The 144179-nt window shown below is 40.2% G+C and overlaps 1 protein-coding gene across 3 annotated transcripts; it reads right to left on the reverse strand.

Annotated features, from left to right (window-relative positions):
• Window positions 1-34312: 34312 nt before the first annotated feature.
• Window positions 34313-109791, reverse strand: LOC126457218 (sorting nexin-6). 3 transcript variants are annotated; one of them, XM_050093339.1, is made up of 13 exons: window positions 109612-109791; window positions 109481-109528; window positions 109122-109166; window positions 104769-104873; window positions 102208-102318; window positions 102004-102125; window positions 83772-84103; window positions 70089-70204; window positions 66053-66235; window positions 64918-64935; window positions 47671-47734; window positions 36362-36447; window positions 34313-36285 (listed from the first exon to the last, which is right to left on the reverse strand). In XM_050093339.1, the coding sequence occupies exons 1-13, from the start codon at window positions 109615-109617 to the stop codon at window positions 36235-36237; spliced, it is 1287 nt and encodes a 428-aa protein (XP_049949296.1). In that variant the 5' UTR covers window positions 109618-109791; the 3' UTR covers window positions 34313-36234. The 3 variants fall into 3 exon arrangements, with proteins under 3 accessions (XP_049949296.1, XP_049949295.1, XP_049949297.1); XM_050093338.1 differs by lacking the exon at window positions 109612-109791 and having other exon boundaries at window positions 109481-109537; XM_050093340.1 differs by lacking the exons at window positions 64918-64935; window positions 109612-109791 and having other exon boundaries at window positions 109481-109537.
• Between the last annotated feature and the right edge of the window lie 34388 nt (window positions 109792-144179).

Consider the following 144179-nt stretch of genomic DNA (forward strand, 5'->3'; position numbering starts at 1 on the left):
AAAAGGTAAAATCTCCGACATCGCTGCCGCCGGTAAAAGATCCTGCAAGAACGGGACCAACGACCGCTGAAGAGAATCGTTGAGCATGACAAAAGTGCAATCCTTCCGTAAATTGCTGCAGATTTCAATGCTGGGCCATCAACAAGTGTCAGCGTGCGAACCATTTAACGAAACATCATCGATTTGCGCTTTCGGATCCGAAACCCACTCGTGTATCCTCGATGACTGCACGACACAAAGCTTTACGCCTCGCCTGGGCCCGTCAACACCGACATTGGACTGTTGATAACTGGAAATATGTTGCCTGGTCGGACGAATCTCGTTTCACATTGTATCGAGCAGATGGTCGTGTACGTGTATGGAGAAAGGTTCAAATGGTTCAAATGGCTCTGAGCACTATGGGACTTAACAGCTGTGGTCATCAGTCCCCTAGAACTTAGAACTATTTAAACCTAACTAACCTAAGGACATCACACACATCCATGCCCGAGGCAGGATTCGAACCTGCGACCGTAGCAGTCGCGCGGTTCCGGAATGCGCGCCTAGAACCGCGAGACCACCGCGATGGAGAAAGGTTAACAGGGGACTGTTCGAGCTGGTGGAGGATCTGTAATGGCGTGGGTCGTCTGCAGTTGGAGTGACACGTCTAGATACGCCTCTGACAGGTGACACGTACGTAAGCATCATGTCTGATCGCCTGCATCCATTTCATGTCCATTGTGCATTCCGACGGACTTGGGCAATTCCAGCAGGACAATGCGATTCCCCACACTTCCAGAATTGCTTCAGAGTGGCTCCGGGAACACTCTTCTAAGTTTAAACACTTCCTCTGGCCACCAGACTCCCAGACTCCCTGAACATGAACATTATTGAGCATATCTGGGATGCCTTGGAATGTGCTGTTCAGAAGAGATATCCAACCGCTCGCACTCTTACGGATTTATGGACAGGCCTGCAGGATTCATGGTGTCGATTCCCTCCAGCACTACTTCAGACAGTATTGGAGCCCATGCCACGTCGTGTTGCGGCACTTCTGCTTTCTCGTGGGGCCCTACACTATATTAGGTAGGTGTACCAGTTTTTTGGCTCTTCAGTGTAACTCGAGTAAGGGGCTTTTGCAGTCGACTAGGGAGGATAATCCTATGGAGAAACTTTTTATTGATTACATAGTACCCTTCCCTCATACTTGTGCTGGCAATAGGTATGTCCTGGTGTTTGTTGACCCTTTTCCCGTTTCTGCTGGTTCATTCTGAGCAGCGTGGTTACGCCTCCTTTGACCATTCTCCACCTTCTAAGTAGTTTTTTCACCTTTGGATCACCTGGGTCTCTTGTAAGTGATAATGCTCCAGCTTCCACTTCCAAAGAGTTTAAACTATTTGTTTTATGAATTCCTTTTCCTCACCACCACCATTCCGAACTCCTTGTAAACCTCCTCTGCAGAGGGAGTCAATCGTAATTTTTCATGGCAGTTCTCAAAGGCAATGAGATCTTTCGATTGACTGGCTCAATTTCGGGTTGAATACGTCTCAACATGAGTATCTTAAGGCCTCACCAACGTCATTTAAATCTGCTTACCATGTGAATTTCTCTTTAGCTAACTTAAGGTCTATTAATGACCTTCTTCGAGAGCAGGTAGTCCAGAAATTGTTCAGTGGAACTGGATGAGAGCGAGACGCAACATACAACACGCCAATCATAAGCTGGCACAGCATTACAGTCGTGGTCGTAAGGAGTTCAAAGATTAAGTAGGGACTGAGTTTTTGAACAGAACCCTAACGTTCTCTTTAAAGCAGAGACATGTTACGCTAGTAAACTGGCTCCGTGGTTCCTCGGTCCCTGTGAGATCGTGCAGCAATTTCGACCCCCTCTTTTCTAGTTTTGGTAGGGGAAGGTTGAACCGTGTTGGCTCCCTTTCCCTTCACAAATTGCCTGTCTCGTGCGCATGAGTTCGTAGCCGCAGGATAGAGAGCGCTGTTTATCTAGGGGCGTGGTGGTAGTGGCGTCGCGATCGGGAAGCGAGGCGTTGCCGCGGGTAGTAGTGAGCTGCGACCAGGGGTGCTTGGGCAGCGACATCCTCCTCTCTCGATGCCAAGGGGGTCACGTGGATCGAATTTGCGGCGAGGCATACTTACTTTGGGCATTGAGAAGTTTGTGTGTGCACAACGGCTATCTTAGTGTAGAGCTCACGCAAGTCTTCCGGAACTGATTAATTTGCCGTCTGGTACTCCATTGTGTATGGTAGCTGATTCGTTTAACACACACAGCCATGCCCGAGGGAGGACTCGAACCCCCGCCGGGACCAGCCGCACAGTCTATGACGCAGCGCCTTAGACCGCTTGGCTAATCCCGCGCTGCAATTCTTTTATGTAACGGCTTTTTCCTCATTCTAAGGGCCTAAGTGGCTAGTTATTCTACGCCAGTTTGGTACGCCTTGTTTTAACTGTGTAATGTGTTTTTAAACTTGACCAAATTTTGTTTAATTACTACGGGAAGCTACTCCTGCTGTAAACTGCTCATTCTTTTAGTTTTTAATGTGTTTAATGTGGCAGCTGCTGTCCCCCCTTTTTTTAATGTCGGGGCTGTAACGACACTGGCTTTGGGGACCTCGCTCTTTGTTTGACCACAGTTGACTGCATTTCGTAGGCCCTGTGCCCTGGTGCAAACAGATTGTTTACAGTTGTTCCTTATTTTGTCAGGTTATCGCGCTATTGGATTCTATCTATGGCACATAATATGCATTCATCTACATCTACATCCATACTCCGCAAGCCACCTGACGGTGTGTGGCGGAGGTTACTTTTAATACCTCTATCGGTACTCCCTTCTATTCCAGTCTCGTATTGTTCGTGGAAAGAAAGATTGTCGGTATGCCTCTGTGTGGGCTCTAATCTCTCTGATTTTATCCTCATGGTCTCTTCGCGAGATATACGTAGGAGGGAGCAATATACTGCTTGACTCCTCGGTGAAGGTATGTTCTCGAAACTTCAAGAAAAGCCCCTACCGAGCTACTGAGCGTCTCTCCTGGAGAGTCTTCCACTGGAGTTTATCTATCATCTCCGTAACGCTTTCGCGATTACTAAATTATCCTGTAACGAACCGCGCTGCTCTCCGTTGGATCTTCTCTATCTCTCCTATCAACCCTATCTGGTACGGATCCCACACTGGTGAGCAATATTCAAGCAGCGGGCGAACAAGTGTACTGTAACCTACTTCGTTTTCGGATTACATTTCCTTAGGATTCTTCCAATGAATCTCAGTCTGGCATCTGTTTTACCACCGATCAACTTTATATGATCATTCTATTTTAAATCACTCCTAATGCCGCCGCGCGGGATTAGCCGAGCGGTCTAAGGCGCTGCAGTCATGGACTGTGCGGCTGGTTGCGGTGGAGGTTCGAGTCCTCCCTCGGGCATGGGTGTGTGTGTTTGTCCTTAGGATGATTTAGGTTAAGTAGTGTGTAAGCTTAGGGACTGATGACCTTAGCCGTTAAGTCCCATAAGATTTCACACACATTTTGAGCTCCTAATGCCTACTCCCAGATAATTTATGGAATTAACTGCTTCCAGCTGCTGACCCGCTATATTGTAGCCAAATGATAAAAGATCTTTCTTTCTATGTATTCGCAGCACATTACACTTTTCTACATTGATATTCAATTGCCATTCCCTGCACCATGCGTCAATTCGTTGCAGGTCCCCCTGCATTTCAGTACAATTTTCCATTTTACAACCTCTCGATATACCACATCATCATCCGCAAAAAGCCTCAGTGAACTTCCGATGTTATTCACAAGGTCATTTATGTATATTGTGAATAGCAACGGTCCTACAACACTCCCTTGCGGCACACCTGAAATTACTCTTACTTCGGAAGACTTCTCTCCATTGATAATGACATGCTGCGTTCTGTTATCTAGGAACTCTTCAATCCAATCACACAATTGGTCTGGTAGTCCATATGCTCTTACTTTGTTCATTAAACGACTGTGGGGAACTGTACTGAACGCCTTGCGGAAGTCGAGAAATACGGCACCCACCTGGGAACCTGTGTCTATGGCCCTCTGAGTCTCGTGGACGAATAGCGCGAGCTGGGTTTCACATGATCGTCTTTTTCGAACCCATGCTGATTCCTACAGAGCAGATTTCTAGTCTCCAGAAAAATCATTATACTCGAACACAATACGTGTTCCAAAATTCTACAACTGATCGACGTTAGAGATATAGGTCTATAGTTCTGCACATCTGTTCGACGTCCGTTCTTGAAAACGGGGATGCATTGTGTGGCTTAAATCCCTCGTGCTTAAGTTATTTACCTATGCCGAACACTCTCTCCGCGCATTGTTAACTGTGACCGGTGTCGCGGAAAAAAAAAAATACAGGGGAAAACAAAGCCCGCAGCGCCAAATATTTAGTTCTTCATTCATTGAGTTCTAAGGTTAGCTATGGCGCCGGAATTTGTTTCTCGCTGGAGATAAATAGAGGCAGCGCCTAGTCCTGACTTTTCGTATTTGATATTCTGTTTAATTCTAAAATTCAGGCCATTGCGCCTTAGTTTCACAGTTGTTTAAATGTTGGAGATAAACAGAGGCAGCGCCTAGTCCTGACATTTCGAATTTGATATTCTACATCTACATTTATACTCCGCAAGCCATCCAACGGTGTGTGGCGGAGGGCACTTTACGTGCCACTGTCATTATCTCCCTTTCAGTCGCGTATGGTTCGCGGGAAGAACGACTGCCGGAAAGCCTCCGTGCGCGCTCGAATCTCTCTAATTTTACATTCGTGATCTCCTATAGTTTTGAGCATCTGCTCGACGACCCTTCTTGAAAACTGGGACTACCTGTGCTCTTTTCCAATCATTTGGAACCTTCCGTTCCTCTAGAGATTTGCGGTACACGGCTGTTAGAAGGGGGGCAAGTTCTTTCGGGTACCCTGTGTAGAATCGAATTGGTATCCCGTCAGGTCCAGTGGACTTTCCTCTGTCGAGTGATTTCAGTTGCTTTTCTATTCCTTGAACACTTATTTCGATGTCAGCGCCATTTTTTCGTTCGTGCGAGGATTTAGAGAAGGAACTGCAGTGCGGTCTTCCTCCGTGAAACAGCTTTGGAAAAATTCTAAAATTCAGGCCATTGCGTCTTAGTTTCACTGTTGTTTAAATGTTGGGTCAAGGCAGTGGGGCAAATTTGTAACGTTCTTGTCAAAGATAATAGAAAATTGCATATATAAGATTTTGCGCCCGTTACTGCTCTCCCAAGCTGTGCCCTTTTGTTAAAATATATCTAGTCTTTGGTTTAAATGATAACAGCCGCCCGGTGTGGCCGTGCGGTTCTAGGCGCTTCAGTCTGGAACCGCGTGAGCGCTACGGTCGCAGGTTCGAATCCTGGCTCGGATATGGATGTGTGTGATGTCCTTAGGTTAGTTAGGTTTAAGTAGTTTTCAGTTCTAGGGGACTGATGACCTCAGATGTTAAGTCCCATAGTGCTCAGAGCCAGTTGAACCATTTTTAAATGATAATAACATTTGGTCCTAATTTGACATGAAACATTTCCAGTTAATGGGCTTGTCGATATGGAGTTAGAATTTGATCATACGCCGTGTTTCCTTTTAAGATTATTGTTTGTATCCAAACTGTTTCTCCCATTTTAATTGCTGTTTAAGGTAACTGTTGCTGATCTCAAAAATTGTTTCTCTTAGTATATATAGTGTTTTTTTAATGGTAGTAAAGTTTGTTAAATGGTGAATGATGTGTACATAAAACCCTGGGCCAGTCACTGGTTTGCTTTTGCTTAGCCGGCATTCTGAAAGGTGATTTTTCAGTGGCTTGTAGGACGAGGGGGGCGGGTGAGATTTGCGCAGTGCTTGACAGTTCTGCTAGAGACGCAGCGTTACCTCGGTAGTTCTCTCCCGCACGCTACTTTCTAATTATGTGTAACAGGACCGTGCAGCTGCGTTAGTGTTAAGAGGCACGGAGGGTGACGAGCAGGGCGTGATGAGGGCTGAAGGCGAGAGCGCAGCCGGCGCCCCCGAGCTGCCCGGCCCGCCGGCTCGTGGCGGCGTGTGCGGGAGGCGCCGCGACTGATAACGTGTAACTGCCGCCAACTCGGCGCCTAATCCCGGTAAACCTGTGTGGCGCGCGTGCCGCCAGATAACGGGCTTACCAGCGCGCCGCGCCGCCCCGCCCGTGGCCGCCGTCCGCCCAGCTGCGGCCGCGACGCGTCCAGCACAGGTTTTGCTGCCTCCACACCGACACCGCCTCCGAACAAGCCGAAAGTGGAGCTATCGAGGGTCACTCACCTGACACAACTTTCCTTCTCGTTTACATACCATACCTCGGAGCGATGCTTCTTTACAGACAACTAAGGCAAGCTAATTTAAATGGTGATAGGTTTATTTATACCATCCAGCATGATGAGCTAAGTTAGAGGAGATGGTCAAGGATATGTAGGGTATTACAAAAAGGTACGGCCAAACTTTCAGGAAACATTCCTCACACACAAAGAAAGAAAATATGTTATGTGAACAGGTGTCCAGAAACGATTACTTTCCATGTTAGAGCTCATTTTATTACTTCTCTTCAAATCACATTAATCATGGAAGGGAAACACACAGCAACAGAACGTACCAGCGTCACTTCAAACACTTTGTTACAGGAAATGTTCAAAATGTCCTCCGTTAGCGAGGATGCGTGCATCCACCCTCCGTCGCATGGAATCCCTGATGCGCTGATGCAGCCCTGGAGAATGGCGTATTTTATCACAGCCGTCCACAATACGAGCACGAGGAGTCTCTACTTCGACTGAAATGTGCAGGAGCTCCATCGTGCATGAACCACATGTTGTGTCGTACTTGTAAAGGCACATGTTCTAGCAGCACAGGTAGCCCGTATGAAATCATGATAACGTGCTCCATTGAGCGTAGGTGGAAGAACATGGGGCCCAATCAAGACATCACCAATAATGCCTGCCCAAACGTTCACAGAAAATCTGTAGAGTAATGAGTCGCATGTCAACACAATCACCGAAGTCAACATTACCTGCCTTCAATTGGGCCAACTGGCGGTGAATCGAGGAACTACAGTACATATTGACGAAACTAAAATGAGCTCTAACATGGAAATTAAGCGTTTCCGGACACATGTCCACATAACATATTTTCTTGATTTGTGTGTGATGAATGTTTCCTGAAAGTTTGGCCGTACCTTTTTGTAACACCCTGTAGAAACACCGCAAACACAACACACTATCATGCCTAACACAGTGCACGTAAAAATGTAAATGTCTTGTGAGTAGGGCCTCCCGTCGGGTAGACCGTTCGCCGGGTGCAAGTCTTACGATTTGACGCCACTGCGGCGACTTGCGGGTCGATGGGGATGAAGAGATGATAATTAGAACACCACAACACCTAGTCCCTGAGCGGAGAAAATCTCCGACCCAGCCGAGGATCGAACCCGGGCCCTCAGAATTGACATGCTGTCGCGCTGAGCACTGAGTACCGGGGACGGACACAGTGCAGGTAAAGCGTTGGCGTTCAGAACTGCTTCCACTCGTCTCGGCATGGATAATTACAGGTCCTTTATAGTTCCCAACAGTTATTCCATTCTTCCTGCAAAATAGTAGCACGTTCGGATAATGATAAGTAATAGTAATGATAAGTAATAGAACCCAGTACGTTGTCCTTGGTGGTGAATGTTCATCGGAGATGAGGGTATCATCTGGAGTGCCCCAGGGAAGTGTGATAGGTCCGCTGTTGTTTTCTATCTACAAAAATGATCTTTTGGAAAGGTTGGATAGCAATGTGCGGCTGTTTGCTGATGATGCTGTGGTGTATGGGAAAGTGTCGTCGTTGAGTGACTGTAGAAGGATACAAGATGACTTGGTCGGGATTTGTGATTGGTGTAAAGAATGGCAGCTAACTCTAAATATAGATAAATGTAAATTAATGCAGATGAATAGGAAAAAGAATCCCGTAATGTTTGAATATTCCATTAGTAGTGTAGCGCTTGACACAGCCACGTCGATTAAATATTTGGGTGTAACACTGCAGAGCGATATGAAGTGGGACAAGCACGTAATGGCAGTTGTGGGGAAGGCCGATGGTCGTCTCCGGTTCATTGGTAGAATTTTGGAAGATGTGGTTCATCTGTAAACGAGACCGCTTATAGAACGCTGGTGCGACCTATTCTTGAGTACTGCTCGAGCGTTTGGGATCCCCATCAGGTCGGATTGAGGGAGGGCATAGAAGCAATTCAGAGGCGGGCTGCTAGATTTGTTACTGGTAGGTTTGATCATCACGCGAGTGTTATGGAAATGCTTCAGGAACTCGGGTGGGAGTCTAGAGGAAAGGAGGCGTTCTTTTCGTGAATCGCTACTGAGGAAATTTAGAGAACCAGCATTTGAGGCTGACTGCAGTACAATTTTACTGCCGCCAACTTACATTTCGCGGAGAGACCACAAAGATAAGATGAGAGAGATTAGGGCTCGTACAGAGGCATATAGGCAGTCATTTTTCCCTCGTTCTGTTTGGGAGTGGAACAGGGAGAGAAGATGCTAGTTGTGGTACGAGGTACCCTCCGCCACGCACCGTATGGTGGATTGCAGAGTATGTATGTAGATGTAGATGTAGAGTTGGATACGGATCGCGCACCCTTCTCTCCAAAGTACAGCAGAAAGGTCAATAATATTGAGATCTGGTGGACCTGAAAGGTGATATTCACACGAAAGCGAGAGACGACAGAGAGTATTTATTCTTTGCAACGCTGTTCTTGCGGATGCCGCGCCCCAGCAGCCAAGCCACAGAGATCCCTAGTGTGAGTATACGTCGTTCCTGCAGCACAGTGTGTGTCTGACAGGCAGCGCGGTATTACGCGCAGCAGCAGTCGCGGCGCCTCGGGCAATGTCTGTGTGTGTGTGTGTGTGGGGGGGGGGAGGTTGTTAAAAATTTCAGCGACTCGCATCTACGTGTGCATGTATACTCCGCAACCCGCCAAAAAAACAGAGTGCGTGGCGGAGGGTACTTCGTACCAAGTTACCGATTTTCTGTCACATTTCATTCCCTTGTATCGAGCGACGGAAAAATGACTAATGAACAGAATACGAGCATACAGAATATCAGACCTGCTGTGTGTCTGATTTTAAAATACATCAGGGGATGTCACTGATAATGGCGACAAAACAGACTAGAAACTAATTGTGACTGTACGTCAATGGAATCTTATAGGGCTATTTACACTGACGTGACAAAATTCATGGGATAGCGATTTGCACATATGCAGATGACGGTACTATCGCGTACACAAGGTATAAGAGCGCAGCCGCCCGCTGTAGCCGAGCAGCTCTAGGTGCTTCAGTCCGGAACCGCACGACTGCTACAGTCGCAGGTTCAAATCCTGCCTCGAGCATGGATGTATGTGATGTCCTTAGGTTAGTTAGGTTTAAGTAGTTTTAAGTTCTAGGGGACTGATGACCTCAGATGTTAAGTCCCATAGTGCTCAGAGCCATTTGAACCATTTTATAAAAGCGCAGTGCATTGTGGGAGCTGTTATTTCTGCTCGTGTGACTCGAATGATGAAGGCCGCACGACGGGAATTAACAGACTTTGATCACAGAATGGTAGTTGGAGCTAGACGCATGGGACATTCCATTTCGAAATCGTTAGGGAATTCAATATTCCGAGACCCATCTGCAAAGAATACCACATTTCAGGCATTGCCTCTCACCGTGGACACCGCAGTGGTCGACGGCATTCACTTAACGATCGAGAGTAGCACTGTCTGCGTATAGTTGTCAGTGCTAAAAGACAATCAACACTGCGTGAAATAACCGCAGAAATCAACGTGGGGCATACGACGAATGTATCCGTTAGGACATTGCGCCGAAATGTGGTGTTAATGGTTTATGGCAGCAGATGGCTGACGCGAGTGCCTTTGCCAACAGCACGACACCGCCTGCATCACCCCTCGTGGGCATGTGACCGCATCGTTTGGACCATACGCGACCGGAAAACCATGGCCTGGTCAGATGAGTCTTCAGTTGGTAAGATCTCATGGCAACGTTAGAGTGGGGACCAGAGCCCTTGATGCCGTCCGGCTGCTTAGCTGAGTGGTAACGTGCTCACCTCCCATCCAACCAGGCCCGGTTTCCATTCCCGGTCAGGTTGGAGATTTTCTCTGCTCGGAGACTCGGTGTTGTTTTCATCATAATTACCGGCGCGCAAGTCGCCCAGTGTGGAATCGACTGAAATAAGACTTGCACCTGGCGGCCGAACTTGCCCGGATGGGGTCTCCCGGCCAACAACACGATACGCTCTTTTCCATTTTTCCCTCGATGCCATGTACCCCAGAAGCCAATAAGGCGCTGTGTAAGCTGGTGGTGGTTCCACAATGGCGCGGGCTATGTTCAAATGGAACGGACTTGGTCCTCTGGTCCAACTGAAACGATCATTGACTGGAAATGAGTATGTTCGGCTACTTGTTCCAAAACGAAGATGGAATTTTGATGAATGACAATGCACCATGTCACCAGGTCTCAATTGTTTGTGAGTGGTTTGAAGGACGTTCTGGACAATTCGAGCTAACGATTTGGCCGCCCTGATCGCCCGACATGAATTCCGTCGAACATTTATGGGACATCGTCGATAGGTCAGTTCGTGCGCAACATCCTGCTGCACCAGCAACACTTTCAAAGTTATGGACGGCTGTAGAGGCAGCATGGCTCGATATTTCTCCAGAGAACTTCAGACAAATTCTTGTCTCAATCCCACATCGAATTGCTACACTACGCTGGGTAAAAGGAGATCTAACGCGATATTAGGAGGTATCCCATAGCTTTTGTCATCTCAGTGTATTTACTTGTATTGTATTGTATTTGTATTGTGCTGTATGGAACTGTCGCCCCACATCGAACCCAGGGTTATTGTGCGGTCTGGCCACCAGTGAACACGCCCCCCCCCCTCACACCCGTGGAACGTCTCACACCACATGAGTGTAATCCCAATTGTCTGCTTGGTGGAGTAATTATGGTGTACACGTACTTGGAGAAAGTGTTTGCGCATCAATCGCCGACAATCTGTAACTGAGGCGGAACCAGCCCCTATTCGCCGAGGCAGATGTAAAAGCGCCTCAAAAACCATCCACAGACTGGCAGGCACACCGGACCTCGACACTAATCCACCAAGCGGATTCGTGCCGGGGACCGGCTTACCTTCCAGCCCAGAGAGCAGTGCATTAGACCACACGGCTAACCAGGCGGACTAATTACTTACTTACTTACGCAGTAGTCATTGGTCCTGTAGACTACAGGTGGACAACAGGCAGCGTCCGGGCTGGAATCGGCCCACGGCTGACTTCAATCCAGCCCGCGGAAGAAATTCGACGCCAAAAATAAATGTAGACATCTCAAGATCGGGTGAACATAAAAAGAATTTACTCTCAAAAAGGGGTCTTTTCAGGCATACTTTGTAGGGGCGGCGTCTCGGAAAAGAGTGTCTTTCATCTCTGTACGTTCCTCCACCATGGATGCTGTAGTTCTGACAGGAGCTGATACAAAAATATATGTGTTAAAAATACAGGACTCTTAGCTGGTAATAGCAATGGTCAAAGATGGATGCAAGAGGTAATTAGTGGTACACATGCAAGGATACATAAAAATTAAAAAGGTTAAAGCTGAAATAAAATTGGAGCATTAAGCACTCGAACCTAAAACACTCCATGCTGCCCTCCAATGCTAAATTTGTGATCCCTTGATGCCTCAGGACATATCCTACCAACCGGTCCCTTCTTCTAGTCAAGTTGTGCCACAAACTTCTTTTCTCCCCAATCCTATTCAATACCTCCTCATTAGTTAAGTGATCTCCCCACCTAATCTTCAACATTCTTCTGTAGCACCACATTTCGAAAGCTTCTATTCTCTTCTTGTCCAAACTAGTTATTGTCCATGTTTCACTTCCATACATGGCTACACTCCATACAAATACTTTCTGAAATGACTTCCTGACACTTAAATCTATACTCGATGTTAACAAATTTCGATTCTTCAGAAACGATTTCCTTGCCATTGCCAGTCTATATTTTATATCCTCTCTACTTCGACCATCATCAGTTATTCTGCTCCCCAAATAGCAAACTCCTTTACTACTTTAAGTGTCTCATTTCCTAATCTAATACCCTCAGCACCACCAGACTTAATTCGACTACATTCCATTATCCTTGTTTTGCTTTTGTTGATATTCATCTTATATCCTCCTTTCAAGACACTGTCCATTCCGTTCAACTGCTCTTCCAAGTCCTTTGCTGTCTCTGACAGAATTACAATGTCATCTGCAAACCTCAAAATTTTTATTTCTTCTCCCTGGATTTTAATACCTACTCCAAACTTTTCTTTTGTTTCCTTTACTGCTTGCTCAATATACAGATTGAATAACATTGGGGAGTGGCTACAACCCTGTCTCACTCCCTTCCCAACCACTGCTTCCCTTTCATGCCCCTCGACTCTTATAACTGCCATCTGGTTTCTGTACAAATTGTAAATAGCCTTTCGCTCCCTGTATTTTATCCCTGCCACTTTTAGAATTTGAAAGAGAGTATTCCAGTCAACATTGTCAAAAGCTTTCTCTAAGTCTACAAATGCTAGAAACGTAGGTTTGCCTTTCCTCAATCTTTCTTCTAAGATAAGTCATAAGGTCAGTATTGCCTCACGTGTTCCAACATTTCTACGGAATCCAAACTGATCTTCCCCGAGGTCGGCTTCTACCAGTTTTTCCATTCGTCTGTAAATAATTCGCGTTAGTATTTTGCAGCTGTGATTTACTAAACTGATAGTTTGGTAATTTTCACATCTGTCAACACCTGCTTTCTTTGGGATTGGAATTATTATATTCTTCTTGAAGTCTCAGGGTACTTCTCCTGTCTCATACATCTTGCTCACCAGATGGTAGAGTTTTGTCAGGACTGGCTCTCCCCAGGCCGTCAGTAGTTCTAATGGAATGTTGTCTACTCCCAGGGCCTTGTTTCGACTCAGGTCTTTCAGTGCTCTGTCAAACTCTTTACTCAGTATTGTATCTCCCATTTCATCTTCGTCTACATCCTCTTCCATTTCCACAATATTGTCCTCAAGTACATCGCCCTTGTATAGACCCTCTATATACTCCTTCCACCTTTCTGCTTTCCCCTCTTTGCTTAGAACTGGGTTTCCATCTGAGCTCTTGATATTCATACAAGTGGTTCTCTTTTCTCCAAAGGTCTCTTAAATTTTCCTGTCGGCTGTATCTATCTTACCCCTAGTGAGATAAGCCTCTACATCCTTACATTTGTCCTCTAGCCATGCCTGCTTAGCGATTTTGCACTTCCTGTCGATCTCATTTTTGAGACGTTTGTATTCCTTTTTGCCTGCTTCACTTACTGAATTTTTGTATTTTCTCCTTTCATCAATTAAATTCAGTATCTCTTTGGTTACCCAAGGATTTCTACTAGCCCTCATCTTTTTACCTTCTTGATCCTCTGCTGCTTCACTACTTCATCCCTCAGAGCTACCCATTCGTCTTCTACTGTATTTCTTTCCCCCATTCCTGTCAATTGTTCCCTTATGCTCTCCCTGAAACTCTATACAACCTCTGGTTCTTTCAGTTTATCTAGGTCCCATCTCCTTAAATTCCCACCTTTTTGCAATTTCTTCAGTTTTAGTCTACAGTTCATAACCAATAGATTGTGGTCAGAGACCACATCTGCCCCTGGAAATGTCTTACAATTTAAAACCTGGTTCCTAAATCTCTGTCTTACCATTATATAATCTATCTGATACCTTTTAGTATCTCCAGGATTCTTCCATGTATACAACCTTCTTTTATGATTCTTGAACCAAGTGTTAGCTATGATTAAGTTATGCTCTGTGCAAAATTCTACCAGGCAGCTTCCTCTTTCATTTCTTAGCTCCAATCCATATTCACCTACTATGTTTCCTTCTCTCCCTTTTACTACTGTCGAATTCCAGTCACCCATGACTATTAAATTGTCATCTTCCATCACTACCTGAATAATTTCTTTTACCTCATCATACATTTCTTCAATTTCTTCATCATCTGCAGAGCTAGTTGGCATATAAACTTGCACTACTGTAGTAGGCATGGGCTTCGTGTCTATCTTGGCCACTTTAATACATTCACTATGCTGTTTGTAGTAGCTTACCTGCACTCCTATTTTTTTATTCATTATTAAACCTACTCCTGCATTACCTCTATTTGATTTTGTATTTATAACCCTGTATTCACCTGACCAGAAGTCTTGTTCCTCCTGCCACCGAACTTCACTGATTCCCACTATATCTAACTTTAACCTATCCATTTCCCTTTTTAAATTTTCTAACCTACCTGCCCGATTAAGTGATCTGACATTCCACGCTCCGATCCGTAGAATGCCAGTTTTCTTTCTCCTGATAACGACGTCCTCTTGAGTTCAAGTGCATGTATGTTGCACAAGTTACACAGAGATTGTAATATTTCTGGCTTTGCAGCCTATATATTCGGGTACAAGAAGCTCTTCTTAAAGCAGTTAAGAAGACAGCTGGGGCAAGATGACGTAATGTGGTGTAAGGTTCCAATGACAGATGGTTTGTTCGGTATGGGTATAGTGAGAAAAACAGCCTAAATTGTGGTCCTTCTCCACGATTGGCTGCTGCATTCGGTAGTTACGCACCAAAATGACAATCTTCTTTTATTAATATTAGACAAACTAAACAGCATATTTACTTGAATTTCAAATTAAAGCAACTCTCAATAGCGTACTGCCATTCCATTGTTTCACAAATATTTATAAACGCAGAATAATAATAAACAACTGCAGAATGAAAAGGCAGACGAAGCACTTAAGTGATCTTCGGATAGTGCCTAACATGGATGGCGGGCGAAATGGTTCGGCTTTAAGACCAGAGTTCATTCGGCAGTCTCGGAGTATGAACATGTTGTCTGCCACAGTATAGGTTGAAACTTACTTACCAATATCCAGTGTGTAAGATCAGAGCTGGTTCGGCAGTGCCAGGAGACAGACATGTAACTGAGAACATCATCATCAGCAGCAGCAGCCAATTCAATCATTAAATGATGTGGCCTCTTCAAGTCATGGATTCAGGTAGGCTTTCAGCAGTCTTCTCCAGTGGGATGGTCTTGGGCAGTTCTCTGACAGGTGTTACCAGCGATCTTCTTGATGTCTTTGTCCCATATGTCTGGTGGTCTTCCTCTAGGCCTCCGGTGCTCTCTTGGACTCCACTCCAGTACTAGCTTCGTCCATTTGTTGTCATTTCTTCTTGCGACGTGGCCAGCCCACTGCCATTTCAAGGAACTTACTGTCTCTAAGATGTCGTTAACCTTCGTCACAGACCGGATGTCATCTAACCTTTTCCTATCCTTTCTTGTATAGCCCAGCATTGATCTCTCCATGGCTCTCTGTGCTGTCCTAAGTTTCCCTTTTGTAAATGAGTTCAGTGTCCATGTCTCACAGCCATACGTCATTACAGGAAGAATGCATTGATCAAATACTGCTTTCTTCGGATTTACTGGCATTTTTGATCTGAATACTGTTTAATTCTTCCCAAATGCTTGCCAGCCAAGCTTGATGCATCGATAGATTTCTGGCCTTATGTCTCCCTTCATATTTATAATCTGGCCAAGGTAGACATATTCACTGACCTCTTCTAATAGACTGTCTTTGACATTCACATCTCCAGCTGGGACCCATTTGTTGGACATTACTTTTGTTTTGGAAAGGTTCATGTTCAAGCCAACCAGCTGACACTCCGATGCAAGATCTGTAACTAAGTTTTGGAGCTCTGCGAAGCCTTTGGCCAGTAAGGCAATATCATCAGCAAATCTCAAGTTGGTAAGCCTTCTTCCATTAATTCTAATTCCCTTACCTTCCCAGCTCAGCTTTGACAGAGCCATTTCCAATACAGCAGAGAACAGTTTTGGGGAGATGGGATCGCCTTGCTTGACACCCCTCATGATGCGGAATTCTTGAGTTAATTCGCCGATGTTAACATAAGCAGAAGAATTCTCGTAGATTTTCCTGAGCACTTCAATGTATGCTGCTCCCACTCCTTGCTGACTCAAAGCTTAGAGGACAGCTACATGGCTAATGGAGTCAAATGCCTTTTCAAAGTCAACAGAGGCAATGCAGAGAGACAGTTGGTACGGTATTCATTAGCTCTGCTTATCACTTCACTAACGGTCAGAATGTGGTCAATAGTGCTAAAATTGCTTCAGAATCCTGCTTTTTCTATAGGTTGGGCTGAGTCTAGGGTGGAACTAATTTGGTTTAACAAGATCTTTGAGAAAATTTTGTACAAAATTGAGAGCAAGCTGATAGGACGGTAGTTTTTAATATTGTGAATACTTCCTTTCTTGTGTATCAAAATAATCTTAGCCTTGTTCCACGATAGTGGGATTGAAGCATAGTGCAGGCAGGAAGTAAATACTTTTGCCAAGTGATTTATTGTTACCTCTCCTACCAGTTTGAGGATGTCAACACTGAGCTCATCATCACCCGGCACTGTTCCCTTCTTCATGCTATCTAGAGCACACTTGACTTCCGATGGGAGTATATCTGGGGCGCTAGGTACATCATTTAATTTAGATACACTCAAATTTTCCCTTGGATTGCTATACGAATTGCTATAAAAGTCTCTGATGAACTTCAAAACCTCCTCCTTTTCAGTGATTCGACTTTCATTTCCATCGAGTGCGATAATCTGTTTTTTACTGATTGTGTGTTTTTGCTGACTCTAAACTTGTCTTGTTCTCCAAGCTTGCTCATAAGGTGTCTTCAGTGAATTTCTGTATGTTAGTTTTCATTTCTCTTCACACTGCCTTACATAGTTCGGAATACGCTACCATTTCACGATCGGTTTGGATTTTCATTTCTCTCCTCTGTTGTAAAAGGGTTTCAGTTTTGGCACTGAATTTCTTTGGTTGTTTATTTGTTTGGCATAGGCCACTGACTTCTTGTGCACTTGAAACAATCATTTCCACCAAATCACCATCTTTAGTTACTTGGAACTTGCTTTGGAGGACTTCTTGGAATTTTGAGGAATGTTCTTCCAGGTTTTTGAGGTTGATTACCCTTCTCTTCCCTTTCATAAGTTTATTCCTTTCATTTCTTACATTGAGTTTGACCCTTGCTCTCACAAGACGGTGATTACTGCCAGTGTTGAACAGATTTAGCACTGATACGTCTTTAACAATCTGCAGAATGTTTGACCAGAAAAGGAGAGGAGCAGAGAAGGGGAAAAGATCAGTGGATGTGTTAGTAGAAAACGGCGCACAATGACAATGAGGAGACATGAAATGGGAGGAGGTAATAGGACTGTTGGGTGGAGGGTGTGGGGATAGTAAGTTACCATAGTTTGAGGCTGGGATAGTTACTGAAGCAGAGAATGTGTGTTAAGGATAACTCCCATCTCAGCAGTTTGAGAAAGCTGGTGGTGGAGGGGAGGATCCATGTGGCCTGGTTTATGAAGCATCCAGTCCCTGCGAGCTCCCCCAGACAGTGCTCTTCTCTTCCCCCACCAGTACCCTACTGTCCCTGCCCCATCCTTGCCCAATTCCAGACAGCTGCTTTCTCATTCAACGCAAGATTTGCTTCTGGCTGCAGCAATTGGAGATAGTGGTCATGTAAGGGTTAACAGTCCTTTCATTGTGCATATCTGCAACTGAATGTGCCATGTCTATATTGCGTAACAGCTTCTTCTTTTCATAATGTTGCTGATATTCCAGTCTGTACTTTCCACTGATTAAACTTTAAAAATTCCTTTCCTATTCCACCATAAAGACATATAGGTGTTTACACATTTTTTGTCTTCTGTAGCTAAAAGTGTTTGAATGATAGTTGGTAAAGCATTCCCAGAGGACATCAGAAACTTTGATAATACTGTAGGTCACAAACACAAAATAAATTTTCCATAGTGCCTGATTGCCGCCTTTACCATTTGTTCTTCCTTTTTTGATAAAAACATTTGATTTAGAATTTATGATTCTGTGAACTTGTTCTTCTCCCTTCTTATTGTATAGGTGTCTGGGAGAATGGAGTAGGTGAATGTTGCCTGGTGGAGGTGGGTGGAGTTTTAAACAATGAAGGCAGCCAGATGTTGTCGAAGTCCTTTATTATCAACTGTAAACAGACATAGTGCAGCATGCCTACAGTAAGCAGATGACAGGTGACAGGTGCTGTTGAACCGTGGACCAAAGTGCACCGGTGTGGACATGCCACTGTAAGCACCTCTCAGAGACAGAAGCAGCTTTGGCTCTCATCACATTCCAATAACCAGCTGTTGCTATTTCAGGATGGAATGAGAACATATTGTCTTGGCTGACAACAGTAAAGCAGGCCACTGGCACCTAAAGTGCAAGACAGTAGTGACGTCTGGGTACCAAACAATGGATTAATTTGGGGTGCTAAAACTGGCAGCGTCAGACCCCAGTGTTGTGGAGGTGAGTGGACCTCACTTCATACCTCGGACCATTAGGCAGTGGTAGGATCCTCGGCAGGCAACCTCAGGAGACAGCAGCAGAGTGATGACAATGTGATGACTATGACATCAGGCAGAGGTCGTTTATACACCATCTGGCTGTGATGATGATAGCTCCATCAGAAGAATGTCGGTGATACCCTGGCACAGACCCAACACTCAGTGGGTGTCAGTGCATACCCCAGCCGTGTTGATGACTTGCTTAGCTGCCCCAGAGGGTATACATATGACAAGACGGGGGCTTGTTAATGCAGAAGACAAGTACTATTACATACTTCTGTGCTGTTGAAATCTCCCGGTCAGGCTGATCATTGCCTGGAGAACTGAGTCACCACTGAGAAAGCTGCTGGTAAGGTGAAATGCTGTATCACCTGGCTGCAGCTCAGTTCCTGAATATGGCACTGGGCTTCCATCCAGACCCACATTGCTACATTAGCTTCAACTGGTTGATGGGGATGCTTTATTATTACCATTTGATCACTGAAGTAAGATAAACCTTTTATTATATAGTATCTATTTTATACAATACAATTGATCTATAAATAAATTATTACTTGAAGTGCCCTTCCATTCCAGTTGTAAATGTTACTATGGGATATGAATTGAAGCTGAATATCAGTAACTCTCTGCCTTTGATCAGTACTGTCTATGGTATAACAAATCAATACCGCACTATGGGTACCATAGTTGGCAATGGAATTGCAAGTTTCCATCAGATGCCAATAGTCGTCTTGTGTGATCCATTGGACCCAATGGAGCATTCCAGCAGCTCTGGCTTACAAGTGCCCTCTGCTGCTGCCATAGAGGCTGGCTGGTGGCTTCATCCTTATTGACACTGGGGGCTGGACTTTATTTCTTGCTCCACAGCTTGTAATGAGTCTTCATACACTTGAAGAAATACAAGTTAAGTAAATCTTCTGTTTACTGTGTTAACATGTTCAGTAATAATTTCTGCTCCTGTCCAGCCTTCCTATGATGAGAGTTGCCACACCACTCTGTAGCCTACCTTTCCTTAACATTGTGTGAAGTAGCACACAAAACTATCAATAGCTGGGATCAATATTGATATCTCAATAATGGTGTAGAATAATTTACCAGTTATTTATATTATTTTTTGATAGTACCCTCTCCTATTGCTTAATGAAGTTTAAAACATCTGCTATTTGAGGCCTGTACAATGTCAGAACTGCTGTCTTGTATATTTCCTAGTCTATCACTGAAGTGCAGCTTTCAAAGAGGTGATAAATGCTACTAATTTGTCTCTATGGTCTGGAACTTAATTCCAATTTTTGTGAATATTGCCACACCCCCTTAACTCATATCATACCTACAGTAATGTGAAGTAACATGTGGCCGTCTAAATGCATCTGTTCAATTTTTGTGACTGTTAAATGTTCTGTTATGTGTAACACACTTGTTGAAATGCTTCTAGATTTTTTAATTTCCTGCTTTGATATAAGAAGTTATCAAATTTTAGTATGTTACTTTGATAGTATTCTGCACATGAACGAGAGATTAATTTTAAAAACTTTACTCAGTGGTTCCCATTGGTTATTATAATTGAAACAATGAAACCTGTGCGATGCACAGTAATAATTTTTAATAACTAATATAGAGATGAAATCATTAATTGCACTTGGGTTTCATTTAGGTCATCAGTGGCCCACATTTCACAGTCTTTATATTATTTTCAACATTCCCACCATCACAATATGCCAGTATTTCTGTATCTGTCACCACGTTCACTCTTCTGATCTTTCATTTACAATTATTTCTTCTTTACTAGTTCTTCTCCATTGGAATGAAAACTTCAAAAAATCATTTATCTCATTTCAGTTTACTTTCATATGTTTCATTCTGTTATTCTGTTCTTATCTTCATTTTCCCACAGCTTAAGAATCTGATACTTTTTTTCTTTCATCTGATATTCTTAATAAATGCTTTTTTTTCAACATTGTTACTACTACTTCAGACTTCTGGTAAAGTTCTTTGTTAGGTCCAAGCCTATTCTCTACACCTTTCATCTTCAGGCTCAAGATTTTTCAAAACATTATGACCTCTTTTTTTACCCATGTCTCTCTTTCTGGTCATGTCTCATTTTCTGCAGTGTGTATGGACTCATGTTTGGCAACCATAACCGAATGTTTTAAACTAGACCTGTTACACAAATGTCTTGTTAACTGATAAGCAATTCAATTTTCTTGACTTGCTCTTCACTTGCAATCTTCTTTGATACATCATCTTGTGTTATTCTCTTATGTCCTTATCTTTCGTAACTTTCCCTTTTCCTACATCCAAATTCCTTGGGGCAGCTTTTGATGTTAGTCTTACATCAGAACTATGACCAGTAAATAAATCTATTTATGAGTTTAGTATTCTAATTGCACCATTTGAGTACATCTACAAGTCCATTAAGCTCACCACGAAAATCTTTAATAATTGTTACATGAACAGTTTTATACACAATCACAGAACAAGAGCTACACTTAACTTACTATTTATCCAAGAAAAATAAAAAAACTCAATATTTCCTACCAGGAAATTGAACTATCAACAAACTGTCAAAGGGCATTGAAGAGATAAAGAAACCCACCTTATTTAAGAAGGCGCATAGTATACAATAAAGATTTGTTTAGTTGTTGAACAATAATAAATGGTAAAAATGTAGCAAATGAATACTAAAAGACATCTGTCACAATAAAATATATCTTCATAGTATAATGCAAGTCACTGGAAAATCAAAGCCCATACACAGTGTGTGATGCATATTACTAACCACCTTTGATTTTCTTACGCTCAATATCTCTTTCATTATGGAATGATGCTGACTCAGGTTTTCAGACAAACGGTGAAAATGTGACGAAAAGGGGTATTGTCATGTTCCAGATGTCAAGTGAAAGTAATCAAGTGAGAAGTGAGAGAGAGAGAGAGAGAGAGAGAGAGAGAGAGAGAGGAAAACATTGAGAGATAGGGTTTCTGGCCATTAATTACCTTAGGAGACACTGTACTTAGTAATGGCAGTAGGCATATTAAACAGTACACAACATTGTCCTAGCTTTTAGAACTATTAATTCCTTCCTTGGGGAAGACCCCAAGGTGAAAGAGACCCACCTCCTCTAAGGACGAGTGATGGAGGGATGCAGGAGGTCAGAGGAGGGAGAGGAGGGGATAGAGAGAGAAAAAGAAAATTCAGATTCAGATTCTTTGTTCACCATTGACCACCAGAGGTGGAATAGGCAATTTACATCGATATCATATAACATTTTCCTTGAATAGTACATTAAAGCTGAATAAGCATTGCAAATAGTGCCCATAGATGATAACATACACCATAACATAAGATAAATACATTCAGTGACATCACATAATGAAATCCTTAAAAATTAACGCCAATTGATTTTATATTCATAAATTCTGTTATATTGTAAAAAGGATTGATTAGTAAACAGTTTAGTAGCTTGCTCCTGAAGCTATTTATGTGAGCCAACTGAGAAGAAAATGGAAGTTTATTAAATATTTTTAGACTATTGATTAGATGGGAATTCCCTGTTCTTGTCAGCCTGTGCCTAGGTATGTCTAATTTTGTTTTGCCTCTCCACACTCCATATGTGACTGAAAGAGTCCAAAATAAATAACTCTTAAATATTCTTTTGTCACCAGGCTTCTCAGTTTCCGCATTACATAAGTAACTCGAGACAATTTTGTGCAGGTATGGTTGATGTATGGCTCCCACGTTAACTTAGAGTCTACATGAATTCCTAGAATTTTAACTGCTTTCACCTCTATCTCTTTTGACAATCCTAGTATAATCTGTTGGTTTTTATCAGGATTGCAAAGCAGTGTATTTGATGAGAACCAGTTTAGTGCTGCTTCCAGGCCATCTTGCATCATATCTTGCAGAACTGATATGTTCTCATACTGAGCAAGCAAAGTTGTGTCATCAGCATAACAATTAACAGTATTGGGGATACAATGGGGTAAACCATTGACTGCAATTATAAAAAAGAAGCACCCAAGGACAGATCCTTGTGAAAATAGATGTGTAAGCAATTAAATGGGATTGAAAGCAGAGAAATTCATCTATAATTATTAAAATTATTCTTGTTTCTTTCTCAAATAACTTACATGTCAGAGCCATTAGAGACACTTCAGTAATTCACTGTTTCCTAAATATCCTCAGACAGGTTACAGTGTAAAATAACCTGCCTCCTGCAGCCATTCAGTCTCCCATCGAGGCATGATGCACCTATCACAAAATGAGATGATGGCATGCAATGGGACATTGATGAACATCATCATCCTGACATGCTTCCTTGGCTGCTTTGTTGGCCATGTAGTTTCCTTGTATCCCAATGTGTCCAGGTACGCAGCAAAAGAGTACCTCCTTGCCATGGTGTTGGAGCTGCTGTAAGGAATCACAGATGAACTGAATCAACTTGCCTACTGGATACATTTGGTGAAGTGCTTGTAGCACACTAAGCAAGTTGGAACAGACAAGAATCCTTGTACAGTGATGTCTGTTAATCTTCGCCAGTTCCATCATGATACTGTATAACTCCACATTATAATTTGTAAATTGCTCTGGAAGACGGACTTTGAAACTCCTATTGGAGAAAACAGTGGAACAACCAACGATATTCTCTTGTTGGGATCCATTTGTATAAACATCAATAAAATTGTAATATGTACTTAAAATGAAAGAAAACAAAACTGTAAAAATGTAATCTTGAGTATAAGTTTTCTTGTACTGTGCCAAGCTTAAAATCACTTTGGGCCTCTGAAGACACCCAAGGCAGTAACGCATTCCACCCTGGCTGTGTATTTGGAGGTATGATAGCTCCTGATCCTGGAGGCAGTCAGTAGCACGTATACAGAATGGCTTGATCATATAGGGCCATTTCCTGAACAGCTGTTCAAAGTTGGGTTGGACCACTGCACTAAATGCCAATGACTGAGGTGACACAGAACCAGAAGGATACATCACTGAATCCAGAGTGGTGGTTCACCAGCCTCTGCACACAGACTCTTAACAGGTCTGATCTGAAAGGCTCCAGTTGACACCCGAATGTCCTCATGGTGGACAGCACCTAACATCTTGAGGTAGGAAATATGGGCTGATCCATAGAACAAGCTGCCATAATCTAAATGTGATCAAAAACAAACGCCCTATAAAACTGCAGGAGGCAGGACCTGTCAGCTTCCCATACTTTCCACTAAGGCATTTCAAAATATTCCATGACTGGAAGCCTTTTTTTCATATGTCATTCAGGTGTGGGAGTCAAGTTAATTTCAAGTCAAATAATAATCCCAGAAAGCACACAGTTCTTGAAAATGTAAAATATTATCCCACATTCTGAGCACTGGTTAGTTATAACTTCAACGAGCATGGTTAAATTTGTCACATGTGGTCTTCTCTGGGGAGAACCAAAAACCAGTTGTCCTGACCCCGGTTTTGAGCCTCCTAATAGTCAGCTGTGTTGCCTTGTTGTCACTGTAAGACTGAAAAAAGAGTAAAAGATTGCAAAGTCACCAATAAACAAACAGCATTTGACAGGGCTCCTGACTGCGGAGCAAATGTCATTGGTAGCAATGGCAAACAGTACACCTCTAAGTACACTGTCTTTGTGGGGCCCATTCTCTTGAACATAGCAGTCAGTCACGGCATGGCTAATGCAATATCGAAAACATCGGTGCTTGAGAAAGAATTAGATAAGAAGTGGCAGAGGTCTACATAGTCCCCATTCATGAAGTTGGCGAAGGATGATGTACCTCCAAGTAGTGTCACTCTGTATGTTTTTTTGAGGTCAAAAAATAGACAAACCAAATGGTTTCAGCATAAGACGGACTCCTGTATCACTGTCTCCAGTAGAATTAAGCTGTCGAGGGTGGAACAGTAGCACCTGAAACCTCGCTCGGTGCGGTTCAGGTGACCTCGGGATTCAAGCAGCACAAGAGGCAGCGGTTAACTTTGCATTCAATAGTCTTAATGAATAAAAAATAGGAGTGCGGGTTAGCTCTTACAAACAGCATAGTGAACGCATTATTGTGGCCAAGATAGACACAAAGCCCATGCCTACTACAGTAGTACAAGTTTATATGCCAACTAGCTCTACAGATGATGAAGAAATAGATGAAATGTAGGATGAGAGAAAAGAAATTATTCAGGTAGTGAAGGGAGACGAAAATTTAATAGTCATGGGTGACCGGAATTCGTCAGTAGGAAAAGGGAGAGAAGGAAACATAGTAGGTGAATATGGATTGGAGGGGAAGAAATGAAAGAGGAAGCCGCCTTGTAGAATTTTGCACAGAGCATAACTTAATCATAGCTAACACTTGGTTCAAGAATCATAAAAGAAGGTTGTATACCTGGAAGAATGCTGGAGATACTAAAAGGTATCAGATACATTATATAATGGTAAGACAGAGAATTAGGAACCAGGTTTTAAATTGTAAGACATTTCCAGGGGCAGATGTGGATTCTGACCACAATCTATTGGTTATGAACTGCAGATTGAAACTGAAGAAACTGCAAAAAGGTGGGAATCTAAGGAGATGGGACCTGGATAAACTGAAAGAACCAGAGGTTGTAGAGAGTTTCAGGGAGAGCATAAGGGAACAATTGACAGGAATGGGGGAAAGAAATACAGTAGAAGAATGGGTAGCTCTGAGAGATGAAGTAGTGAAGGCAGCAGACGATCAAGTAGGTAAAAAGGCGAGAGCTAATAGAAATCCTTGGCTAACAGAAGAAATATTGAATTTAATTGATGAAAGGAGAAAATATAAAAATGCAGTAAATGAAGCAGGCAAAAAGGAATACAAACATCTCAAAAATGAGATTGACAGGAAGTGCAAAATGGCTAAGCAGGGATGGCTAGAGGACAAATGTAAGGATGTAGAGGCTTGTCTCACTAGGGGTAAGATAGATACTACCTACAGGAAAATTAAAGAGACCTTTGGAGAGAAGAGAACCACTTGTATGAATATCAAGAGCTCAGATGGCAACCCAGTTCTAAGCAAAGAAGGGAAGGCAGAAAGGTGGAAGGAGCATATAGAGGGTTTATACAAGGGCGATGTACTTGAGGACAATATTATGGAAATGGAAGAGGATGTAGATGAAGACGAAATGGGAGATATGATACTGCGTGAAGAGTTTGACAGAGCACTGAAAGACCTGAGTCGAAACAAGGCCCCGGGAGTAGACAACATTCCATTAGAACTACTGATGGCCTTAGGAGAGCCAGTCATGACAGAACTCTACCATCTGGTGAGGAAGATGTATGAGACAGGCGAAATACCCTCAGACTTCAAGAAGAATATAATAATTCCAATCCCAAAGAAAGCAGATGTTGACAGATGTGAAAATTACCAAACTACCAGTTTAATAAGTCACAGCTGCAAAATACTAACGCGAATTCTTTACAGACGAATGGAAAAACTGGTAGAAGCGGACCTCGGGGCAGATCAGTTTGGATTCCGTAGAAATTTTGGAACATGTGAGGCAATACTAACCTTCCGACTTATCTTAGAAGAAAGATGAAGAAAAGGCAAACCTACGTTTCTAGCATTTGTAGACTTAGAGAAAGCTTTTGACAATGTTAACTGGAATACTCTCTTTCAAATTCTGAAGGTGGCAGGTATGAAATACAGGGATCGAAAGGCTATTTACAATTTGTACAGAAACCAGATGGCAGTTATAAGAGTCGAGGGGCATGAAAGGGAAGCAGTGGTTGGGAAGGGAGTGAGACAGGGTTGTAGCCTCTCCCCGATGTTATTCAATCTGTATATTGAGCAAGTAGTAAAGGAAACAAAAGAAAAGTTTGGAGTAGGTATTAAAATTCATGGAGAAGAAGTAAAAACTTTGAGGTTCGCTGATGACATTGTAATTCTGTCAGAGACAGCAAAGGACTTGGAAGAGCAGTTGAACGGAATGGACAGTGTCTTGAGAGGAGGATATAAGATGAACATCAACAAAAGCAAAACGAGGATAATGGAATGTAGTCAAATTAAATCGGGTGATGCTGAGGGAATTAGATTAGGAAATGAGACACTTAAAGTAGTGAAGGAGTTTTGCTATTTAGGGAGTAAAATAACTGATGATGGTCGAAGTAGAGAGGATATAAAATGTAGACTGGCAATGGCAAGGAAATCGTTTCTGAAGAAGAGAAATTTGTTAACATCGAGTATAGATTTAAGTGTCAGGAAGTCGTTTCTGAAAGTATTTGTTTGGAGTGTAGCCATGTATGGAAGTGAAACATGGACGATAACTAGTTTGGACAAGAAGAGAATAGAAGCTTTCGAAATGTGGTGCTACAGAAGAATGCTGAAGATAAAGTGGGTAGATCACGTAACTAATGAGGAGGTATTGAATAGGATTGGGGAGAAGAGAAGTTTGTGGCACAACTTGACTAGAAGAAGGGATCGGTTGGTAGGACATGTTCTGAGGCATCAGGGGATCACCAATTTAGTATTGGAGGGCAGCGTGGAGGGTAAAAATCGTAGAGGGAGACCGAGAGATGAATACACTAAACAGATTGAGAAGGATGTAGGTTGCAGTAGGTACTGGGAGATGAAGAAGCTTGCACAGGATAGAGTAGCATGGAGAGCTGCATCAAACCAGTCTCAGGACTGAAGACCACAACAACAACAACAACAACAACAACAACAACAACAACAGTCTTACCCATACAACTGGTAAGGGCTACACTCCAGTAACTGTTAGGAGCGCTACAGTCCTTGCCTGGTTTCCAGAATGGAATTAATATTGCCTCCTTCCAAGTTGTGGGGTACTGTCCATAAAACCACATCTGATTGAAACAAGAGGAGAGCTGTGCTTTCACTCCAGGCACAGATGATGAAGTATGGCATAATGGATATCATCAGGTCCTGCAGCAGTGTAACTGGCTGCAGACAGAGCTGATTCCAGCTCCCATATGGGGAAAGGAAGGTTGTAGACATCGACATTATGCAAGAAATGGAGCTTCCTCATCTGTGCAGTCCTCCAGAACACCTGAAAAGCAGGAGCTTGCCTGGATGATGCAGTGACAGTAAAAAAGTGTTCAGCTAAAACCTGAGCCATGTCTTCTGACGCATCCACCAAGACCCCATTTTTTGAAAAGGCCATAAGGGAATGTGTACTGGCCTTGCCTGAAACCCGCCTTATTAATCCTCAACCGTGTGCAGTGGAAGTAGGCCAATGAATGGAAGTTGTGAATTCCTTCCAGGAATCACTTCCGTTCTTTTATCACTCATCTCATATGAGCTCTCACAGAGCTGAAGGCATGAAGGGTTTCTGTAGTTGGATGGTGTTCCAAGTTCCACAGTTCGTCCGGCTCTGGTCATCAAGCAACAGTTGTCACTCAACCTAGGTATAGGCTGTCGTCTGAGGTGGTTACTAGACTGGGGGATGGACTCTGCATCAGCCTGTTGGATGTCACAAGTGATATGGGCCACCATCTCCTGTGCATAATCCTTTTGTTAAAAAATAGCCTGTTGACTGTATTGAAACCACTTTGCCTTTTGAATTATCCATTTTCATGGTATCCTGTCTGCCACAGTCCAAGCTGGCAGACGGATCCACACTGGGAAGTGGTCACTAGAATGTAAACTGTAGTGACTTCCCAGTGGAATGAGTTGGCAATAGCTAGGAACAAAAACTAAGGTCAATGGCTGAAAATCACCCTGTGGAAACGTGTGTCATCTGACCTGAGTTCAGAAGGCAGATATTCTCAGAATGGATGAGTTGCTCTATCATTTGAACCCTGGAGCAAGTGGTAGCCGAGCCCCACAGCACATAGTGTGCATTGGAGTCCCCCACAAGGAGGAAATGGTATGGGAGTCCCCAGAAGAGTTCTGTCAGTGCATCTGAAGCCAAAGCATCATGAGGTGGAAGATATACAGAACACACTGTGGTATTAAATGGTGCAAGAACTTCCATGGAAACTGCTTGTAGGCCATGGTAAGAGGGACAGGAAAGGAGTGGCACCTGTCGTCAATGAAAACAGCCACTCCACCTTTAGCTCTGTCTCCTGTAACAGGCAGTAACCCCGTAATGCTGGTGTGTCAATGACCTTCAAATGAGTTCTTGTAAGCAGATGCAGGACAGTTTCTCCTTGACCAGGAGCTGAAATTCTTCCAAATGTGACTGGTGTCAATTTAAACTTCATCGCAACACTTAAGTCCCCGTGGAAGCCACTGATTAGAGATGGTTGGGCCTGCCTTTCTCCCTTGAGACTGTGATTTACTGGGGAGAGCAGGGGAAGTCAAATTCGAAGTCCATACCCTCTAGAGCATAGCCCCCATCTGAGAGGGAGAGAGCTCGCTCATCCGAAGGTGTAACTGCCACTTTCTTCTACTTTGAACTACTTTTTGAACGACTTTTTTCTTACTTATGGGAGGATTTGGTTGTTTGGGTTGAGGGGATGACTTAGTAGGCTTCTGATGGCGGGCAGTGGTATGTGGCTTAGATGGCAAACCCATTGACGATGGCTTCTGAAAGATTTCTGGTTCAAGTGTAGCATTTCCCCCACAGATACACCAACAAATGCATGTTCCCATACTCGAGTCTGTGGTCCGAGTTTGTGTGAAGGCTCCACACTTGGTGACTGGCTTCTTAAGGGCTGATGCAAAAGAAGTAGCAAAAATTGTAGATTGCATAGTTTTGAAAGCCTTTTTAACTTTACCACAGCATATGCATCTCGTGACTTTCAACTCCTGAATTTTACTTTCCTCATTGTAAACTTCACACTTTCTGTTGCACACGGGGTGATCCCTGGAGGAGTTTATACATTTCAGAAGAACTATACAAGAATTATCCAATTCATGAACTGGGCCTTCAAAATTTCCACGCATAGCCCTCCCTTTACATCCCACAGTGGTATGGCCAAATCTTTTGACATCTCAAGCATCACATTGAGTTAGAAACAAACGGACAACCCTAAGATGGATATAGACTGCATGGAGTACTAAACATTAGACTAAACATTAGACTAAACGTTGCAGATTTTTACAGTGTGTCATTGGTCCTCCTCATATAGATCTGCACTTCCATGACCTCCATATTCTTCCATTCTTCATGTAACTCCACAGGGCCCGTCTCCATTATATCGGAGCAGGTAACGATGCCTTTACTAAAGTTAAGAGTGTTATGCAACTTAGTCTTGAGTGGGTAGTCACTTATGGCCTTACATCCCAGAAGCTTACATACTTGGTTCAAATTAGCAGTTTCAACTAGAAGTGTACCATTGCAAAGTCGTTTGACACTTTTTAGCAGCCCAGCAACACCCTCCCTTGTCTTGTGAACCCAGAAAGGGGAGACCTTCTCAAAGGTACCACCTGCTTTCTTGATTACAATGAAAGTTTTATAGCACACTAATGCCCTGTTCTATGATTCTGAGACTACTACTCAGGAGGACCGACCAACTGAGCTCTCTCTGATGAGTGTGTGTAGGTACTATCTGATGGTACACCCGTCCTGCCAGGAGTAATAGTTTGACGAGACCATTCCATAGGGATCCCAAGAGATACTAGGGTAACACATAATGATCCAGACAGAGCCCTATACAACTTGGAGGGGGGGGGGGGGGCATATGACCCCGAGGTTGCCTGCTAGAGACTGTCTTAGCTCAGTCATTCACTTTATCAGCACTCAGCACACTGATGCTGAGGGTCTTTTTTTTATATATACAAGTGTATACTTTCCTTGTAATCCAGGCAGTGAAGCCAAGGGCCCCATTCTCCTAAACACACAACATTCCACAGCCACGCTGCATGGTTGTCGCTGAAGCATGCCCAGAGCTTACAGTAACAGAGGACTGGTGGCAATAATCAGGCCCCAGCTCTAACAACCAAATGCTGAGCCCCTGTGGGCCCAAAGACACATTTTTATCATGTACTATTGTTAAAATTTCCTCATGTGATGCCTGTCTGGTGTTCAGTCATGGTAACACTGGAATAATCAGGATCCTTATAAGACTATGATTTGATGCAGATTGCTTCATTGCAAATCAAACAATGGAGAATCCAGGATGGAACGTACAATATTATGAGAAGGGAAGTTGCTACTCACCATATAGCGGAGATGCTGAGTTGCATCTCTGATATATGATGAGTAGCAACTTTCCTTCTCACAATACTGCTTCACTGAAAACCAATTTAAGATTGACGATGTGCATATTCCTAGTTCTGAGATCTCTGAAGTATAGTGCCAGAAGGATCAGACTAGAAGGAAAGAGCTACATGAAAACCAAAAAGACCAAATGTGAGGTTAAGCCAGCATTAGCATGCTTGTTTCTGCCATAAATGCTAATAAAATATATTTCTTGCAACATTCATTTTTCATTGTATATGGGGCATTTTCTATTGAATCTTTGCACATAAGGTGAAATTCGCTACAGACTTTGAAAATACTATGAGGTGTGATTGGAAAGTTTTTAAGGATGGGCTTGTAATTGTACAATGGTGGTACTTACGTGCTAGTGTGATGCATCTCCTTCAAAATAGTCCCCTTCTGACTGAACACACCAACTCAAACGGTGTTTCCACTTTTGGAAACATTCCTGGAAATTTTTTTCCTGAAGTGTGTTAAGGACACACACTGTATTTGCCTGGATGTCTTCAATAAAGTCAAATCGCTTCCCTTTCAGTGAAAATTTCAGCTTAGGAAACATCTAGAAGTCTGCAGGGGCCAAATCAGCAGAATATGGCGATTTTGGAAGCACAGGAATGTTGAGCCTGGTTGAAAATTCAACGATAGAGAAGGCACGATGACCTGGAGCATTGTCACAACGCAGCACACAACTCCCGTTTTTCCACAATGCACGCCTTTTCTTCCACACCTTTTCACATAAACGTTCAAGGACACGTCTTTAGTATTCCTGGTTAATAGTCTGTCCCCAGGGATAAATTCATGATGCACAATACCAGCAGAATCAAAACAAATCAACATTGTCTTCACCTTGGACCAGCTTTGCCGTGCTTTTTTCAGACATAGTGAACCTGATGTCTTCCACTGCGAAGACTGCACTTTGGTTTTAGGATCATATCCATATACCTATGATTCGTCACCTGTATTTACCCTATTTAACAAATCTGGGTCATTTTTAGTCAGATTAATCAGTTCTTGGCACACTTCAAGTCGGTATTGTCTCTGGTCACTTGACAACACTTTTGAAATGAATTCTGCTGACACTCGACACACGATCTGATCCTCTATTGAAATTGACTGAACTGCATAGAAACTTAAGTTCATCAGCCATCTCCCTAATTGTAAGTCTATGATCAGAGTGCACTAGGTCGCGAACTTTGACAACATTTTCATTCATTTTCTAGGTGGAAGGAAGACAGGACAGTGGTTCATCTTCAAATGATTTGTGGCCATTTTTAAATCTGTTGAACCAGACAAAAACCATTTAACTGGCTCATACAATTACCTCCAAAAGCTGTTTTTAATAGTTTGTAAGTCTCAGAAGCTGATTTCCCAGTTTTAAAACAAAATTCACACATACTCGTTTCTCCATTTTTATGTCCATTTTCACGCAGACAGAATCCGGCAACAAGCCCTAACTGACCCACACTCAACCAGTTGCCACAACAAACTGACCAAAGGAAATGCAGTCTCCTGTCAGAGGGCGTTCAAGGACCTCCGTGTACCTGCCCGCCAAACCAGTAAGCAGTAGCAGATCCATTCTTAAAACTTTCCAATCACACATTGTATAACACAACTTCCTATGGTACAAAATTTTAGAAAGTGTATTATCATCAAATTAAAATTTGTATGAAACAAAAAAAATTGCTGTGTATCGTACAAACACTTTTGAAAAATTGTTGCAAGTGTTCCAACGTGGTACACATTTAATTACTAAGAATAACCTATCACATTTTGAAAGTAATAGGTACAGTAACCTTTGAGAAAATGTTCATGTGATAGTGTTTGTATCTAGCTACACCCCGATCAAATTATTTGAAAAAAAAACTAAAAAACCCAATTATAACCAACAACATAATGACAATAAGTGCAAAATTTGGTTCAATTATCTCTCAAACAATCAAAGTTGCATTAGCTTACATGTAATCTTTTATTTTCTGGTATGTCCCCCTTAAAGATCCTGGAAGTCTTTCACTCACTTCCCAGTACACTTACAGCTTAATGGCCAATAATAAAAGTAAGTTTCAGCTTAATTGCAATTTAGAAAATCACAGTAGAAGATAAATAATTTTCACTCGACCTTTGCCTCCTTGTCAAGGGTTCAGAGTGGAGCTGTGTACCACAGAGAAAAGCATTCAACAACCTCTCGACCAACATTAAGCAACACACTGGTGACCCCAAAATGCGAAACAAAAATAAAAATCACAATTAACCATTTCTACAAATTACCTGATGCTGTAGATTCAATGACTGAAAATTCCTGCTACCTACTGGCTAAGTGGCAGTGTCCACTGTAAAACTGCATGACAACTTATACTGTAAATATGCCTTTAACAGAGTAAGTAACAACTTCCTTTGGCAACCGTGTCCGTCGTGGTCTAGCAATCAGAGCACAAGACTCCAGCACTGGATGTCCCAGGATCAACTAATCAGGACCAGGCATTTTTCCTCATTCTAGTCTTTCAGGATGGCCTACAGTCCTCTCAGCCAACCACTAAATGAGCACCAGGGATCTTTCTCAGAGGTGAAAGGTGGCTAGGAAGATGAGCCCGTCAAACTTTCCCTCATCCCACGGTGAAGAAGGGCTGCAACTCTACCTCGGAGTCAGGCCAACAGCTCTGTGACAGGCTTGCACCATGGACTTTACCCTGGTCTAAACATGCATCTAATCTAGCAAACATTTAGCTACAACTAGAATATAAACAGCACCTCTCTGTGGCATAGCAGTATTAATCACTGACTAAGGGGCAGAGACGAGATGCACCACACACATGGATTACCTCTGACATACCACTGAATGAGAAAGTATCAGGTTGCTATATCTTGTCTGCTTCAGTACGCCAATTTATATATTTTTCAAATAGTACAGTAGATCACCATTCAGTTCTCAAGCTGATAACTTCATTGGTTGCCGAGCTGTATGAACTTACTAAGAAGACAAAATTTTCAGTGTCTCAAAGCATTTACAATTTTTACCTTTTTAATTTTAGCACCATGTCACAATGACTGATGTAAGTATGCTTCTCAAGGGGATGGAGATAACATGCTCCAGAGTGACATATGGTCAGGCACAGGGGTCACTAGTGTGGCAACAAGCATCTAGTTGAAACAGATCTCGTGATGAAGCATTAAAAATACACCACATGAAAATTGGTGGCATGTTGGATGAAGTTAAATCTTAAAAATTAATTAGTAAAACATTGATATCATGAGCTGATCTTGCTAGAAGCTATAGTTGTACCAACATTTCATCTTCCTAATAATTTTGATAAAATACTCTAGGTAATAACACAATATTATGAGTAAAAGTAAACGGATAAATGTCAGCAGTAATACCTGACCACTGACTGATTAGAGTACATGGGCCTATGCCTTTTTTTTTTTTTTTTTTTATTAACTTTGTGATTGACATTCCAGCAAATCAAGTGGTAACAGAACAGCCAGCTGCCAAATAATCTTAGTGTTTTCAAGAGTGCCATGTGCTTGCCGTTTAACTTGTTTGGTAGGTACATGCAGAACCTTTTTAAGGATGGCTGACTGCATGCCAGCAACACTGCTTCAGTCACAAAGCTATTCTACTTCAGGATGCCTCAAGCTTTTAATCTGAAGTAAGACTATGTGACAACTGGTTTTGATAATGGGTTTCAAGATTCAAAGAGAAACAATTATTTGACATGTATTTGTATTGAAAATATATTTACAATCATTTATGAGAAGAATGAAGTAACAAAAGACTATATTTCATGGTACAAAACAATATATGCTCTCAACTTCAGTACAGTATCAAGGCAATACTAACAGCTAAACAATGGAAAGCGTCACAATTACACTGACAATGATCTTGATAATCTTTCAGGACATTATTATGAAAACTTTAACATAAATGCACAACATTAGAATAATTACTCTGTGACCGTATTACTTTATACATATTATGAACAGAATCAACAGCCTTCACAAGTGGATGAGATTTTTTCCAATAAAATGCAAAATGCCATGCTACATGTAATACATATCTTCTCTTATAATGTAAAGACACACTGTGAACAATATATACATTTCTGGAAAGTATACTTGGATAGGTTGCATACATAAAATATTTAACAATTTACACGTAATATACTTTCATGCAGTTAAATTGTCAATATGTTGTCAGAGTACTTTTACAAGGAAACATGATATCAAATTTCTTTCACTCTGAAAAACAGAAGACCACACTATTTCTAGCCTGCTCTACACTAAATGGAAATACGTATTCTGTGAAATACAAAACCAGTACAACTGAGATCTTTTCCTACACAGGACACATTAAATATACATTTTATTATATATATTATATGCAAAATAACTTGTTCAATCTGAGACAATATTTTCTTGAAATTATCCATTCAACTTGTATATCTGATATATCAAAACAATAAAAAATTAATTACCACATTAATACATACTTAGTATGTGAACATGGGAGGCAACCACAGAATTTAATGTGCAATTTTCTCCACAATGGAACAGCATCTCTTAATCTTTTTCCTTAGTAGCACTGTCCATCTGCATGCAAAATATTATGCCGATTTCTACAATTAACTTCTCATTTAGCCCAAATTTAGATGTTTACTGTATATTTTTACCATAATATATAATCTGCCTAAAACCTGGGAATTAATAAATTGTACTGATCATTTTAAGAATGTATCATTGAGCAAAAGAATTCCAGAAACTACACACAAAAATTTTCTACCAATTCATAAATCAGTCATTATAACAGGATTTGAGTTAACGTGTCACAATGAAAGCACTGTAGCTTCAGCATAGAATACATTCAGTTGTCATCTTTTTTTATAGTTTACTACAACAGAAATTAACTCCATGCACTTGCATAAAATGCCTTTTTCATACTCATAACAGTAATATGAGTAACGCAGCTATGAAAGTGAACGAGGAAGAAAAATCTGAAGTGTAGGTTCCATTATATAGCTGGCTCTGCTGTGAACAATAATTCCTGCTTTTCACACGAACAAATGAACAAAATACTCTTGTACAGACATATTTCCTGTCACCCATTCACATTTTATCACCCTCACAAGCTGCGTATATGAAAGGAGGCGAAACATTCACTCTTGCATACCAGCTAATACTACCAAATTACAGCTGTTACAAACACAGTTATCTTTGACATGTCAGATAAACAGAAGATCATGCAGTTTCTTAATCAAGCTATACACATTTGACATTCAAACTAAACACTTACTTTCATGAACACTGAAAGCCCAAAGTGACCTCTTCCATCAAAGTTTGAAGTAATAACCTGTCATTGAAAAACAAAGCTGAGCTACCAGTCCATTTATATACATACAATACCAACACTTTGCTAATACCTTCTTCCAAAGACAGTCATAAGGTTTAGTACATGTAAAGCACTGGTATTGCTTTACATCATAATGCTTTCTCTGAATAACCTTTTCACAACAACCAAATTCGGAAAATATTTCACATTCTTTGCACCATTAAGCTCATGTATTCAATTTCCCCACTAAAGAACAAAAGAAGATATTTCCTCTGACGAAACAGGAATGAAATCTGCCCTTGGTCACTCTTCCTTCAATGCTGCTAAACAGTTCTTGAAAAGCTGAACCTGGGCCTGAAAACAAGCACTATATCATTGAAGACTGTCTAGTTACACTTTGATAATACTTCATAATTTTAATTCATTTTACCTTGGCATGTTTCAATTCGAGCTCTGCCAGTTCCATTAGATTCTTCCGGAATGCAACAACTCTTCTCGTTTTAAAATCTAGTAGTTCTGGGAACATATGAGGAATACATATTTGAATATGTAACAGTCTTCTTATAGGGTTATATTATAGGATCTACATCTCATTTTGAACAGTTTACCTAAGAGACAATACAGACTAGTGATAACAGAAGTGTGATTATTTTGACTTTACAGTAACACTAATTTTGAATTGGCTGGCATTTACTAACTAGTGAAAAGAAAGTCCAATTTAAGAACTCATTTGAGAAGATCAAGCATTGATAGTGCTACATATAAAGTATCTAATGGTTAAACATTGTTCTCCAACTCATGGGCCTCAGAATGATAAAGGTTAAACATCATGAAACAAACTAACATCTTGTGAAACTTCTGCTTGACAAAGTTGCCACTGAGAAACAGAGCAGCAGAAACAAATATTAAAAATAGTGTAAAAGATTAAAACAATGGGAAATGTGTGGAAGCATATTTAACAACTGCAATTAGCCAATACGGTATCAAAAAGAAATTTTCTGCATTATTGTCTACACTAACAGCTGCAGCAACTAATGTAATATTCATAAAGATACTTTAACAGTAAAAAAAAAGTTGAACACTTGCAGCACTGGTAAGAAACCACCAAAAATGATATGGTATTAATCACTTTTAGTACACCATCCCCCCACACAATGGGTGAAGAACTGTAGACATCCAACAGAATTGCCTATGATACACCTTCTTCCAACCATTCTGAAGTTTAACAATAAATCTACACACTGTCAAATTCCTTGTAGAAACTTCTGGAAGCACTCTGTGTAATCTTAGTGTTTGATTAAAACAAAAGTTTCTGCAAAACAAATGCTTGCATACTGGGGATCACTGCAAACACAACCCTTCCATACCTACACTTCAAAACACCACTTTAAAAAATTGGCACCATGATTAAACTAATTCTCTTACAGTACATAAATTAACAGGAAAATGCTCTTATTGGAGAATAAAAAAAAACAAATAAGCTATTGTTTGAAAGATGGACTGAAAAGAAGGGTAACAGATGACTCATTCTACTTTCCTCAGCACCTTTAAAAATTTTCTCAATAATGTTGTCATGCAAACATATTCATATTTTTTTTATGCTGAGAGGAGACACTGCCAGTGGGAAAGGACAGAAAAGTAATAAATACTGTCAGAGACAGCAAAGGACTTGGAAGAGCAGTTGAACAGAATGGACAGTGTCTTGAAAGGAGGGTATAAGATGAACATCAATAAAAGCAAAACAAGGATAATGGAATGTAGTCGAATTAAGTTGGGTGATGCTGAGGGAATTAGATTAGGAAATGAGACACTTAAAGTAGTAAAGGAGTTCTGCTATTTGGGGAGCGAAATAACTGATGATGGTCGAAGTAGAGAGGATATAAAATGTCGACTGGCAATGGCAAGGAAAGCATTTCTGAAGAAGCGGAATTTGTTAACATTGAGTATAGATTTAAGTGTCAGGAAGTCGTTTCTGAAAGTATTTGTATGGAGTGTAGCCATGTATGGAAGTGAAACATGGACAATAAATAGTTTAGACAAGAAGAGAATAGAAGCTTTCGAAATGTGGTGCTACAGAAGAATGCTGAAGATTAGATGGGTAGATCACATAACTAATGAGGAGGTATTGAACAGAATTGGGGAGAAGAGGAGTTTGTGGCACAACTTGACTAGAAGAAGGGACCGGTTGGTAGGACATGTTCTGAGGCATCAAGAGATCACCAATTTAGTACTGGAGGGCAGCATGGAGGGTAAAAATCATAGAGGGAGACCAAGAGATGAATACACTAAGCAGATTCAGAAGGATGTACGCTGCAGTAGGTACTGGGAGATGAAGAAGCTTGCACAGGATAGAGCAGCATGGAGAGCTGCATCAAACCAGTCTCAGGACTGAAGACCACCACAACAACAACTGAAAAATAGTAGACAATGGTTGTGGTTTAGGAAGAGTGGAAGCAGAACTACAGCGTGAGGTAAAAAGAGGGACACATTAGCAATGGAATGTAGTTGACAGTGGCAATAGAGTGCTTGGAAAAGAATGAAGGAGAGGAATAAAGAGAAGGCTAGAATGGAAGCAGGTTAGAGCCAGTGATAATGAGAGTGTCTATCAATTACAACAAGGAACGGAGAGATAATGACAGTGAGAACAAACAGCACCAGTGGGAAGGAAAAATGAGAAAGTACCATTAGGGAGGAGGAGGAGGAGGAGGAGGAGGAGGAGGACGGTGTAAGGTAACTGTGGCTGAGAGACACGAGACAGCGACAGATAGACACCCAGATAATGAAACTGAGTTGGGCTGAATGAGAGCATAAGAACAGGAAAGTGAGAATGGATGGATATGAGTGACTTGCAGCAATGGACTAATGGGTGTGAATGAGTTACAGTTAGGAGAGCTTGTGGGAGTGAAGTGAGTTTCATGTTAAAATGAGCATGAATATGTTCAATGCCAAAATTTTTGAGAAAGTTTTTTAAAGGTGCCAAGGAAGGTAGAATGTGGCAGCTGGTATCCCACTTTTCACTCTTTTAAACATGAGCATTTTTATTGTTGTGCTCTGACAGCAGCATTTTTCCACTGGTTCCCTTATCTGACACAGCAAGAGTATGTCACTCATATGGAATGAACTTCGTGAGACAGTAAAATTTTGATAGTTTACAAAATTGAAATAAAGAAAAACCCATTTTACATCTCAGATCAAATTTCATGTGCACAAAAATTTTGCATGTACTTCAGTACTACAACGTGAGGTCCCCAGAATCCTTCTGATGATAATGAAGACACTTTTCTGTAAATTTCTCCACATTACATAACTTAGGGAGCTATATTTTCACCTCATACTGCATTTTACTTGCATATTCTATGTGCACAGGTAGGGTAACTTTAGACCTCTGTATCTTGGAAATGGATAAAGAAACTTTTCATGGTAGTTCAAGACAGAGATCTTACAAATGTACCGTAAAAATTACAACAATTTTCTGTGCATTGCTGTCTTTGAACCAATGCTCAGTTTTGGTACAAAAGAAATGGAAAAAACTTCTTTGGGGATTTCTAAGGAACCACCCATGAACAAATGGTGCCTCTGTATGTCCCATGAAGCCAGCTGTAGATCACAACCAATGCAAAAGAACTAACTGATTTGCTCCATTGGTCTAGCAGGAGGTGGTCTGTAATATTCATACATTGACCCTTCATTGTAACATAGTGACACCAAGTATACCAATGGGCCCTAGCCTAATGGCTATCTGAAACAATCTTACCTTTCTATTACCAATAGAACCCGGGGTATGAGAACCGGCAGAACCCCATTTCTATATGTGGCATTTTTGACCATATCAGATAGTGCATGTTGTCACATGTGTAATGAGTTTATTTCTGTGAGATGATTAAAACAAACATGAGAAAATACAGGCTTCATTAGCTTCAAAGCCAGTGTTCTTTCGCAGTGCACAGGACAAGATGGGGGGAGATGGGGGAGAGAGGGGATGGTGGACATGGTCCTGCCTTTTATGGGACAGGAAATTCTGTAACAGGACTGCAACAGAAGGTTGTGGATGGGTGAAGGGGAGGTCTTGCACCTGGTTGTCCACAGAGGGAAACAAGCCATGTGATGGCAAATTGGGAACGGGGTTGAAAGAGACGACTAAGAATGGTGGAGGTGACAGTGTATTACCTTAGATAATGAAGGTAGGATTTTGGGTTTGACTTTCCTTATCTCAGGGCATAGCAAGAGACAATATAGGTCCCAACAGAGGGTGACACTGGGTGATCTTAGGCATACTGGTCCAGAGCACTTTCATAACAGGGTTATGTAACAGATGCAATTGCTCCATTTCATTAAACAAATTAGGATAACCCAACTAAAAAATATTAAAAATCAATCTTTCTGTTGGAAGTACAATTTTATGTGGAAATTCATCCCTATATCTATGCTACATATCTGACAGATTCCACTAACTAAAATTCTGTGCACCAGCAGTTCAGCTAAACAGTATAAAAATTTCTGGGTTCAAATTGCAGTGTTAACATTTCACCATTACATACTATGGAAATGCTGCCACTGATGTGAGGAGTTCTGCAGAGAACAAATCAAAGCTAAATATCAGTCACTCTAGGTGCGACGGATCATTTCTGTCCGAGGAAAAAATCTCCTCATAAGACTTTCAGTTTTCAACTAATTTTTTTATCTCTTACCCTGCAGAATTAAGTTCATGGGGACTGAACTATATGCACAATTTTGACAAAGAATACAAAGACAGTTTATACAAGGAACATCCCCTAATGAAAAGTTCATACTGGAGTTTGAACCCAAGAATTATTCTATTGCATTAAGTTACACTCCTACCTCTAAATATCACCAAAAAGGGGGAAGGGCAACACAGAATTGTTTTTTACATTGTGGACTTTGTACAATATGTAGATAAGAGACAGGCCTTTCAGTGATAAACTGACATGCTTCAAATGGAATAGGCTTGATTTATATGATGTTAGTGTATTTATCCCACTAATTTATTTCCAGGTGTAAGGGTGAAACAACAATACATTCATGGAAATGCAGAAAGTAAAAATGGTAACTACACAACTACTGATCAACATGACATCATAATAAGGTTCTTTTCCACAAGTGATAGGAAAACTTATGACTGGCTCATAAACAAATATTCACTTCATCAGCATGACACCAAACTGAGTAATTTTTGAGTTCTTAAAATGAATTTTAAAATTCTTCAGTGACCAAAAAATTTGCAGGTATTATAAGACTAGTAGTTAGCTTACTTATTAGTCAAACGAGCCTAATAACAATATAACAATTGAAATTTCTCCAGAGACAAATTTTTTATACTTAAAATGAATGGGTAGGTACACTTACTAACAATTAGGACACTCCTAAGCTGGCCTTTGCTAAAAGAATGTCCACAATATGAGGTGCATTCACCAAGGTCGAACCCCTCCAAATCTCCCTTCCAAACTCATCTTGTATACATGTTTCATCTACCTTCCATCATGCATCCCCTATACAGTACATCCAATCTTTGACATAGCTCTCTTCTACACTATAATCCCTAATATTAACTTGAAATCTACTTGAAGTTTTAAGTCTTAGTGTAACAATTGGTATGTTGAATACAACTTTGTAATGTATTTAACAAATAAAAAATAAGTTTTTTGGATAATTATATGGGTCAGGAATACAATTTCAGGTGTTAAAGATCAACATGTCTTTCTTCCTCAAGTATTTCAAAGCAAGCCATTTGTGCTATGAACCAAGTTCACATTCCTTTTTCCCCAATATTTCTTTATCAGCACAAAGACATTTAAAAAACAAGCAATTCTTTTTTAAATTCAGGAACTGCATTTCAAAGTTGCCGATATTACAGCTGCAAAATTTAATTCGGACAATTTTTTATTGAAGGCTTATGTCCCTTTGCTGTTTCTGAAATTCTGAAAATGTTGAGAAATGCTTCCCTTATATTTAAAAGCGCTGTCTTTGAATATCAAAAGTCAATATCAGAGTTATGCCATAGCATTGTTTCAAAAATGCTTTGAAAGTTTATCAGTGTTTTGCTTTCATGATCTTTAACAAGAAGAGAGAATTTTCTTTCAAATGTAAAAAAAACGTGTTTACTTTCCCCAGTAGTTTACGATTAAGCCAATTTAGATGAAACTTACCTTCCACCATGAAATAAAATTTTTTCACCCACTTATTCTGGATAGTGAAGACACTTTCAAAGGAGAAAAACCGATTTCTATTAATGAGGAAGGCAAAATTTTCCAAAATTCTCTCTCCCAAAAACCAACAAACCAAGCAGAAGACATGCATAGCCACTCACTATTTTAATCAATTTTTTAACTGTTAATCATAAAGAGCTTTAGCTATAATGGAGTTCATAAACTTAATCTCCAATTCCATGATTTCACAAGTTTCTTCCAGAAATGTCTGCCTGCAAAGTGCTTCTTGATGAATGGTGTAAAGCTAAGAGTATCATGGTTAATTTTTTTTCTTCAAAATTGTAACAAACCCGTTTCTTAAGGTGGTCATACTTTTTTGCCTTTTTTGCCTTCTCCATAGAATGAAATGTACTCAGTCACAGGTTGTCCTACTTCCTCTCCATGTGTTTGACCTTTGAGTGGAAATAATCCTGAAAGTTGTTCTGCAATACCAGCAGACAACATAAACCTTACAAAAAATGAAACTTGCATTGTATAATTTATGTCACAAGGGTCAGCAACTGTTACTGATAAAGCTGAAATCATCTGATCTTCAACTTGTTGGCTGGTTATATTCGATGACATTTTGACTGTCCTATCACTGTTTTAGCAGTCAATGGTAACTTCCTTTTTTAGAATGTCTCATTTGCTCTTAAAAAACCCGACGTTTCTCTTCAGATGTGTCAATAAAGTAACTTCTAATGTATTTGCTGTGTGTGTGTGTGTGTGTGTGTGTGTGTGTGTGTGTGTGTGTGTGTGTGTGTGGTTTTCCTCTCTTGGCAGCCTCTTAAACCATGAAACTTTTAATATTGACTTTTTGGAAGATTGTGTCTAGTAATTAAATGCATAACTATTTTCCTTAACTCTTCTGATGTTTTTCTCCTTCCTCTTTTTTCCACTGCGTTACTGATGTGATATCTAGTACTAAATGATACATGAGAGTATGAAGTGACACTCAAAATTTGATTTCTTGTTATTAGCCAGATTTCCTTTTAAATAAGGCAGGTCACAGAGCCATTTGGGTCTTTAATACATAAATGTGAATGTTTGTTCAGTTATTTTTTTCTTCCATTTTTCTTTGCTTGTTCTTTGTTGCCATGTCTAACAGGGTACCTAGGAAAATGTATCATTCTATAGTAATCAGGCCACCAACACGAAACCATTGCAAATATAGCTGTAGCATTTGTTGCTGGATGGAAAAATATAGGTAACTTTATGCTTCAAGCAGTTACTTTTATTGCTCAACTGTAAAATGTGGGTGAGAAGCACAATGAGGTTGTTGACCAACTGACACTTACATGAATCAACCACACCTATCCCGCACATACTCACTGACAAACTTTGTGGCCACTGAACATACAGAATGGCAACAAATGGACAGGAAAATGTCACTGGTTGGGGAATCTTGCAGGCAAGGCAGATCACTTCATAGAGGCAGGCAAAATTTCCAACTGCAGGGATCTGGATTTTTAACTACAAATTCTAGTCTTTCACACATGAACAATACAGTTGTGTTCAAACCAGAGGAGCTGAAGAGCTATATGTGGCTCATGAGCCTCGGTCTGTCAACTACTCTCTTAGACCAGTCCAGAGTCTCATACCCAGCTTGAAAAATTAGACCATGTAAGAATGACAGCAAATATGCTGGTTATGTTCATATCTATAAGTAGGAGCCACACACCATATCACTCCAGCACAAGTTTGGCATTCCAAATTAAAACGAGCAGCATTTTCCATACAAGTGAATCACTATATCTGTCATTCCTCTGGACTTTAATCCGATCCTTTTAATTTTTTAAATTCATGTTTATGACATCACTTGGCACACAAGTCCCAACATATTTGCCCTATTTGCTGTTGATCATTTAGGACTAGTTTAAACTAGCTGGGAAAGTTTAAAGTCAACAGCCAAATCCTTTGTCAAAATTTTCAGTTTTGTTTTTGAACCAAATAAATAGTAAAGCCAAAAAACTAAGCGTCAACTATTTCTTCCATTTACTATTTGTCCTGCAAGATTACAAAGTAAAACTTTAGGAAATTTACATGTTTTAAACCTGGACTACAGATTCAGCACGACTTTAAAACAGAATGTATCCATAACACAGGCCTACAAAATTTTTTTAAAATGCTTTTTTTACTTTGATAGCTGATCTTTATAGATTTTTATGAGCTGAATCCAAATCTAGCCTTCGTTTTTTTGTATCACCCAAAGTTTTTGAGCAATATGCTTTTTATTATAAAGTATAAAAGCCCTATGCTATATGGCAAATGGGGAAATTAATGAAATGCTTTGTTACAACACAAGCATCGTTTGTATTTACAGTAAGCTACTTAAAACAATGATGTGTTAATAGAGGTTTCACTTGTTAGCTGGAACTGGTTTGTATTTTCTCTCTTTTTTCTTTGAAGCTTCTGTGTAGCTTTTTCGAAGATGAGTCACTCACTGAACTCTGAAGTGACCAGTCACCCATCATGTTGGTGTTCCAGCAGCCTTTGTAGCATTTTTCCATCACTTTAATGTCCTGGTGATAATGCTCTCCTTGCTCCTCACTAACATCTCCCATATTGTCTGGGAAGTAATCAAGGAGACTATTAAAGTCAACTGTAAGGCTCATTAAACATCCTAAAGTTTTAAACTTCTTTAACATTGTAGCTATAATAGAAACATATTCTGGGTCTTTTTCATATCCTAAGAACTTTGTAACAACTTGCTTGAATGATACCCATGCTTCTTTCTCATTTAATGTCGTTGTGGATTCAAAGTTAACATCAAACATCAATTTTTCTAATTTCATGTCCGACAAAGATGCTTTCTTTTAGTTTAGCTTCTGAAAGGTATGGAAACGTTTGGCACAGATACTTAAAACATGGTCCATCTTTTGGCAAATCCTTTACAAATTGTTTCATTAGGCCAAACTTTATATGAAGCGGTTGCAGGAGTACGCTTTTTGATCTACAAGGTTTTTGCCAAGAATGTGCTTCTCACCAGGTTTTAAAGACTCCCTGACAGGCTAGTTCCTTCTGCACCAGTGCTGATCTCTAGCCCTACTGTCCCGTCCACACACGAAACATGGAAATTTGGTAAAGCCACCTTGCTGACCAAGGAGCATGCATGTTACTTTTAGATTGCCACATATCATCCAACCATGAGCAGAATAGCCTATTTTATTTAGCACTATTTTTAGGTTTTCATAGCTTTCTTTTATATTTATAGAATGTCTAACAGGTACAGATGCATACATGTTACCATTGTGTAATAAAACGGCCTTTAAATAGCTGTGGATGAATCAATAAACGGCCTCCAGTCTTCATTTTTGTATTGAATACCAAACTCATTCATCAGACCAGGAATATCTGAGCAATACATTAAAACACCTTGTTAAAAAAACTTGGAAACTTGCTGCTCTCTCTTTATATACATGTATATGCCGGTTCCAACTGTGATTTTTTTTTCTTTTTTTTTTTTCAGTGCCAAGCAATTCAACTCATTCTTTCGTTAAGCCCAGATCCCTAACCAAATCGTTAAGCTCCATCTGAGTAAACAATTTGGGCTTTAGACTTTCTGTATTATAATGGACCTGGACCACCACCACCACCACCACCACCACCACCACCACCACCACCACCACAACAACATTCATCTAAATCAGATTATACATCAGAAAATACTTCTTTTGGAACAGAATTTAAATCATCTGGTGGTTCAGGAACTGGCAAATCTACATCATGCCCTACTGGTCAGATGGCAGACGGAAGGTTAGGGTAGCTTATTACCTTTTTTTTTTTTTCGAATTATGACCAGTAATACCAACACTGCAAAAGTAGCAATCATTGGAATGATTTCTTGGCTTCCTCCATATCATAGTTACAGCAAATCCGAAGGCTTTTTTCTCCTTTTTGGACCATTTTCTCATATCTTCAACACACACACACACACACACACACACACACACACACACACACACACACACACACAACATACCTTATACGGCACCCAAAATTTATCTTGGTCACCAAGTTTAGATCCAAAGTATGATGGATAAACTTTTTTCAAAGTCTGTAATGTTTCTTTGGTGTTTGTTTAATCACAAATTCACCACAAATATAACAAACTGTCAGCAGAGTTTTTACAACCACAATTAGACATTGTACTGAGCAAGTGTACAGGAAACAGGACAGTGAGGTTATGTTGACAGTAAACAAAACACCATCTGTTAACACAAAAACAGAATCCACCATTTTTTCCAGCAGTGCTACCAATGTCATCACATTCATTACAACTCCTTTCTAAATTATTTTAACTATATAAAAGCTGATAAATTCTTTTAAAAATTGTTTAATATAATAAATTTAACTGTAAAATGTTAAGAAATGGTGGGTTATACAGTTTTTTTAAGTAACATATTTGGATTTCCCATCCAGAAAAACATAAGAATAAGGTATTTTTAGCAAAAAAGTTTTTCCATTTTTGGCCTGTGTAATCTATAGCAATGACTTTTCCTGATATTAAAATTTACAAAATTTAAACAGTGATGTGAGCATACAATACTCAGTCACTATTTTGCTATGGAAACATTTTCTTGTAAAATGCTACTCCAACATGAATATACTTTGGAAAGTCTACTTTTATTTTGTATGTGAATACTATATTTTGACTGTAAAAGGGGCAACATCCAACATATATTTAAGACAGTGTACTTTTTCAACCATTTTCTGACAAGTGTCCACTTTCAAGAGCCACAAAAGCCGTACTGTAGTAATTGAACAGTTCTTTTTATGGTTTAAATAGAAAACCATTCTCAGGTGGTTTTCAGAGTTTTCTAGCTGTTTGTTTCATCCCAATAATGTCAAATGCAAGATTGTGCAACTGAGCATATCATCATAGCTATTGCAGACGAGAAAACAGATGTATAATTTGAGCTTCTTTTACTCACATCACACAGCACTTGGATAACTGTCATGGTTATCAGTTAAGTTTGTGAAACAATCAATAAAAAATAGACATGTTCACAATTCTGGGAGTTCAAACCCAGAGAAAAATCACCAAGAAATGGATATTAATTATGCATGTCAACACAAATTCAGAAAGGAAACTGTGCGCTAAAGCTAGACAAAAGCATCCAGAAGATGAAATCCCCACAAAAACTTTGAAGTTACAAAGACTGAAGTTAACAACTCCATTTCATAGATGCTTTGTTGTTTTAGTTTGCCTAAATTGCAGACATTTGTATACCACGAGTAGATAAGTTGTCAATTCATCACAGATGATGAAGTGTTTTAAAAGTAAATGAAAGGCACAACAAATGACTAATTTAGTAACGCACACTAAAATTTAAGGCCCACGAGCCTAAAAAGATAAAATTTCACTCTACTGCTAAAGACAAAGATACAAGCAAATAAGGACAGGAAAAAAGACTGAACACAAAAAATTTAAAAATGGCAACCTACATAGGTAGGTGTAATGTTATTTTCTGTAACATGAAAGTACAAATGTAATGTTATTTTATGTAACATGAGAGTGAAAATTAAGAATTACCTTCTTTAGCCTTCTCAGACATCTGCTCAAATTTTTCACATGCACGCTGTTGCACCAGTTCTGCCTAAAAACAAATTTTTTTCTTGAATAACTTACAATTCTAAAATTTATTTTAACAAATACAAAGAAAAAACATTACTCATTGCCAGAGTTCATGAAACACCAGCAAATTAATGGTGAAACATTACTTCAAACCAAGGATTTCATCATCTGGCACTTTGAAATCACAACTAGTCACTTTACAATTAATTTAACATTTGTAATCCCATTAGTAGTTTTCTAGCTTGGCAGTAAGTCTTTTATTACTTAAAGGGTACAAATAATCAGTGTGAACTGACCTGGTAGGTTAACAGAAAAGAAGGCAAAGCATACACTGCCCCTGGATGGGCACCTCGGCATAAAAGCAGAGACTATAGGAAGGTACTATTCCACATGAACATAAACAGTCAATACTTATTTACAATTTATTAGTGTATACAACACACTCAACTGTTGGTTGGTTGATTGGGGTAAGGAATGAAACAGTGAGGTCATCAGTCCCTCAGACAAGGGCTCGTTCATCTGGAAGTAGTGATGTCCACCAGGAATGTTGAAAGAAATAGGTAGGAGCAGTGTAAATGGGGAACTGAAGGCAATATGATGCCAGACCTGAAATAATTATTTTTGTGGAAGTAAAAGTATACAGATTGGACGATACATACAACACAGTGGTCACTTAAGCTCAGTCATGGTGAGAGAAACCCCAACCGTGTCTAACCCCGCCAACTCAGTTAAGAGCAAAGACAGCTAAAGAGTAAACAATGCCTTCTAGTCAAAAGATCCAGAAAAGTAAAAAGGAAAATGCTAAAAATGTAATGGACATCAATTTGAATGTTCATAATAAAACAAGATGAAATAGTTAAGGGTGCACATGGATGTCCCCTGGAACTCTGTGTGCAAAGGAGGCAGGCCATCCCACAGCTGTTCCATCCCCAGTCCATCATTGGCAAAGCATTAAAGAGGAGGCAACCTCCACTAATCAATAGTGGTAATCATAAAATTAGAAACATGGAGCAGCAGAGACAGAGCTGACTGCCTTAAAGCAATGAAAACAAAGAGGACTGACAGAAGCAGCAGGCAAGGATGTAAGGGTGAAGATCCCTGTGGTCCGGCTTGTGGGAGTAGACACAATCATCCCCAACGACCCCTACTCCTCCAAAGGTAGTTTACAACATATCAGAGTAAAAACGAGTCATGGAGAACTCGTTCAATTGTCAGTCAGTCATCCATCAACATGAGACAAAGAATTCAGAAGATAGAGCTTATCATGGACAGGCAGGAAGAGGGGGCCACGATCAATTGTCGGCAAAACTCCATAACCACAATGCAGAATTGACTTGTCACATAAAATAGTGACCAATATGACTGATTCAGAGGTGAAACGCAATGAATTCCTTCCAGGAGAAACAGAAGGAAGATTGCCATACAGCAGCAATCTCCTTTATAGTATGGAGTTTATTACAGGTGGCAGCAGTCCACCCAATGCGCCAACTCAGGGTTTACAGAGCCCTTACTTGCAGCTGGAACGTCAAAGGAAATGGAGCGAGTAATTGTGTCTCTAGCCAGACAGCCAGACAGTTCATTCCTGGCCTGGAGACTGCTCAATGAGTCGCTACATTTTAAAATGCAGTCAAGGCAGGCTCGTTTGATAAAAACAGAGGGCTCTGTTAATGGCCGTCAGCTTGTCTTAAAAATGTCACGTCTCTGTGAAGAATGGTGCTCCTGACCAGTAGGAGATCCTTTGTATCCATGGCTTTAGAGCAATTAGTTGGAAAGACCATTGCACCCTGATATTCTTGAAGAACTGAAAGGAACAGACACCAAAGGACAATGGGACAACAGATTATATTCTTGAAATAGAAGGGTCCTAATTTGTGGCCTAGGTACCAAGCAAAGTGGGAAAGGGGAGGACTTGAAGAGAACACATGGAGATTACATTCTGAGGAGGACAGGCGAGGTCCCGGCAGAGGGCTGAAAGGCGCATTTCAGCTGGTAATCTCACCCGAGGGCAGGACTCGTGGTGTTGCCCCAACCATGCAAAAAGAATAGGATAGCTTGGATGATCAGTAAACTGTTTAACAGTGACTGCATAGGTGAAGAGTTGGTACCATCAGATCTGAAGCAGGAAGATCCTCACTTCAGCAAGGTGACTGTTCGCAGTACTTCTCCAGAAGGAGGCAGTGGCCAACCCCACAATGGCTTGGTGTAACAATTTAAGGCACCTCAAAGCCATGCTCCTAGTAACCATAGTCCAAGGGGGACAGAACCAGAGCCCAGCAGATATGACAGCAAGAAGCATGATCTGCACCCCAAGATGTGTGGGCAAGGAAGCACAGAGCGTTAAGGTTTCTCCTGCTATTAGTTTATACTTAACAAATATGAGGCCCCCCCAGTCAGTTTCTTATCAATGATGAGTCTCAGAAAAATCATGACCTCAACAACACCCAAGTTTTGCGTACCCAAGTGGACCATGGTACGATAAAAATGCACCACCCACATTTTTGCAACAGAGAACTGGAAAGCATGGGAAATTTTTCAAGCAGAGACCTGTCTGATGGCACCTTGGAGTTGGCACTCAATCAAGGCTACAGAGTGGGAGCTGTCTAAAGGCAAAAAGCATTGACATAACAGCATGGGGATGACAAATGGTCTGATAGAGGTCACTAGTCCATTGACAGCTGTGAGGAAGTGTAAGCTCAGCCTGGATCCCTGTGGAATGCCATTCTCTTGGGCCTGTTGAGAACTGTGTAAAGCACTAACTTCATTCTGAAATGAACCATAGGATAAAAATTTACAAAAATTGGCAGGGAGCCTCAAAAGCACCAATAATGGAGGGGTAAGCAGGATGTGATGGTGCCAGGCAGAGTCATATGCTTTATGCAGGGCAAGAGAGATTGCAATGAGGTTTACATTTAAAGTCATTTTGACTAGTTTCCAACCAAAGCAGATTGTCACTTCTGGACCGTCCCTCCCAGAAACTACACACCTAAAAGAAAAAAGGCCACCCATGATTCAAGAATCCAGCGTAACTGGCGGTAAACATTCTTTCCAGTAGTTTTCAGAGTACTGGTGAGGCTAACTGGCTGGAAACTGTCCATGGATGTTGACTTTTTGCCAGACCTAAGGATTAGAACTATTTTATCATCTCACCACTGTGAAGGAAGGGCACAGTTGAAGCAAATACAGTTGACTGAGGAAATGGAGCCGTTAAGTAACAGTCAGGTGTTATATAATGTAACTGTGAATCTAATTGGGCCACGAGATAAGAGCCTTAAGAAATTCAGTCCGCATACCAGGGGGGTGGGGTGGGGTGGGAGTGAAGGAGATGGGGAGGCCTTCAGTTAATTGCAGCTGTGTATGTAGATGCCAACACTATAGCAAAGTGGGTCACAAGGCATTCAGCACATAGACCATCCCAAGGAAAGAGGCCAAGTACAGTTGTGGATCTTTGGCAGCCCAGAAGACTACATAACTCAGCCCATATGAGGGATGAAGAGGCACACATTCCCAACAAGGCGACAGCTTTCATAGCATTCCTTATTATTGCATTTAATTGGATAGTGTGCCTTAGCATGAAGTCGCTTAAAAGTTATAAGATTAGTCTGCACATCATGTCACTTGAAATGCTGTAGATCTCTTCAGTGATGCTACACACCTACTGCAATGTCTTTGGTCCACCATGGCATCAGCTGGCAAATGATGAGACCTGCATTAAAGGGGAATAGTAGCTCAACAATGTGGGCAATGTCAGAGATCCTGCACAACCTCATTGATGTTATCTGATATAGCAGCAAATGCAACAGCAGAGGCATACAACTGCTAGTTGTCTCTTTACAGCACCCAATGTAGAGCAACAGGCTCAACAGAAAGAGGTCATGGGCACAAAGATCATTCTGTAGCTAACAATGTAAGTAAAGCCACAAGTCTGGGGAATAAGTTGTTAGATCAATAGCTGAAAAGGTGGCTCAGGTGGCACTGAAGTGGGCAAGAGTACAGCCACTGAGAAGACAAAGAACACAGTCAATAAGAAGCTGGTCAATTAGAAGTCTCTGCCAGATGAATTGGTATTCCAGACTGGGGGTAGACCTACAAGATGAAGTGGTACTCCCCTCAAGTAGGGGACAAAGGTGAGTTGTTGGATTAAGGAAGTCAATTCAGTGTAACTAAGTGGCTTGCCTGGAGGTAAACAAATGTTACAAATGGTTATCACCGAGGTACCCTGCACCAACACTGTTACAGCTTCCAATAAATAAACTCTCTGATGTCATCTGTGTCAACAAATGTACAGGTCCCTCCAGATGCTCTCTCGGGGCCAGTGTGGTTCTGAAAAGTGCACAATAACCAGAGGGAGCTGGGAACTTATCATCAGTGAAGAACATTTCTTGTAGGAAAAAGAAAACTGTGGAAGAGGAGGAAATAAGGTACTACTGTTCTGACAGGTGACTAATACCCATTACAGTTCCACTGAATGTTCACCTTACAGATGTCCAGGTTCAGCTTGAAGGATCCAGGAGGCCAGGAGGATTGGTCACACCCAAAGATCTCTGCCTGTCACCAATGGCAATGGAGCTACATTAATGAGAACTGGTAACTCTGGGGTCACTGAGGTAGCCTTCGTCTCCCTTGCAGCCTTAGGTGGACAAGAGTCTTGCAAGGGACTATCCGCAATGAGCATAGGGACAGGAAGAGAGGGCTGACATCGGGCCTCTGATCTGTGGGTTTCCAGGGAGAGAGGTCCCGAAGGGGAGCTCTGTTATCGATAAGTGCCAGAGGAAGTACTTGCTTCTGGGATGTTGGGAGAACTGGTTTGGGAAAAACTAACATTGTGGGGGTTATGGCTGTGCATAACTGGTCACCATATCAACAGGATATATGTAGGCACTCATTTTTTTGTGCCTCAGTATACAATAGGCAGTCATTATATTTATATTCCTGCATCATCTTTTCTTTCTTCAAAACTGGGTAAACCAGTTAACATGGAGAATAGTGTTCCATGTAACTCTTTTAGTTGTTCTCAAGGACTTTGTTCCATGAAGGATCTTCTGCAGTTGCACCATTTTGGGTTTGCTGCGCAATGGGACAATATGACCGAAGTACAGGCATCACAGGGCATCATGGGAGTTAGGACTTAAGGTTTCAGATCACATATATGCACTGTGACTGACTTTTTTCAAGAAGACATTCCCTTTAGAAGATAAAATGAAGGAGCCTGTATCTGTTTGATTATCTTTGCAACCTTTTCAGACACAATGAACACCAATATGTCTCACTACTTGAGATTAGCCCATAGTTTTTCATTCGTTTGGAGTGTAGGGTCTCTGTGCAAGATCATTTCTTGAAGTGTATTCAAATTTTCATTTACAACAATGGTCACTGGTATGCCACCCAGACTATCACATCCCTGAAGAAGATTGTGCAGCAGAGGCAGCTTTGGTTAATAGCAGTTCCTTGCACATTTTACCAAAAGACTCAACTTCACAGTAATTTTCAATAAGTTCCACAAAAAATAATGGCTTTGTCACAGTGAAAGTATCCCACTCGGTTCAATTACACACCAAGTATTGCATAAATTGTTTCACTCCCAGACATCTGGCTTGTCCGTCTTCTCATGGGGTAGCCCGAGTACAGAAAGCAGTAAGGTTAAAAATATCAGCATTTAGATGTCTAGGCCTGTCTGATATGAGAGCCAGATTAGAACTGTTTTGGTGTAATTTCACATGTCTGATGTGTGAAATGTCCATCATGATGCCACTTGCTCCAATCAAAGGCTCTCCCTATGGGCAGCACACAGGGACAGTGGAGGCCATCTGGCATGATCTGTTGCTTGTGGTCTTCATGTCCCATGAAGACTCTTCTACTCCTTGACATGCATGGGGAGCTAGCAGTTCAGACATCAGCAGTGTGATCCCTTCATTGACAAGGGTCAAATGAAAGGGTATAAAACAACCCAACCACATCCAATTGGCTACCACCTTGGCTTTGAAACACACATATGCACACTATAGGTGTTACTTAAAATGTTCTTCCCCAGTTAGTCCACACTAGAGAAAAATTTGGAAAGTAGTTCGAACCAAGAAGGGAACCAAAACTTGCTTCAACCAAAAGGTGATGTGAAGTAAATGAATGAATATTCCAAGAAAGGAAAGAAGAGTCTAAGAAACAGCAAGGTCAATATCAAACGGCTACTACCATAAGAAAGAGTAAGAGAAGGAACAATATTCAGACAAAGTTGAAGCACAGGAAAGGAAGTAGGTTTGCAATGGCCTGCAGTCCTATGTTTGCCATGCATGTACTCACAACAGAGTCATGAGCCTCCTGTGAGGTTGAACTGATTGGCTCTCCATCAGTGAGATACACATCAACATTGAGAAACATTACAGGAAAGGGTCAGGTCAGCATTATCTGCAGCTATTAACTCAGTTGGTAAAAATATTTGCAAGATATTAGATTGTAAGACGATTTTCAGTGCCCCTTTCACGTAGTTTGATTAATAAGAAGTCAGCAATGTTTTGTGACAAAAATCACCAAAATTAGACTGATTTATATAGAATATACCCAACCAAATAATCTGCCTTCCTTATTAAATATAACTTGTCTTATCTGACATATACTCAATTTTTATATATAAAAGTTACCACTTAACTATTTTTGAAGCTAATAGAAAATTGATTATAAAGTAAATCAGCTGAAAAAAGCAAATGATCAGTGAAGTGCAATCGAAACAGCTTGTCACTTTTGACAGTTCAGCCCATTTGAGCCAACACAATGCACTTTCCCAGGCAACACCAATGATGAGCCAACTTTTGTTTTGAGACCACCACACATCAACAGGTATAATAGTGCACTCTGTTACCACAATGGTTCAGCATGTGTAGATTTCCAACCTGATTTGCCGTTTCATACCAAAAAGCCAGTTAATTATTATTAAATGAATGCAAAACTTCGACAAGACATTTTCTAATTTTCTGCTCTAAGATGTTCCTCAGGAGTCAACAATAGCAATGGACAATACACATATCACTCCACTGTATTAAATAAAGCTACAGCACTACACAGAGGAGGAAAGTAGATATTTTGTACGGAGGACAAAATTTCCAACAGAACAAATCAAATTTGGCATAACAAGTAAAAAATCCCATGTTATCAGGTCCACGAACTTGCCACAGTAAGCAGTCATAATGTACTCCCCCAAATTACATTCATTTCGATCTGAGTGCACACCCATTTCACTATCTAAATGGAAATATGAGTCAAGGTGGAAAGTAAGATATTAGGAAACAATAAAACGTTTCTACTCAGCGAGACTGTCAAGCTGACAATCACTTACTGCAAATGTTACTCCATAACAACTGGACTTCAGTTACGGTCTTACTAAGCAGTGTTGCTGCAAGAACAGATTGAATAGATGGTCATTTTTGTCTGCTCCAGCACCAAGTCCATGCCTGAGGAAGATAACAGCCTTGATTTTACCCCTGGAGTCACTGTTTACACCATAAACTTGAGTAGTTATTAAACATTCATAGCCATAAGTCTCTTGTTTGGTTACTTTCCCTGAACGATACTTGCTTGATGGTCACTTACTAACAATTTGTCAAAAAAGGATTGGGACATAGAAGATTAATGATAGTTGTTAGTAAAGGTTACAGTTTGTCTCTGTACTTCGACTCATCCCACATCCTTTAAGGTTCTCTGTGGTGGAATTGATAGCAAATGAGATATAGGTAAATTAAAGAATTAGAGTAACAAAATTTGTAACTTTTTTAAAATTCATACTGCAATCTAGTTGCCTTGTTATCATGCAGATGCCACAAATGAATCTCATTCATCACCAATAATGATTTTCCCTATTATTAACTGTCATACTTAAATAATTGCAGTTTAATGGTAACACTCACTAATTTTAATGTTCCAACTGTAAACTAGACTTGTTTCAGCTTTGAAAGTGGTATAAAATGGTCAACTGAGATTATACTGTATTTCTTGTATGCACAATCACTTAACCCAGCACATTATAACTGTGGTATTCATGCAAAGAAAGCACAAATATTAATTTAGGAAAAACCAAATTTTGTATGAAGTACGAGACTGGACAACATCCAACTTACTATGTAATATCTATTTTCAACAAATTTTAAAAAATATATAGTAAGTATTAGCGGACACAGCATATTAGATTTATGCCAAGATCATAAATCATTGCCTAGGAATTACTGCTAAAAATTTATGATCAGACGAACGAAATGGTTTAAGAAAAGCAAGCCCCTATACTAATGTTTTTGTTTTCACTGTTCAATTATAGAAAAAGGAGTCCAGTAGGGAAAAACACTTCACACTTACAGACAGAGAAAGCTTTTGACCACATATGACAAGAATGGATATTCTCAGCAAATAAAGGTGACAGAAATCCTATACAGAGGTACAAAAATAAGAAAACACTAACTATGCAATATTATAAGCTACCAGAATGAACTCGACACTGAGAACAAACTACAGAAATATCAAATGATACGTGGAACAATCAATAGAACATTGAGAAAAAGTGAGAGAAGACACAAATCAAGTATCACAAGGTAATGGATGCCCCCCACATTGCTATTTGGAAGTGAAACTTGGACGAGTACTAAAAAGCAAGAAAGTAGAATCCAGGCATCAGAGACGAAATTTCTAAGAGTAGTTATGGACTGTAGAATATTAGATACACTAAGAAACGAAGGCGTAAAAGCAGACCTTGGGATATACACTACAAATGTGAAGATCAAATTTAATCAACAATGCTGGCTAGACCATTTACAAAAAATGCCAGAATCAAGACTACCAGAACAAGCCTTAAATTTCAGACCTACAGGTACAAGATCCATTGGAAGACCAAGGAAAAGATGGCTGGGTATTTAAAGGGGAAACTCTGCACCGCACCTCCCTCAGATTTAGTCTTAAGAGGGGCCAGAGGACAGCCCATCAGAAACTGAACACAGATTAAGCATGAGAACAGAAAGTGTATTGAACTGTGGAAAAAAAAAGTGTAACAAAAATCGTGAACCGTGCAAGGACAACGAGTCCAATACAGAGCAGCATGAAAGAGCAACGGCAGTGTCGTTAAGTGGTCACAGTGTTGGACTGTGTCAAGCGAGCAGGCCATGTTCAAATCTCTCTTGTGCCAATCTTCTTTGTTTTCTCCTTCTTCCCTGTTCACTGTATTCAAATTTGTGTGTGGTGTTATTTAACATCCGTCTGTAGCAGTGAGCTGTAAGGTAGGGATCTGTAATGACACTATTCTGTGCAATTACTCTGTTAGCAGCCAAAAGGAAGTGACTTTCAAATGGGAACTGCATATGTTTACGACAAGGCAAAAAATCATCGGAATCCTCCACTGGAAAACATGTCTGGTGTCATACATAGCATTAGTCACAGCACTTCCATCATTTGATAGGAATCTCTTATCAATGCAATTAGTTTCGAAAGCTGCTAAGTGAGTGATATATGCCTCCTTGCCCGATTTCAGTATTCGTACGAATGTGAATGTTATGACTCCCAAGGAAGTGATGAAAACAAGTTTGTCACATAATCTGCACTAAATGAATGAAACAGTTTCACAAACAGTTTCTCTGTGCTCCATCAAAACTTATGTTTTTAAAGTCTCTGAAGTTTCACTCTATTTTGAAAGATACACTTTAATTCCTTTGTTGTAACACAGTTCATACCCATTTACTTGCTGTTTTCATTTCTGTGAGATGTCTATGTGGTATCTCACCTGCTCTCACTATTCATAACATTTACTTGTGACAGTAACATACTCTTACCACATGACTCACATTCTATAACCAATGTACAGTATGACAACTGCCAAAACTACAGAAAGATAAACATTTCAATGACCAGACAGACACTTCATAATGTTGTGAAAAAAATAATAAAAATTAATGGGACAAGGGAGTTTTGAATCCAACACTATGACCACATAAGCACAACGCCACAGCTGTTCAATTTCTCTCAATTTTGCACTTGTTAAGCTTGGACCATTTTTTCTATTTTGCTTTTTTTTCTACAGTTCAGTACACCTCTTTCCTGGTTTCATGCTTGATCTGTGTTCAGTTTTTGATGAGCTATCCACTCTGCCACCTTACCACTAAATCTGAGGGGGTTTCGCCTGTTAGAAGACAGAACAGGCTTATGGTCTACACTTTTTTTTTGGGGGGGGGGGGGGGGGGGGTTTAGGGCACAAAATATCTGAGGTCATAAGCACCTAGTAAAGAACCAGAGATGCTGGGACCACGAGGGGAAAATCTGTTACGAGGTCCAATACAAGAGGGAAGAAAAAACAAATCTAAAACATGAAGATGTTACGGAAGAGTAACTAAAAGATGTAGACACGAAACCAGAGTCACCAGGTAGAAATCAAATCTCTTTCACCTTATTACTGCTTTTTTTTAAAACTTAAAACGCGAGCCACAGCTCACACGTCATTTGCTAGAATGTCCGGCAAAGCAGGAGGCAGCCCAACCCTGAGACGGAAGTGGCTAAAATAGGGGCAGAGGATCAGGAAATGTCCGACTGTTAATGGCTGGGTATAGAAAGGACAGCTGGGTGCAGGGTCGCCACTCAAGTAGCGGTGACTAAAGCGGCAGTGCCCTATTCGCAACCGAGCTAACATTACTTCCTCACAGCGAGACAGCCAACATGGCCAGGATATGGTCTAGACTATGATGAAAGAAGAAGTATTTTTAACACCATTTAGCTATTTCCTCTCTTGTCCAGCTCCCCATGTCCACGATATCCAGTCAATGCTACTCATGTACATAATAAACAAGGCATTTACCAAATTTAATTTTCTCATACATCTGTTCTTCAAGTATTCTAACTAACTGAAGTCTCATAATAAAACTCAGTTGACCATTCACTCTTCATTAAATAAATAGTCAAAGGGGACAACTGAAAATTTCTGCTAGGCTGGGACTCTGATTCAAGTTCCCTGCTTATTACAAGCAGTCACTTTAACCATAAGGCTATCTGAGCACACTTTCTGGCCTGCTTCAAATACTGTCACTGATATTTTCACCTACAACTTCAGCATAGGTTCCCACATTGGCTAATAATAGTTTCAGTATAAAGTTCTCAATTTATCATTTACATGTATACCAAAATTAAAACTGGTTACCCACAAATATTAAGTGATAATTTTATATGAGCCCTGATTATTCTGTATTTTCATACTGACCACATTACATTATTAAATACAGTAACACTTTTACATTCCCTGAATTAACATTTTCCCACTGTTTACATTTTTTTATTGCTTTGTCAAATTTCTTATATCCGCATTGTTAATTCGCACCCAATTTTGCACTAATAGATTTACAATTTTCCCACACTTTACGCTTTAAGAAAAAATATTCGTGGAGAAAAAACTGAAACAATTGACGTAAAATGATGCTGGCACAGCATTGGCCATCAAGTAGTGTTTATAAAAGTTACATGGTTAAGTTTCTCAACACCTTGGAGCTATGCTCAGTGGACCTGAAATGGTGAACGGGTGAAAGTCTGAACAATTCTTGCCACATATCCTGTCACGGTCAAGTTCTACTCGGCGTGGTGACTGATGGGAGTAACTAGGTTAATTAGAATGAAGATATCATGACCAATCACAAACATTTCCAAACTGTATTGTGCAAGTGCAGCTCCATGATTGTTGTGATCGTCATGACTCCTTGGTGGAACCATATTTAATGTGTTTCATTTTTTGGCCACTTGAAGTAGTTGACACCTTTGTTCCCTTTTTCTGGTAATGTTTTTGGTTTAAACGCAGCATCCATAATTGAGAAGGCATAGTACCTAACCTCAGATGACTGAAGTGCAAGAGACACAGAACACCACATATGCAAACACCATACAAAATATTTATGTAAATATTTACACTTGACAATGAGACAATCTCAAAACGCATTGTGTAAAGCATGAAAAAATACCTAACTTGAGCAGTGTTTCATTACTGAAATAATGAATGACAGTTAAACACTTTTCAAAAACATCAATTATGATGTACGGAACCAAGTCAAACATTTCTACTTCCCAGGCAGTTACCACTGCAATTACATCAGCAGTCTTTCTTAAATAATAAACCTTTATGACATAATGAAAAAATTCCTGATAAGTATTTTGATGCCTTTTGTTTAGATGTTGTTGTTGTTGTTGTTGTCTTCAGTCCTGAGACTGGTTTGATGCAGTTCTCCATGCTACTCTATCCTGTGCAAGCTTTTTCATCTCCCAGTACCTACTGCAATCTACATCCTTCTGAATCTGCTTAGTGTATTCATCTCTTGGTCTCCCTCTACGATTTTTACCCTCCACGCTGCTCTCCAATACTAAATTGGTGATCCCTTGATGCCTCAGAAGATGTCCTACCAACCGATCCCTTCTTCTGGTCAAGTTGTGCCACAAACTTCTCTTCTCCCCAATCCTATTCAATACTTCCTCATTAGTTACGTGATCCACCCATCTAATCTTCAGCATTCCTCTGTAGCACCACATTTCAAAAGCTTCTATTCTCTTCTTGTCCAAACTATTTATCGTCCATGTTTCATTTCCATACATGGCTACACTCCATACAAATACTTTCAGAAATGACTTCCTGACACTTAAATCTATACTCGATGTTAATAAATTTCTCTTCTTCAGAAACGCTTTCCTTGCCATTGCCAGTCTACATTTTATATCCTCTCTACTTCGACCATCATCAGTTATTTTGCTCCCCAAATAACAAAACTCCTTTACTACTTTAAGTGTCTCATTTCCTAATCTAATTCCCTCAGCATCACCCGACTTAGACTACATTCCATTATCCTTGTTTTGCTTTTGTTGATGTTCATCTTATATCCTCCTTTCAAGACACTGTCCATTCCATTCAACTGCTCTTCCAAGTCCTTTGCTGTCTCTGACAGAATTACAATGTCATCGGCGAACCTCAAAGTTTTTATTTCTTCTCCATGAATTTTAATACCTACTCCGAATTTGTCTTTTGTGTCCTTTACTGCTTGCTCAATATACAAATTGAACAACATTGGGGAGAGGCTACAACCCTGTCTTACTCCCTTCCCAACCAACGCTTCCCTTTCATGGCCCTCGACTCTCATAACTACCATCTGGTTTCTGCACAAATTGTAAATGGCCTTTCGCTCCCTGTATTTTACCCCTGCCACCTTTAGAGTTTGAAAGAGAGTATTCCAGTCAACATTGTCAAAAGCTTTCTCTAAGTCTACAAATGCTAGAAACGTAGGTTTGCCTTTCCTTAATCTTCCTTCTAAGATAAGTCGTAAGGTCAGTATTGCCACACGTGTTCCAGTGTTTCTACGGAATCCAAACTGGCTTCTACTAGTTTTTCCATTCGTCTGTAAAGAATTCGTGTTGGTATTTTGCAGCTGTGACTTATTAAACTGATAGTTCGGTAATTTTCACATCTGTCAACATCTGCTTTCTTTGGGATTGGAATTATTATGTTCTTCTTGAAGTCTGAGGGGATTTCGCCTGTTTCATACATCTTGCTCACCAGATGGTAGGGTTTTGTCAGGACTGGCTCTTCCAAGGCAGTCAGTAGTTCCAATGGAATGTTGTCTACTCCGGGGGCCTTGTTTCGACTCAGGTCTTTCAGCGCTCCGCCAAACTCTTCACGCAGTATCATATCTCCCATTTCATCTTCATCTACATCCTCTTCCATTTCCATAATATTGTCTTCAAGTACAGCGCCCTTGTATAGACCCTCTATATACTCCTTCCACCTTTCTGCTTTCCCTTCTTTGCTTAGAACTGGGTTTCCATCTGAGCTCTTGATATTCATACAAGTCGTTCTCTTATCTCCAAAGGTATCTAATTTTCCTGTAGGCAGTATCTATCTTACCCCTAGTGAGATAGGCCTCTACATCCTTACATTTGTCCTCTAGCCATCCCTGCTTAGCGATTTTGCACTTCCTGTCGATCTCATTTTTGAGACGTTTGTATTCCTTTTTGCCTGCTTCATTTACTGTGTTTTTATATTTTCTCCTTTCATCAATTAAATTCAATATTTCTTCTGTTACCCAAGGATTTCTACTAGCCCTCGTCTTTTTACCTACTTGATCCTCTGCTGCCTTCGCTACTTCATCCCTCAAAGCTGCCCATTCTTCTTCTACTGTATTTCTTTCCCCCATTCCTGTCAATTGTTCCCTTATGCTCTCCCTGAAACTCTGCACAACCTCTGGTTCTTTCAGTTTATCCAGGTCCCACCTCCTGAAATTCCCACCTTTTTGCAGTTTCTTCAGTTTTAATCTACAGGTCATAACCAATAGTTTGTGGTCAGAGTCCACATCTGCCCCTGGAAATGTCTTACAATTTAAAACCTGGTTCCTAAATCTCTGTCTTACCATTATATAATGTATCCGATACCTTTTAGTATCTCCAGGGTTCTTCCATGTATACAACCTTCTTTCATGATTCTTAAACCAAGTGTTAGCTATGATTATGTTGTGCTCTGTGCAAAATTCTACCAGGCGGCTTCCTCTTTCATTTCTTAGCCACAATCCATATTCACCTACTACGTTTCCTTCTCTCCCTTTTCCTACACTCGAATTCCAGTCACCCATGACTATTAAATTTTCGTCTCCCTTCACAATCTGAATAATTTCTTTTATTTCATCATACATTTCTTCAATTTCTTCGTCATCTGCAGAGCTAGTTGGCACATAAACTTGTACTTCTGTAGTAGGTGTGGGCTTCGTATCTATCTTGGCCACAATAATGCGTTCACTATGCTGTTTGTAGTAGCTTACCCGCATTCCTATTTTCCTATTCATTATTAAACCTACTCCTGCATTACCCCTATTTGATTTTGTGTTTATAACCCTGTAGTCACCTGACCAGAAGTCTTGTTCCTCCTGCCACCGAACTTCACTAATTCCCACTATATCTAACTTCAACCTATCCATTTCCCTTTTTAAATTTTCTAACCTACCTGCCCGATTAAGGGATCCGACATTCCACGCTCCGATCCGTAGAACGTCAGTTTTCTTTCTCCTGATAATGACATCCTCTTGAGTAGTCCCCGCCCGGAGATCCGAATGGGGGACTATTTTACCTCCGTAATATTTTGCCGAAGAGGACGCCATCATAATTTAATCATATAGTAAAGCTGCATGCCCTCGGGAAAAATTACGGCTGTAGTTTCCCCTTGCTTTCAGCCGTTTTATCATATATGAAGTACAAAAATGCACGGGGGGAGGGGGGGAATCCTACACATAAAAATGTTATTTCCTAGATTTTCCCACATTTTATACCTTTTTTTGTGAAGTGGAAAAGCATGGTTTCACTGTAGTGTCCACAATGTAAGCTCTTATTACCTGAAACTATAATTTATACATACAGGTTGTGTCAGAAAAGTAATGCATCATTTTTTTTGTGACGACTACATGTCACAGAGGGGTCAGACCAGTTGTGGAGGACGGGGCTACTAGCATTCCAGGAGTAGATTGCTAAGTGGCTCTGTTTTTGGAGCGTTAGGATCGATTCTTCCACGATTCTCAACACAGTGGTCACATCAAACTTACGACAGAGGTAGAGCAACACTATGCAAAAAAAAATTGCATGAAGCTTAATGAGATTCTGCTTGAAACTTTTGGAATGCGTAAGGAAGCCTTTGAGGCTGATTGCCTTTCCAGATCACAGATGAACATGGGGCATAAGATGTTTATAGAAGGTTGCAAGTAGGCCACTGACAACGCCCATGCAAGATGCCCATCAACACCACGAATAGATGACCATCTGAGTCTTGTGCGCCAGTTACTGAATTCAGACCTTCAAATAAGTGAGATTGAAGTCCGAATTACTGGACTCGCTAAAAATAGTTTTTCACAAGATTACCACACAGAAGATTTGTGCAATACTTTTGCCCAGAGCTTTGATCGACACGCAAAAGCAACACCAAATGGAAGTGTGTGAAAACTCAAGCTACTCTGAGGATGATCACATTTCCTGGATAACGTGATCACTGTAAATCAGTCATGGGTCTTGCAGTATGATCCAAAGTCTAAGAGGCAGAATGTGGAATGGCACACTATGTTGCTGTCACACTGGAAGTAGTTTTGCATGATCAAGCCCCGGGTGAAGTCCATGCTCTTTGTATTTCTTTATGCAAAGTGGATAGTGCACCATGAGACTGTGCTCTCTGGCCAGACCATCAATGCTCAATTTTACAAGGAAGTGCTCCAGAAACTTAATCTCAGGGTTATCTACCTCCAAAAGGAATACCGCACTTGGTGGAAACTGCACCGTGAAAACACCGCGGCTCACACTGCCTTTGAATGTCACAGCCTTCCCGACTCAAATCTGTTTCACAATAGTGCTGCAGTTGCCCTAAAGTCGAGACGTGATTCTGGCGGACATTCTTGTTTCCTCAACTAAAAGGGGACCTTGAAGGACAGCATCTAAAGTTTGTCAACAACTCTGAAGCTACTGTGGTGGCTTCCCTAAAGAGCAGGCCAACTGAAGAATTCCAGAAAGCTTATGACACACAGAAATCACACTAGCAAAAATGTATTCATGTAGGAAGGTGGTACTTTTAAGAATTTTCAGTTGTTGAACCTACCCAATTTATTTTTTTAATGTTATGCATTCCTAAAGATTTGATATAATTAATTTTTTCTTGAGCCATCATCAAGGATGGATTACTTTCAAGACAAACACTATAGTTGAATGACTACTTAAAACACTGCTGTAATTTACAAAAGTTAGAAATTTTTATTTCATCGGGTAGAAGGTGACAACCATGTGAATGAATGATTTTAAAGAAGCAGCTTAGGTTAAACTATTTTCAGAGTCAACAGACTCTGATCCAAGACTTATTAGTGCAATACCTATTAGCCTATTAGTGCTGATTATTGTTCTTAGTTTTGGCATAAGCAATGTACTACTACTACTACTACTACTACTACTGCAACATTAATCTTTAAAGTAGTTCTCTCTTGCAAATTACTTCATAATCGCCTAAAATTTGTTCAACACACTGCCAATATACCAATGACACTGCCTTTTACATTAGTTTTTCAGCAACATTTTACTTAAATTTAACACCTTATAAAGACTTAAGTGCTAAGTATTCTGACATTTGTAGGAAGGAAACACAGTGAACTGAATTTCTGGAGACACATGCATGAATATTGATGAATTGTGTTTAAGTGGAGAAGTACTTACATCTGCTACTTCCAGAGCCTGAGATAGCAAAAATAATAATACCCAGGTATTAATAATAAAGTTAAAGAATTACAGCAGTAAAGAAAGAACACTCAATGCTTTGCATGTCAGGCTATTTCCTCAGTATTTTAGAATTTTCTGTTTTGAAAGTATGACAAAGAATTGTGTTTTTGTACATTTTGGGACAATAGTATTCTCTGCATTAATGAGCAAAATCTTTATCTCTGTCTACTGCTGTCCAGATAACATTTCAAGATACGATAATAGCGTAAGTGTGCACTGAACAGACTTTTCATTCTTCTCTTTCCATCCACCTTTAATGGCACAATCATGTCAAACATTGTTGTATTCTTTGTACCTTCATGTAATTGGTGTTATCACACTGTGGAGCTTTCCCGTACATGAACTACCTATTTTAATCCCACTTACAAAAAGGGAAAAAAAGACACACAGTATACACATTGCATTTCACCCCCGTTTATATCAGCTTCCAAATTTTGTCTCATGAATTCTAACAAGTCTTCACAATTTTATAATTAGCAATCACTGAAGTGGCAACATTTCTGCCTAGTCTGAAATACAAACATCTTGTAAAAAAACTAAATAAAAGAAATGGTTGTACGTATTTATGCAACCAAATGCATGATGCACGGTAAAGGAATCGCTCTACCTGTGCTCATATGCATGTTATTTAAAAAACTTAGTACTTCAGATAATTACTCCAGTACTGACTAACATTATTAAATGTTAGTAAGTTTTCCACAATTCATAGCTAATAGTGTTCCACTTTTACTGCAACAAGATTACACTGACTAGTATATCAACATTAAAAACAGTTACTTCATATGACAGTTTTTTATTAAAACATATATTAACATTTTATTTAGTTCACAGAATTTCAAAACCAACAGTAAGAAATTCACTTCATGTTTTCTTCACATCATATATGATGTACAAATGGTGGAAGCATTCTATGAAATTTCTCTCAATTTAGCACAGCTCAACATTTTATCAGCATTACACACACACACACACACACACACACACACACACACAGAGAGAGAGAGAGAGAGAGAGAGAGAGAGAGAGAGAGTGAGAGAGAGAGAGAACAATTAAAATTTAAACAAATTCTCACCGCATGAATATCCTTGTTCTTTGTCCGAGCTTTCTCCAGGTTTCGGTTGGCATTCTCATAATCCGTTAAACAACGTAAACGTCTATATAAAAGCTGTTTGGCAGCAAATGTGTCTCTCATATAATACCTTAAGGTATCAGATAGTTTCAGATCCTCATCAGAAGCAACTCTTCCTTCTATTTTCTGCAAAGCAATGAACATACTATGTTTCAAGTTTATGAATTTGACCAACACCAAATTGTCATGATATATTTGGTACTTTATTCCCATCCATGACACTTGAAATAAAATGAAATATGCACCTCCAACAGCTGGAACTAATTATCAATGGCAACAGCAGATTGAAGACACTGGTGATTTACATACAGTTAAACCCACATGTCAGCTCATGTACTCTAACACAGAGCATATTCAACAGAGTTCTGAATGTAGTCCTTGGGCCAGCTGAGAGTTAGCCAAGTTTCTTGTGTAGAGTGCTCTACAGAGGCAGTTAGATCTCAAACCATACAGGATCCAATTACTGCAAGTCCCTTGTGAATTTTGTTAATTTATTCTGGATGTGGAGATGGAAGACAATTTCCTTTCAAATCTGGCATTAAGTAACGTAGCTATACTCCCTTTAAACAGGAAAGTGAAGTGCCACAATGCAAGAATATGTGGAACCACCACATACCATAATCTGTCACGAGAATCAAAAGCTTAATGTTTTTGGCAGTTTCCCCAAGGAAAGATTTATGACCAGAATCACTACATTCTCCTGGGTGCCATGTATATATGAGGGTTGGAACTTAAATAGTGGCAACTATTTATTCACAACCAATACAGAAGAGTTGCACGTCTGCACCTGTTACATCCTTCAAAGTAGTCACCAGCATTGTGTAGAACCCATTGCCAGTTATGTGGAAGGCTTAGTATACCGTTAGCAGCGTCTGTTCTGTTGATGGTGGAAAGGAGCAGTTTACTGCCTGTGAATCTCTGGAACAGTTTGAAGCGAATGCAACGAAGTGGTTCCTTCATCCTTGGAATCAAATCAAAGTCACAGGGACTTAAGTCTGGGGAGTATAGTGGATGGTACAGTACTTCCCAGTCCCATTGACCAAACAGAGCAGCCACAGCTTGTGCTGTATGTGCCCGCGCATTGCGGTGCAAAGTGATGGGAGGGTTGCGCAGAAAGTGTCGCTGCTTCTTTTGCAAATCTGGTCGCAGGTGATGCTCCAAAAATGAACAGTAATACTGTGCACTGACAGTCTGCCATGAAGGAATGTAATGTGTTAGGGTAACACCATCACAGTCGTACACAAGAATCACCATAACTTTCACCATACTGGGGCTCTGACGCACTTTCCACTTTCGTGGCAACCCATAACGACACCATTCGTTGGATTGGCATTTCAGTTTTGGCTCATACAATGTGGCCTACGTCTCATCCAGTGTTACGATATGGTGTAAGAAAGCCTCTCCTTCGTGCTCATAAGGCTCCAAGTGTGTCTGAGCAGCATCTTAATGCATCAATTTCTGCATTCCGTCAAATCATGTGGAAACTATCATGATGCCATTTTTCGTATGTCCAGGCGTTCCTTCAGGATGCGAAGCACAGTCGTATGCGCTAATCTGGTTATGCGGGCGAGCTCACTAATTGTACGGCGTCAATCGCTGTCCACTAACGTGGCAACGGCATGCACTACTTCAGAGATGCTAGGACGACCTGCCCGATGCATGTCTGCCACAGTTTGCCGACCTTCTCTGAAGCCTTTTACCCAACGTGCCACTGTTCTGTACGGCAATGCCAATTCCCCGCACGCCTCTAAGACCTCGATGACAATTTGATCCAACTCCATCGCTCCTGTTTGGAAAACATAGTGACACTGTTACGTTAGACTGCTCGCTCACAAGTGACCGTTTCCCTCAATTGTGCACACGCCGGTGACTTGAGATGGGCGAGTCCATTTGCTCTGAGGTAAGGTAGGTATGTCAACAATGTGTGTTATCAGTGACAATAGTAGATTTCATTGCACAGTGTCTCCACAGCAGTGTTGCCACCATTTAAGTTCCAACCTATGTATAAAAAAATCTAAGCATAAAAATTCGGAACACCGTAAGTGACACATTACGGCACATATGTGTATGTGTCACATTTTTTTGGTGTGGCTATAATTAGGAAAAGCGACATCACTAACATTGCTAAATACCTCACAATCTGGCAAATAATATCAGTGTAAACCACTGATATTTAAGCATTTTCTCAGAAACGTGAGCCTATAATGATTACTGATCAAGGCATGTAATTTAATTCCTCTGCTTCTACTTGTGATTTCCCTTTGTTGTGTGATGGGTTCTGTAATTGCCGATAACTTTTTTCTCCAGAGTGTTTCTGTATTGGCCAGTGCATCAGGTGATTCAATTGGCTGACAGCTGATTCTGTAACTATCACCTCAGAACAAAGTTACCTTACAAGAGACATGATAACATCCTGTTTGATCCCTATTTATAACAAAATATAGCTCAGGTTTCAAGTTTGAAACAGTCTCATCATCCCCACAGTTTTTGTTTGTCTTCAAGTCAGTGGAAATTTGTTCCACGAGTCCAACAAGGTGTAGTGAAAGATAATTTTAATACTGTAATATTGGATGGTTCTTTTGAAAATAAATTATTTCAGTCCTAAGTGTAAGATAAAATTTACCTAAAGCTCTATCCTCTCTCATGAGGAAGACATTCTTGAGAATTACAAAAAGCTGTTTTGAAGCACCCTGTACATTTTTCCTCTTACAAAAAGCTTAGCAATTAATCCTTTGGAGTCTTCCCTGTTTATAGGTTACACCACTTCCCCTCCCCTCCTCTCCCTCTACCTACAGTACTGAAATTACATTCTTGGCTCTCAGCCAGTGGCTCCTGCTGGCAGGAGCACTGAAAGGGAAGTAAGGGTGATGAAGGACTGGTGACGTCCAGGAAATGGGGAGAGTTGCAGAAAGTTTGCCCCCGAACCCCGAATTGGGGGAGTCTTGCTTGATGGGACAAGAAGGAAACACTAATTGTTGGAGACTGCATTGGATGAGATTTGAAACACTGAGAATTTAAATGTGGAAGATAGGGTAATAAGGACAACAGCTTACTGACAAAACATCATGCAAGAGTTAAGAGCATAAAGGCAAGTGCATTATACGTGACAAATGTGAGGAGGGGGAAACAGACTGCTCAGAAAATGAAAGATTTAGGAAACTAAAAGGGAGTGAAGAAAGGAATAGTTACTGAATGGAATGATTGAGATCAAGGACTTCACATGAACTAAGGCCAGGTGGGTGGTGAGAACCAAGGACATCTAACAACAGTTCCCACCTACAGAGTTCTGAGAAGCTGGTGTCTGAGGAGAATCCAGATGGCACTAAAATGGTGTACATACTGTCATCATTAAAACATTGATCAATAAAAAGACAAATATTATTGATGTCTAAAGTGGCACTATTTGTTATCAAAAAGTGGCCCATCACTCCTAAACCGCAATTGGAAACTTACTATCTCCATTGTTCTCACAATACTTCTCACAAGTGCAGAAAATTAACTCTTTGGTATTTTAACATTTTACTGTAATCTTAAACAGAGAACAATTATGTACATTGTCAAACAATAAAAATATGTCAACATATTGGGAGCTTTAATGTGCCTAAGTAGTGGCATTTCTGTCCAATACATGCCACAGCAGAACTGAAGCCTTTAAATCTTTGTCAGAACTTCACATCTGTGGGCATATTATTCTGTCACATACATGCGTATTATATCATGCAACTCCAGCTTCAAATAAAATATAAGACGTATCACTTAGTTGGAAACATGTTCATTACTTTACTAAAATTTTCTAACCCAGAAAAATTTCGAATGCCTTAACCATAAAGACACTTTTTCAAATTTCAAGCGACCTTTAGAGTAACAGCAGCTACAAGAGATCTGTATGAGGTAAAAGAAATGACTCATAGTAAAATTCAAATCCAGTATGAATCTTTTAATGATAAAATCTTTTGTTACTACTTCAACTATTACTCACCCTTGCTTTCTCAAAAGTCTCTGCCACTTTTGTCAAAAACTTTTCCAAATCAGTATTATCAATTGTTGAAAGCTGCACAAATCCAGTTGATATTTTTATGTAACTATCAGCAACATCTGAAATTTTAGAAAATCAGCACTGGAGTACATTATGCAAAATATTTTTTTATAGCAGCCGAAACTTGGCACTTAAGAAATGTTAACCGAGATAGCTACAAGCAAACTACCACCAAATTATTTTCTGCGTTCACATATACATCCAGAAATAAATTATGGTAATAATAATAATAACAATAATAATAATAATAATAATGATAATAAGTCAAGGACATGTGGCATCAGGATAAAGTTGACATTGTACCAATTATACTTACAGGAGTCATACCACACAATATCCACCAGTACATCAATGCACTAGAGCTACATCCAATCTTATGTATACAATTACAGAAATCCGTAATTATTGATACATGTTCAATTACCCGAAACTTCCTAAATGCAATATAACATATACCGTACAGTTAAAAGGAAGTCACTCTTGATCAAGGCCCGCGTCACTTTCCATTTTTGACCAGACATAACGTCTGAGAAAAGAAAGAAAGAATAATGATAATAAATATATGATTTTGGCAGAACATGTTGACACAAAGATTTTTTTCACTGCATATTAAAGGATCCCAGTTTACCCAGATTTTATTTAATTTCTCATAGACTAGAAGGCGGCCTACAGCTTTTGGCAGTGCTCAGTGATCTCCATTCAGGTACTCCTATTAAAAAAAAAATCTTTAAACTGCTATCCTAAGTTGATTAATGGTGTTTCAGATAGATTCGAAAGTGAAAATCAGGGGCCTTATTACATTCCAGTAATGAGTTTGGTATATGTTCTTGCCGACAATCTGTTCACCAAGTTTCTGCAGTAACACAGAGTGGCCCATTAGTTATGGATCCAAGTTTGGATGATGGCATCTGATAACCATGCAGCAGACAACCTAAGCAAGTGGTTTGCTTTTCCTGTTAAACTTCTGCTATGGAAAACCACCTTATATGAAGTGAAGTAATTCCTCTAATGGGAGTAAACTTATTTCTGTAGGCAGTGGTCTCTAAAGAATTCCACACAGAAAGTACTGTCTCACATTCAGCAACATCCACTTGTTTGGCACGGGTGGAATTTCTTCACATAGGTGTTTTGTATTCTGCAGTTGATAAGCTGAGTGCAGCGGCTGATGTCTGAAAGAAGTGAAGCTGCATTCCCAATTTACTTCCTGTCAGCTTGCTCCATTCTCCTCTGGCTTGGTGCAGCAACAGGGATTGCCTTATTTGGAATACTTGACAACTTTCTTGTACTCACTTCTTGTTTAAAGTCTTGGTTTCAAAGAAATTTTTATCTAGTTTTACACCAGTATACTTTGGAGTATAGTATTGTTTCCTCCACTTTATCTGCAGTTTTCTTTAAGCTTTTGTAACGTTGTTCTTCAGATGGATGAGTTGTTACAACCAACATGTCTTTCACATAATCAGGTATGTAGCCATGTGATGCCTTCACAGTGTCATCAGCTAAGGAGAATTGTTTGACTCCCATATTAATTGGTCATTGTAGCCATGTCAAGTACAATTCCTTCCAGAGTTTTTGACTTTAATGGGCTGTGTTACATTTCAGAAGGGCCAAGAGTAGTTTTCCTCCTTAACTTAAGACTTTGGAAGTAGGTGATGCAGATGCTCATAAATTTTAAGATCCATTTCACTGTCTCTGGTACAAATTGAACAATATAACCAATCCTTTAATCAGACACCCCAGACACTTTACGACATGGAGAAAAATTATCATTGCTGATGACAGCAACATTGTCACTTATCTCTCCAGGTTTTCTCAGGTTGATTAATGTTGGGCTTCCAAATATTCAGCCAAGTTGCTGTTTCCATTTTATGCACAATATTTCAACAACCAACCCACGTATCTTCAGGTGCTGTGAGTTGGGTTGTTATGTTTACTTACAGCCTGGACTAACATCAGTACGGATGAAATCCATCAGCAAGTACATCTAATAGCACAACTTCCAGCAATAAAGGTAACTGGGTCAGTTGTCAAAATATTGTGCATAAAATGGAAACATCTCAGCTAACACCAAGGAGCACACCATTAACAACAGTCACTGACAAAATATCAGAATTCACTGATGAGAAGAAAAATCGAACCCTCAGGAATTGGAAGAGGAGTAGAAAACAGAGGTAACTTGCTACATGGATTGAAAGGTTCACAGTTTGTAATTGTGGTAAAATATGCACAGTACTGTTAAAAGATGAAGAATTATCATCTTATGTAGTATTAATGTATATGATGAATGTGTGTAAAAAATTGCGCGTTTGAGCTAAGAGGAAGGATATGTAGTGCTTCGAGAATTTCGGGATAAATTCTAGAAACACTTGGCTCTACACCGTCTCGAACGCCCAATATTTTAATTACAAGGGTGAGAGAGCCTTTTTACTGTGCCACACGCATCTGTGTGCAGGAGGGACAGCTGTTACAAGAAGCGAGGAGCTGCATCAGACAAGCAGCCCTGAGAAGTGGTTACTAGCAGTGACTTTGAAATTATATCAAAAAGTCAAAGAGTGTTTGTATAGTGTTCCGAGGTTTGTGGTGTCATGAGGATTGTTACAAAGACAGATGAAGCTTGTATTGTATAGAGACACTAACTTTATGTCTTGGCTCTGCATGACGCAGAACGTATGTAATTGTACGAGTGTTTAGTCGATTCTGACATTTATCTTGGAACCAGTTGGCTTGCTGGAGTTTGTACAGAATTATTGTTACTTTGGGATGAGAGTTGAAAATGTATCTTTGTTGAACTGATAAGCTTCTAAGAGTATGTGGTTTATTTCAAGAACATAGAGCTGGTTAACATTATTCCCCTCCAACCTGATACAGTCTTCAGAGAAGAACTCGCGCGAGTCGTGCAACCCAACACCACACTGTGTCTTGTCATTCAAGAAAGTGTCAGAATGTTGGGATGGTTCGTTCAACAAAGAAAAAGTCTACCACTTACCTTGCCTTTACCTCATTAAATGCTTGTATGTATCCTACTAATTTTTCATCATGTGAATGGTTTTCTGGAGTTAAGCCAATAAAAACTGAGCACCGTGCAATTGATCCTCATTCTCAAGATACAGTGGAGTTACTTCCTGTCAAGTGGCAGTTGGTGAGCAATTTTGTTGGCATTGGACTGAATAGTAGTGTAATCATAATTGATGTTCTTTAGCACCTTCCACATATAAACTCATTTCATTTAGAGCAAATTTCTCCACCTGTCTTCTCTAAGTAGCTGAAGTATTAAGGAACTCTTTACTTTTATGTTCCTTAAATACTCCATTTTCAAACATCTGCTGGTGTCTTTGAAAAACTTGTGCACCATTTTCAAAGATATTAACTCAATCAGTTTTATAAACATTTCGTATGAATTCACTTCAGCATGTGGACTGTCAATTTTCCTGCCCAAGACAAGTTAGAAATGATCTAAGTTTGTAACCTTGTAGTTGAAGGAAGTTGAAGTGAGCTTTCAGATGTACTAGGTCCACTTCCCCCCATGAACCATGGACCTTGCCACTGGTGGGGAGGCTTGCGTGCCTCAGTGATACAGATGGTCGTACCGTAGGTGCAACCACAACGGAGGGGTATCTGTTGAGAGGCCAGACAAACGTGTGGTTCCTGAAGAGTGGCAGCAGCCTTTTCAGTAGTTGCAGGGGCAACAGTCTGGATGATTGACTGACCTGGCCTTTTAACAATAACCAGAACGGCCTTGCTGTGCTTGTACTGCGAACAGCTGAAAGCAAGGGGAAACTACAGCCGTAATTTTTCCCGAGGGCATGCAGCTTTACTGTATGGTTAAACGATGATGGCGTCCTCTTGGGTAAAATATTCCGGAGGTAAAATAGTCCCCCATTCGGATCTCCGGGTGGGGACTACTCAAGAGCACGTTATCCGCAGAAAGAAAACTGGCGTTCTACGGATCGAAGCGTGGAATGTCAAATCCCTTAATCGAGCAGGTAGGTTAGAAAATTTAAAAAGGGAAATGGAGAGGTTAAAGTTAGATATAGCAGGAATTAGTGAAGTTCAGTGGCAGGAGGAACAAGACTTTTGGTCAGGGGAATACAGGGTTATATACAAAATCAAACAGGGGTAATGCAGGAGTAGGTTTAATAATGAATAAAAAAAATAGGAGTAAGGGTAAGCTACTACAAACAACATAGTGAGCGCATTATTGTGGCCAAGATAGATACGAAGCCCACGCCTACTACAGTAGTACAAGTTTATTGCCAACTAGCTCTGCAGATGATGATTAAATTGAAGAAATGTATGATGAGATAAAAGAAATTATTCAGGTAGTGAAGGGAGACGAAAATTTAATAGTCACGGGTGACTGGAATTCGACAGTAGTAAAAGGGAGAGAAGGAAACATAGTAGGTGAATATGGATTGGGGCTAAGAAATGAAAGAGGAAGCCGCCTGGTAGAATTTTACACAGAGCGTAACTTAATCATAGCTAACACTTGGTTCAAGAATCATAAAAGAAGGTTGTATACATGGAAGAATCCCGGAGATACTAAAACGTATCGGATACATTATATAATGGTAAGACAGAGATTTAGGAACCAGGTTTTAAATTGTAAGACATTTCCAGGGGCAGATGTGGACTCTGACCACAATCTATTGGTTATGAACTGCAGATTAAAATTGAAGAAACTGCAAAAAGGTGGGAATTTAAGGAGATAGGACCTGGATAAACTGACTAAACCAGAGGTTGTGCAGAGTTTCAGGGTCAGCATAAGGGAACAATTGACAGCAGTGGGGGAAAGAAGTACAGTCGAAGAAGAATGGGTAGCTCTGAGGGATGAAGTAGTGAAGCAGCAGAGGATCAAGAAGGTAAAAAGATGAGGGCTAGTAGAAATCCTTGGGTAACAGAAGAAATATTGAATTTAATTGATGAAAGGAGAAAATATAAAAACACAGTAAATGAAGCAGGCAAAAAGGGATACAAACGTCTCAAAAATGATATCGACAGGAAGTGCAAAATGGCTAAGCAGGGATGACTAGGACAAATGTAAGGATGTAGAGGCTTATCTCACTAGGGGTAAGATAGATACTGCCTACAGGAAAATTAAAGAGACCTTTGGAGAAAAGAGAACCACTTGTATGAATATTAAGAGCTCAGATGGAAACCCAGTCCTAACCAAAGAAGGGAAAGCAGAAAGGTGGAAGGAGTAATATAGAGGGTCTATACAAGGGCGATGTACTTGAGGATAATATTATAGAAATGGAAGAGAATGTACATGAAGATGAAATGAGAGATACGATACTGCGTGAAGAGAGTGACAGAGCACTGAAAGACCTGAGCCGAAGAAGGCCCCGGGAGTAGACAACATTCCATTAGAACTACTGACGGCCTGGGGAGAGCAAGTCCTGACAAAACTCTACCATCTGGTGAGCAAGATGTATGAGACAGGCGAAGTACCCTCAGACTTCAGGAAGAATATAATAATTCCAATCCCAAAGAAAGCAGTGGTGACAGATGTGAAAATTACCGAACTATCAGTTTAATAAGTCACAGCTGCAGAATACTAACGCGAATTCTTTACAGACGAATGGAAAAACTGATAGAAGCCGACCTCTGGGAAGATCAGTTTGGATTCCGTAGAAATACTGGAACACGTGAGGCAATACTGACCATTACCTTAGAAGAAAGATTAAGGAAAGGCAAACCTACATTTCTAGCATTTGTAGACTTAGTGAAAGCTTTTGACAATGTTGACTGGAATACTCTCTTTCAAATTCTAAAGGTGGCAGGGGTAAAATACAGGGAGCGAAAGGCTATTTACAATTTGTACAGAAACCAGATGGCAGTTATAAGAGTCTAGGGGCATGAAAGGAAAGCAGTGGTTGGGACGGGAGTGAGACAGGGTTGTAGCCTCTCCCCAATGTTATTCGATCTGTATATTGAGCAAGCAGTAAAGGAAACAAAAGAAAAATTCGGAGTAGGTATTAAAACCCATGGAGAAGAAATAAAAACTTTGAGGTTCGCCGATGACATTGTAATTCTGTCAGAAACAGCGAAGGACTTGGAAGAGCAGTTGAACGGAATGGACAGTGTCTTGAAAGGAGGATATAAGATGATCAACAACAAAAGCAAAACGAGGATAATGGAATGTAGTCTAATTAAGTAGGGTGATGCTGAGGGAATTAGATTAGGAAATGAGATGCTTGAAGTAGTAAAGGAGTTTTGCTATTTGGGGAGCAAAATAACTGATGATGGTCGAAGTAGAGAGGATATAAAATGTGGACTGGCAATGGCAAGGAAAGCGTTTCTGAAGAAAAGAAATTTGTTTACATCGAGTATAGATGTAAGTGTCAGGAAGTCGTTTCTGAAAGTATTTGTATGGAGTGTAGTCATGTATGGAAGTGAAACATGGACAATAAATAGTTTGGACAGGAAGAGAAGAGAAGCTTTCGAAATGTGGTGCTCCAGACGAATGCTGAAGATCAGATGGGTAGATCACATAACTAATGAGGAGGTATTTTTCAATAGAATTGGGGAGAAGAGGAGTTTGTGGCACAACTTGAAGAGAAGAAGGGACCGGTTGGTAGGACATTTTCTGAGGCATCAAGGGATCACCAATTTAGCATTGGAGGGCAGCGTGGAGGGTAAAAATCTTAGAGGGAGACCAAGAGATGAATACACTAAGCAGATCCAGAAGGATGTAGGTTGCAGTAGGTACTGGGAGATGAAGAAACTTGCACAGGATAGGGTAGCATGGAGAGCTACGGGTCCACTTTAACTATAGTTCTCTCAAGAGATGTGATGGTTCTGAGATGTGGTCCTACTTGGAATTTCCAATAAATTTGACAGCTAGTGCAATATGTATGTACTGTATACTCTGGGTTACAGCTGCACTTCCTTCTTCTAATGTCAATGGATGGTGGCCATTTCAGAATGAGTGAAGCCATATCCTTCAGCCCAGTTTCAGTTTCTTTGTTATTAACTGGAACAAATTTCTTACAATGAACTAGGTTACTCAGTTTTTAGAGTTTTTCAGCTCATCGAGGGTAAGACAACTATTTGGCAATTTCTATACAGGAGTAACCAGTTATGCAGGTTAGTTGTTGTAAAATCAATACTACTATTTCAAATTGAGACAATTGAATGAATAGCCAAAGTGAATTATATTCATCCTATTTCTCTCAATACTCTATTTTACATTAGTTGGCTAAAGCTGCACCAATATAGAATGCAGATGGTATATTAATATACAAGGACCACAAGATCTTTTAAGCAGATGGTCCCCAGCCTTCCTGGGACCACTACCCTCAAATGGGAAATTCATTTTGTTTGAGTGGATAATCTTTCGACTGGCTTGATGAAGCCTATGACAACTCCCTCTTCTGTACAAAACTATATCTGAGTAGCACTTGCAATTATTTGTTATATTCCTATCCCAGTTTTCCCCTACAATTTTTACCCTCTATAGCACCCTGCAGTAGAACAGAGGCTATTCCCTGATGTACTTAGACATGAATCCCTTTTTTCAGTGTTCTCCTTATGTTCCTTTCCTTGCCAGTTGTGTACAGAAACTCTTCATTTCTGGTCAGTTCATCCAATTTTCCACATCCTACAGCAGCATTGAATCTCAAATGCTCCAATTTTCTACTTTTCCAATTTTCCCACAGTCAATTAACTTCCGTATAATTATGTGCTTTAAACACACATTTTGGAAATTTCTTCCTCAAAGACAGCTAGCGTTTGATGTTAGCAGATTTCTGTTGTCAACAATTCCTTTTTTTGCCTACACTAGATAGCTTTCAGTGTCCTCCTTACTCCATCTCTTGTTATTTTGTTTCCGAGGGAGCAAATTTCCTTCATTTCATCAACTACGTGGTTGTCAGTTTTTATGCTAACTTGTCACTAGTCTCGTCTCTGCTACTCCTTATTAGCTTTGTCAGTCTTCAGTTTATTTTCAATCCCTAGTATGTGCTCATTAGACAGTTCAATACATTCAACAGATTCTGCAATCCCCCCCCCGGTAAATATAAATATTCCTTCATCCTGAATTTTAATCCCACTCTTGAACCATTCATTTATTTCAGTCATTGCTTCTTGGATGCATACATTGAACAGTAGGGTCAAAAGACTGCATTTCTGTCCTACACACTTTTTTAAGCTGAGCACTTAGTTCCTTGTCTCCACTCTCATTGCTCACTCTCTTGTACATACACTGGAGTATCGATCTTTCCCTGCAGGTTACAACTATTTTCCAGAGAATTTGGAATATCTTGCACAATTTTATATTGTCAAACACTTTCTCTAAGTTGACAAATCCTACAGATGTGTCCGTTTTTCCAAGACTTTCTTCCTTTATCAAGCACACGAGAACTGCCTCTCTGGTGCCTTTGAGTGCCAAACTGATACCCACCTAACAGATTCTCTATTGTCTTTTCAATTCTTCAATTACTCTACCTAGCAATTTCGATGCACAAATTGTTGAGCTGGATTTATGGTAGTGTTCGCACTATCTGCTCTTGCTGTCTTCAGTATTGTTTGGATGATTTTTTCCTAGAGTCTGATAGTACACCTCCGAACTCAGAGCCTACATATCAACTTTAATATTATTTCCTTTGTCATTTCCCCCAATGATTTAAGAACTTCTAAAGGAATATTATCTATCTATTCCTTATACCTTATTTGATGACAAGTATTCTCAAGCCCTGTTCACCGACTAATACTGGATAACACCTATGTCTTCCATGTTATCTCCCATTTCTTCTATTACAGCAGACCATTGCTCCCCTTGTAGAGGCTTCAATGTACTCTTTCCTCATCTGCTACATCCTCCACATGTAACTGTGGAATTCCTCTTGCATTCTTAATGTTGACACCTTAGCTTTTAATTTCAATGAAAGTTGTTTTCAACTTTTCAATACGCTTAATTCGTCCTACTGATTATTTCTTTTCCATTTTCTCCACATCTCATTTGCAGCCATTTTGCTTTCATTTGCCACCACTTACTATTTCTTTCATTCCTAAGGAATTTAAACAGATGTATTCCTGAAAATTTTCGTATCCTTTGTTCATCTATCAACTGAATCATTTTTTCCATTACCAAAGGTTTCTTTGCTTTTACCTTGCTTGCACCTATATTTGTCTGTCCGACTTCTGTGCTTGCCTTTTCACAGGTGTGTATTCGTCATCAACTGAACTGCTTTCTGTGGTATTAACTATCACAATATATAGTTTAATTTTCTTATAATGACATCAATTACTATGACAGGTCAGCTTTAATGTCAAGATTTCTGTAGTATGGCCATGTTACTCGGAAGAAACACACTTCTCATTCTCCCTTAATATGACAAATGGATGTAACATTTTCAGCTTTGGTTGGCACAAGATTTTCCAAGAATCAGTGTGCTGTAGAAAGAAATCTGTTATACTATGGTACCTTGGCATTTTCTTCTCTATGCCCATCTGTCAACAGCAGGTGTAGCATGGAATTCTCCTCTCACTGTTGCCATATCACATTCATACTACAGTAGTGGTAGAAATCACAGAACTCGTCAAACAGTACACATGATGTCTGTTTCCATAACAATCTGTTATGAAGTGCACATGCTCTAGAACCACAAGGACAGTGAAAAAAAAGTTTTAATGGTGGAAGAAAAATTGGAAGTGATTCATGGAATCGAAAATGGAGCTAAAAAGGTTGACGTGTCTCATGGATTTGGCCTTGTAAATGCCACAGTCCAAACAATTTGGAGAACAAGGTTAAAACTTACTTCATTTGAAAAAACTGAATCTAAAATTAAGCAGTTACAAAAAGCTGCATGGAGTGACACGTATGACGTAAGTGGCTGAAGCAACAGAAGCATTAATGCACTTATTAGCAGACCTCTCCTTATGGTGAAAGCAGAAGAATTTGCCAAGAAAATAAAAAATGAGCAATTTGTATGCAACACTAGCTGGACTGACAGATTCAAGCAACATCATTGCATTACTTGTGGCAAAGTTTTCAGTGAAGCTAACACTGAATACTGAAACAATCCAACAATGACTCATTACTAAGTGGCCTACAATTCGTGAAGGATACACAATTTTGACATCTTTAATTCCAATGAGACTGGCATTTTCTTTAAATTGACACCTAACAGAGCTCAGAAATTCAAGGGTGAGACATGGAGGGAAGTTATATACAGAACGAACAACAGTTCTGGTTTGTCCTAACACAGACGGAACTGAGAAGAAAAAATTGCTCATTATTGGCAAATTAAAAAATTCTGGGTGTTTTAAGCATGTAAAAATCTTCCAGTGCACTACAATGCTAATAAAATGTCCTGGATGATGTTCAAATTCTTTGAAACTGATATAAGACAATGGTATCAGGAGCTGAGCTTTGGAGTCAGAAGACACTGGTTCATGCTGAGATCTGTCCATCACATCCTACATTCTCTTGTATGAAGAATATTAAGCTTGTTTTCTTCCTGTAAATACAACAAGTTTATTGCAGCCCATGGAATAAGGAATAATTAGGAGCCTGAAATGCCACTACTGTAAGCTCATACTATTGAAAATAATACAACGCAGTGAGAAAAAGCAGAACTATTCTCAAAGTGTCAAGAATTGTTTTTGTTATGCACAAATCACAACTTAAGGAATAAATGCTGCTGAAACTTAAGACATGTTCAATGAGACCGATTATCTGCTGCTATCTGCATCACTGCCAGAAATTAACTGTGATTATCGATCAGTGTGACTATGAAATGTATGCAACAACAGATGACCTCATTACAACCAAAGTGTAAACTGAAGATGAAATAGCAAATGAAGTGAAGAATCAGGCCCACAGTGACCATGATGTGAGCGAGGAAGATGAAGATGAAGAGGAGGAGGAGGAGGAGGAAAGAAAAAGAAAGAAAAAGTGCCTATTCCTACTTTGAGTGATGCTTCAGAAGCCATTAGAATTGTGAACATGTTCTACGAAGCTAGGGAAGGGAGTAGTGAAATTGCAAATGAAATAATGAACACAAAACATAATTTAGAAAGTTTGTATTGGCAAAATAGATAGCCAAGTAAAATGACTGATTACCCCACTGCTAAGTGAGTGCTCAACATACTGCTGTTATACTGTATTCATGTAAGCTGCAAAGTGACTATTTTTTTATATATAATATAAAACAAGGCTAAATGTATTTGTTTTTTTCCATTTGCCATCACAAAAGACTGAAAATAGGAATCTCTATTGCAATGATACTCATTTATGACATTTTAATGTTGTTATAGCCAGGTACTTTTGTATATGAGTCAGAGGATTTCAAACAAACGTCATTTCTCAATACTTCAGTATCCCACTTCTATCCACATTGATCCTTCCCAGCTATTCTTTTCAGCCTACTCTCCATCATTATTAAATTGTGATCAGAGTATACAGGGTGTCTCGGGAGGGAAGAGCAATGTTCAAGAATAACAGGAATGGTCATTCTAAGTAAAAAAGTCCAGTAAACATGGGCTCCAAAATGCAGACCGTAAGAGCTATGACTATTTGTTCGATAGAAGAGATGTGTTCCACAAGAGCAAAGATGAACAAGTGCTCAGAATTGTTAAGGTATGCATTTTTCTTAAAACCCAAGACTTGCTTGTTGGCCACCCAAATCATGATAATTGATGTCAGAACTTTATAACAGATGACAAGTGATGACCAGCACTCAATGGACAGCAAAACAAAGGGGTAAAAATAACAATGTGCTCTTAATGAACTAAACAGAGGTTTCAAATGAAGCTTTCTGTATGTCAAATTGAAACTAATGTCAGCGTGTGTTACCAGTTTTAACAGACCAGTGAGACATTGACTTTAAATGTTATACCCATTATAAAAATTTAGGTTTGATCAACGACTAATAGAAAGATGCACATTGAGAATCACTAGGACAGAAAGCAGACAGGGAACAGACTAGATTGAAAAGCATAATTATGACTAACAAAAATAAAATGTAAGAGGGCGATACATGTAGCCATGGAGATCGATGACATATGGTCACATTAAGTTCTTTGCTGGATTCCAAAATGTGTGAGAGTCACCAACCTAATGTTAGGTGGATAAATCATGTCACAAAACATGCAAAAGTAGCATAGATGTTCATCACTGAAAACAGCAATTCACTGAAAAGTTTAGATGAGGTCTTTACCCACCAATTTATGTCAAACGGCTGATGATTAAGTATTGATCAACTAAAATAGTGGTAGTAGCTTTTTTCTAATAATGTAGAGTGACCACTGAACCTAAATAATTTTTATTACCGCAAGAAGATTCACTTTCTTCCAGGACTGAACACCCTCACATTGGGAATCACTGTTAAATAGACCCATGCAGCTGAAACGCATTCCGTCTGATTCAATCTGCAGTTTAATATTATTACACAGGAGATATGCCTGGAACACTACCAACAACCATTATTTTTGTGATGGTTAAAAGGAATAAATGTTCATGTGTTATATACTACTGTCACATCTTTAAAAATGCAATGCCTGAAAGGCAACAGAACAAACAAGTTTTCTGTGAAGTACAAACTAGACTTCACAAGAAGGGTATTGGTTTGGGTGTTAGCAGGAAATGTTGCATGGACCCACAAGGAGTCACATGCACTCCTGTGGAGAACCCATGAGGAGTGGCAGTGTGTTGGCAGTGACCATATATGGTCACACACAAGGTCTCACAGGGCAGTTGCTGGAAGCACCACTGTGGAAGAGAATGTGGCCTACCCCACAGTATAAAGGCAAGGCAGCGATATCAAGAAGTGTGTTCAGTTTAGATATAATCCAGGAGAACATCTGCAGGTCAGGCCCAGGGCATGTACTTTTAGTATTCACTCTGGCTCTGCTTGCATTCACACTTATCCACATACCTCCCTACAGGGGATTTTTGGACAATCAGCAAGTGTACTTTCATTCAGGTCACTTATTCAATTTTGCTCAGACAAACGTTAAATTGCAGTTGTTAAAATCTTCCCTATTTCTTCTATGTTTCTTGATCAATTCCATATCTCATTTAAAATATTCAGTTTGCTTTCTCCATGTTACCTGACTACGGACAATACTCAGATTCCCATGTCATTAAGTGTCTAGACCACTCACTGGATGTGACACTGTTGAAAAGTTTTTGAAAGACCATTATGGGTGAAACAATTCTTATTTCTTGAGGATAGGTAAGTTATTTTTAGATTATTTACAAGTGACAGTTCAACATATTGCCTTGAAAGCAAAGAAAGTGTGAAGAGTATATGGAACTGCACAGCCTCAGAACCCAGCGCAACACACCAGACAGTTACAAGTATAGAAGCTACACAAAATATAGCTTTCCTTTTTAAAGGAACTACCGGGACACAATAGTAGTCAAATTTTACATAGCAATTCATATGAAGCGAGGAAAGTCAAACCAGCTTTTAACACAAAAATATGAACCCTAACCCGACAAGTACTTCACATAATTAGTTAATTTGTTGATTGTTGTCTTTGTTAGTGGAAACAAAATGAACCATACACTTCAAGCAGTCAGTCTATTGTGTACATTCTGGCACTATTTTCTTAAATTAGAAGCAAAAAGTAGTAAAACAAGGTTGTGTAAAAACATGGCAAATAGTTTTACTATATACAAACCTTTGTGACGTTTTGTCATCCTATCAGCTTTTGCTGTGGCATCTTTTAGATGGGTGTAGTAATCTATCAGAAAGTTTTTCTCTTGCTCAAAGAATTCACTTGCGTCCTTTACCCCAGTTGCAGTAAGTAACAACTCATCTGTTGTCTTTGAAAAAGATTTCATAAATCCACCAAGCACTTCCATTTTGTTCTTCCCTCTTACACACAAATCTTGATCATATTCCAGAAACACGCGGAAATTGTGGTCATTACGAAAGACTGGATGATTGGCGAGTCTACACAAAAATACTTCGTGCATTGCTACAGTCTTCTTGAAAGTTGCCAGATATTCTCTGTAGAGAAAAAAGTTAATGGTAGATGAAAACACATTAACAGTGTCAGTAACACACGTTCAAGCTTAAAAGTTTAACAGATCTCTGAATATACATCCTATTGACATAGCTATCTCAAGTACAGACATTGTATGAAATGGTAGAAAACAAGTGATGTTCATCTATATAACAAGATTTTACAGATGCTAGACATGAGAAACTATCACAAATAACGAGCACACCAAAATAAGTGTGACAACATTTCTTTTTATTGTGTACCTATTAAGTGTGGCATTACATTGAATTTTTAAATACAATTATAAAAGGAAAATTGTTTTAATTGACAGTATGTTTACAGTTTCCAAGTTCTATTTGGAGGATAGATAAATTGTTTTTACACTGTCTTTTCCAAGGAAGACAGCATTTTGCATGCAAAGTGATTTATTAGCCTATTAATGTATCAAAATTATAAAAATAATTGTGAAACAATAATAGCTGTCCTGCTATTTTCTTTAGAAGACTGAGAATGACAGAAACAATCCTATGAAATTGTAGAGTACATACAAATCTAACCTAAGAAAGAAACGAAATACTTAGGGTTCAGCAGTATGTATGTAAATTAATCCTTTAGTGGTCACATGGAGTGTTCACAACACCTCAGTCATTCTTATCGAAGGTATACCACATAATGGATAGGAGTGTACCTTCAAGTTCTTTGGTATCTATGTAGAAAGTTACATGCAAGCTATGGGTAAAAATAGAATCAACAATAGAAGCCAGACTTAAAAGAAAATATGCAACAATAAGCCCTGGGGTGTTAACACCCCACATGACTATGACATTGTGCACTGAGAAAGCAACATTTTATTCCTCCGCAGTTGCTTGTCTGTTGTCACTGTGGTTAATACAGAAGTGGATCCTTACAAAGTAAAACAAGAAACTACTGTGAAGTTCTCTCTCACCACAGTCACAAGGAAACTGAGGATGAGAACAACCTCAAACCACAAATAAGAACAGCAGATAAAGCACAAATGATGTCTTTGTTGGAATGAAAAGGGTTATGAAATGGATGAAAAACTGTCCTACTCGCAAAATCAGAACTTGGTATTTAGGTTTTGTGATTGACCACCCTGGTGTGAAAGCTGCCACAAAAGCTGCAAAAACTGCTATGGACCTCTCTCTCACTACTTATGAATAACATAACCATTAGACCAATTACAGCATGCACCAACATTTACATACAGCACACTGCATTAAATTTCACAAGAAACACTGATGTCAGATACAACTGAAGACAAGAAAATCAAGTCTCTTCTTGGTCTATTGATATTGGCAGCGTATTACCAAGCAGGACACCAAAATCTGGAAGACTTATGGGATGGTAATGGCTTTTGAATAGAAATATTTCGTGCAACAAAGAGTTTGTGGCATTTTCACTTCTTGTCAAGCTGTTTCAGATTCAATGACATTCAAGACAGGCCACAGCAAAGGGTTTGACTGCCTAACTGCAGTTACAGAAATGTTCCAATTATTTCTGTTTAACTGTGACAATAATACTGTGTCTGAAAAACGTCAGTGGATGAACAACTGCTTGCATTTAGAGGTAAGTTCTCTTTCCATCAGTACATACCACGCAAGTCAGCAAAATACAGATTGAAGATCATCATCTTGTGCGATGCAAGAACATGGTATACTTTGGGGTTTGAAATCTCTACTGGGAAACAACCTGCGGGTCCATTTTCATTGTCAAACTCACCTAAGGAGATAGCAATGGCCGTCGAAGGGGCAGGGAGAAATGTGACACTTGACAGCTGGTTTTGTTCCATCCCTCTAGCTGAAGAAGAAAGACAGTAGCATGAATTCTTGGAAACAATAAGAGGGAGCTACTACCAGAGTTAGTTTGGACGAGAGGTTGAGATTTAAAAAGCATCCTTTTTGGATTCATATGGTACCACAGTTTCCTACGTGCCAAAGGAAGGAAAATAATGACACCCCCCCTTTCATCTTTGCATCATGATGATGTCACTAACACTGCAGATGAGAAGTAACCAGAAATTTTAACAATGTACAATAAGACAAAAATCAGGTCTAGACATAATTGATGAAATGTGTGTTACTTATTCAGCCTCAAGGAAAACCAAGCAGTGGCCACTTACCCTATTTTTCTGGATGATTGACATTGTTATCATTAATGCCTTCATCATAGATGCCTGTAACAACAATGAGAGGATTTTCTGAATAATGTTTTTACATGAAGTGGGAAAAGTATTAGTAAACCTGATACTGTGCAAGAGAGCAGCCACTCACTCCTTGTCTAAACAAGTTAGAGAGAATCTGCAAAAATGGCAGAAATCAAAAACAACAAGAATGTAGCACCTTGTGAACAAAGGATATCTAAGCCCAGGCACTGTGCAGTTTGTCCTTGGAGTAATGACATTAAAGTCAAATCACACTGTACCCAATGTCTGAAAGTTAGGTGTCTAAACCACATAAAGAATGTCTGTGAAAAGTGTTGTAATAGAACTGTTGTAGCCAGTGACAGTGACTAAATTCATGTAACTTTTGTGCGAGTTTAGAGAATAAATGTTTAGTGATATGTGTAATCGCAAATCTGTAGTGCAGAACTAACAAATCAGAAATCAATAATTTCGCAAAAACTCTTCAGAAAATGGAAAATATTGTGTGTGTTTGAAATGCAGTAATCTGATACTTTATTAATCTAAAAATGGTCACTCAAATACGATAATTTAACTTTCTGAAGAGCCATTTATTCAACAAATATATTTATATTAATGATATGCTGCACAAGTATATCATTACAGCCACTTCTGTTTGGGGTGTTAGGAACACCCCGCATGGCTTAACGTATTGGAAACACATGTGACTGCATCAGGGTTACAGAAATACTGTATCTACAATGGTGAAAAATGCATTGACACCATAGTGGATCATGCTGGTGACATGTTCCATTCATTTGTTGATGATGTGTCATTTAAATACAACCATCTGTCTAAACAGTTTCCAGTTTCCAGGTAGAATGTAATGTTCTACCTTTGTCTCCTTTACTGCAACACCATTCTGCTCCAACAGGGAAAGGATGGGAGGTTTTGATCCACTCATCAACTTTATACTCTCATTGAGCAGTATGAGATTTAAAATGGAATGACCATACAAAATTTATCACCAGTAAAGCAGATGCATTGGAAGAATCCAAAGGAAATGCAGTCTGAAAACAAAGGAAGTAGGTTACAGTACACTTGTTTACCCACTGCTTGAATACTACTCACCGGCATGGGATCCGTACCAGATAGGGTTGATAGGAGGGTGAGGGGGGAGGGAGGGGGGGGGGAGAGAGAGAGAGAGAGAGAGAGAGAGGGGGGGGGGGAGAGAGAGAGAGAGAGAGAGAGAGAGAGAGAGAGAGAGAGAGAGAGAGAGAGAGAGAGAGGGGAGAGAGAGAGGGGGGGGAGAGAGAGAGAGAGAGAGAGAGAGAGAGAGAGAGAGAGAGAGAGAGAGAGCAGCACACTTCGTTACAGGATCATTTAGTAATTGCGAAAGTGTTACGGAGATGATAGATAAACTCCAGTGGAAGACTCTGCAAGAGATGCTCAGTAGCTCGGCACGGGCTTTTGAAGTTTCAAGAACATACCTTCACCGAGGAGTCAAGCAGTATATTGCTCCCTCCTACACATAACTTGTGAAGAGACCACGAGGATAAAATCAGAGGCATACCGACAATCTTTCTTTCCACAAATAATACGAGACTGTATAGAAGGGAGAACCAATAGAGGTACTCAAGGTACCCTCCGCCACACACCGTCAGGTGGCTTGAGGGGTACGGATGTAGATGTAGATTTAAATGGTTCTACTAAAATAAGGTTGGACCTCACTTTTCATTTTTTTACTCCCTAGAAAAGTGATGAAGGTCTTTTTAACAGTTCACGTCTCTTAGTTTTATTGGATATGAACAATTCTTAATTTACACAGAATCATGGAGTGTCTCACTTTCATTAAATACAAATGTTCAATTTTCTGAAAACACATTTCAGATTTTGTGACTGGGGCTACTAGTACCTCCTTGATGACTGTCAAAAAGAGCTCGTTTTGTTGTCAGGAGTGACAATATGATACTGCATTCATTATTATTTCCCTCCATCCTCCCCTGTCAGTAACGCACAATACTTTTGCCAATACGTACTAAACTAGTTACACCTTACTAACACAATTTAATTGTTGTATATCTACACTAATGAAATAAGGTTGTCTAAGACACTCTGAAACCTGCAACCAATATCAATCAGGGAAGATATTTATTTATTCACTTTGATGAACAAAGTGGTTATAATTTAACTTCCCTTACACGAGAGGGGCCCCTTGAACGAGGGATTGTGAGACAACGAAACTTCGTGACAACATATCACTGAAAGAAACATTTTAATTTTCACCTGAGAGGGTGACATTTGTTAACTGTTGACTACGTTTATGCTCCAGGTTACAAATGTTGCTCAATGTGACAATCTGCATCTGCAACACCGTGGAACCATACTACAGATTGCTCTACTGCTGCCTGAAACATCAAGAGGGATGTTGGCTACCCCCCTCTCTATGCTCACCTTCAACCCCCAACACATGTTAGTGTCCCATTGATAAACCCTGTCCTTCTGATAACCCCACAGCACAGATCACATGGGTTCATAACTTGGCGATCTTTGTGGCCATGCAGTTTGAAATGATTGGCGATTGATTCGACTTTCTCCAAATGAGTTACAGAGGAACCTAGTGACCTCACTAGCATTGTGGGGTGTAGTTCCACTGTGCATCAAAATAGCCTCACCCAAAGCATTTCTCTCTCACGGAGCAGGGATCACATGTTGGCAAAGCAAATCACAGTAACATGTGCCATTCCCACTGCATGTGTTTGGTCCCTGGCCTCGAGTTCCTCAATAAAATAGACTCATCATGAACTGTGCCGTGAAGCCACACCACACAGTGATGTCTTCATTAAAGTTTGTTGATGGTGAGACTATCCCCAGATGTGACAATTTTGAGTTTTCACTGCCCCAGTGAGCATAAAACGTTCTTCACCTCTACACAAAATGTTCCAATGTCACATGTCATCACCTTTCAACCCTTACATGAAACTTCAAAGCAAAGTCTAAAGTCCGTGTCATGTTGAAAAAGTTGGTGCGTAATGTGAAGTTTGTATGGATATCATTACAAAATTTTTTGCAGAACTTTCCCAATGATGGACGATGGAGTGTTCAGCTGTTGTGGCACAGCTCAAGCACTGCTTGGAGATCCCACATTGTATCCACCACTATCAGCTGTGTCCACAGTAACTCCAACAACTGCAGTGCAATTGGCCATCAGCCTCTCCAAGGAGCAATTATTAAATTACCAGTTAACTTGAATTTCCAATTCATGTTCTTCACTCACAGTGCAGAAAGAGGACATCTCCGTATTCCTTTCATGCATCAATATGAAAAGCAGCAGAACTATCGCTACTTTGACGAAACTGCTTCACAAGTAAAGCCCTGCTCACTTTGTCCAGACCCATGATGACTGTCTCCAGCTGTAATACACTCTCACATGCTTTTGTTTCAACCCACTGCCACCGTAACAGTATTGACGTCTAAAATCAAGTCATCACACTAACACAAATCTTGCAGCTCACAGTCTTAACGTCATTCCTATAAAGTTGGGTATTCACACAGTAAATGGTTTTCTGTCTACATTGGCTCAAGTAGTGGAAGTTGAATAATAACCACCCTATACATTATGTTAATTATAAATTCTACAGTCTGCTTCAGGTTTGAATCAACTTTGTTCATAGAATTATGTGGAGGTGGTTGCTTTCTTAGGAAATGTTAATTGTGGGACTTTAACACAAACATTCAACTGTTAGTTACTAGCATTTTAATATTCCTACTACCATATTTCACCTGAAATTCATTTCAGCAATAGGTCTCTTAGATAGGGACATATGGCAAATCTAGCCTGTAAAATCACTACATGCATTCGAGATACACATTTCCACACAAGCAGCCACTGCTGTTGTGTGCAGCACACCAAATTTACTACATAACTCAAGTCCACACCCTACCGCACAGTTTGAGATATCTGCATCCAAATCGCTCATAAAACTGGCAAAAGCCATTCTGTTTAGGATTACAGTATCACAATTATGCAAACTGACAACTGTGCAACAATATGAAAGGGGCATGCACCACTTATTTCCAACTCCAGAAAGACCCTAGAATAACTACACCAAATTGCAGACTATAAGTACCAATGTGAGCTATGATTTATATCTGCCTGCAGTCGGTACAGTTCCTCGTCCTTGTCCTCTTCCTCCTCCCCTTCCCCTCTCCCTCAAAGACAATATCATAATGCCCTCATGAACTTAATATTGGAAGTTTATGACAATCAACATCATGCCCACTGCGGCTGTGGAGACCTTAACAAAAGGGCCACAGCCTGAACTGGAAAGGCATGTCCTGACTCTCTCAGTGGAATACAGCCCTCACACTAATGATAACTGTGGCCCTTTGGCACGTACTATTTCTCCTACAAAACAGCTCCAGTTCTGAGTGAGACATTTTTTATTCTATCATTTTTTGGGCATGCATACAGAATATTTTTAATTCATTCAATATTCAATTTACCAAAAGAACTTTAAGAAATACAAGACAGGTTTTACTTGGTGCTTAACATAAATTAACTTGCAGAGTTATCTTCAGTGTTGCTTCACAATATCAGTCACACTACTAAAGAAGATTAAAGCACTTCAACTTAACGATTACTTTACTATTAGTTTAAAATTACTTATTAGAATAACATACAATTTACCAAATAAAAATCAGATAGCTACTATACGAAGTCAGGTTTGGCTTCAAGAACTTAAAAGGTGCTGAAATACAGCTCTGGCCTCGAGTAAGCAAAGGTTGGATAAAATGAATCACAGAAAGTATGACAGTGTAATGTGGAATGACAATCACAATATTAATAATTGAGCTACAACAGAACACCAGTGCTTTTTCTCAGACAATTGATTTACAGAACAGCTAACCTGCTTAGCACAAAATTTGTGTTGAAATTCAATTCATTAATGCGCAAGAGGTGGACCATAACTCAGTTTTTAGTTTTTTTCCAGAAAACTACCAAAAACTGTTCTAACAGCTCTCTTCTCAGGATGTGTGTTGCATTTAAAGTTCCAGGTAACACCTGTTAATCTGACAATGAATAAATAAAACAACAAGTTCGAGTCTCGGTCGGGCACACAGTTTTAATCTGCCAGGAAGTTTCATATCAGCGCACACTCCGCTGCAGAGTGAAAATCTCATTCTGGGAACAAAAGAATAAATAGCAATTATTCACAGCAGAATTTTTAAGTTAGTGGTTCATGATCTGCTAGAGCTCCACCATCAAGTATGCTTGTACACCCCTTGTAAAATTAACTATGTAGTTAATATCCAAGTTGGCACTATTCTGTGTGGAACTGAGTCCCAAAGAGAACACTCGTCTGTGGCCAGACAGTGGGACTTTGGGAGGTGGTGGGTAATTGGAGAGAAGTCATGGGATTTCTGTTTTTGTACAAGGTTAGAAGGGTTTTTATAGACCTCTAAGGCCTCAGTGAGACCCTCTGTATATTTGAAGAGGGACTGCACATCACTACAGATGTGACAGCCACAGGTGGCTAGGTTGGTTGGTTGGTTGGTTTGTTGGTTTGTTGGTTTAAAAGAGGGTGGGGGGGGGGGTGGGGGGGAAGGGACCTAACTGCTAGGTCACCAGTCCCTTGTTCCGAATAAAACAATGCCACAAGGGTGAGAATAAAACAAGCGTGACGGAGAACACAAAACAGAGAGAAAGGAAAAAATGACAAGAACGACGGAAGGGCAACGAACACTTAAATGGACAAAAGGGGACAAGAAAACCACAGAAACGCAAAAAAACAGGTAGAAGAGATTAAAACAACAAAACAGATTACCATGGCTGGCTGACCATGAGAACAAAAAAGGAGAAGCCAGCCACTCTGCAACACATTAAAACCTCCATCCTGAAAGCACTAGGGTGGAAGAGACAGAGGGACAAAGGACATGTGCTAAAACTTAGATCAAATAAGAAAACCCACCCTCATTAACAAAATGTAAAACTAAATCAGCTGATAAGGCACTGTCAGATAAAATTAGGAGCAACGATTCCGGTAACCGAAGATTTCATCATAGGGCAGTCAAAGTGGGACAGTGCACCAGAATATGGGCCACTGTCAAACGGGCACCACACCGACACTGAGGCGGGTCTTCACAATGCAGGAGGTAGCCGTGGGCTGCCCAAGTGTGGCCAATGCGGAGCCAGCGGAGAACCACAGAACCCCTGTGAGAGGCCCGGATGGACGACTGCCACACACTCATCTTCTCCTTAATGGCACACAGTCTGTTGTGCGTACTGACTATGCCATTCCATCTCTCAAAGCCAAGAAACCTGGCGGGTTAAAAATGAACGCAGGGCAGTTATTGGAATGCCGATCTCCATAAGCGGTTTCCATGTAGCATGTTTGGCCAGCCTGTCAGCAAGTTCATTGCCTGGGATTCCAACGTGTCCTGGGGTCCACACAAACACCACTGAATGACCGGGCCATTCCCGGGCAAAGATGGACTCCTGGATGGTCGCTACCAAAGGCTGACGAGGATAGCACCGGTCGATAGCTTGTAGGCTGCTCAAGAGTCAGTACACAGAAGAAACTGACTGCCCAGGGCATGAATGGATGTGCTCAAGAGCACGAGGTATAGCCACCATCTCCGTAGTGAAAACACTGCAGCCACTGGGCAAGAAATGCTGTTCAATACGCCCTCCATGGACATACACGAAGCTGACATGACCATCAGCCATCACGCCATCGGTGTAAACCAGTTCATGGTACATGTTAAAAATCAAAAGGAAGTGACAATGGAGAGCCACAGGGTGAACTGAGTTCTTTGGCCTATGTGAAAGGTCCAGGCAAAGCCACAGCCTAGGTGTATACCATGGAGGTGTATGCGAATGGACCTCTAATAAAGTTGGTAAAGGCAAGGACTCCAGTTCAGATAGAAGGGAGCGGACGCAAACTGCAATTTTAAGCCCTGACCTGGGCCGCCAATGCAGGAAATGAAACACCATGGGTGGGAAAAGGCGAGTGTAATTCGGTTGCGCAGGAGAACTATGAAAGTGTGCACTGTAACTGGCGAACAGCTGCGCATGCCTGACCTGCAATGGAGGGATTCCAGCCTCCACCAAGACACTGGTCACTGGACAAGACCTAAAAGCTCCCACTGCTAATCGAACGCCACATTGGTGCACTGGGTCAAGTAAACACTACACTGAGGGTGCAGCCGAACCATAAACCCGACTCCCGTAGTCAAGGTGAGATTGAACAAGGGCTTCGTAGAGCTGCAGCAGCGTACAGCTATCTGCACATCAGTTGGTGTTGCTCAGGCATCACAGGGCACTGAGGTGCTGCCAGAACTTCCATTTACATTGACGAAGGTGAGGAAGCCAAGTTAATTGGGCGTCTAACACCAGTTGTAAGAATCGATATGTCGCCACTACGGTGAAGGGATCATACATAAGGTAAAGTTCTGGTTCTGGACGAATGGTACAATGCCAACAGAAGTGCATGACACACGACTTTGCAGCATGACTGCGCCCTGTAGACGGCTCCCTGTAGGTGGCGCTCAGCAACACCAGTACAGGTGGAGCAGTATGAAATGCAGAAGTCATATGCATACAGAGAGGGTGAGATAGACGGCCCTACAGCTATTGCTAGACCATTAAAGGCCACTAAAAATAGAGAGACACTCAATAAAACACCAGCAGAGCCCTGCAGGACCCCATGCTCCTGGATATGGGGGGGGGGAGCAGGGGGGGGGGGGGAGGACTATGGGAGGCACCAACTTTGACACAAAATACGAAGAGACAGGAAATTCTGGATAAAAATCTGGAGTGGGTCTCTGAGACCCCACTCGTATAATGTGGCAAGGATATGGTGTCACCAGATGGTGTCATAGGCTTTTTGTAAATAAAAAAGATGGCAAAAGTGTTGGCATCTGGAAAAGGCTCTTCGGATGGCAGACTTGAGGGATACACGATTATCAGTGGTAGAGCAACCCAGGCAGAAACCACCCAGACACATGGAGCCAGTAGGACACATGTCTCCAGGACCCAACCCAACCACCAACACAGACCACCAACACAGCAGCTTACAAAGAATGTTGGTGAGGCTGATGGACCGATAGCTATCAACATCAAGCAAATTTTTGCCGGATTTGAGCACTGGTATGATGGTGCACTCTCGCCAATGCGATGGAAAGACGCCATCGCACCAGATCCGGTTGAAGATCATGAGGAGATGTCACTTGTAGTCAGACAAGAGATGTTTAATCATCTGACTGTGGATCCGAGATGGCCCAGGAGATGTGTTGGGACAATGTGCAAGGGCACTGAGGAGCTCCCACTTTGTAAATGGGGCATTGTAGGATTCACTATGGCGTGTAGTGAACAACAGGACTTTCCCTTCCATCCACCTTGAGAGTGCGAAAGGCTGGGGGTAATTCTCCGACGCAAGGCACGAGCATAGTGCTCAGCCAAGCGCTCGGTAATCTTGTTTGTATCGGTACATAACACTTCGCTTATGTTAATACCAGAAACACCAGTTGGGGTCTAGTATCCAAAAACTCATTACCCAGACTCGGGACGGTGATGTATGGTACCCAATGGTTGACACGTACCACTCCCAAAACTCCTTTTTACATCTTTTGATAAACTGGCAAATGCAGGCACGGAGCCATTTAAAGATATGGGGGCCAAGGAAGGGTGCTGCTTATGCCACTGAAGAGCTCGCCGGTGCTCCTTAATTGCCTCAGCAACTTTCGGCGGTCACCACAAGACCGCCTTTCACCAGGGGCACACAAAAGAGCGAGGGATTGTTTTCCGCCGCAGTAACGATTGTTTTAGTCACCTACTCAACCATCACATCAATGTTATGCTTGGGGGAGAGTCAACGGAGACCACAGAGATGAAAGTTTCCCAGTCTGCCTCGTTTCAAGCCCATATGGACAACCGTCTGTGGGCCTGACACCGGGGCAGTGACAGGAAGATCACTACCACACAGGTCGTCATGTGCTCTCCAGTTGACAGTTGGGAAAAGTCCAGGCCTGCAAACCAAGAGATGAATAGCCAAATATGTGCCATATGCCACACTGAAATGTGTGGTGGCACCTGTATTTAAGAGGCAGAGGTTGAGCTGTGACAGTAAATTTTTTACATCTCTGCCTCAGCCAGTAAGAACAATGCCACCCCACAAGGGGTTACGAGTGTTAGAATCTCCCCGAAGAAGGAAAGGTTTAGGGAGTTGATGGATCAGTGCAGCCAATACGTTCAGGGGTACTGCACCATCTGGAGGAAGATATGCGTTGCAGACAGTTATTTCTTGCATTGTCCTTATCCTGACAGCCATAGCTTCAAGAGGGGTTTGAAGAGGCACAGGTTCATGCATACCGAGTTCAGGACAGAGAAACTCCACCTGACACACTATTATAGTCACTATGGTTCTTGTGATATCCCCTATACCTGTGGAGAGCAGGAGTCCACTTAAGAGTTGCTGTAGCTCAGCCAGGTGGTGGAAAAAAAAACGCCACAATTCCGCTGGAGGATGACGTTATGTTGAGGTCGGGAAGGCATTAAGCACGCAAGGAGGCAGGGTCACCTGCTGCCACTGAATGAGTATTTGTACCCATTCCTGCAGTGGACGAGGCATCAGTGAGATCCAGGTCCGCAGGGGACGGTAAGATCTCCACCACATCCTCAGATGCAGAATTTGTAGCGAGTGGTGCTATTGGGGCCACCCGAGGGTCCTTTTTCTCAGCAGACTTCTTTTTTTTTGCTTCCCCTCACGCTTCTTGTTAGGGGCTTGCTGGAAAGACTTCTCTGAAATAGCTTCAGGCATGGAGGAAGACCATGAAGCTCTTCGTCCAGCAGCTTTTGGCTCGTTGAGCCACTGGCGAGTGTATGCCATGGCATTAGTGGAGACCTTTGGAGAGAGGGCCCCAAGGGATCCCTTCCACATGAGAGGAGCCGGAGGAGGCTGTTGCTTCTCTGGCAGGGAGTAGAGGGCCTTGCTACCGAGGTATGTGCTTTGGGAGTAACAGAGGAAGATTTGCCCCCTACCACCAAGGGGGCAGATGTATTCTGCTGACCCTGAGGGCCCACTGTTCGTGGCATGAGGAACCACTGGCACTTGGGATGGCAATGGTGATGTAGCTGCAGCATACATGGAGATCAGCCAAATGGGGTGTAATCATTCAAAATTACATTTAGCCTCCTGGTAAGTCAACTGGTCCAGGGTCTTTTACTCTTTGATTCTCCGCTCCTTTTAGAGTACTTTGCAGTCTGGCCTCAACCTTCATTATTCATTGTCATCCATCTAGCCCCTTCCCTGTTCCCATTCCAGCACTACACTGCACTTTATTCCAACAACACACGTATCTGTCTTTTTACTTCTTTCCATTTCCACTACCCCCACTCATACCCCACCCACTGTAACCTCTCCACACTGCACCTAGCTGCCCCACACTCCACCGTGTCCCTGCAAACTCCCAGCAGCACTTAACAGTCCCCACCCACCCCTGCTATACCTCCCCTTCATCACCCCAGCCTCCTCCTACCCCAACCAGATTGCCTCTCCCATAATGCCAAGCTGCTCATAGTCTGGCTTCAGCTGCCAGAGACTGGTCAGGTATGTGCGAGTTGCATTTGCACGAGTGTGTGCGTGTGCTTATGTTTAATTTTGATGAAGGCCTTCTTGGCCGGAAACTTTCCAATAGTCTTGTCATGCCTTGCTGTGACTCAGCATCTCCACTATATAAAGAAATTCACTATATACATCTACATCTACATCTACATTGATACTCCGCAAGCCACCCAACGGTGTGTGGCGGAGGGCACTTTACGTGCCACTGTCATTACCTCCCTTTCCTGTTCCAGTCGCGTATGGTTCGCGGGAAGAACGACTGTCTGAAAGCCTCCGTGCGCGCTCTAATCTCTCTAATTTTACATTCGTGATCTCCTCGGGAAGTATAAGTAGGGGGAAGCAATATATTCGATACCTCATCCAGAAACGCACCCTCTCGAAACCTGGCGAGCAAGCTACACCGCGATGCAGAGCGCCTCTCTTGCAGAGTCTGCCACTTGAGTTTATTAAACATCTCCGTAACGCTATCACGGTTACCAAATAACCCAGTGATGAAACGCGCCGCTCTTCTTTGGATCTTCTCTATCTCCTCCATCAACCCAACCTGGTACGGATCCCACACTGATGAGCAATACTCAAGTATAGGTCGAACGAGTGTTTTGTAAGCCAACTCCTTTGTTGATGGACTACATTTTCTAAGCACTCTCCCAATGAATCTCAACCTGGTACCCGCCTTACCAACAATTAGTTTTATATGATCATTCCACTTCAAATCGTTCCGTACGCATACTCCCAGATATTTTACAGAAGTAACTGCTACCAGTGTTTGTTCCGCTATCATATAATCATACAATAAAGGATCCTTCTTTCTATGTATTCGCAATACATTACATTTGTCTATGTTAAGGGTCAGTTGCCACTCCCTGCACCAAGTGCCTATCCGCTGCAGATCTTCCTGTATTTCGCTACAATTTTCTAATGCAGCAACTTCTCTGTATACTACAGCATCATCCGCGAAAAGCCGCATGGAACTTCCGACACCATCTACTAAGTCATTTATATATATTGTGAAAAGCAATGGTCCCATAACACTCCCCTGTGGGACGCCAGAGGTTACGGAACTATCATGATTTATTTCTTACTACACTTTTCTATTTATATGATCAGGCTATAAAATGCAATACCCTTTTGGAATGACATTCACAACTGGCCAATAAAATAAATTATGAAGTACTGCTTCTTAACACAGCTAGGGCAAATTTTTTTCTACTGTTTAACAAAGAAAGTAGACATGCAACTACTCTGAACAAATTTTCATGTGAAAAAGAACAACAAAACTGTAGGGGATAAAGATGTAAAAATGCACCATAAAGATGAATGAACAGACAACCGAATTACAAAACTGAGTAGTCATTAATGCAGGTCACAATATGCAGGAGTAACAAGGAAATATTACCAACTTGACCTCAACGACGAGAAAAAGCAGCACACTTTCAAGGTATGAACTCCAGCAAGATATCGCACACAGGACTGTAATTCTGAAAGCTACACAGTTATGACCTGGAAGTACAGCTTTTAAATTTGTATGTGCACTGGTTTTTCACCTGCTTTGTCTCACTGCAGCTGTTTAATGCTCAAGCGAAAAACTATAGTGGAGTCCGAATGGTGTTCGTGAAATACTGTTTCTTGACTTTGGTAACATGTTTTGTGACTGCATCGAAGCACATGGCTTCTGAACTGCAGCTGGTGCCCGAGATCTTACTGCTTTGAATATTTTTTTTATGTTGCGATTCAAAAATGCAGTGTAAATGAATGAGAGTGTCATTAAAGCAGTAACATAGCACTACTTAATTATTAACAAACTGTTTAGAGTTTTTCTTTAGGTTTTAAAGCTGGCATTGTTAAAGGTAAGTACATCTGAACACTCATGTTGCTGAATGTCATTCACATGATTGCCCTGCTGACTGAAAATCATTACATTCATTTCTTAATAGTTCAGTTGCTTGGATCAAGTCCTTTTGTTTTTGAGGCATATATATGGCTGCATAATAGCAATACAAGACTGTTGTTAAAACAATACTGAACAGTTTTGTGCACTAGGTTTACATATTTTGTACTCCTTACTTAAAATTCTGTTGCGTATAAAAACATGGGCACTCTAATCCAAAACACGTTCGGCAGAGTGCCCCCCGCCCCCATCCTCTCTTCTCCCCTTGAACATCTGTGAATAGGAGGGCTATGTTTGTCATTCTGCTGACCAATACTTTGTACCTGGGGTTTAGGCAGCTGCAATGATATAGAGTGAGAAATAACCAGTGAACAAATTTAAAAAATATACTTCCATAAAACAACCTACTATCAGAATTACAGACCAAACTTTAACATGGGGTTGACTGCTAGGGCTGATGTATTTTAAATGTTTTTCCTCTCTTTTCTTAAAATTTTATGTCAAATTGGTGATGCATCCTTGTAAAAACATTGAGACAAAAAATTATGTAACAAATTTCATTGTAGCATATTCTTATTTTTGACACTTCTTTATTGTTCTACGTAACTGATCACAAATTCTGTATTTCTTGTCAGAAAATATGATAAATAAAACAAACTTAAGACATTCTGAAATGCAACTTTACTCACAAAGGTAACAAGACACATTTCGCGAAGACGAAGACCATTGCCAGGTGGAAATTCAGCCACCGCTGACACTGACACCACCTTCATTGCTTCCAACTGGTACCATCACCATATTGTGTTGGGGGGGGGGGGGGGGGGGCAGCTTTAGAATATTTATCATATCTTCAGCTGTCCATAATATAGTTGGGAAACTGACTGGCTGATTACAGAGATAATTGTGTGCATCAAGCACGTCCTCGTGTGTTAATCTTCTTCTTCTTCATGGTGAGTTTTGGCATTTAAAAATTTACTAAAGGAATGTGCACCACACACACACACACACACACACACACACACACACACACACACACTTATCTGTTTGAATTCTGACAGCATCATTTTGTTTTAGGTGCCCATGATGTCTGTCTGGTTTTCCGTATTATTTACCAAGAAGTTTTAACTTTTTAAGACACTATGTTTGGACTGCATGTATAGATGCAACTGAAGGCCGTTAAAGGAAAAAGAGATTCAAAATATTTAGATATGTATAGTAAGTATTACACATTACTGTCAATTTGATTGTTCATGAATATCATCCATGAGAAACCTTTACCTAGTTCACATCTCTAGAGACCTGAATTAGTTAAGTCTGATACCGGCCTGTTATAGCATCATTTTAAAGATGGTTCAAATGGCTCTGAGCACTATGGGACTTAACTTCTAAGGTAGTCAGTCCCCTAGCACTAAGCACTACTTAAACCTAACTAACCTAAGGACATCAAACACATCCATGCACGAGGCAGGATTCGAACCTGCAACCGTAGTGGCCGCGCAGTTCCAGACTGTAGTGCCTAGAACCGCTCAGCCACCCCGGCCGGCCATTTTAAAGAAATAAACAAAATTTTATGTAAGAAAAAGCTTACACAGATGTTAATAAGTAGTGGTTATTGTAAGAATATTTACTTAGGGTTTTTTTTTTTTTGTGGTTTTAGGGCGCACAACTTCAATGGTCATTAGCGCACTGACTACGTTAAGAATGCACCGCGAGGCACAAGTTTAAAACAACAACTAAAAGGGAAAACATGATAAAAGACAGACTGACAGGCATAGGATTAAAAAACAGCATCATCAAATGTCCTTAGAGAGGTTTGTCAAATTGATAAAACGAAGAACACGAGCAGCTGCTCGTGGGTCATCCGCTAAAATGGCATCGAAAGTACATGGCAGGTTAAGATCTAGACGCAGTGTGTTAAAATCCGGACAGGACATTAAAATGTGGCAGACCGTCAGCAATTGCCCTTACTTAGGTTGAAATTGCAGTTTATAACAAAACAAATGAGGTATGACTGAATATCAAGACAAGATGGAGAAAAATTAATCAAAAAGTGAAATGCAATTGAAAGTGAAGGCATGGCTGAAGAACACAAGTGAAAAAAAAAAAAAAAAAAAAAAAAAGGGTATTAACATAAATTACTGTCGTCACATTTACATGTGACATCTTCCAGGAAACTGAATTTCAGGTATCATTTTCCACTGCCATGTTTGTGTGTTGGGCTGTAATTATTTTATTAATCTGATAAAATATCTAATTTCCATGCATCAGTTGTTTTACAGAAATCTTGCCAATACACAAACTTTCAATTTAGTTTGTAAAATGAAATGTTGTTACCAGTACTTTTGCAGATTTCTCATAAAGAGAGTACAGTTTGCCTATGGATGTCAGCAGCCTCAGGAGAACAAGGTATGTTCAAAAATCTTATCCCTCGCGTTAATGAGTTCAAAACTGTTACTAGCCCATCTACTACAAATTAAATATGTTGGGGAGAAAAGAGCTACACGGCTCGTGCTGGAAAATTAGTATTGAGCTGCAATGTTTTGGAGACTTCGAATGTTTAGAAAACTTCCTATTAAGCAAAGATATTCACATTCCTGGGCACAGAATTAATGAATGTTTTGAGACACCATTGTAAGTGAACGAGGCCCTTTGCTGCTACCAGACAGATGGGTATAGCAATTCAAGTAGTCAACAATGCAGAATACAGGGTTGCTGTCAATCAGTTACATTTTCTAATGCAATGGTCATATGTAATGTTTTTGTATCTGCTTCCATTTCATGAAAATAAAATGTGCTACTTTTCAGTTAAATAAAGGAAGTGAGAACTTCTTTTTCAATCATATACCAGTAATCTTGTCCTTTACTCCACATATAATCACTTTGCCTACATTATTGCAGTTACAAATGCAAGCAGAAACCTGCCACAAACTAAGCATGTTTCAAAAATAGTGAAACATTTTTGTGGGAGGGAAGATCTATTACCAAATAGAAAACCTCGACAGTTAGAATCAAATTACTAGAACAAATTTTAAGTGTTTACACAATCAATCAGAAGCTATATTGCATAATATGTTTAGAAAAATGAGATTTGGGTGCACCATGTGTATTCAGTGTGTGTGTGTGTGTGTGTGTGTGTGTGTGTGTGTGTTATCAGGGACGATTTATACAAGTATGTAATCATTTCTTTCTTGTAAGACAACAGCCATAAAGAAATCCAGTAAACACTGAGTGAAAATTCCGAAACAAACTTACGCCTCCAACTCTTGTTTCATTTTTGTGAACTCTTCTTTCGTCATAGTACCCTCTCCTTCACCAAGTTTCTGTAACTTTTCTCTGGATGCATCAAAATCTGGTCGAGGTGGAGCTGGAGGAATCTATTTCGGAAAATTAGTATTTTTAATAAAATAAAAGTTGAATTCAAATTCAAACAATAAGCATTTTAAGCATTTAACTTACAATGTAGCCTGCATAATCTTCATTTTCTTCAAATCTGTCATGTAACCATATAAATTCTTCATGCTGTCTAACAACATAGAACTCTGATTTACGAAATTCTGGTAGAGTTGTCTGAAAACAAAATAACTGTATGTCCCAATGGAAACACACTGGCAAGTTTATCAAATTAAAATTATCTTCAGTCTCAGAAGAATTTACATACCAAAATATTAACCATAATTACTACACTAATGCAAAGTTATGAGAGGAATACGTAATGAGCAATGTAGAGGAACCAGTAAGCAGTGGGTAAACACGTTGACAGGAAATGCAACATTCTAGCTTAGTTGTCAACCCAGTTTTACCTTAATGTTACAGAAGAACCCAGTACACCCTTGGGCACAGATGTCTAGCACTATCAGCAACACAGCCAACTGTTTTTGTCCATTGCTTCTTCTAAAATGAGGATTTTTTTAGCCTATTATATGTTAAACTCCATTAAGTATAATCAACAGACAAATATTAACTGAAGCCCAACTGAAATTACTTGTTTCTTGACATCTGTCACTTGACACTACTGCGTTGCCACATCGGCTGCCAATCTGTTAAAGACAACATGCAAACACAGCGTGTCACTTCACTAGTGCTGAAGTTCTATTAGATGTAAAGCAGAGATGCTGAGAGCAACTGACATCAGGAATGACAGGATGTGAGAGGCTCTGCCCACAGCCGATTTCAAATGACCAATGACTCAACTGCAGCTGACAAGTTTCGTAGCCCAGAATTTACACTCATTTTCTACCTTAACCACAACCTCTTTATGTGGAAATGTACCTGAGAAAACTGCAATCAACGACCTGTGGGAGAACCGTTAACCACACTGGTTTTGCTCAGGGTGAATAAAGCTGACCTCTGTGAGCAAACTGAAGGCAGAAAAATTTTAGTTTCAAAACTAGCAACAAGCTGTACCTTTTCACTTTCATCGTCTGCCTGAAACTATCCTCACACAGGCTACACGAGCAGACACATTGTAAACTGGGTTGACAATGTTACAGGTAATCTAGGCAACACTGCCAGATTCCAAACAAAAAAACAAATGACATGAAAAAATATGAGCAAATGATGTCAATACCATGACAAAAAATAAAATTCTACATTTAAATCAATTAATTGAATAAAAATCCAACAGTCATTCTGATCAAGATTAAAAAATAAAAGCATTATACCACCTGACAAGATTTGAACCCACAACCTTCCACACTTCAGGACTGTATCTTAATTTCTATGCAACACCACCACTTTTTGATACAGTGTTATATTTATTCCTCTATAGAACCAGTTGGAACAATTTGCTCCCTTAACAATAGTTAGGCATCATGCAATGTCATATGAATCTTATCAACTGAAGGGCGAACTCTGTGCTGATAGGATGCGATGTAAAATCGCATCTTGTGCAGGAGGATCCAATAGTGTTGAGCTAGTGCTGTATATGAAAATGTATGTATTTCATTACCTTTGTTGTGTGTGTGTGTGTGTGTGTGTGTGTGTGTGTGTGTGTGTGTGTGTGGGCGGGGGGGGGGGGGGGGGGTCATGTCCAATGAAATGTATGTTAGGACAAGAACCAGGACCCAAAAACATCCAAAAGGAAAGCACAATAAGGAATTTGAAGGGAATTGATCATCTGTTGTGGCAATTTGGCAACAGCAAACAGTTCAGCTGTGACAATGTTCCAGTTGGAGGAAACCAGCTCCAACATGCAAGGCATGAACTAAAAAGTAATTTTCATCAGACTATAGTGATAAATGAAAGTCTCTTTCACCCAACGAGGGAGAGTGAGTTCTGTGTTCTAAGTAGCTGTGCCTGAATGGATCTCAAACTCAGAAACTAAGATTTAGCAAGCAACTTTATCAACTAAGCTATCCTAGTATGATAGCTAATCAAGCTCACAGCTTCAGTTTTGCCAGTACCCCTCTCCTACATCCCAATGCCAAACTCTGGCATATGCTGTACTAGGAAACCTGGAAGAGAGGATATTATGAAGATATGGCTTAGCCATAACCCGAGTACGACTGATGCTATGGAAGTGGACCATGAGCTGTTCCATGACGACTCACTCGGAACACTGCTTGCAAAGGAGTCAGTCCTGAGACAGCACACAGTTTTAATCCAAATTTAAAAAATGATGCATACTGTACTGCAGAATGAACGATTCAATCTCAACACAATTCCAGGACTGTGGCTTTACTAAGCCTATTATGTTAAACGAAGAAGCCACTCGTAGAATTCTTATACCACACAGGGATCTAGAATCTATATACCAAGAAATGCCACGAAATTTAGTTTTATTACAAAGACACCAAAGAACTGCTCCATCCTAAAAGATGTACTCCCACTGAGTAGTGCAGCAACCTGGGACACTTTTAGAAACCCTAAAAAAATTTGGAGGAGGAGGAGGAGGAGGAGGAGGAGGAGGAGGAAGAAGAATAAAAAGGTAAGGAGTTTGCAAAAACCCAGAACCTTTTTACTGTGTGACACCCATTCACCAAAGCATTCACTAATCTAATAATACTAATAGCATTTACCTTAGTGTGAACTGTGAATTTAACTTTATCTTTTTCACTCAAAGCATCAGATATATCAACAAGTAATGAATGATCCGTTAAATCCACTGTCTCCGATCTTCCAGGCTGAAACAAAGAGTGAGCTACATCAAGCTTTCCTACAAACAGGATATAACACACAAAAACAGGTTACAATTTGCATGCAGACTTGGCATAATTTAATATTACTATGCTGATTGAGGATAAACTCAAAGGCAGTTTGCCTCGTATGTTCTGCATCTTTTTATTATGAAGCATTTTAATATGTCCTCAAATGAAACATCAGCAACAATGAGTTAACAGCATGGACAAACCCACATCCTTTCGTCTTTCCCTCTCCTTCCCTTTTTCCTGATGAAGCAACCGTTGGTTGCGAAAGCTTGAATTTTGTGTGTTTGTTTGTGTGTCTATCAACCTGCCAGCACTTTCGTTTGGTAAGTCACATCATCTTTGTTTTTAGATATATTTTTCCCACGTGGAATGTTTCCCACTATTATATTAATATCATAAATTACATAGACTGGCCTCATTAAATCACTGCCAATCAACATTAATTATTAAAGTCCAGACAAACAGTTGTTATCAGTCTGAAAATTGGTTCAGGTGGAGTTCTCCATGCTAGTCTATCATGTCAAAGTATCTTCGTCTCTTATGATTACAGCAACCTACAATTCCAACATGTCTACTGTATATCTGTCTCTGAACACTTGACTATAGTACTGAACTGAGGAATTTCTTCACTAACTTTAGCACTTATATATCCTACATGCCATACCAAAACAGTACACCCCAAGTGTAAATTCTTTGAAATAACTTTCAAATCACCTTAAAGAAAAATGCAAATATGTTATTCAAAACAATTACTTCCATTAAACAGTGCTGCTGAATGACACTTCAGTGATGTACGAAAAAGTAAATTGTCATCACATCATCGCTTTAACTGAAAAGTTATGAAATAAACAAATAGTATACACTGTCTGCACTTTATGATGCACTCATTGTATGCAAATTGAAAATAAAACATCTGACACACCAAAAATTTCTAGGTCTACAATTTCTTGGCTTTTCCCACACTCAAATCAGTTTTTATGAACTCAGATTTTTACAAATTTCTTAAGGGTGTATTTTAGCAAGATAGGTTATTGATTTCAAACTCGGCCAGTCTTATCTTTGTAGAATACTGTTTCCCAACTTCCCATCACCAACTACTTCTATTAATTTTCCATTTTTCTTTTTTTTTTGGTTCATAATTGACAATTGTACATGGCAAAGCTCACCTAAAATACGAGGAGTGTTTTTTAAATAAATAAAGTTTTGAAATTTGAAAAAAGATGTGCTAAGATATCTCAATAATTTTATTTTTACATGGAAGCTTGTACCTTAATCTACATTTCTACATAGTTTCCGTCAATATTAAGGCACTTGTCATAACGTACGAGTTTTTGAATACCCTCCTCATAGAAGTCTGCCGCCTGACTTGTTAACCACTGCATCACCACTGTTTTGACTTTGTCTTCGTCTGGAAGACGCTGACCGCCCAGGTGTTTCGTCAAGTGCAGGAACAGATGGTAGTCACTGAGCACAAGACTGGGGCTGTACGGAGGATGATCTAGAGTTTCCCATCGAAAAGATGTGATGAGATCTTTAGTCTGATTCGCCACATGCGGACAGGCATTGTCTTGCAGCAAAATAATGCCCTTGCTCAACTTTCCATGTTTTTTGTTCTGAACTGAACGGCGCAGATTGTGCAATTTTTTACAGTAAGCTGCTGCACTTTAAGAAATACCTGGACGGTCAGAGTCTTCAAGATGATGACAAAGTCAAAACAGTGGTGATGCAGTGAATAACAAGTCAAGCGGCAGACTTCTATGAGGAGGGTATTCAAAAAACTGGTACAACGCTATGACAAGTGCCTCCTCAATATTGACGGAAATTATGTATTATTGAGATCTTAGCATGTCTTTTTTTACTTTCAAAATGGTACTTACTTTAAAAAACACACCTTGTACTTCAGATTTCAGATGTTATACTATTATGGAATTCTTTAATTTTCTAGTTATGGGATTACAATACGGTCACAAAATTTCTTATAACTGAAAAACTTAGCATGCACAACAAAATTTTCATGCAGATTAAAGATTGTGCTTGAAGAGGCAGTCCCAGCAGCTGTAGAAGAACTAACAGAAAATTTCATGCAATTATTTCAGTGTCTTCAATTGTACGGATTCAAACAATTATACAGCATTAGAAATAACATTGGAAGAGGAATGTGCACTATTGTCCATGAATGAAAATTGTTTCCAAAGGGGCTTTTAAGGAATTTTAAAAACAAAGTAACATAGGAGAAATGTGTCATGACTCTGGGCAGAGGGGTCACATGGCTATAGACTGTAGTAGTCTTCAGCAGAATGTGTCAATAATGCTGCAGAACAGCCAGGTCAGTTTCTTTTCCTTCACCAGATGGGGTATAGTGTGGTGAAATATCATTCAGGACTTCGTTGGAGTATGGTAAAACTCATCCAACTGGGTTGAGATTTTTTTGCAGGGACAACTGTTAGCTCAGATGGAGGAACCCCGAAAGTTGTAGGAGTAAGTTTCATTGTGCCCAGGGAAATCTGGAACATAATTGTTCATTTTTTTATGTTTATGACTTGGCAGACAATATCAACAATCTGACACTGCAGATGATACAACTACATAGAATGAAATCATATAAAAAAATCTGCACAAATATTCAGTCAGATCTTATTAAGATTTCAAAGTGCAGAAAAATTGTCAACTTAGTTTAAAAACAAACAAACAACGAACCACAGTCTCTTATGACTGCAACTAATACCCAGGTACAGCCTAAACATTTGTAGGCTTATGAAATATAATGAACACATGCAGTCAGTCAAATGTGAAGCACATAACACATGCCGGTTGATTGGGACTGGGAAAATGCAGTGAGCATACAAAGGAGATCACTTACAAAATACTAGTGCAACCTATTGTACAATTTTGCTCAAGTGTGTCGAACTTGCACCAAGTAAAACTAACAGGGGTTATTAAATACATACAAAGAAGAGCAGCACAAATGGCCATACGTTTGAGCTAGGGGATAGTATAACAGATGCTGAAGAAACTGAACTGGAAGAAATTAAGACAGGTGCAAACTATCCCAAAAATTTTCAAGAATCAGCTTCACATGAGGAATCTTCTACTTATTCCTCCTATAAAGTCTGTAAAGACAATGAGAATAATTACAGTGTGCACAAAGGCTTAAAGCCTTTGCCATGCACTACAATGGTTGACATTCATAACCACTGTAAAATGTACAATACTACAGTTAAACATTTCCATACAGACATGGAATTTAATGTTCTGGGGGCAAGAGGCTAACTCGTTGCCAACAGGCATTTGACAGAATTTTTAACCATCAGATACTCTAAAACAAACCCTCCTGACGCAGGGCTAAAAATTTCAGTTAACGCTAGCATTTACACTGCAGAAGATTTCAGTTTACGAAATACGTAGAAAGGTGGGGGTTCTCTGAAATCAGTGGTTACTTAAACACTTAGTATTAAGTAACAAATAAAAACACCAACTGAGTAAAGGAAGATCAAAATAACTGCTTTTCTACAACTGAATAAATGAAGAGGCATTTAGGACTAATACTGAACAATAAAATAATCTGGTCTAAGGATTATAATTTAATGCAAGCCTACAGAAAGTAGATGAAACAACAGCTAGGGGTTCTAGGGGAAAGACTCCTAGGTGTCAACAACCTATTCATACACATCCAAACATAGAACTATAGAATATTAATCACCACCCATTTTCAAAGTATTGCATGCTAGAACCATATGAAGCTCCAAAGGACGAACTGTGAGAATTTATACCAAAAAATCTCTACAATCAATGCCACTCTTGACAAAAATTCAGGAAATGAATGTAAGAACTTTTGAGAAGGAGGGTCTATCTAATCACCAGTGTTAATTTACAATATCTAAGTTCTAAAATAGTTAATATGAAAGGGACTGGGGGTTCACATATTTACTGTAGGCCTATACAGTTATAGCAAGAATGGGGGAAAAAAGGAAGCAGCCAAAGAACTCTGACACTAAAACATGTGTAAGGACGTGGAAAGAAAGATTTCCACAAAGAAGCAGTTGCAAAAACATTTTTTGTATATTCTATATAGAAGTGCCCTATAGAAATTAAGATGTCATAACACAAGCTATACATTGAATAAGCTAATACTGCCAAAACTGGGCATGCAACTGTAAAAGGCACCATTTCAACAAAAACATGCACTACACAACACTATTTTAATGAGTAAAGATGCTCCCTCACCTTTCTATTATCACCACTTAAAATGTCTCTATCGTCTAAACCGTCCTGGAACACAGAGTAAACACTAGTAGTCACAGACAACCAGGATGCAATGAAGAAGTACACTAAAAACTACTGGTGCAACTTAAAAACGGATGCGATGTAAAACGTTTTAAGTAAAACTTATAAACACATTGTTATCGACGAGTCTACATACCGTCCTCACCCAACCTTGCACGTTAATGTTTATATTACAGAAACAACATACTAATAATATCACGTTCTGAATTTAGAAAATAGGGTTCACAAAAAAAAAAAAAAAAAACTGATCGCGTTGGTGAGGAGATGAAATGTTATCTTCCACTTCTACAGTTCCTCACCTTCCTATTATCGTCGTTAATTAAATCTGCGTTATCTTCCAACCCTTCCTGAAACATAAACAAAATACAGTCTTAATGAATCTGCTGAAACTTCAGGAGCACCGGCTCTCTATTTTTTAAAAGAAGTTTACCATCATGTTTATCAGTCAGACGAAAACGGTACAGAAGGGAATGATCTTCACCACAGAAACGCTCTCCTAATACTACGGTACGTGAACTACACACACAATTTACGAAAAAGCAACCTCCACAACTCGCAGAAACTTCACATGACAGTTGTACGCCTTCCACCTCAGATGACAATTGAGCATCGAAATGTAATGCCAACATAGTTGCCAATAAACAACAGCGTAAAAGAAAGACGTGAGACCAACTACGTCGTTGATAAGTTTTTAAATACATTCAGAAAGTCGTACGCGACAAGACTTCACATAATGTAATTGTTTTTCCACATTAAAAGTACACTTTAGTCCAAACTTGTAATTTAGTGTGAAAATTGTAGAGATAATCTAATACAAGCGTAGCAGAAGATACACTGTAGAATTACCTCCTCTGTGGGAAGATACTGCTACGTAAACTTTTAGGTTTCGACAGATAATTGCAACAAAAAAAACTGCCGGAATCGCTTCGAGTTTCACAATGTCGCTATTCTCATATTTTAGCCGTAATGCTCTCTAAAATCACATTCTCGGTAGCACGTACTACAGCCCTTTCGCGACATACAACTAAATTATCAAAAATCTATTGGATACACCTTATTAACCCTCAGTTTGCTACTATTTTATAGTTGAGAAAACCACGACGAGATATAATGGCACTTTTAAACTAGGTGTTGATCATTACCTAAAGTATGAATTATGGATCCTTCTGTGAGCCTTAAATATGTAGTTACAAAGCGTTTTTTATTCAGGAGCAAGTACAGCTCTCCAGTTTAATATTTATGTCAGATGGGAATGTGCCTGTTTTTGTAGCAAGTGTAAATATCCAGTGTATCAGAACAAAACTGCATAATTTAACCATCTTTGTGGACCTAGTCAAACCAGATGTTTTGTGAATCAGTGAGTACTGTCCAGCGTAGCAGGAAGAGGATTATTATAGACATATGGAATATCCTGAAATGATAAGTGGAGGGAATCGTTAAACAATTACATACATAGGGGTATCTGTCTATACAAATAGTCCTAGTGTCTCGGAAGCTGACCTAAAAAGTTTTGTGTTGACCTGGATTTAGAATTGCCTGCATTACAACTATGTGATGTAAATATTGTTGTCACAACTGCATGTAATACACCTCGGGAGAATTCGATAATTTTCTCATCAAGATTGGCAGCAGTTTGTGCTGTGTAATGCGTATTAATTAAAAAATTATGTTGTGTGGTGACTTCAGCATCCATTTTGGAGAAGGTATCAGTAAAAAGAAAACATCAAAGTACTTATGAGTAGCTATTGATTGGATGTGTCTACTCATGAACCAATAAGAGGATACACTTGCCTTTGTACGTCGTCTGCAACCTAAACGCCTAAGACTACAAAGTAAGTGTCTATCTAAATAGCCAAGCGAGTATGTGGTATTGTGACTATGCCTTTAGTAAAAAAAACATAACGGTGGAAGGAATAAACATCTTCAAAAATGTGATCGCCAGGATTGATTGGCAACCTGAAGTTGTAGGACTGGGACCAAGTGATGCTTTTAAATGTATTTTCCAGCTTCTCAGAATAAATTTTAGCAGCTGTTTCTCATCAGTAACCATAGAGAATCCCTTATATAAACTAAAAAATAGAAGAAAAATAGTCAGAGACAAGGAATAGCACTGTCAAAAGCTGGAAAACATAAAGTATGTTGTTTTGATGCTAAATGACTGAGTTAAAGCAGCAAAAGATGACAGAGCCAAAGATATGTTTCATTGTTATTACCTGTAGGCTAAAAGAATCTACGGCAAAGGAGTAGAAGCAGCCCAAAAGGCATATGATGTTAGCTTCATTTCTGAATCCCCGAATCCAGGCAAAGTGGTCTGGGAACTGGTGTATGAACACAGAAAAAGACCTATTGCCCTGATGATTCTAACCAATATTTTATTGATGTTGTTGGGTATACTGTAGCTGAAGAACCGTATTTAGAAACTGGTGTTATAAACAATATGAGCATTAGCAATAGTTGAACCTTGACCAGGTGGAAGAAAGTGCTTCCAGGTGTGATAGGTTTTAAACACTCTGTTAGCGCAGATAATGTGCAGTTCTGAAGGATACTGTACCTGATATTGCTGAATATTTAACTCCTGCCTTTAACCAATGCCTTCAGGTTGGTACTTTTCCAGACTTCTTAAAACTGGCAAAGACAATGCCAGTGTATAAAAAAGGTGATCTTAACATTCCATCCAGCTACAGACCACCTTCTATAATACCTGTACTAGAAATTGTGATTGAAATTTCAATGAAGAATCAACTATTATCTTATTCTGAACACCTCAACCTCTTCCTGGATAACCATTATGGGTTTAGAAGAGGGATATATACATTTTCTGCATGCTTGATATAATAACTGAGAAGATGGAAGCATTTGAAGAAGAGAACTCCATGGCCTTAATTCTTTGTATTCTAACCAATTCATTCGACTGCATTTCTTAGAAAAAACTATTGGAAAGATTAAAAACTTATGGGTGTCTTTTTGAGGCTCTGTCATCTTACCTAAGCGACAGATGGCAGAGTGTTTGTTTCTAGGAAGCAATATCTTGTGAAAAAAGCACTTGGTCCTCGACTCTTTTTAATATTTGTCATTGATTTAAGTTGTGATAGTGATAGCCTGCTCTTTGCTGATGATACAACATTAATGACTAACGATAAAAATTCCTCTGAGACGCTAAAGGATGCTGATATTTTGTTTGAAGCAGTCAAAAATTGGTTCAAAGGGAACAAAAAAAATTAAAACAAGATAAAACCAGAAAACATTATGCATCCTTGGTGACTGTGGACCCTAAGTAAATGTTGATGACGTCAGATGCCTGGCAATCACAATTAACAATAAGTTGACGACTGAACACATTGCACATGTGCGTTCTTAGCTATCAAGAGTAATTTACCTCCCGAGGAAGCTCAAATGCATGATAACAGATCAGTACTTAATCACAATATATTTCGCACTGTTCCAAAGGCACAGTCACATATGGATAGCTTCTGTGGTGTCACTCTACTGGAAGTAAAAACATATTGCTCCTACAAAAGAAGGCCGTAAGAATAATATCTTCCAGCAAGAAATTTGATCACTATAGACCCATTTCCAAGCGGTTGGCAATAATGATAATGTTTAGTCAGCTTGTTTTCAGCTCTCTTGTCTATATAAAAGAAAATCAATTATCTTTGTGCAAGAGACAACAGATACACAACTACAACACAAGAAATAAAGACAACATTGATATTCCAGGCTGTAATCTAACTAAGACACTGCACAGTTTTCCAACAGCAGCCCTGAAGATGTTCAACCACCTACCACCAGGTGTTCGAACTTGCCACTGAGGATGTTCAGAGATAGACTGATGCATGTGCTCAAGCAACAGCTCCTACATTCTGTAAATGAATTTTTCTCTGCAAGTGAAACTATAGACTGGTCGATGTGATAATATCACATGGGAAGGCACAAAATGGAAACATTTAAGAGCCAAAAATTGTTGTTTATAACCATTGTTTATAACATCAGTGTTATGTAATGATTCTTGTCTGTTATCTTAGTTTAGTATGTAATTGCTAAGATGTGACGAAATCTGTCTGGCTGTTGCCAGTGAACAATGTTGACTTAGTAATAGTAGTAGTAATATGTTGTAGTATTGACTGCCTTATTATTTTTGTTTTACAGTACCTATTTTAGTATGGTAGTTCAAACCATAATGTTGCATTCATTTTATATATGATGTATTAATGTAAACGTGATGCTGTCTGTCCAGCCGAGGTTGTTGAATCATGTAGAATTGGTATTACAGGTAATATTTCATAATCCGATGTAAGCATGAATGTGTGAGCTTTGTCTTCACCAAAACTCGACAGTGAACACATTATCATGCTATCACTGAACAACTAGTGATTAGCGACATAAGCGTCACCTGAAAATTCCACAAACTGGTCTTTCACATCATTATCAACAACCATTTTATTTCTCTCGCCACTTTCTATGAACTAAGATTCTAACATAGGCCAAAAACATAATATAAGAGCACATTGGACAGGCAACTCAGTGTTTAAGTGGAGGTGATAATCTAATAGTCATAAAGGATTGGAATGGTGTGATAGGGAAAGGAACTGAAGATGGTGCTACAGGAGAATATGTGCTCAGTAGTATTGAATGAGAGAGAAGAAAATTAGTTGAGTTTTACAATAAACTTCAGCTGGTAATAGCGAATACACTACTCAACAATTACAGGAGGAGGTGGACATGAGAGTACATCAGAGAGACAATAAGACAGAGATTTCAGAATCAGCTAATGGATTGTAAGGAATATGTCGAGCATATATAGCCTCAGATCACAATTTAGTAATGATGAAAAGCATGCTGAAATCAAAGAAAATTAGAAGAATTAAGGTGGAAATAAATGGGATACTAAAGCTCTGTATAGTGACGATGTTCAGCTGAAGTTTTCTGGGACTATACAAACTGTGATAGTGAATACTACGATAGGTGCTTCAGATGAAGAGGAATGGGCACATCTAATGGACATTCACAGGAGTTGGACAGACAAATATGGGTACAAGAAATATAACTGAGAAGTCATTGGGTAACAGAAGAAATACTTAAATTGATCGATGAAAGAAGAAAGTATGGTACAAAAAAGCTCATGAAAAGACAGGAATTAAGCAGTTTAAGTCCCTTAGGAATTAAATAAATAGGCAGTTTAGGGAACTAAGGAGCAATGGCTCCAAGAATAATGCGAAGAAACCGAAGAAGAAACTATTGTCAGAAGGACAGATTCAGGCCAATACATACTAGCAGTCATGTCACATCACATCATGTCACAGCACGCGAAAAAATTCCATAATGCTTTTCAAGTGGCACCATCAAGGTCTTTCAGGAACAAAGTTTTGGTGGATGACGTCATCATCCGTTGTTGATCACTGTAAGGGTGCAACCACACACGATGGTCATTGGGAGTTGGTGATACGCATCCATACTGCTTCATTGATATTGCGAGAATAGTTATAGGTAAAAGTATATTACGTTCTATTTCGATTGTTGTGGTGATTTATGTTGGAGATGTTCTGGGGGGCGCCAGATGGCTGCTTGTGACATCAGAGCAGGAAGGGGCTCAGAGTCTGGTGAAAGGCAGGGTCCGCCAAAACGAGTTACAAGATCGCATCAAGAAGGGGAGAACCCTCATATATGGCGATTTGTGAGCCTATGGACATTAACAGAGACAAAATCTAATGCGAAAAAAGAAATGCAAATACATGTACGACGTTTCACAGAAATAAAGACGTAGAAATAACCAGTCAAACAATATTCACTGACAAGTATGTGGAAAATTCACAAAAAACCTGGGTGTAAATATGTGATACTAATCTGCAAAGTTCAATTACAGCTGCAGTGATAAAAGTGGTGTTCAATAAGGTGATACAATGTGTATAATCACGACACAATAAACAGTAAGTATCACATTAAAGTTGCAATTGAATGTGTTTTATTCTTTTATACAGCAGAATATCAATATTTGCTTGTAAAAACTATAATTTTTATTATTAAGGACAATTTAACCATAATAACAAGAATCAACGGCGTGTTGCCATTTATATAAACAACTGGTAACGAGATTATTCGTCGACAATATCACATGTTGAGGCTGGTTTGCATCTACGGATTGCTAAACACGAGCCAAGCCGTACTTCAGTATATCTCCAGCATGCCAATTTAAGGGAACTGTACGGAGAGTCGCTGAATATGGGTACATCAGTCATCCGCTTCAGCACGCAGCATAATGAGCACACGATAGTGGTAGTGGGCATGCATCCCAGCCTTCCATATTGAGAACTCGCAGCAGCGCAACACGTCTTTTATGAGTGTACATCAACATCTACCTTTCCAGGTATAATTATCTGGTGAGTCAGAAACAAGAAATGTTTGTCTGTATAATGACAAATATTTTTTACTGAACAAATTTGGTGCATAAATAGCAATCAGGGTCTAATAGATGACCTCCAATCTCAAAAGTTATTTTAAAGTCAAGGCCATACCTGTTTAATATGACAGTATAGTAATAACTTAGTGACGATATACTAAATAGTTAGGACATATTTAACAACCAAGGCTTTCATAAGAGATCACCAAACAGCCGAAGCATTGTTATATACATTCATGCAATAGGTCAACATACTACAGGTCAAGTTTTCACAGATGGAATCGCGATTTTCACAGTGGAATCGCGTTTTCATCAGATTACAAAAACAATGACACCTCAGATGAATAACAATTTTACCCACTTACATTAAAGGTTAAACCAAATGGATATCAGATTACAATGGATGGAATTAAATATCAATAATCTTACATCACTGGTCAGTGCGAGAACAGATAAACTGAAATCGTCATCTTGTAGGCTCAACCTAGGGTTCAAACACATAGAAGAAATAGATATAGAGTTGGAATTATTAGACAACAAGGTAGAGGGTCAGTTGTAACACATAACATTCCATTAAGACAACCAAAGACATGATAATTACAATATTTTACAGACTGTAAGATGCTACCGACTATAAGACTTACCTTCATTTTTATGTACTTTTAAAAAAGTAACATTTTTACTATTTTTATTATTACATTGCAAAGCCAAATTAACAAATATTCTTTGTTTATAAAACCAAACCGACCTTAAAAATCCCCGATAATCGTCATCTTCTAGTTTTGGGCATTTTACATCAGTCCTCCATTTGCACATTTAGCCTTCCTCATTTTTTTCAGTTCTTTACTAGTCTGAAATCGTGAAAGTTTTTTTCTGTTGGTGGAGGGTCGAAATGCTGCTCTGTTTTCATGTTCTTATGCATATGCTGTTACTTTCAATTTATAGCCTGCATCATGTGAATTCCTTTTATTTTTTCCATTACGAAACTGGTTACTAACAAAAATATTATACTTTTACTGGTAACACGAATCACTTTCAACTCAAGTTCACTGACACTATAGACTGCCATGATGAATCATAGGCTATACAGTGTTCTGAGTTCGTAATGACAGGCTGGAGAGAGACAGTGTTAGTGAGCTTGTGAATCCCCACAATTCATGTTCATCGTATCAGGCCACTGGTGCTGCTAACTGATTACAATGTTGCCAAATAGAGACAGGTTTCCCATGACATCGAATATATGGCAGTTTTTAATTTGAAATCGAACACTGGATATTTTGACATTGATATCGAGTATTAGACGCACCTGAATTTTTAGGCACTTTTTCTAAGAAAAAAGTGTGTCTTACAGCCTGTGAAATGTGGTAAATGGCTGCAAACAGTGGAAACAGGGTTACTACAGACTAAAACGAAAGTGCAAAAATTGAAAAATAGAGATATAAAAACAATATTGTTCTTAATTAAAGAAACTGACATTCATTTACAAATGGTGGAACGCCATATTGACCACAAAGGAACTACATTACATCCACAGCCGAATAATACCCCAAACACAGAAGATGTACCGTATTCAGATATTGTATTCAGACCAGCAGATATTAGGTCGACAATTTGTAACAATAACAACAGACTCCGATATTTCTTGCCCATTAGTGATGATACATCCACTCAATAATGCCTGCAACCAGAAAGAAAGAGTAGGGATGAGGATTTAGTTCAGAGCAAATAACACAGTAGTGTGTGCGATGATTTTGTGTCAGCTGTTCATAAATGAATCAACCATAAATGTTCTTAACTTACACCAGGTAAAGATATACATCCTGTGTTGTTCCTCAGGGGATTTCAAGGTATGGTACCCAGTACTTGTCCGCCCCTGGTAGCTGAGTGGTCAGCGAAATGGAATGTCATACCTAAAGGCCTGGGTTCGATTCCCAGTGGGTTGGAGATTTTCTCCACTTAGGGACTGGATGTTGTGTTGTACTTATCATCATCATTTCATCCCATCGACACGCAAGTCACCAAAGTGAGTCAACTCGAAAGACTTGCACCGGGCGAATGGTCTACCCAACAGGAGGCCCTAGCCACACGGCATTTCCATTTTTACCCAATACTTAGTTGGACCAGACCAAAATTAGATTCGTGGTCAGCTAATTATCAGGAAATGTGGCACAGTGGGGTATCTGAGGGTAGATGATTTCTGGTCTTTTAATGGTTTCAAAAGAGAATTCAGAGCTTAATACTGGAGTGAGGTAGCAGAAAAGGAACTTTACTTGGAATTATTGGGGTCGGAACCGTATAATAAAAATGAATTGATGTGACACAGAGATTCTGTTAAATGCAAGTGAATAATGGCAAGTATCTTGATTCATGAGGAACGCTTATTGGAGGTTATTATCAGCCACCCATCATATAGAGTGCGAGATAAGCTATTAGGGAAAGACTGGGAAAAAGTTGACAGCTTTTTGGGGTATTTGTATCAGTTAGATACAATGGAAAGCCAGTCAGATCATTGGAACAACAATCATACAAACAGAATTTGGGACAGCAGAGAAATGGAAACTAACGGTCAATTTACAGGACAAAGAGAAACCGATATAAAAATAGATTTAGAGGTGGAAATCGACCTACTCCAGACAGAGGTCAGGAGACACGAGAATTTCATAATAACACACAGAGGGAAAACTGATAAAATGATAAAGGCAACATGATGATTGATTTATTTGACGAGAATCAATGTATAACTAAAAATTACATCTGACCAAAGCTACATGGCACAATAGGTGAGGTACCAGTAGATATAATTATGGATTTAGGCAGTGAAACTTCACAAAAGAAGACAAAGCAAATATTCCAGAATACTAATCGAGAACAGCCGCCAACATCAGTAACGTAGAAGTAAATATCCTCAGAGTAGTGAAGCAACTTAAATCACTCAATAAAAGAAAGTCTTCTGGCCCAGATTGTATACCAGTTAGGTTCCTTTCAGAGTATGCTGATGCAATACCTCCATACTTAACAATCATACAATCATATACAACCGTTCGCTCGACGAAAGATCCGTACCCAAAGACTGGAAAGTTCCACAGGTCACACCAATATTCAAGGAAGGTATTGGGAGTAATCCACTAAATTATAGACCCATATCATTAACGTCGATTTGTAGCAGGATTCTGGAACATATATTGTGTTCGAACATTATGAATTACCGCGAAGAAAATGGTCTATTGACACACAGTCAACATGGATTTAGAAAACTTCATTCTTGTGAAACACAACTAGCTCTTTACTCGCATGAAGTGTTGAGTGCTATTGACAAGGGATTTCTGACGGATTCCGTATTTCTGGATTTCTGGAAGGCTTTTGATACTGTACCACATAAGCTTATTTCGTACTTATGGAATCTCGTCTCAGTTATGTGACTGGATTTGTGATTTCCTGACAGAGAGGTCACAGTTAGTAGTAATTGACAGAAAGTCATCGAGTAAAACAGAAGTGATTTCTGGCGTTCCCCAAGCCCTTTGCTGTTCCTTATCTACATAAACGATTTGGGAGACAATCTGAGCAGTTCTCTTAGGTTGTATGCAGATGGCGCTGTCAATTGTCGACTAATAAAGTCATCAGAAGATCAAAACAAATTGCAAAACGATTTATAAAATATATCTGAATGGCGCCAAAATTGTCAGTTGACCCTAAATGACGAAAAATGTGAAGTCATCCACATGAGTGCTAAAAGGAATCTGTTAAACTTCGGTTACACGATATATCAGTCAAATCTAAAGGCCGTAAATTCAACTAAATACATAGGAATCACAATTACGAACAACTTAAATTGGAAGGAACACACAGAAAATGTTGTGGGGAAGGCTAACCAAACACTGCGTTTTATTGACAGGAATCTTAGAAAATAACATCTACTGAGGAGACTGCCTACACTACGCTTGTCCGTCCTCCTTTAGAATACTGCTGTGCAGTGTGGGATCTTTACCAGATAGGATTAACGGAGTACAGCGAAAAAGTTCAAAGAAGTGCAGCACGTTTTGTATTATCGCGAAATAGGGGAAAGAGTTTCACTGAAATGATGCAGGATTTGGGGTGGACATCATTAAAACAATGGTGTTTTTCGTTGCTTCCCACAAAATTCCAATCACCAACTTTCTCCTCCAAACGCGAAAATATCTTGTTGACACCTACCTAACTAGGGAGAAACGATCATCATGCTAAAATAAGAGAAATCAGAGCTCATACAGAAAGATATAGGTGTTCATTCTTTCCATGCACTGTACGAGATTGGAACAATAGAGAATTCGGAAGGTGGTTCGATGAACCCTCTGCCAGGCACTTAAATGTGATTTGCACAGTATCCATGTAGATGTAGATGTGAACCAGAATTTTATAATTACCTATAATTTTATCCATGTATTCCTGACACTGCCAGCCATGAGAGTGAAGTTGATGAGAATTACAGGGAAAAAAACAGTAAATCGGTACAGACAGAAATATTACTTAATTTTTCTATTGGTACATGTAAGTTTAGTTACCTGGTGTTCCTTGTATCTGATTTAAAGATACCTATCCTTCTGGGAAAGGACTGGCTATTAGATTTCAAAATTATTTTAGACTTTTGTATAGGATCTATTACTTTTCCACATGGCAACGTTTAGCAGCTACTATCGTTACCAATCACATCCACAGCAACTAGCCGCACAAATGTAGTACTCATAATAGTAACTGTGATACATCAAACAGAGATACATATGAGCCCTACATATGTGGAAATGATATCAGTGGAAGATATAGTAGCTAATATTTATAAATAATTAAGACGGAATACAAAGAAGAAAGTAGACATAATTCAGTTGCTTACCAGTCATAAGGAGATATTTTCGTAGAAATCAGGAACAATTCGCTTGTACACTAAAGATAAGCCTCATGATCTATTCTATGTGAGACCATACAAGATACCAGTAGCATTAAAGAACATGGTAAGGCATGAAATTAATAGGACACTAGATTGGGATGTAAATGAAATATCTAATACTTTTTATAATAACCCACTGGTTGTCATTCAGAAACAAGTTGGAACTGTTGGGCTAGTGTTTGATACAAGAACATTAAAGAGGGTAATAGAACCAGAAACAGACTGCCCATAACAGGTGAGCTGTTGACGAGATTTGCAGGGATGAAGCACATCAGTGTTATGGACTTAATATGGTGGACAATTAAAAAAATAAATATTGTAGATGGGAGAAACTGTGCATCAACAAAAGTAAATATATCACCCAGCCCAAATAATGAGAGGAAATAAATATCACAAATTGTGTTATATGCTTGTGGTGACACATAGCAGGACACACATTTTCAAGCAATAAATAGCTATCGCCATCAGTCGTGTATGGTGGACTCCCCTGGAGCTTGAAAATTGTGAGAGAGCTTTCAGTCAGTTTTGAAAATTCAGTATAACTCTCTTGGCTGTTGCTGTTCTCGCGAAGTATCTCGAACAAAATGGAGGTACCAAGACCCAGCGACTCAGACCTGTACTTCTGCCGCTCATCTTTTCCTCAAAAGCTCTATCATATTTCTAAAATCTCTACGGTAGGTACATGAGACGTTCTTTCAGTCAAAGCGCACACGAAATGTCTATATTTAATCAAAAGCCAATGCATTACCACAGGACTGAAAACGTCATTCAGAGAGAAGTTTGCCTTGACTGACAAACTTTCCTGCTGAACCCGAAAATACATTTAATCTGAGAGAAAAATTATTAATTGTTGCTTCTGCAAGTAAACATATCAGGGGTCCATTGCTGAGGATTTAACAGTTTGTCCCAACAGTCCTCCAGAGAAATTGCACGAACCTGTATATGATGTTGTTCTCATGTGTTTTGTATTTTTCCGTATTTAAGGCTGTTATTCGTAGCTCTCGTACGTGTTAACGAGGAAAATTTACTCTGAAAGATAGAAAATCGACTTGTCTCCTAGCTAAGTCTATACGCATTATAAGGAGCAAATGCAGACGATATTGTCTGAATTTCGAAAAGATACGACATCGATTTGCAGACACAAGCTCTCGAGAAAAATTTACAGCACTCGAGTTATATGTGGAAGAATGTACAAGGCGAGTGCATGATGTCTTTTAAACGGCAGTCATGACAGATGCACACCTCACATCCCGCGAGATATGAATGCATTTGACTGACGTCGCATTGCTGCAGTGAAAGAAAAATGTAAATGATTATGAGTTTATATATTTTTACCACGTAAACCCATCCAAAGTACATGCTTTTTATATTCTAATGATACCATGCTAGGTTATTAACTTTTTCTTCAAGTGCAGTACATCTGACATCTGTTACTAAGATTGTATTCTATGTGTGTGTGTGTGTGTGTGTGTGTGTGTGTGTGTGTGTGTGTGTGTGTGTGTGTGTGTGTGCACATGCCTAATAGTCCAGTTTACACAACCGAGGTGAAGAAGCTTCTGTATTTTTCTCAATATGGCATCCAAAAAAGCTTCTGGTGCATAATTAAATATAATGCAAAATAATACTGCACTGCCATAACCTATAAAAATGTTTAGCTGCCTTGCAGCTTTTTAAATTTGCAGCCTACTGCCTTCTGTGATATATAGGTTTACAGTTTACAGCCATCTTTTTTTTCTTTTTAATTTATCGCTACCCATCCATCCCTAACTTTTTAAATTCAACCCACTACTATATTTAATTTTTTAAATTTAGTGCCCACTGTCACTGATAATTATTTAAATTTCTCACCTGTTTTCAAATTTCCCGCCATCCACCATCATGATGATGTCATCGAAAAAGGGGCGTGGCTTTTGACGTTATCAGTTTGACGTCGTACATAATGAGGCATGGTTTAAGAAGTCATAGAGAGATCAAAGACATGGGCCATGTGACATCACCAATGTAAACAAAATGCTTCAGAGTCGCCACAGCCACACTATTGTGGAAAACAGTAACTAGAAGAAGGGACAGGAAGAGAGAACCTCTGTTAAGACATCAGAGATTAACTTCCATGGTACTTAAGGGAGCTATAGAGGGTGAAAACTGTAGAGGAAGACAGAGGCTGGAATACATCTCGCAAATCATTGAGGATGTTCGGTGTAAGCGCCACTCTAACAACGAAACGCCTGAGTGAGAGGGTGCAAGAGGCCAGCGATGTTTACGGCATTCGATGCCCCACATATTTCTTCCATGCAACCAGAATATTGGCTGCTAATGGCAACATGGGCGGTGTTGGAGGTATCCAGTATGAGGTTACGGAGCGTAGTAGAACTGCTTAGTCGACGAGTAATTCGCAACAGTGGTACACTGCTAGTGGTGTTGACACAAAGCAGAGCACTGCTAACGATAAACAGAGCAAACATTGCATTGAAATTTCGTCAGAAATGAAATCAAAGAATTTCGCAGTGAGAAAGAAGCGGCAGATGAAATATTAGCGTTTCTACAAGGTAAATCAGTGGAATGTGTGGTGTCGTATACGTTCGACCGTGCGGGCAATGTGTATAAGGAGTACAATGATGGCGATACGTGCTTAACAAGTGTAAGTGATACTGAAGCAGGTTTCCAGCCATGTAGGTCGTCATCCTTGTCGGGCAGGGAGCCACAAATCCTGTCTCCAGCTAAACGCAGTGGAGGGCAACCGTTGTCCAAGGACTGAATACTAAACGTTGAAAGGGTACAGTACCGCCCGACATTGAAAATAGGTACAACATACTTCATTATTTTTGTCAGAACAACACATTTTTTTTGTAAAATAACTCAATTTCAATTAATACAGCGAAGCCGGATACCAGTGTGGGAAAGAATGACAATTTATTTATTTAATTGATCACATGTGCACTCCCACAAAGTAAATCCCTACATCCAGTTTGGTGAGATCTGTGAAATGAATGAATGTATGGTCGTCTGCTAACCGCAGATAGTGAATGTGAATATATGATCATCTTTGAGTCGATCCCTTGGCCACCTTTGGCGGGACCAAAGAGATGAAATTTACCAGAGCTTTGAGCGCCTGAAATGTGGCTGACCAATACGATAGCAAGGTGCTTCCCCCACCTCGACAGAGATGGGAGAGGACCTAGAGAACGGCCATGTTTCAGCACTCTGCCGCTGGATCTTGTGCTGTTAAGACCTGTTTTAGTTGTGCTCCGTAATGACGAAAGAGTGGAGACATGGTATGCATGTGGAACATTTAAGAGTAGTTTGAAATATTAATTTCTCTATTTCAGGAACTTTTGTGGGGAGAATTAAATTTCAGGCAGGTAATATTAATGGGATTGTAGTAATCTTCAGAAGTGACCAATGGTCACAATGAAACCACGTGTAGCAATAAGTTGAAATACTTCCGTGTGCTTAAGTTAAGCTGAATTACTAGCGTGTGTACAATAAGTTGAAATATTTAAGAAATAGCGTGTGTACCATAAGTTGAAATATTTAAGAAATGGCGTGTGCAGGACTTGAAATTAAAGACGAGTACTTCAACGTGGTGAGTACTGTGTGAGTCTCAATCTGTGTATGAGACGAAGGATAAAGAGAAGTACTCGTCCATGGTATCAGTTGAGGACTCGCGTGTGTGATGAATACGTTCTTATATAATTCCGTGTGACGCTAGATTCAAACTCTGAGAGAGAAGCAAGATGAGTCGGCCGTCTATCCAGCAACGCCACTTGGCTTGCATTGCACAGGAAGACGTGCATATACCTCCAGAGTTCATAGTAGGAAAGTAGAATTACGAAGTCGGGCAGTGTCGTGTGAAACTGGGATAAATATTAATTGAAGTGGGAAAGCTGAAAGTGATAATGTTGTGACCATTCTCTGTGTAGTATTTCCTATTGTAGTGTGGTGTATGTCATGTAATTTGGGTATGTGTGGTTTGCATGGGAGAGTAGCAAGGTAGTTGCAAAAGATTAGTGAGTTATGCTTGTTTCCTTCTGTATCGCTCGATCTGGAAGGAAGTTTCGTGATGATGATTGGGAGAGTCGATGTGTGAGAAATAATAAAAGATCCACCATCCTATCAAGAAAGTGCACTGTAGCGTTAAAAGTAATTACGAGACCGTAATATAGAGATTCACCATTGTAAAGCCATGCCCACTGGGCGGAATTTCTCATGTGTTATTGTTGTAGGTTGTAGAATTTGTGTGTTTAGGTTAGAGAATTTATCGGAATAAATAAGATAGTGAAAAGAAAAATATTGGTGGACTTTTTCTTCGAAGTGTATGTTGTCATAATGTCCCGAATTTATAGTGTGTGCGCCATTCATATTCAGTGCGGTGGCCACGTGTTGACAAAAGCCGTTAAATAAAAGACAAAAAGAAAATGTGGTATTGCCAGTGCGTAGTGTACAGTCAGAGTTCTGTAAATTACTGATAGTCAGATGCGTATTTCCGTTGCGTATTAATCATATAGGAGGATAACTTGTAACTTAAGTGTGAGTACTAGAGTTCATGTTACTCGATAAGTGAGAATGAATCCACTCGCTTGCTGGACCACTCATCTTGCAGGCCTGACTGCTTGATGCCACAGTATGAGCAAGGCGTGTGGGTGCCTCTCAACGTATTTACGTACGCGGAAGATCATCGGCGGCATAGTAAAAGAAAACAATTATGAACAAATTTCGAATAAGTCCCCGGCAATATGATCGAGCAGTGTACAAGAGAAACTACGGATATTCAAGGAAGGACAAGTCGCAATTGCTACAAAAATTAGAATTTGCACGTTTTGAGGATGCGTGATGCAATTTACAGGACGCGTATGATAGTGACCTCTAACGTTATGCACATCAAATTAGATTTCAAGGGAAGCAGTGCTACAGAATTGGAAGACGTAAGATAAAGGAATTTCAAACAAAACAATGCACAGCCAGCTGCGAAGTCGGTCTGAAAATTTGTAAATGAGATAATAAAAAATCATCCCATCGTTCAGTAAGGAAACTGTTTTCAACTCCGACCAATCGGTATTTGAAGAGGAAATGCATATGAAAGGAACCCTGGAAATTAGAGGTACCAAGCGAGTTGCTTCAAGATAAACTAACGTCAATGCCTTAACACATTCGTATACAATTATGCCGACAGTTAATGGTAAATTGGCTGGAAAGCTTTTATTGTGCCACGAGAAGTTGGAGGTGCTCTGCCCCTGTGATTCTTTCTTGTATGTGTGATCTTGCAAGGCAGTAGGGAATATTTGTCTCAGCAAGCAAAAGTGGGAAACCAGACGTTAGAGAACTACAATTTTGGCCAATAGCTGGTCGAAATAGCTTGTTTTTGATTAATTCCTGGTGTGCGAATAAAAATCATTATTCTTTAGAGCAAACTATCCCTCCTGAAAAGTGTGCGACATTGCAATTCATACCTCCTGCAACCACTGGACAAACTCAGCCTTTGGATGTTTGCTTTTTCGTACCTAGAAAATATGTTATCAAACTATCTGCAGCTAAGCCTTCAAGGATAGCCAGTTTCAAGATATGCTCCACGACAGACTGTTTCGCATTCGGCTGCACGCCATCATGTTCCATCAGTTCTCATCACCCCGTTACACTAAATTGATTCTATGCGCATTCTTTAAGAGTGGATGCCTAGCTGAAGGTCCTGCATTGTTTGTAACTCCTAAGGAGTTCACCTTCAGTCTTGGTGGTGCAAAATCTCTGTGATCACTGTGGTGCGCCATTTTTCATTTGTTGTTCATGGTGCAAGTTAATGGTTTGATGGCCATTTTCTGAAGTGTAATACGCACATCCCATAGAAGTTTGATCTCTGCACCTTCCGGGCACTCATTTTCTGTCACCCTCCTGATGCACTTGGTGTGTCATTAGCATCTAATATTTACCCGTTGAAACGTCCCCTTAGAACAATTATACAGGACTGTGCTTACCCTGACACACAATATTTTTAGCGAAACGCAATCTGACTTTCAAAAATCCCTACAAAAGAATGGCCCTGACTAACATTAACCTATACGTTTCACAAATCACTTACCTCACAAAAATCTTGGTTACTCGAACTACTGCAATACAGCGAGCACCACTACTGCCAGCTAAATAAAAGATTCAAACTATGGAAGGCACTAACTACCGATAGGGATAGTTAGCAAATGAAAGATATTAATTGAGAACAAACAATGTATTTACCTTAATAGTCATAATATATATAGCAGTTCATGACAAATTACAAAACTCCGCCATCTCTCTCCCCACATCCATCACTGCTGGCGGCTCAATTCCAACTGCGCAACGCTACGCGCTGTCCACATCCAGCTGCCGCTGCCCAACACTACAATGGCAGACAACAATGCAAACCAGCCACAGACTGCACACAGCACAGCCAGTGATTCTCACACAGAGCGCTATGTAACGTTGCCAATAACAAAACATAAACAGCCTACTTACACCGTCATAATTGTTAATGTACCACTTTAAACTGATACTTACCAAAAATTGAACTTGTGATCTCTCGCTCAAGGTGTTCCTGGTGAGGTTTAAAGATTGGAACAAGAAGCAATCCGTGGTGGACTATATCAAATCAGTCAGACGACTGATGGCGCAAGAAGAAAATAAAACAGGGTTCACAATTAAAATAGTTTCGCTTCTTGTGGTTTACTCTGATGAAACGTAGTGAGAACCCACGCATGTGAATGTGTGTCTTCAACTATTTACTTCTCCTTCAAGTCTGCAAAACTTTCTCACTGCTTCTGCGGAAGGTTTGTCCATCATTGGTAAACGATGTAAAATGTTATCTTAAATTCGGCAATAGAGCACTTTGGAAACAATATCGCCGACCGGGGTGGCCGAGCGGCTCTAGGCGCTACAGTTGGAATCGCGCGACCGCTACAATCGCAGGTTCGAATCCTGCCTCGGGAATGGATGTGTGTGGTGTCCTTAGGTTAGTTAGGTTTAAGTAGTTCTAAGTTCTAGGGGATTTATGACCTCAGAAGTTAAGTCCCGTAGTGCTCAGAGCCATTTGAACGATTTGAAACAATATCGAAAAGTGTTCTGATTTGCGACTCTTCAGTTTCCGTTAGCTTACGAAGTGTCTGGGATGAATTCTGTGTATGTTCCATGAAGAACTAAAATAATACACAAAGTGTCAAAAATGTATTAAAATTTTAAAAAAGAATAAGATCTGTGCAATCATGGAGATTTCCCGCCGAACTGGTACACGTCGCAGCGAAGTTGTTCGACTTTTACACCGTTGATTCACAGTAACATCAAAATGTCTCTAATTGTAAGTGCTCATCCACATTCAGCAATACCACCTGATTATCGCTGTCTTCAAATTATTGCTCGTAGAAATAGCCTAAGGAGATTGCAACAGAACTGTGGATTGCCTGTCTGAGGGCACTGGAAATGCTATCTTGATCCAGACAGTATGCACCGGTCTCCAAACTACCATTTTTACTTCTAGGCATCCATTACGAACAACAGTACCAATTCCTCAGAATCTTGGTGCATCAAGAAGTTGAGCAAGGGAACTGGACCAGTGGTATCAGGTTTTCTTCATCGACGAGTGCAGGATCCGTATGATGCCTGATAATCACTGTTGACGAGAGTGGCGGTGTTTGGTCCATCGGGTTTAGCAGGAAAGTTTGTCAGTCGAGTTTTGGGCTGGTACAATGCACTGATGTCAGATGCCCCTCACTGTGAAGTGCAACATGCCTTTTAGGCAAACGATATTTCACACTCCTTGTGTGGTACAAGGAAAGATGATCGTGACAGAAGAATGTTAAGTGGGGAGTAGGTTGCGGAACATACACTGTGCGCGTGTGTTTGTTTTCGTATGTGCAGCATTATACGGGAGGTGTGGAATACGAGAAAACGGGAAGATATGACGACAAGTAAACGGCTTCACCTACTGTGGGTGGGGCCTGTTACGTTTTGGCGTCGCGGTTTGGAGATGGCTTGACCGTCAAGGAGCAACCACATTCTCCAAGAATAAAAACAAAAGACAAGATAGCTTTCTGATCATAAAATATATTGCAATCTTGGCTGTCATGTTGAGCCTTCGAGGCGTATGTCGTATGAAAATTTGTGTTTTACTCTAATTCACGAGTCACTCTAATGATCTGCACACCCATTCACGGAAAGTAGCGGATGTGCTTTTTCGTGATATGAGTGGAAGTTATCTTCCTTTGCTCCAATAACATCTGCAGAACGCGAAGAAATCAAGCCTTTCCTCGGCTACATACGGGATTTCAGAGGCACTGATTGGCAGGAAATCAACCACGGAAACCGGATTCAAACAAAAACAAAGGTAAATATGTCAAGTAGTACATCGGTTGACAGAGCTGATAAAGTGTTATGGCTCAGCTTCAACTACAAGGAGCGAGCCAGTAGCCGCACAAAACCCTAACCCAACAAGAAAAACACTTCAGTTGCTACCATGTGGAATTTAAAGGCTGGTAAGCATCAGGACAGGATACTGTAACCTGTTGTCTAGCCCCAGAATCAATATGGGTTCGTCTTTCAAGACAATAATGCACGAATGACGTCACTCATTTCATGGCCACCTTCCTCCAGAAGAAATGGCCTGTGATATCTCCTGAAGTGAACCAGATTCAGCATATGCATATGCATCCGAGATTTAGCAACCCTCCCTGTGTCCTGGATGACCTCAGATGGGCCACCGATGGAAAGTGGGACAGGGTTGAACAGCAACATCTCGACCACTTCCCTGACAGCATACCAAGGAATACTCAAGTACAGGGTGATGCATGAAATGTGTTACCATTTTGTTTTTGAATATAAACTTTATTGTCAATACAATCTGAAAGGAACATATACTACAATGAAGACCTGTCCATAGAGATTTGTTCTAACTCAGCACATGCTCAAAATGTCCACCATTTCGTTTCCTAACTTTTTTCAAACGAACACTGAAGTTAGAGATTACCCTACGTCACATGTCTTCCGTAATTTCACTGCAAGCTTGAAGAATAAGTCTTCTGAGCTCCATTAAATCACGTGGACGTTTCGGGAAAATTTTTTCCTTTAGGTACCGCCAAAGAAAAAAGTCACATGGATTGAGGTCTGGACTATTGGGGGGCCAGTTTTGTCCATCACTGAAGCGACCTGGAAACCTCAGTGAAATGATCCGCATGTCCAAATGCTCGTGTAAAAACTCCAACACAGTGTTCGCAGTATGTGGCCTTGCTCCATCTTGCATGAACCACTGCGTGTTGAAGGGCAAGGCAGTAGCAAGGTGCTGTGGAATGAAGCTATTGCGAAGCATGCTCAAATAACGCTTGCTGTTCACAGTTTCTTCAAAGAAAAAGGGTCCAATAAGTCCATGACTGGAAATTGCTGCCCATGCTGTAATCCTCGGAGCATAATGTTGTCATTCATGAACACTTGTGGGTTTTCAGTGGCCCAAAAGCGTACATTTTGTTTGATAACCACACCGTCTAAATGAAAATGCGCCTCGTCTGAAAACCAAACGTTGTTGAGAGTTTCTTCCATATCCTCCACCCACTGAGCAAACAGTAGTCTCTGCTGCTTTTGTTCTTCAGTGAGTTTCTGTGCACAGGTCATCTTGTTTTGGTACATATAGAGGTCACTTTTAAGAATGCATTGAATGGAGCGTCTGGATATTCCCAGTTGCACTGCTGCCTTTCTACACGATTTCCCGGGAATGCTCTGTACAGCAACTCATACCGCTTCAATATTCTCCGGCGAACAAACAGGCTTAGGCCGAGGTCGCTTCGCTTCCAATACTGTTCCTTCCTGTACAGATTTATCGTACAACCTGATCTTCTTGCAAGGAACCCATCGTGTGTTAAACTGTTGTCGAAAACGCCTCTGAGTCACAACAAGGCTTTTCGTTTCATGAAAAAGTAACACAATTGCCGATCCTTGCTGTGTCGTCAGTCTTCCATTGTCAGCCATTGCTGCTTACTAGTATCCTAGCGGCAGTATCGTGAATTACACGTCATTTGGTAACTCATTTGTTTTTCCAAGCTCTGCTGGTACTGCTGTAGAGATCCCTGCGGGATATCTAATGTGCTCCGTAAATTGTGAAAGAAACGATTGGTAACACATTTCGTGCGCCACCCTGTATATTTCAAAGCATGAGGTGGAGCAGCGATTCCACACCTCAGGCGGTAAAAAACGGAACCCTGTCCGCCTGTCTGACTGTCCACTGTTGAAAATCCTTTTTCTCAGGAACGGGTTGACGCATCAAGTTGAAATTTATGACAATTACTAAGGCCGACGGCCCCTTGCCGATGTAAGAAACTGAAGCTTCTAAGTCAGCGAAGTCAAAAGATATGGCCATTTAGGTCACATATTTTGATACTCGCAAACTCACTCACTAAACGTATAGGGTGGTTCCCGTTCGCCTAGAATCATGAAATTTGGCACTGAGTACGACAAAGGGAAAAATCCAAAAACTTTAAATTTGTAATTATATCACATTAAAAATAATTTTCTTTGTCGTTTCTTTTCTGGCCCTCTGCCCATTCGTCAGTCTGTTAAGAGCGTTTTTTCTCAGGAACGGGAAGAAGTACCAAGTTGAAATTTATGCAAAGGGCTATAGGCCCTTGGAGGTGTAATAAATATAAGCTTCTAAGTCAATGCAGCCGAAAGATAGGGCCATTTATGTCACATATTTTGATAGTCGCAAACTCACTCAACAAAACCTATAGGGCATCTCTCGTTGGATTAGAATCATGAAATTTGGCAAGAAGCAAGGTTTCACAATACAAGTAAAGGAAATATCTGAAAACTGTTAATTCGTTATTACATCACCCGAAAAATATTTCTTTTGTCATTTTTTATCCGACGACAAACTTGAAATTAAAACAATAGTTCTGCATTCAGGCTGATTGTGTCGCAATACTAAAAGTCAAACATCACGCAAGGAACGACTATTGCTTGCTGACCCGTTTCGGCATTTATCCATCATCAGATATCCAGAAGCGATTGCTGTACGCAGACTAGTCGGCGAATGTTCCAAATACAATACAACTATATAAGTGTAGCAATCGCTCCTAGACGTTTGACGATGGATAAATTCGGAAACGCGTCATATGAGCAATAAAGTCATTCCTTGCCTGATGTTTGACTTTTACCATTGTGACCCAGTCAGCCTGAATGCAGAACTACTGATTATTATAATACTGGCCATTAAAATTGCTACACCAAGAAGAAATGCAGATGATAAACGGGTATTCATTGGACAAATATATTATACTAGAACTGGCATGTGATTACATTTTACGCAATTTTGGTGCATAGAGCCTGAGAAATCAGTACCCAGAACAACCACCTCTGGCTGTAATAACGGCCTTGATGCGCAAGGGTATTGAGTCAAATACAGCTTGGACGGCGTGTACAGGTACAGCTGCCCATGCAGCTTCAACACGATACCACAGTTCATCAAGAGTAGTGACTGGTGTATTGTGCCGAGCCAGTTGCTCGGCCACCATTGACCAGACATTTTCAATTGGTGAGACATCTGGAGAATGTGCTGGCCAGGGCAGCAGTCGAACATTTTCCGTATCCAGAAAGGCCCGTACAGGACCTGCAACAAGCGGTCGTGCATTATCCTGCTGAAATGTAGGGATTCGCAGGGATCGAATGAAGGGTAGAGCCACGGGTCGTAACACATCTGAAATGTAACGTCCACTGTTCAAAGTGCCGTCAAAGCCAACAAGAGGTGACCGAGACGTGTAACCAATGGCACTCCATACCATCACGCTGGTGATGCGCCAGTATGGCGATGACGAATACACGCTTCCAATTTCACCGCGATGTCGCCAAACACGGATACGACCATCATGATGCTGTAAACAGAACCTGGATTCATCCGAAAAAATGACGTTTTGCCATTCGTGCACCCAGGTTCGTCGTTGAGTACATCATCGCAGGCGCTCCTGTCTGTGATGCAGTGTCAAGGGTAACTGCAGCCCTGGTCTCCGAGCTGATAGTCCATGCTGCTGCAAACGTCGTCGAACTGTTCGTGCAGATGGTTGTTGTCTTGCAAACGACCCCATCTGTTGACTCAGGGATCAAGACGTGGCTGCACGATCCGCTACAGCCATGCAGATAAGATACCTGTCATCTGGTTGGGATACAGCACGGCGTTTCGTAATACCCTCCTGAACCCACCGATTCCATATTCTGCTAATTGGATCTCGACCAACGCGAGCAGCAATGTCGCGATACGATAAACCGCAATCGCGATACGCTACAATACGACCTTTATCAAAGTCGGAAACGTGATGGTACGCATTTCTCCTTCTTACACGAGGCATCACAACAACGTTTCACCAGGCAACGCCGGTCAACTGCTGTTTGTGTATGAGAAATCGGTTGGAAGCTTTCCTCATGTCAGCACGTTGTAGGTGTCGCCACCGGCGCCAGCCTTGTGTGAATGCTCTGAAAAGCTAATCATTTGCATATCACAGCATCGTCTTCCTGTCGGTTTCGCATCTATAGCACGTCATCTTCGTGGTGTAGCAATTTTAATGGCCAGTAGTGTAGAAGAGCAGTTGTGCCGGGGACTTGTATGGCGCGCTGGACTGACTCCTTTTACTTCCATTTGACTGTCCCTCGTAGGTTTCGGTGTAGTTGATAGGTGACAGGAAAAAAAAGATATTCTCAGGAGGCAGAGTGCTGTACAACCGCAAACAGCGTGCAAGCAGCAGCAGTAGACTGCTAACCTCGGTGTAGGGTGTGACCGGCTGTAACGCAAGCATCGTTGAGCTGTGGTAGCAGACGTTGTTTTCATTCTAGCAGCCAGAAGAAGAGCAACTCATAGACAGGAAGGAAGGCCAGTGGAGAGTTCCAGTTATGGCGATAGAGAGCAGAGCATAAAATGGCGTGTGATTTTCCCGTGTCATAATTGCAGTCGATGAGCATTGGTAGTTATCAGAGTTTTAGCCCAACAAAAGACAGTATGGTGCTGTGCGTCGAGATTGTTGGAATCGGCTTGGTAGAGTTTGTTATTGTGAAGAATTTCGACGAGATTATGAGCAATTTGATGGAGTCATAACTGTATAAAAGTGCTATCTGAGCGAGGTCATTGGGTATTAACGATAAGTCATTCTACCTTTAGCTTGTTTACGCATTTTTGTTGCAGATTCTATAGCAGGTTGTATAACCATCAGATGTTTTGTCCTGTCTGTTTGCGTGGGATACGGTGGCAGGGTTGTAGTAGTGGAATGTAGGTCATTTTACTGTACCATTTCACTTGTTGCTATTGTATTTCGGAGCCCTCTTGTAAAGTCATTCGCGGATAGAAACACTATTGTTTTATCTATAGGGTGGCGCACGAAAAACCGGCTCCGAGTACAGACTGCTCTCTAATTACGCACGAATTGTTGCCGCCACGAGCAGTTGCAACAACAAATAGATAAATATGTAATATTTAGATAATAAAGAAATAATAATCAAACTAATGCAAAGGTATATATCTAATGAATTAATCTGGTCTTTTACGTTACCCTACATTAGGTGCTGAAAATGACCTCTTTGTGGTTCACTACACTTCTGTGCGCGCCCTATCAGGTTAATAAACCACTTTGCTCAACTCTGCCGCATTAATTCTAAAAAAATCATTAAGAACGTTGTCCTTCGTGTCGTTTAACGTCATTGGGCTATTTGCGTACTTTTTCCTCTTTAGGCTGCCCCACAGGTAAAAGCCATAAATGGTTAGGTCCGGCGAACGCGACGGCTGCCATCCTTTGTTGACAATCCTTTCTTCTGCTAATCTTTCACGAATGCGTGATACTGACTCGCCTGAAGTGTGACAGGTCGCCCCCTCTTGTTGAAAGACAGCGTACGTACGTTCATGGAGGATCAAGTGTGCTTAAGGTCCTACACTCTGGCTTGCTAACACGGAACACAACACTCTGATTTTTTTTCACCCTGAAGAGGTTCCTCATTAATTTGATAGGGATTATTTGTTGACCAGTATCTGCTGTTCTGGGAGTTCGTGTCCTGTCAGATGGAACCGGGCTTCATCACCTGTGAAAATACAGCAGCGGATCCAACTTTCATTCTCAGTTGTTTGAGATAGCCACGTACGGTAGTCGACGCGTTGTGCCTTATTTTCCTCCTTCAGTTTTTGAACACGTGTTATTTTGTAAGGCTTCATCCCTATACGGGTTAAAACACGTTGACCGGACCTATGCGAAACGTTCTCCTGGTTGCGACAATTGGCGGGCGACAATGAGCAGTCTACTACTCAGGGCCGGTTCTTCGTGCTCAGCCATGTATGTGGCGTATGTCTGTGTCTTAGAATACGTTTTTGCTGTCCTTTGCCCACTTCGGAGATCAGGTTATTATATTGCTGTGGGGCTAGCACGGCAATTGTTTTGTTTGTTATTAGTCATTCGTTATCTGAAGTAAATTATTGCAAGAGATTGAGTAGCTGTATTCGTATGCGCTCTGGTATTCTCCATTGTATTCAGTTAAGCAAAGATTGGTTAAAGTCCCACGGCAGCACAAACCCCAGACACCACTCTCACCCAAATCTTGCTGAAAGTGATTGAAGTTCGTTCCTCTTTAGTGACGTATTTTCTGATGTTCGACTTATGCTGTGTTATGGATGGAGAAATCAGCTGCACTAAATAAGTGCAGCACAGCTTGCTCAGTTTACAAAAAGCTACGCATTTAAGATATCTCTGTTAGAGCCCTTTCTTGTTACAAATAGCTTATAGTTTACATTTTTTTAGATATCTGAATGAACTCAAAATATTCTCCATTTTTTCAGTCGTCTGTGACATTAACGCAAAACCACATATTCCTCCAAGCTTCATTCCCTTCTCGTCATACAAAGTGTAACAAACAGAAGCTCGATGCTGCGTTCATCAAATCCGCATACCTCAGTTGCAGTTTCCATCCCATCAAGGTAGAACCCTTTGCAAAACTGCGTTGCTTTAGGTTTAGACTCATTCGTTAACCTGCATTTGGAAGGAAGGTAAGGAGGTTAGTGTTTAACATCCCGCTAACGTCGTGGTTAGTAGAGACGAAATTCAAAATTCGTTGGAAAGGTTAGGGGGATCCATCTTTGCGTTCGTGCAGTAGTTTAGGGGAGGAAGACTTGAATCATAGTGCGTGGACGGGATTTGATCGTTCCGTATTTTAGTCCACTATCTTAATGTCTATGTTGAGCTTTTCAGTTGTTTCGTACTTCCACTCACGTCGCGAGCGGGATCCTTCAGTATATCCACGTCATACGGTTAGCAAGTGGCGGGTACTGCCTGATGTGAGTCATTCCAAGTGGCCCCTAGCGGTCAAAGCTCTACCGGCTTCGTTACGCTTGTTAGCGCTACGTTCATAACGCGGTGCGCGCCAGCCTTAGACTCTGACGGCGGAGTCGCGATTATGCCATGTGAGTAATCACACGATAGCCTGCAGCTGTTCTTGGAAAGACTTCGTATAAAATACGACTCAGTCGGCATGCTATTGGTGACGGGGAGCTGCAAAAATGCATTACACGAATCCTTAGATCCTCGAGAATGGACTTTAAAAAACTTCCCTCTTTTCCCTCACGACTGTCTTTGGGTAGTTTTGGAATTTTGAAGAGGCAGAACTTCATCGGAAGTCAAGAAGAGGAATAGGAGCCCAGCAGTTGTAGCAACGCAGGGCAACGTTAACGTTCATTAGACAATATTTCCAGGAAGCAATAAGGTGATATTCTACGAGAATGAAGTGGCAATACAGGTTGTTACGCTGACCATGACAAAACTGATTGACTTCCACTGAGGAAAGTTTGATCATAATGGGCGTTTTATTAGATGGGCCAAAGGGACAGAGTTCAGAGGCAGAAGTGAGTGACGAGATAGTTTAGTGAATGAAGTGTACTCCCTATTTTGTACATAGGAGCTCCCTGTACACTCAGTCTCTGTAAATTGTAGGCTACCCAGAGGATCTGCTGCAAGTTATTGTTAAGAGTAGAGGTAATTCATTTGTCCATTCAGTGAAGAACCAGTCAGAGACTCCACGAAGACATGCAACCTTGTTGAGTTTATTTGACTTTAGCTGATTTTCAATGCCACAGTAATTAAACTGCGTAAAAAAAAGAAAAATAGCTTTGGCACCTCCAGCATACCTGTGAATATGCGTGGACTTGGGTTCAAGGGGAACAGAGAATGAAAGAATAAGCCTCATGAAAATGAATATATAATTTAATTATCGTCATCATCTCAAGGATTAAATTGTTGCCTGTTCCGAAATCACAAACATTATCATTCCCTTCTTTTTCGAGATATTCCAATCCTTCTTTTCCCCTTCAGCTTGCAGTTCAGGATCTTAAGCGGAATTCTGTGATCTGACATTCTCATGAGGTGTTTCCTGCAATCTTCACGATATTTTTGAACTTTTTATTCATGCTAGAAATATTTAATTCATTTCTAATATCCTCGTTTCTAATTATGTCTCTTCTTGTGCAGCCCTTCGTCTTTCTTAGAAGCTCATCACTGCTGTCTGAATTTTATTTTCTTGCTCCTTTTATTATGGTATCCCAGCTTCCGCTTCTATAGGATAACACAGACCGCCATAGAATTCCATGGTGATCTCTTTTTGTACTTACGGCTCAATCTTCTGCTGATGGTACCACAGACAGGTTGGAATTTGTATATGTTATTTTCAATACCAGAGTCAAAATCGAAACCTAAAGCACAGCCAAAATAGAGGTGCCGTGAAGCTAGCTTCTTAAGGGAGACAGAAAATGGGCAGATCGCGATACCCAGAAGTGACAGCCCCATCAGTGACTTAAGCTGCGCATCGCCCTAACGCAGCCAAGGGATAATTAAATTACTAGCAAATACACGAACAGCCTCGGATACAGGAATGGATCAGATATAACTTAATTGTGAAATAAAAATTGGCCAGGTGCGAGTAGGTCTCGTGCACTGAGTGTTGAGTGCAAACTTTATTATGTATACAGACAGTTCATCCATTCCGGCAATCGATAATTTCGACCGTTTATGCCTGTTATCCACATCGATATTGACACTGGAAAGATATCGATCCCAGGGATTCCAAGATTTTCAAGAATGTTTTAATTTCAATAATATAAGTGTGACATAAAGTCAAGCAGCAGCAGACGACAATTACACTACTGGCCATTAAAACTGCTACACCACGAAGATACGCCAGTCACTACTCTTGATGTACTGTGGTATCGTGTTGAAACTGCATGAGCAGCTGTACCTGCACACGCCATCCAAGCTCTGTTTGACTCAATGCCCAGGTGTATCAAGGCCGTTATTACGGCCAGAGGTGGTTGTTCTGGGTAGTGATTTCCCAGGATCTATGCACCCTAATTGCGTGAAAATGTAATCACGTGTCAGTTCTCGTATAATATATTTGTCCAGAGATTACCCGTTTATCATCTGCATTTCTTCTTGGTTTAGCAATTTTAATGGCCAGTAGTGTATATGTCCGTTGCAGTTCCATACTTCCTACCGCCAATCGCCGCGTCGTGTACGCTAGCAAGTCTTATTGTGGCGCTCCCTCTGCCCTCTCAGTGACACCCGCACCCTCCGGCGTGACGAGAGCGCCTGATCTGTGCAGCCACATCTGGCTGAGCTGGTGAGATACGGACTGTACTGTGAAAATTTTAGTTTCACGGCTTGATAACAAAGGTTTGATTTCTCCGCACAGTAAATAAGTGCAACTTTTATAATCGAATAAAAAAAATGGTTCGTCAGTACTTCGATTTTTCAAATACACCTACATCTACATAGATACTCCACAAGTCACTGTACGGTGTGTGGCGGAGCGTACCCTGTACAACTACTCGTCGTTTCCTTTCCTGCCGGCCGAGGTGGCCGAGCGGTTCTAAGGCCCGTCCATACGCAACGATCTGTCTGCCCAAATGTCTGCGCATATCACATCTGCGCAGACAGATCGTTGCGTGTGGACAGAAGATTTGCACCAACCTGAGGTGTGTGCAAACCTGGAAGTTGGAGTTGGAGGTTTGAGCGAAACCTCTCAAATCTGTGGGTTCAAAACACATCTGCACAGACAAGCTGGAGCGTGTGGACGGGAGATCGCCGCAAATCTGGCGCGAAACAGCTGTTTGCTCGGTCTAGTGTTTGTGTTTGTGCCACAGGGCATTAAAATGGCTGATACTCGTCAGTGTTCTCGAGAGTTTGTATGTGAATTCATTGAAATATACAGAAACCACCCATGTTTGTGGAAGATTAAAAGTAAAGAATATAGTGACCGAGACAAAAAGACAGCAGCATACAAAGCTCTAATTGAAATATTGCGGGCAGTTGACGCCTCGGCAAACAGAGAAACGGTAATAAAAAAACTGGCAAATTTATTTGCTGATGGATGTCGAAACTTATAATTATGTCTTAAAGCTTGTAACCCTCATATTATGAGAAAAAAATACTTGTATGAGAAGGGCAATTTCTCCTCATGAACGGCTGGCGGTAACATTAAGATTCCTAGCAACAGTAAGGAGCAACAAGGATTTGGAATTTTCATCTGCAATATCGAAACAAGCATTGAGTGAAATAATACCTAACACATGTGACGCTATTTACGCTTTCGTGAAGGATGAGTTCATGAAGGCAAGTCAAGTAAATTAAGTCTGTCAGCGAACTGTTTACCGAAAAGAGTCATCAAAAGTTCACAAACCTAGAAGATCTGGTGTAAGAGTAGATCAAGTATACCAGCCAACGTTATGGTATTTTGATCTGCTTGGCTTTCTTAGTGATCAAGAAACGCCAAGACCAAACAGGAGTACAATTGAAGATGAAATTGGAGTGTCAATGTGCCAGGAAATGGAACACGAGGTAATGTAAAACAAAACAGGTTCGCCCTGCAACTCTCGCAGTAAATTTACGCGAGAAAACTGCTTTCGCTTTAGCAGCCACTGTCTACACCATTTTGACCGCTTTCTCTGTTTCCTGCGGTTGGTCTGGATGTTTTTTGCAACACAAGTTGCGAACACAGACCAGAACAGAACTTCCTCCATTTCTACATTTCAAAATAACTTAATTAAATTTTGACGTTTACGGGGAGCGTAGCCGCTTGTCACCGATATTTCTTTTCTACACCGACAGATGGCGGGCGAGTAGTACATTGGGGTTTGTGTCGTGTGAACACACCACATTTGCAGCGATCTTTTGCATGAACAGACATCTGCGCCGATGTCTGCGCAGACAGATCGTTGCGTGTGGACCGGGCTTAAGCGCTACAGCCTGGAACCGCGCGACCACTACGGTCGCAGGTTCGAATCCTGTCTCGGGCATGGATGTGTGTGATGTCCTTAGGTTAGTTAGGTTTAAGTAGTTCTAAGTTCTAGGGGACTGATGACCTTAGAAGTTAAATCCCATTGTGCTCAGAGCCATTTGAACCATTTGCCATTTCCTTTCCTGTTCCACTCGCAAACAGAGCGAGGGAAAGACGACTCTCTATATGCCTCAGTATGAGCACTAAGTTCTCGTATCCTATCTTGGTGGTCTTTACGCGCAATGTATGTTGGCGGCAGTAGAATCGTTCGGCAGTCAGCTTCAGATGCCGATTCTCTAAATTTTCTCAATAGTGTTTCTCGAAAAGAACGTCGTCTTGAGTTCTCGAAGCATCTCCGTAACACTTAACGTGTTGTTCGAACCTACCTGTAACAAATCTACCAACCCGCCTCTAAACTGCTTCGATGTCCTCGTACAATCCGACCTGGTACGGATTCCAAACACTCGAGCAGTACTCAAGAATAGGTCGCACCAGCGTCTCTTTTACAGCTGAACCGCTCTTTCCTAAAATTCTCCCAATAAACCGAAGTCGGCCATTCGCCTCCCTACTACAGTTCCCACATGCTCGTTCCACCTCATATCGCTTTGCAACGTCATGCCCAGATATTTAATCGACGCGACTGTGTCAACCAGGACACTAGTAATACTGTATCCAAACATTACAGGTCTGTTCTACCTAGTCATCCGCATTAACATATATTTTTCCACATTTAGGGCTAGTTGCCGTTCAACACACCAACTGGAAATTTTAGCCAAGTCGTCTCGTATCTTCCTAGAGTCACTTAACTTCGTCACCTTACAGTATACCATGGCATCAACAGCAAAAAACCGCTGACTGCTGTCCACCTGACCGCCAAATAATTTATGTATATAGAAAAAATAGCGGTCCCATCACACATCCCTGGGGCACTCCTGACGATACCCTTGTCTCTGATGAACACTCGCCATCGAGCACAACACACTGGGTTTATTATTTATCAAGTCTTCGAGCCACTCACATATCTGTGATCTTATTCCATGTGTTACCGAAAATCTAGAAATATGGTATCTGCCTGTTGCCCTTCATCCATAGTTCTCAATATATCATGTGAGAAAAGGGCAAACTGAGTTTCGCACGAGCGAAGCTTTATAAAACAATTCTGATTCGTGGATATATGCTTCTCAGTCTCAAGAAAATTTATTATATTCGAACTGTAATTGTAAGACATTTCCAGGGGCAGATGTGGATTCTGACCACAATCTATTGGTTATGAACTGCAGATTGAAACTGAAGAAACTGCAAAGAGGCGGGAATTTAAGGAGATGAGACCTGGATAAACTGAAAGAACCAGAGGTTGTACAGAGTTTCAGGGAGAGCATAAGGGAACAATTGACAGGAATGGGGGAAAGAAATACAGTAGAAGAAGAATGGGTAGCTCTGAGGGATGAAGTAGTGAAGGCAGCAGAGGATCAAGTAGGTAAAAAGACGAGGGTTAATAGAAATCCTTGGGTAACAGAAGAAATATTGAATTTAATTGATGAAAGGAGAAAATATAAAAATGCAGTAAATGAAGCAGGCAAAAAGGAATACAAACGTCTCAAAAATGAGGTCGACAGGAAGTGCAAAATGGCTAAGCAGGGATGGCTAGAGGACAAATTTAAGGATGTAGAGGCTTGTCTCACTAGGGGTAAGATAGATACTGCCTACAGGAAAATTAAAGAGACCTTTGGAGAGAAGAGAACCACTTATATGAATATCAAGAGCTCAGATGGCAACCCAGTTCTAAGCAAAGAAGGGAAGGCAGAAAGGTGGAAGGAGTATATAGAAGGTTTACACAAGGGCGATGTACTTGAGGACAATATTATGGAAATAGAAGAGGATGTAGATGAAGATGAAATGGGAGATTAGATTAGATTAGATTAGATTAATACTAGCTCCATGGATCATGAATACGATATTTCGTGATGATGTGGAACGAGTCGAATTTTCCAATACATGACATAATTAGGTTAATTTAACAACATACTTAAGTTAATATAACAAGTTTATTTTTTTGTGTTCTTTTATTTTTATTTATTTTTATTTTTTTAATATTTTTTTTCTTAATTTATATCTAAAAATTCCTCTATGGAGTAGAAGGAGTTGTCATTCAGAAATTCTTTTAATTTCTTCTTAAATACTTGTTGGTTATCTGTCAGACTTTTGATACTATTTGGTAAGTGACCAAAGACTTTAGTGCCAGTATAATTCACCCCTTTCTGTGCCAAAGTTAGATTTAATCTTGAATAGTGAAGATCGTCCTTTCTCCTAGTATTGTAGTTATGCACACTGCTATTACTTTTGAATTGGGTTTGGTTGTTAATAACAAATTTCATAAGAGAGTATATATACTGAGAAGCTACTGTGAATATCCTTAGATCCTTAAATAAATGCCTGCAGGATGATCTTGGGTGGACTCCAGCTATTATTCTGATTACACGCTTCTGTGCAATAAATACTGTATTCCTCAGTGATGAATTACCCCAAAATATGATGCCATATGAAAGCAATGAGTGAAAATAGGCGTAGTAAGCTAATTTACTAAGATGTTTATCACCAAAATTTGCAATGACCCTTATTGCATAAGTATCTGAACTCAAACGTTTCAGCAGATCATCAATGTGTTTCTTCCAATTTAATCTCTCATCAATTGACACACCTAAAAATTTGGAATAGTCTACCTTAGCTATATGCTTCTGATTAAGGTATATATTTATTAATGGCGTCACACCATTCACTGTACAGAACTGTATGTACTGTGTCCTATCAAAATTCAGTGAGAGTCCGTTTACAAGGAACCACTTAGTAATTTTCTGAAAGACAGTATTGACAATTTCATCAGTTAATTCGTGTTTGTCAGGTGTGATTACTATTCTTGTATCATCAGCAAAGAGAACTAACTTTGCCTCTTCATGAATATAGAATGGCAAGTCATTAATATATAATAAGAACAACAAAGGACCCAAGACTGACCCTTGTGGAACCCCATTCTTGATAGTTCCCCAGTTTGAGGAATGTGCTGATCTTTGCATGCTACGAGAACTACTTATTTCAACTTTCTGCACTCTTTCAGTTAGGTGCGAATTAAACCATTTGTGCACTGTCCCACTCATGCCACAATACTTGAGCTTGTCTAGCAGAATTGTAAGTAGGCTGTTTAGGTTTTTTTATTGGTAACGCCACCTCTGTATGAAAATCACTGGCTGTGCTGTGTGCAATCTGTGGCTGCTTTGCATTGTTGTAATACTCGCCATTGTAGTGTTAGGCAGCTGGTCGTGAACAGCGCGTAGCGTTGCGCAGTTGGAGGTGAGCCGCCAGCAGTGGTGGACGTGGGGAGAGAGATGGCGGAGTTTTGTAATTTGTCATGAACTGCTACATATATTATGACTATTAAGGTAAATACATTGTTTGTTCTCTATTAATATCTTTCATTTGCTAACTATCCCTATCAGTAGTTAGTGCCTTCAGTAGTTTGAATCTTTTATTTAGCTGGCAGTAGTGGCGCTCGCTGTATTGCAGTAGCTTGAGTAGCGAAGATTTTTGTGAGGTAAGTGATTTGTGAAAGGTATAGTTTAATGTTAGTCAGGGCCCATTCTTTTGTACGGATTATTGAAAGTCAGATTGCGTTGCGCTAACAAAATATTGTGTGTCAGTTTAAGGACAGTCGTGAATAATTCATCAAAGGGGACGTTTCATATGTCGACCCTTAGCCGAGGATACCTCACTGGAACCTTCTGATTTTTTGTTGTAGTTTGTGTAATTAGTGTAGATTTTGTTTATTGCTAGCGCGTAATTGTAGAGAAAATCTCCTTTGTAGTTGCAGACTTTCATTGTTGTACAGTAAAACAGTTGTGGCATGCATGTAGATTTGCACCAAGTATTTCGCAGCTGCAATTAACTAGATATTATTTTCAGTGCTATGTTAATGTGTTCTCTTATTTTTGATCTTCAAATTGTGTTTTTCTGTGTTGTCGTGTGAAATACTGTGACAATAATGGCGTGTGAAAAACGTAATACTAGGCTCCAAAAGTAAACTGAGAAATGACAGTGAAAATGAAAGCAGTGTGTTAGCGCCACCGAGTAATGAATTAACTGATGCTCAAAGTAGTAATTGGTAATTGTGCATAGGGAAATGGAGCGGGCGGCAAACAATGGCGTGGACAGTGAAACAATTAGTGAAGAGGGAAGCATTATCGATCGATCGGTCGGCAACAGCTCGCCTCAGGAATCCGAAATGACAGAATACAATATTGCAAATACTGGAGACTCAGGTTTTGGGTTCTCACCGTTTTCTCAAATGAGTCAAGAAACATTTTCTGCTTGTCAAAATGTGAATGTTGCCGGTGCAACTTCACTGCCGAAA

This window comes from Schistocerca serialis, chromosome 2 (assembly GCF_023864345.2).
Source record: "Schistocerca serialis cubense isolate TAMUIC-IGC-003099 chromosome 2, iqSchSeri2.2, whole genome shotgun sequence".
NCBI lineage: Eukaryota > Metazoa > Arthropoda > Insecta > Orthoptera > Acrididae > Schistocerca > Schistocerca serialis.

What these genes read in the sequence shown, in the direction of transcription:
- LOC126457218 (XM_050093338.1), bottom strand. Translation starts at nt 109,537, where the DNA reads ATGTTTCAGGAAGGGTTGGAAGATAACGCAGATTTAATTAACGACGAT. An exon ending in AAGATTATGCAGGCTACATT is followed by an intron (nt 102,126 to 102,207) that starts GTAAGTTAAATG and finishes TTTCCGAAATAG; the next exon opens with ATTCCTCCAGCTCCACCTCG. An exon ending in GATGACAAAACGTCACAAAG is followed by an intron (nt 70,205 to 83,771) that starts GTTTGTATATAG and finishes CTAAAATTTCAG; the next exon opens with ATGTTGCTGATAGTTACATA.